The sequence below is a fragment of the Mobula hypostoma genome, chromosome 10 (assembly GCF_963921235.1).
Source record: "Mobula hypostoma chromosome 10, sMobHyp1.1, whole genome shotgun sequence".
Lineage (NCBI taxonomy): Eukaryota > Metazoa > Chordata > Chondrichthyes > Myliobatiformes > Myliobatidae > Mobula > Mobula hypostoma.
The window spans coordinates 96,506,308-96,650,486 of NC_086106.1; the positions used below are offsets into that span (position 1 = coordinate 96,506,308).

General features: G+C 41.5%; 1 protein-coding gene and 1 pseudogene across 2 annotated transcripts; one reads left to right on the forward strand and one right to left on the reverse strand.

Annotated features, from left to right (window-relative positions):
* The first annotated feature begins 6,907 nt into the window (after window positions 1-6,907).
* On the forward strand, window positions 6,908-44,565 carry zc4h2 (zinc finger, C4H2 domain containing). 2 transcript variants are annotated; one of them, XM_063061410.1, is made up of 5 exons: window positions 6,908-7,029; window positions 23,555-23,726; window positions 25,230-25,402; window positions 33,370-33,532; window positions 40,073-44,565. In XM_063061410.1, the coding sequence occupies exons 1-5, from the start codon at window positions 6,977-6,979 to the stop codon at window positions 40,184-40,186; spliced, it is 675 nt and encodes a 224-aa protein (XP_062917480.1). In that variant the 5' UTR covers window positions 6,908-6,976; the 3' UTR covers window positions 40,187-44,565. The 2 variants fall into 2 exon arrangements, with proteins under 2 accessions (XP_062917480.1, XP_062917481.1); XM_063061411.1 differs by lacking the exon at window positions 6,908-7,029 and adding an exon at window positions 20,222-20,295.
* Window positions 44,566-46,464: 1,899 nt separating this feature from the next.
* Window positions 46,465-55,269, reverse strand: LOC134352566 (RNA-binding protein 25-like; annotated as a pseudogene).
* Between the last annotated feature and the right edge of the window lie 88,910 nt (window positions 55,270-144,179).

The following is a 144,179-nucleotide window of genomic DNA, read 5'->3' on the forward strand; positions in this document are numbered from 1 at the left end:
GGGCAGAGACAATGGGCCTATCTGAACAGGGTAGGGGATCTTGTATAGGAGGCAGAAGTGAGCAGTGTGGGCCAAGTTTGGTAGCAGTGGCTGGTTCTCCAGAGTGGATGAGGTCAGTAAGAGTGTCACAGGCAGTTTTCTGATGGTGTGGAGTAGGGTCCTCCTTGAGTGAAAGGCATGAGTAGGTGTCTGCAAGTTGCTTCATGGCCTCAGCAAGGTAGAGGTCAGTGTGCCACACTACAATAGCACCCTCTTTGTCTGTGGGTTTGATGGCAAGGTTAGGATTGGTGTGGAGAGAGAGTGGAGGACAGTGCGTTAATCTTCCCTAATTTGAATGAATTGATTACAAACTGAATTTTCAGACTAGGCTATTGAAGATTATGTAATAAATTCCATATTCAACCACTTGCCATTTTCAATTTATTAGCCTTTATCTGCTCTAAATATAATCAATGCATATAATTTTTTTACATAACTTGTCTTTTGCATAGCACATCCGTAAAGGAGCTTACAAACAAGTTGGAAATGCCCACACAGAATCAACCCACACATCAGTTTTCCTACCTACCAAATTTAGATTATGTTAGCATTTAATATGAGGAAGAGATTTTCCTATATTGTGCTTTCTTTGGGCACACACACCTCTTTGAATGAGATTGGAAAATATTTAGTTTTCACTCAATGGATTTTTTTTTCTGTTCTGAAGTAACTATCTTGGGAAAAGACATTGTTCCAATTTCTTCATGCACTCAATAAGTAGTCATTATTCACTGTAAATGAGTAAATTTTATTAAGGGCCCCAAAGTCAGCATGCCACATACTGATTTAAGCCTCATTTCCTTTTTATTCAATTTCCACATTCAGAGCACTGCTGCATTCTCTTTAGCCCACGTTCAACAGCCCCCTCAATGGGTTCTACTGGTTGAGCTTGCTGTCATCTTATACAGCCAGAACAGCACTCAGCATCCTTCACCGGAGCAAATAAAAGACTGCAATGATTTGTAATTGATTTGTGAGTGCTTCTGCTTTCTTCTGATGGGCTCTTTTTACATTGACACCAATTAGAGAATGGGGTAGCAAACTTTTAATTAGGAGCGATGCAGAGGTCAGCTGAGATTTTAAATTTAAATTGAAATGGATATGGAAACAGATGTTTAGTGGACTTGAGATTAATTATTACAAGGTTTGTGTGCATACTTATCTGCGAATGATACCATCTAAAACTCTTTCTTGGCTCAAAAGTGTCCAAAACATGAACTTAAGAATTCCTTGATGTGATTGTCTCTTCTGATACACAATCTTAGAAAACAAATTTTCCATTCCCAATATAAGCATATTTTTTTCTGGATGACGATCAATTTTCTTTACTGCATTAACAACGTTCAATGACTTGGGGTTAAGATGCAGTATATGGCTATCATAGTTTGAGGGTATGAATTTTGATACAAAAAGTTTCATCAGAAATATACCCATACTTGGGTTTTGTGTGTTCTGCCTTGAAGAATCCTTAAGGCTATAGATAAATCTCTGATCTTCAAGATGGTTTCCTGATGGCTCTTAAAATTGGTCCCTATGAGGAAATGAAATATTTTGTGAATGAAATCTCACTTCAATTGTGATATTTACACATTTCACCAATTATATGATGCTCAAATGAATCCAGTTACATAGGACAATTATTAACAAGTAGTGAGTTTCTTTTCTCATTAACAAAGTAGTGAAAGTTATGAAATCTCTGACTTAGTCATGAGGAAAGGGGGAGCAAGTTAGAGTGCACACCAAGTGCTCCTTCACAATTTGTCTTCATAGAACATAAAAACAGTTTACCAGGATAGGTTGAGTGAACTCGGCCTTTTCTCCTTGGAGTGACGGAGGATGAGAAGTGACCTGATAGAGGTGTACAAGATGATGAGAGACATTGATTGTCTGGATAGTCAGAGGCTTTTTCCCCAGGGCTGAAATGGCTAACATGAGAGGGCACAGTTTTAAGGTGCTTGGAAATAGGTACAGAGGAAACGTCAGGGGTAAGTTGTTGTTGTTTGTTTCTTTGTTTTTGTTAAACACGTAGAGAGTGGTGAGTGCGTGGAATGGGCTGCCGACGATGGTGGTGGAGGCGGATACGGTAGGGTCTTGTAAGAGACTCCTGGATGGGCACATGGAGCTTAGAGGGCTATGGGTAACCCTAGGTAATTTCAAAAGTACATGTTCAGCACAGCATTGTGAGCCGAAGGGCCTGTATTGTGCAGTACAGTATAGCACAAGAATAGGCCACTTGGCCCATGATGCTGTACAGAACTAATTATTCTTATTACTCAAGAATAACTTGATTCCTCTAATGCTCTACGGTTTCTGAAGTGACTGTTGAGATCAGTATGGGGGCTAGAGACACAGATAAGGCAGGAAATTTCACAGAATGGGTAGTTTGAGAGGAGGTATGCTCTTTTGCCAGTTATACTGTGATTCTGTGTGTTCCTGATGCGGGGAGTCAACCTTCGCAGTACTATCCCAAATGCGACTTCTCTACTTTGAACTGTCATGGTACAATGGTTGCTAAGAATCAGTGGTGGCTATTGCATTTTCTCACGAGGGCTTTAAGGATATCCTTGAAACTGCTCTGTCCACTTGGTAATCTTTTCCTCTGAATTAGTGTTTGTTTCACTTTCTCCATTAAGCTGGCATGTGATTGATGTAGCCTGCCTAATGGAGAAATTGAATGTTATCAGGCTCTCAGAATTGGGCCTGCTGTGGACTGATGGACTGAGAGGATTTTGTAGAAAGAATATACAGAGCTATGCAGAAATCTTCAGCACATTTATATAGCTAGGGTGCCCAAGACTTTTGCACAGTACTGTATAGAAACATAGAAAACATACACATAAGTGAAGAGCCCATGGGAAGGCAGGGATCGCTGCTGGCCAAGAGACCATGGGTTTGATGCCAGCTTTGAAGTCAGCCACAGTGACAATAATGGCAATGATGAATTTCATCACAGTCTCTCTTTGCTGAAAAGCACCTTAGACCATAAGACACAAGAGCAGAATTAGGCCATTCAGCCCATCGAGTCTGCTCTACCATTCTATCATGGCTGATCCCAGATCCCATTCACCAGCCTCCTCACTGTATCCTTTGATGCCCTGACCAATCAGGAAACGATCAATTTCTGCCTTAACCATATGCATGGACTTGGCCTCCATTGCGGTCTGTGGCAGAGCATTCCACAAATTTAGTACTCTCTGGCTAAAAAAAATCTTCCTTATCTCTGCTCAAAAGGGTCACTCCTCAAACTTTGGGCTGTGCCATCTAGTTCTGGATACCCCAACCAAAGGAAACATCCTGTCCACATCCATCCTATCTAGTCCTTTCAACATTCGGTAGGTTTCAATGAGATCCCCCCCCTGCCACATTCTTCTAAATTCCAGTGAATACAGACCCAAAGTGCCAAATGCTCCTCATATGTTAACCCCTTCATTCCTGGAATCATCCTTGTGAACCTGCACGGGACTCTCTCCAATGACAACACATCCCTTCTGACATATGGGGCCCAAAACTGTTACTCAAAACCCAAAACAATACTCCAAGTGTGGCATGACTAGTGTCTTATAAAGGCTCAGCATTATTTCCTTGCTTTTATATTCTATTCCCCTTGAAATAAATGCCAACATTGTATTTGCCATCTTTACCACAGACTCAGCCTGTAAATTAATCTTCTGGGAGTCCTGCACGAGGACTCCCAAGTCCCGCTGCACCTCTGGTGTTTGAATCTTCTCCCCATTTAGATAATTGTTCCTTTTACCAAAAAGGCTTCTGGGATGCCTGCAATGTACAACATTCCACAAGGTCGTGCCCTGAATCTTTAATATCAGAGGGCAGTGTACAGAGAAGACAGTTTGGTAAAGTACAAGTGTCTTGCTAATGCCGAGTGTAAGCACTATCCACACGTCTGCTTCTGTGAATGAGTTGATGATTTCTTGAACATAGACCACCGAATGTGTATCGGTGTAAACATTGTCTGCATGTAACGGCTCAGTGATTCAGACCGGAGTGAGCTTTGGTTTGGGATGTAGGCACTATAGGTTGAACAGTTTCTCATTAGATGTATATTAGCTCCACCCCAGTAGGAAGCTTGAAGGGGGCAGGGTTCGGCATGCCCCAAGAAAGGCTGAACCATTATCAGGACAATGTTGCAGACTTGCATGAGCCCAGTCTGCACTAAAGTTTGTATTCTGCCCATAGGGGTAGCTCAGAACAAATTGCATGTCCTATAAAACAGAGATAGTAAACAATTCTGATCCTGACCTTCCCGATGCCTGTCACTGTAACTCCAGCTCTGATCAACTTGTCTGTGAACTCCTGCTTATGCAAGTTTGAGGAATGTCACCTAATCTTCCTTCTGGGCACACTGCAGCCTTCCAAGCTAAATATTGAATTCTATTTCAGGTACAATTGGGAAAGCTCACCGATGTCTCTACTCTCTGAGGAGGCTGGAGGGAGCTGGACTATGCACATCTATTTTCGAGTCCTACAGGTGTACAGTAGCGAGCATCCTAACATGCTGCATCATTGCATGGTACGGAAATTTCACTGGAAGGCTCTACACAGGTAGTCAAAACTGCCTAATGCTTCATCGGCACCAGCATATACAGTAGATTCAGGTTAATTGGGCCATCGGTTAACCAGAACAGCTGCTTAATTGGAACATCTCTTAAATCACAAAAGCTAATCAAGAAAATAGCTGGGATTCCTTTCATTTACTTTGGATACTATGCCATTTAATTGAAATTGTCACTGAACAATTTCTAACTAGCTTCAGACACTTGCACTTCTGTGGCCATTACATAGTACACCGTGCTCAGAATAAACAGTTTTTAAAATAGTGTCAGTTGCGTGTGCTTGTTTTCAAAAAGCCATGATTTTTGTCACTGATAGTTGGTGAGGAATAAGCAGCAAGACAAACCGGAATTGTTTAGCTCACTGTGCTTTCAGGCTTGGAGATACCAGAAATAGACAAAACTATTTCACTACTTCAGAAAGTTAGGGACTATGAAGAATCTGAAGATATGGACATTCATCTTGAATGTTACAATGAAAATTAAGGTTTGGAGGATGCAATCATTGATAGCATTACATGAAGGCTGTCCATTATCTACACCAGGTGTCTTGTGCTGATTTTGTTCATTTACAGTCAACTGGAAGAACACGAGAGTGAATGCTGAATTCTTCCATTGATAACTGTTAGGAATTAATACACAGTTTTAGAGTACTGTAGTATTATTGATAGCATTCTAATCTGTTCTGTATTTTATTTAAATACACTATTTGTTATTCAATTAAATGGCAATTTGTCTTTTTATACCTTAATTATTCCAATGAAACTTTGGCTAATTGGGGCAACTGCTTTAATTGGGTCCAAATGCACCGGCCTTGATGTGTCCAGTTTAACTGTATACAGAAGGATGCTGGAAAGGGCCAGTAACATCATGAAGGATCCCTCCCATCCTGCTCATGGACTGTTTGTCCCCCTATCAGAGAGGAGGCTATATAGTATCCACGCCAGGACCACCAGACTCAAAAATAATTACTTCCCCCAAGCAGCAAGGCTGATCACCACCACTACCCAACTAACCCACCAGCAGTACTTTATTTCCTGTCTGTCGTCTTATGTACAAACACTCCTGTGCCTAGCACCACTTTATGGACATACAATCAATGTTATCTTATATCTTACATCTTATATCTTTATATTTATTATTGCGCTCTTATTGTGTTTTTTCTACTGCATCCAATTTGGAGTAACAATTATTTTATTCCCCATCAAAATTGTGTACGAAAACAGCATTAAACAATTGTGAACCTTTCATGTCTGTATCAGAATGGACTAGGCGATCCCTATGTGATTGTGGCTCCAATTTTCTCCCTCCATGATCACAACTTGATCTGCTGGATACTATCCTGAAGCCACAACAGTTTATTTTTAATGTCATAACTTTTACTTTCCTCTGTCTGTTCTCAGTTTCAAACTGCTCTCACTTCAAAGTTTTTTTTTGTCTCCCTATCTCCGTTAACCTGTCAAACACATGGTCTCATTTCCTTCTGATCCCACGACAAACCTGGTGTTACCTATCAATGATGCCTTTGTACTATTCGTTCCAGCCCTACATGCCAATACCACTTTATTTTCTCTTCTAATGCAAGGTATTCAACCTGAAAAATTAAGTTTGTTCATGTACCTAAAGATGCAACTTGACCTGTTGACTTTTAAAAAAAAATCAAGCCTTCTCTTGCTGGCTAGATTTCTTGTGCAGCTGTTTAACAATTTAAAATAATTCTTCCCGATTTTGGCGTTCTCTTTTTTGTGACGATAATTACTTTGAACGGTTGTGAAGAATATTTTAGAACAAAAAAAAGAGCGAGAAAATATAACAATTCATTTAAGGGAAAAATTACCACACCCACACCAGAAAACATGCAAGCTAATATTTTTGACGTAGGATTTGAATCTGAAAAGGCAATAACTCCAAAAAATATTTTCCTTTTATATTTCGAAGACGTATTTTACACACAACATAGCTTTTTACCGTTTCGACTTAACCATTTTTCAGAAAAATATTTTAAACACGCTCATCCTCATGAGTAAACATTTGAGTAAGTAAAAAAAATCTCAGCTTGTTAAGTTTCACTCTGAGTAGTTTTTTTCCCCTCGAAGTGTTAAAAGAGAACGAAACATTCTGAGGGTTTCCTTTCCCTACTTTCCCAGAGGAGTCCTGAATAACAGGAAGTGAGGGGGTTTACAGGGCCTGACGGGAGTAGTAGTTTGTACTCGGGAATTTTCTTTCTGTTCTGGTTGGGAAGAACTGCAACTCCCGAGGTCTAGTGTTGCGTGCGTGCTCGCTCACTGTGAGATGTGTGAAGCTCCTACGGGGAGACTTCTTTTGTTAGCAGTTATTCTCATTCTCACTGCACATCTGCTGCGAGCAACATGACCGAAGAGCAGGAGATCATGTGCAAATTGGAAAGCATTAAGGAAATAAGGTGAAGACGACATACTTGAATATTCTGTTAATATTGCTTTAGCATCTCGAATGTGGTCCAAACAATGTGGGGCTGGTGCATCATACCTATCTACAATGGTGGTATCCAGTCTAGACTTTCCTCTTTTGAAAAAAAAGCTGTGCAGCTTATTCAACATGCATACCTTTAACGTGAATGAAATGAATATAGAAACCTTAAATATGTAACGTTTTTTGAAAAATTTGTTTCAAGTAGGGGTTCTGATTTCCTAAATTTAATCTTCAAGCATTTTAACAATATTGATAGTTCGGCGTGTAACCTTTCCATTAATTTCAACCAAGGTAAAGACAAATTGGTTGATCACATCAATAGCAGCCGAAATATTGTCGTGTTTTGTATTTGAATCTTTCGGCTTTAGGCTGTGTATTCCGTTACGCACACAGGTTCCGCTAGGCAAAATCTTTTAAGAGTGAGCGGAAATAAAATATGCTATCCATTGACAAGTTAGAAAGTTCACGTTAATGCAACCTACAATCCGAGAAGTGTGAAAAAGCTATCGCAGGAGTTTCTTGAGTTGACTACTGTAATTGTGGGAATTTTCATTGAACTCTGAGCTACGATTTCTAAGTGGGCTTTAAGAAGAAGAAGAACCACGCAGACGATTGAGCGAGTTCTGTCCTTAATAATGTTATCAGGAAGAGAAAGTTTTGAGAAATGATGAAGTTGAAATGCAGTTAATAACATTAGGAATATTTCTCTAGTAAGGACTCTTCTTAACTTAAAAATGATAGGTAGAACATGTTTCAGTGGTGACATGGCCAGAATCTATGCCAATACAGACCTCTTCCAGAGTGAAATGCTATACAGACCGTGTCTCTCTGATCGACTGGGCACTTACCAGTGTGAGTCTCACTTGGACAAATTTCATCAAATTGTGTTGGTTTTACTTTTGGGGGTATTTATAGGGAAACTCGACCTTGTTATCCCAGGAACAACGGTCAGTGGTCACCAGGACAACCGTTCTTTCCTCGTGACATACTCAGGATCCCCTCAGTGTAGTTACCCTACCGACTCCCAATGGAGGTGTTAATCTCCACTGCTATAATCGCCCCGTCCCGTACTGATTTCCAGTACCTCTCACTCCCCCAGAGCCGGTTTGATCCAGACAAGCAACACACACAAAATGCTGGTGAACGCAGCAGGCCAGGCAGCATCTATAGGAAGAAGTACAGTCGACGTTTTGGGCTGAGACCCTTCGTCAGGACTAACTGAAAGAAGAGATAGTAAGAGATTTGAGAGGATGGGGGGGGAGATCCAAAATGATAGGAGAAGACAGGAGGGGGAGGGATAAAGCTAAGAGCTGGAAAGTTGATTGGCAAAAGGGATACAAGGCTGGAGAAGGGAGAGGATCATGGGACGGCTTCCAACTTTCAAATCCTTACCATCTCTTCTTTCAGTTAGTCCTGACGAAGGGTCTTGGCCCTAAACGTCAACTGTACTTCCTATAGATGCTGCTTGACCTGCTGCGTTCCACCAGCATTTTGTGTGTGTTGCTCTATTGCTTGAATTTCCAGCGTCTGCAAGATTTCCTCATGTTTGCATTGATCCAGACAAACACAGTTCCTTTATAGCGCATACTTAGGAAAGGAAAACGTATTGTGGTGAAATTTGCAGTGGTGGAGCATTTTTATTTGGACGGGTTGTTTGTAAGCGAGTGAGGAAAGATTTAATTGGTGTTTATTACTGAAGTTGGTCCTCAACTGTAATTTCCCATGATAGAGTAATCAATATGGAGTGAAGATTTGTCGTCTTTGCTGGAAGAATTAGACATGAGCATTTTTTTCAGATGGAGAAAGTATGAGCATTGTTAGGTGGTAGGGTAGTGGAAGGAGAAATGCCATCACATTTTTAAAAATGCTTCAATGTGCACATGAGTTATTATAACCTTCAATACTGTGGACAAGAGTTGGAAAGTGGGATAAGACTGGAAAGCTAATTTCATGTATTGATATAATTAAACTTAGAGGCTTGTGCAGGGATCTGAAGGATCAACAGTAAGAAAGTGTCTACACTTGTAGTGATCCCAAGCCATACGATCCCAAGCTGGCCTATTGGTTCCTTGACTTCCTCTTCTTGGGGAAGAGAGGCCACCTCATGGTTGATGACTACTTGATTGCTTCCTCGTTTGTGATGAATGATCTCTTCAGCACAGATTCAAAATGCTCTGGCCATCTGTCCAGAATCTTGGGCTTCTCAGTGACGAGTGTGGTGCCATCTGCAGTTAGGAGTGGCAAGGTCCCAGAAGGCTGAGGGTCACACAGTGTTTAGTTGTATCGATGTAGCCCTGAATCTCATCGGCCTTTTTGCAGAGCCAAGAGTCTTGCGTCTTTCTGAGTTTGGCTTGGACTATTATGTGCATATTGGGAAATGCTAAGTTAGAGATACAGGAAGGATCAATCTGATGGTCTCTGTGTAGTCTGTGCTTTTCCCGTAGGAGATCTTTTATCTCCTTATCGTTCTCATCTAACCGGTCTTGGTTCTTCCTTGTTGTATGGCTGAGGACCTCGAAGGAGGCAGAGTGACAGGATCTCTGAAAGCAGCCTGCTCTTTTTCAATATGTCCTCCAAGGTGAACATCGGTGAGCTGTGACTGGAGGCTTTTAACCAGGTGGTCAGCTATGGTACCCAATTTCAGCTTGCTGACGTTGAGCTTCTTGGCAAGTTTCCTTGCCTGTGGACATCGTTTGGGTTGGATGTGGATGTTAAGTTTGGAAATGATCAGATTGTGATCTGTCCAGAAGTCCGTGTCTCTCTGGCACTGCGACCATCGCCCGTTTGGTGATGACATAGTCAATCTGATGCCACTGCTCAGGGTGAGGATGCATCCAAGGCATCTTGTTATGGTTTGGCAGGCGGAAGACCGTGTTGGTGATTATGAAGTCGTGCATGACACAGGGTTTCAGAAGAAGCAGGCTGTTGGCTGCCTCATAGTGCCTTTGGACTCCATCCCAGGTGTTATGGTCTCTTCCCTCTCGAGTGTTGAAGTCTCCAGGTCAAGGAGCTTGTCTGACCTTGGTACAGTGGCAATCAGGGAATCAGGCTCTCCATAGAATTTGGCTTTGGCATCCTCTAGGTGAGTTATTGTCGGGCTGTAGGTGCTGATCAGCGTGACTTTGCGTTTGTTCCTCAGAGGTGGTTGTGCGGTCAGTAGACGATCACTGAATCCTTTTGGCAGACTGGTAAGCTTTTGGACAAGGTGGCTCTTGATAGCAGATCAGACTCCTACTTTGCGATGTTCAGTGCTGCTGTGTCCATTCCAGAAGAATGTGTGGCAGCCACCTGCTCCTGTCAGTTGTTCTTCGTCAGCCAAGCGAGTCTCAGAGAGAGCTGAATTCAATGTAGGACTGCCTCAGAGATCCCAACTCCGTACATTTCCTTGGGTTTACTCCCGAAGCCTTTCCTGTGAGTGGGTATAGCTGAAGGCAGCAGAGGTTTGCAATCAGAGCTTTCTTTCAGATGGGCTGACAGTCACGGCTGATGACTCCCATCTGCCCGAAGCGACTAATTTTAAGGTGCCAGCAACCCGCCTTTACTCCTCCTGTCAGTAGAAACACTTCCACTGGGCTTAGAAGCCAAGCCTTGTGTCAAAGATAGGAGCTCGACTTGGTTGTCAGAAGCTATTTGAGGTGCATGCCTTTGAGAGCATTTAATAGGTAGTGGGAGCTTATCCCCAGCTCTACACCCCCCCCCCCGCCCTGCCCCGATGATAACAACCTTAAGGAACCAGAAAGATATAAAAATACATAAAAAGTACAAAAAGACAGCAAAATAGTGAGGTTGTGTTCAAGGACCGTTCAGAAATCTGATTGTGGAGGGGAAGCAGCTGTTCCTAAAAGGTTGAGTCTGTGTCTGCAGGCTCCTGTACTTCCTCCCTTATGGTAATAATGAGAGGAGGGCACGTCCTGGATGGCAAGAGTGCTTAGTGTTGCATGCCGCCTTCATGAGGCCCTGCCTTTTGAAGTTGCTGTCAGTGATGGGGAGGCTGGTGCCCATGATAGAGCTGACAGAGTCTAAAATCCTCTGCAGCCTGTTTCAGTCCTGTGCCTTGGAGCCTCCATTACCAGACAGTGATACACCAGACAGAATGCTCTCCACAGTGCAACTTTAGAAATTTGCATGAGTCTTCGAGGACCTCTCTCTGCGATTACCCCACTGTTTTTAAATTGTCAAATAATTATTTGAAATGAAAATTCGAAAAAAAATTGCAAACACTGTAAAACTGAAATAGAAAAGCGGTGGAAATATTTAGCAGATTAAGGCATCTTCTGTACTGGGGGATCAAAAATTTCTACCAACTTAGTGCTGGGACGAATAATCTTGTTTTATGAGGTCCATACCACAACCTCAGCTCCCCATTGATAAACTCCATTCTGAGTTTATTGATCCTTGGAGGTATTTAAAAAGGGTGTAGATTAAGTTTTTAAAAGGTTATGTCATTAAGGCATACAGTGAACTGGAGTGACAAAAGACTGCAGATTCTGGAATCAGGTGCAACAAACCATCTGCTGGAGGAACTCAGCTGATCGAGCAGCATCTGTAGGAGGAAAGGAATTGTTGGTTTCATGTGGTCGTTGTCAATTGACAATTCTTTTCCTCCTGTGGATGATGGTCGACCTGATGTGTTAATCCTTTGGGGATCTGGTATGGAAAAGGTGTTGAGGTCTGGAGCAGAGCAGGCACAATCATATCAAATAGTGAGACAAGTTTGAGATTTTTGCTTTAACATTTCATACACTTCCATGGCCTTGACCGAACAGCCCAATACACCTTTGAGATATCTGGGGTTTTGAGCACCATTGAATTTATCACTGTCCTTGGTGGCCGTGTCTTTAAGCTTTATAGATTGCTAGCAGAATCTCAAAACTTCTCTGCTATGCTTTCCACTTCCATGATGCTCATAATCTATCATGAAGAGAAAAATATTTGTCCCTTTACATGGAACTATGGTAGGTTTTGTATGACGATGTTCCAATTAAGCATCTTGGGAATTAAGGTGCATTAAACATATTACAAAAATACCCTTATTGAAAATGTCTACACACCATGAGTCTGAGATGTATTTCAATGCCATTTTGTCACAATTTGCAGAATTTGTTTTAAGATTTAAACAAACGTATGTTTACCTGAAGCCAATTCCCATCACCATCTGGTCTTTAAAGTTGTTTGCATTCTGAAATACATTAATTTGTTCTAGCTTGAGCTTTTTTTTCACATTTTGTCAAAGCCTTGCTCCAAGTTATAAATTAAGACCTTATTATCTAAATCATAATAGATTTACGATTGGAAGCTGCCTGTGGAGTAGAACCGCAGCATGGAAACTGGCTGTTCAGCCTACTGAGGCTGCAGCAATCCTCAGACATCATTAATGCAAATCCTGTATTAATGGTTTATTCTCCCCACATTTTCATTAACTCTTCCTAGATTCTACCGCTGACCTCAACACTAAGGACAACCTATTTGGCAACTAGAGCAATTAGGGACAGCACACATCTTCACAGGGAAAAAATTGCGAACGGCACACACACAGCACCCAGGGTTAGTCATGAACTTGTGTCTCTGGCACTTTGTGGCAGTGGTTCTATGAGCTGCGTCACTAGGGTACCCTCAATATTCGGGAAACATTCCCCTATGTCAGCTTTACTGACCAGTTCTGATCCAGATGAAGAGGATTAGCTTCTGTGTCAGTGCCTACACCTGGCATCAAATTATCTGACGTAAACGTTTTCTTTTCCCTCTCTCAACAGTGTAAGATAATCCACAACTCAAACAAACCAAAGGCTCAGAATACCTATTTAATAAAAAAAGAATGAAATCAATATTTCTGCAATAGGCATAAAATTTATTTTCTCCATTCCCATTTCTTCCACGTAGTTGGTGGTTTAAATTCCTTGCCAGGTTGTCAGCGCCGTGCTGTTGTTCTCCAGAAACCAGATGAAAGGTGTAATTCTCCTGAGCCCCAGACAGGGACTCAGATGGGAGGAAACGCGTTAAAACATTTCTGATATTAATTAGCTAAATTATTTGTTTCAGCATTCAGTAACTTTTCTATTTTTATATCTAAACAAAAACTTCTGGATTTATAAACAGTTTGAGTGAAGTAAAGCAGTGAATGAGAACACCACTCCTAATGGAGCCACAATGTCTGAACTGTTGCATTTCTCTCATTTTGAATTGTAGGTTAGAGAACAAAAGAAAACAAAATGTATTCAGTTGTATGAAGAACCAAAGCACAGAACTTGCCCAATAAGTGGGGGGTCTATTAAAAAGAGCACACTTTCGTCTCTTATACCTGAGATGGAGGAAAGAAAATCTGTCAGATTCATCATTTCAGATCTATCATCCTTGCTTAGTTTCCAGTAGGTGCCTGTAAACATTCAATATAAGGATTTGATCATGAAAATCTTGCTGCTTTGATTGTGCATTGGAAATTATCCGACGCCACTCTACTGACTTAATGAAACTGTAGTGATTAAATGGCAGCATCCCTGAGAGAATTGAAGGAAATGGAAACAGCACTAATAGTTGAGAGAGCTATCTTTAATTTACCTCAACTCATTGAATAAGTTAATTTGTACTACTCTTCCAGTAGTGAGATATATTTTTGCTTAATTATCTCTATATACTGCTGCTTCTTAAATGACCATATTTTTCTTAATTACTGCCTCTTGATGGTTTTTGGACTCAATTTAATACGGTTTTCTCACATTATGTGAGAAAGTCTCTATAATTTGGTTGTGGATACATCAACATTGGATCATGTGTCCACTTGGTCATTGAGGGACTGTTTATCATATTATGTAATGGAATTGAGGTAAATTGAAAACAGAAAGTACTCCACAGATCATTAGACACATCAAAAAGAAAGTAAGTACGTCAGGGAACTGAATGCCAGATTGAACTTGGACCAATTGTAATAAAATTATAATGAAGAATGGTGTAGATTATTTGCATCTGTTCTGGTCTATTGCCAGAATCACTTTCAATGTGAATCCCTGGAAAATGAATAAGCACTTGGATTTGTTCTGCTTTGAATACTGCCATTGTTCACAATCTCCACTCATTGTTCTGTGAATGCTCAATCTTCTATGATCACAAATTTATCACCATCTGCCTTCCCGTTAAAGCCTGTCATAAGCTGACACTGAGATTGTAGGCTGAATTGTACTGAGTTTTGCTGATATCCCTTAGTCAAAATTCCGAAATACGAAAATCTCCGAGATCTGAAATTTTTTTGGCAAGCTGTCACAGATGGAAAATATCACAAAGTGCTCAGAAGGTTCCAAGTGATGTGCAGGTCTCTGCACACCCCAGGTAGTTCTGGGAAGTGACCTCATGTATGTAATGAACAGAAGTTAATGAAAAATAGTGTAAACATAACTTTGCTAGATCAAATAACGACAGCATAAAAAGATTGTTACTTATCTTTCCACCTGTTTGTTTCTTCGAGCTCAGCCGGTGAGTGAACTTGGACCCAACATCAGGGAAAGAACCTTTCTCATCTCCCCGGCGGTTCTACAAGTTCACTGCCCGATGTCAGAATTGTCAGAAGTTATAAGGCCACCGATACAAAAGAACAATCAGTTTGATAACCATTCCGGTCAAGTCAATGGACTATTGATACAGAGAACAATCAGTTTGATAACCATTCCGGTCAAGTCAATGGGCTATTGATACAAAAGTACAATCAATTTATTAGACACTCCAGCCACCTTAATTGAAGAAAAGAATGTCCTGCCTGGTTTGCTGGAGCCACAACTTAATTACAAAGATAAGAACATCCCTTCATCAGGTACTGCTTTTTGTCAAAATCAAAAGGTGTGAAAAGCCCAGAGACATCTATGTGGATCTGGGCGAACTTTAATCAGCTTGCTCCAAAGAGGGCTGCTGTGAGGTATTTATTCAAACACACTGCAGTCACAGACATAGTCAGTACTTAATTCATTGTTTACAGGGATCTTGAGAATCCCCCTTTCCCTTAAACTTTATCAATAGAACACTGTATAAAACGAAAAATGAAGATCGCGATCATATATTGAATGAGTGAATATATGCTGGTTAACGGTATGCTGAGCATCAAACAAGCAAAGATCTATCACTACAGATGGAAGATAGGTAATTATCAATATTCAACAGGTTGGTTGTAGAAATTCAAGAAAAGGCTTGGCATTAATTTTTTTAAAGAATTTAAACATTTTGAAGATGAAGTATCTGCTGATCACAAAGCAGCAGAGAAGTTCATTGCTGAGATAGTCGCTGGTGAAAATCTACACCAGAACAAGTCTACAAAGCTGATTTAAAAAATATATACCTTCCGTAAAACCTAAACAAATTAGAATACAAATACATTGTACTGTAACCTATTTAATCAAAATACGGCTTCATAGGTGGAGATTGAAAAGTTGCTGTGGCTTGTTGTTCAACATTGATTCAGTATTCTCCTGATGCTGTTTTTGTTACCTTGCACACATATTTTCATTATACTAATGGTACATAATAATTTTTACTGTTAAGTACATAAACAAATGTAAGACAAAAGACTGCTTACCGGTAGAACATAAATTCAGAGCCGGAAATGATAGCGATCCCAAGCTCTCTCATTATATATTCCAAAATCCAAAACACTGTTGGGTCAAAGCATTTCATGTAAGAAGCACTCAATTCTACACTCAGATTAGAACCACAGCTTTCGGCTATTTACGTGGAAGTCCTGGATTTTCGCCAGTGAGGTGTACAATGTGAAGTTGTAGTAACTATTTGGCATGTTTGAAGAGGTGAGTTGGTTCTCCCTATGACTGGGGTCCCCATAGAGATCAGTGGCAAAATTCAGTCTTGCTGCAATTTCCCCATAGGTCCAAAGGTGTAATCCCCTACTAGGACCTGCACCATGTCAAAGCAGGCAACGACTGTACAATAAGTCCAGGTACGACCTACAGAAGGCTATTTTAAGAGCGAATAGACAATTCTGATTGAGGTTAGAGGTGGAATCCGATGCACGTGAGCTCTGGCAGGGTTTGCAGGTCATTACTTCCTACATAATGAATGTAGGAAAGCTAACATAACAAGTATCTGTGATGCTTCACTCCCAGATGAGCTGAAAGGCTTTTATGCACGCTATGAAAAGGAGGATAAAACTACACCTGTTTGAATCCCTGCAGCATCTGGTGACCCTGTGATCTTTGCCCCAGAGGCTGATGTCAGAGCATCTTTCAAGAGGGTGAAGCCCCGCAAGACGTCAAGCTCTGACGGTGTACCTGGTAGGGCTCTGAAAACCGGTACCATCCAACTGGTGAGAGTGTTCAAGGACATCCTCAATCTCTCACTGCTGCCATTGGAGGCTCCTACGACAGTCATACCAGTGCCCAAGAGAGTTCGGTCAGCTGCCTCAATAACTATTGCCCAGCTGTACTTGTATCTACTGTGACGAACTGTTTTGAGAGGTTGGTCATGGCTAAGCAAGACCTGGGCCCACTGCAATTTGCCTATCGCCACAATAGATCTATAGCCATTGCAGTCTCAGTGGCTCTCCACTTGGCCTTGAATCACCTGGACAATAGAAATACCTACGTCAGGCTGCTGATTATTCATTACAGTTCAGTGTACAATACAATCATACCCTCAGTTCTAATCAACAACCTCCAAAACCTAGGTCTCTGTACCTCCCTCTGTAACTGAATCCTTGACTTGCTCACCGGTAGACCACAGTCAGTGCAGTTGAGAAGTAACAGTTCCTCCTCGCTGTCAACACTGGCACACCTCAAGGATGCTTGCTTAGCCCACTGCTTTACTGCCTAGTCTCATGACTAGGCACAGCTCAAACACCAGCTATAAACTTCCCGATGGCACAACTATCGTTGGCAGAATTTCAGATGGTGGCAAAGGGGCTTACAGGAGTGAGATGGATCAGCTGCTGGAGTGGTGTTATAACAACAACCTTGCACTCAATGTCAGTCCGACCAAGGAATGGATTGTGGACTTCAGAAAGGGGAGGTCAGGGGATTACATGCCAATCCGTATTAAGGGAACAGCAACGGAAAGAGTGAGCAGTTTCAAGTTCCTGAGTGTCAACAGCTCTGAAGGCCAATACTGGTCCCAACATATTGACAGAATTACAAAGAAGGCATGATTGTGGCTATATTTCATTAGAAGTTCGAGGTCACTCTCAAATTTCTACAGAAATTCTATAGAAGGAAGTCTAACTGGTTACATATCATCTGCGATGGAGGGGCCACTGCACAGGATCTGAAAAAGCTGCAGGAAGTTGTAAACTCAGCCAGCTCCATCATGAGCCCTAGTCTCCCCAGCATCGAGGACACTTTCAAAAGGTGATGCCTCAAAAAGGCGGCACCCATCATTAAGGACCCCTATCACCCAGGACATGCCCTCTTCTCATTACTACCATCAAGGAGGAGGTGCAGGAACCTGAAGACACACGCTCAACGTTTCAGGAACAGCTTCTTCCCCTCCGCCATCAGATTTCTAAATGGACAATGCATCCATTTCTTTTTCTTTTTTTTCATTACTTAATTTATTTCTCATATATCCTTACTATAATTTATATATATTTTTTATTATTACATATTATGTACTGTTACCGCAAAGCAACGCATTTCACAGTGTATGGCAGTGATATTAAACCTGATTCTGATTTTGAGTTGAAATCATGTTGATTGCATTGGGAATTGTATTTCCATGGCATGTAATAGAAATGAAAATGCAGATCACTTTTTAAAAAGATAACTTGACTTTTAATGTTTTTAATTGTTTTAAGTGTTATAAAATTATAATTCTTCAACATTTTTAATACCTTTTTAGGGGAGGGAATGTCGACTCAGACCATGAGAGGCCTGCGTCGGGCATTTTCATGCCTTACGAGGTGCAGATTGGAAGTCTTAGCGAACAATAAAATCAATAAACAACACACTTCAAATACTGCTTTTCTTCAGCAAATGTATTCTAATTCACTCTGTCAATTTATGTAACCAAGAATATATTTATCCTGAAGCAGGTGAAATAAAAAATAACACCAATAGAATTATTCAATGTTGGTACAGGTTGCTTATCACTCTGTGAACTTTGAGATGTGTTAAAATATTTGCTTAGATTTTGTAATGTTTTAGCTACTTTTGTCAAATGTAGTTCGTGTGAAGCTGAATAATTTTGGCAAGATATTTTCACTTCACAACAATTATACCATGAGAGCAATGCAAATAAGTTTATACATGGCAAGGTAAGATATTGATAGTAGAAAACAAATAAAATGTTTTAATATTTCTTAATTGTTTATTTAAATTTTTATATTTAAAATTATTAAACTTATGTAGTATTTGATTCTTTTTTCTGTGACAAGCTGGAGGAACTGATTTTGAAAGTGTAATGTAAGCAAAAATAGTGTTGGAAATACTCAGCTGGTCAGGCAGCAGGTGTAAAGGTGTTAAAAGTGATTTGCATTCTCATTTCTCTTCCATGGCATAGAAATAGAATAAACATGCATCTTTAATACTTTCGGTTAAGATGTCACTACTGAACATGTGCAATACATTCCGGTAGTTAAAAAGCTAAGAAATCCCAGCTAAAAACGTCACTAAGTATGCCTTTTCTGAGGTAAATTGTGTTAAATTATTGCCTCAGACAGTGAAGGGGCGAGCGACGGTGAGGAGGGTTTGGGGGATCAGCTGAAATGGCGTGTTGCAGAGTCATTGTAGATGGAGTTCGGATGCTCATTCAGTTGGTGCAGGTGTGAAGTTAGTTTACTCTGGGCGCCAAGACAAATTGGAACTTGGGCCCGGGAGATTTGGTGGTTATACAACTGGCCTGGGTGTGAGGTTGGGTTGCTCTGAGTGCCAAGTTGATTTGAAGAGCTTGAGGGCGACTTTGGGCTGGGCGATGAAACCTAAGCTCAGAGCGAGTTGCTGGGTGGCGTCACTGGCGTGGTCTAGGTCTGGAGCCTTTCGCTGCAGTGTTGCCTGGGTCTTAGTGTGAAGTATGATTTGCCGTTTAAGCAATTTAAACACTGGCCCAGAGAGCCGACTTCGCTTGCTCTCCGCGATCTTTACTCCTCTCTCCAGGGCGTCAGAACATTTTGCTGTTCCGTTGTTTGCTCAATTTAAACACTGGCCCAGATAGACTGAAAAGACAGGGTGTTGGGATCGAGGGCAAGAGGTAATTTTGTTTGTTCTCTGCGATAGTCATCTCCAAAGCACTGAGGCTAAGAAGACTGCCCCTGCTGCTGTGCTCTATGCCTGCTAATATGATGAACTAATAAGTGAGGTTTTGGGCCTACTCTGGGCTGCTTTGAGGTCTGGGTCTGAGGACTCAATTTTGGTTCGGAATGCTGTTGTTCACTTCAATTGTTTGCATGATTTGTCTTTTTTTCTCTTGCACCTCAGGTGTTGGTCTTTTATTTTTATTCTCTTTCTTTAATTGGGTTCTTTTGGGTTTCCTGCTTTGTGATTGATTACCTGTGAGGAAGCAAATGTCAAGGTTATATGATTTATACATTCTTTGATAATAAATGCACTCCAATCTTGAATATTTCAAGTTAGTAACTTCCATTTGAACTTCTTTTGTGTAGCTTTATAAGCCATGCAGAAAAAATGCTTGACCAAACAATTAATAAGCAGTTTTTTAAACTTAGTCAGCAGGTATAGCATTGACTAAGAAATTATTTGACATTAACTTCACTAATAAGCAACAGACCTCAGTCATAGAATGGGGGTTACCACACAAATTGTATGAAGATCAGGCTCGACTCTTAAACAGAATCTAAAAACCTGTGACCATTGAATCAATTTGTTTTAGCTGTTAAAGCAATAAACGATGCAGCAAGCAGATAAATAAGTTGAACTGTTCTGTAAAAGCTAGCCGACTGGCTTCTGCAGCCTGTTTTAGTTCTAAAGGAATAGCTTTTGTGAGACTCCAAATGAGGGGTGGTAGGGGGTGGCAGAATTTCAGTTTTGGGAAAGAGGTTTTTGAAGTTTGAATACCAATAGATAGCAGCCACAGCTTTACCACTACAGTAAAGTGCCATTCGATTTTACTGTCAGTCCACTCCAACCAGGAAATGGATTGAGATTGGACAATTGCATTTTGTTATGGGAAGCACTAGTCTGGAACATCTCACTGAGACTTTGTATCGGGTCGCTACCTATGTCCCCTCTAAGCTGTGTGCGTGTGTGTGCGCACAAGTTTTTCAACCAGCGCACAAAGGAAATTAATGTGCGCACAAAAGGTTAGTTACCTAAAATAATGTAGTAATTAATAATTATACTTATTGAAAATAAGCTTTTAGCTAAATGTTTCTGTTAACTAGTCGGTTTTTCAAATACCACAATGCACGTCACTAATTTACGTCACCTCACCTTTCCTTTTCCGGTTTGTAGAGCTGCATCACGGCGGCAGCCATCTTTGGCGGACAGTGTTCATATCGTAAAGTTTACAAAGATCTGTTTCAAATCCTGTAGATAGCTTACTAAGTTTTTATTGAAAAAGATCAGTCAAATGACCCTGTGGCTAAATACTGTCAAAATAAATTGATAAACATCACATACAAAGTAGCTTTACAGGTTTTAAGTGATGTCTTTGATGAACTGGCTGCACTGTGCAAGATTCTGCAAAAGAGTGGCCTGACACCAATTGATTCACTTCATTTTGCGCGAGGTAAAATTAACAAGATAAGAAAGCAGTATCTGGGAGACAATGTTGCATGGAGTGACAAAGTTAAAGTTTTGCTAAGCCAACAACGTGAAGAAAATGTCACAGTACATATAAGTTCACTGTTGACTTTTATAAATAGTCTTTGTGTTAATTTAGAAGAAAGGTTTCCTTAAGATGAGGTACAGGAATGGTCAGCTTTTGATCTCTCCGCAATTGCAGATTGTGTCTTCACATTTGGCGATGAACAAGTTAATGTCTTATGACTAAAGTATCATGATTCTCTAGCTGAAAATACTGTAATAGTTAGACAGTTTAATGATTTCAAATTTTCTGTGCAAGAAAAAATTAAATCCAAATGATTTCAAACTTTGCTCAAATGGTGACATTTGTACTTCAAAATGAACAGTTTTGTGACCTTGCACAGTTGATGGACATTGGGGGAACCTTTCTTGCAACTAGTGCGGACTGTGAGCGAGGTTTTAGCCTAATGAATTAACTCAAAAACAAGCTGAGAAACTGTTTAGGTGAATGTCATTTGGATATGTTAATGAGAATCAAAAGCTATCAATTGGATGGAAGTTCTATTAGTCTAGATAAGAGTTTACAAAGAATGGGTAAATGCCAAAGACAGGAAAGAGAAAAAATAACTCAGTGACTTAAATATGTATGTTATTTTGTTGTTATTCTGTCCAGTTTTAAGTCAAATATTTTGTAAACCTACATAAACTGTGCAATGCATGCATTCAGTGCGCACATACTTTTGTTGCAGGAAAAAATTTTGCACAACGTAAGATTTTTGTGCACACTGACTACTAAAAGTTAGAGGGAACATTGGTCCCTACAGATGTTTTTGTCACCGAATTCTAGAAACCACACAGGAAGCTGGAAGGAATTTGTTAAATATTTCGTTTGTAAGTCAAGCTGTGGTTTTGCTTCATTGGTGAGCAGTTCATAACTTAAAGCCCTGCAGCCAGGGTATTCAAACAACTGAAATCAACAGGGAAAGAAGCACATGTATAAGAAGAACAGTGAATGGGGATTCAGTGAACTGAATTTCCAGGCTGCAAATATTCAACAAACCTCTTTTTAGATCCCTGTGAATAAACAGTCTGCAGTGACCTGGACTGGACTCACACAGTTTCTGCACAATGCACCATTGTCCGTCAGTTTTTCAGGGTACTACTTAATTGGAGTTTTCACTTTATAAATATTTATTGTAGGTTGGCTTCCATTTTATCAGAGGAGGTAAAATCTGTAGGAGCATGTTGTGGGAGGACAGTTGGTACTTCTTAGAACCAAATTAAGTTGCTGATGCAAGCTCAACACCAAGACCTAAGCATGTATTTTTCTCTGATGTACTAGTGCAGTGGGGGAGGTACTATTCTTTTACTAAGATTATCCTGATTAACTATTAGCTAGACAGGTTACTTCAGGTAGATTTTAAACATCATTGCTGCCCTAAGTTGTCTCCTGTAAATGTTGATGCAGGAATTCTACATTGTTCAAAGTACGAAGTCAATTTATTATCAAAGTACACATATGCCACCATATACAACCCTGAGATTCATTTTCTTGCAGGCCTTACAGAGTAAGTACAAAGAAAACCAACAGAATCAGTGGAAGACTGCACCCAACTAGTAGGACAAACACCATTGTGCAAAAGACAATAAAACTGAGAATTTAAGGAAAAGAAGGGGGGGGGGGCTTGGGGGAACAGGCAATAAACATCAAGATCATGAGATGAAAAGTCCTTGAAAGTGAGTCTATAGATTGTGGGAACAGCTCAAGTGATGGGGTGAGTAAAGTTGAGTGAAGTTATCCCCTTTGGTTCAAGAGCCTGATGTTTGAGAGGTAATAACTGTTCCTGAAATCGGTGTGTGGGTCTTGTGGCTCCTGTACCACCTCTTTAATGGCGGCAGTGAGGAGGGAGCACGGCCTTGATGGTGGGGGTCCTTGGTAATGGATGCTACTTGCCTGTGAAAGTGCTCCATGTAGATGTGCTGAATGGTGGGGAGGGCTTTACCCGTGATGGACTGGGCCGTATCCATTATTTTATTTAGGCTTTTCTGTTCAGGGGCAATGGTGTTTCCATACCAGGTTGAAGTGCATCCAGTTGGTATACTCTTCACTGCAGACCTATAGAAGTTCGTCAAAGTTTTAGATGACCCACTTAATCTTCACATACTTGTAAGGAAGTAAAGAAGCTGCCGTGCTGCCTTTGTAATGGCACTTGCATGCGGGACCCAGGACAGATCTTCTGAAATGATAACACCGAGGAATTTAAAGTTCTGGTTTCCTCCTCCTATCAGCTCGTTGGTCTTGCTGACATTGTGTGAGAAGTTGTTGTTGTGGCAACACTAAGCCAGATTTTCAATCTCCCTCCAATATGCTGATTCATCACCAACTCTGATTCGGCCAATGATTGTGGTGCCGTCAGCAAACTTAAATATTACTTATCTTGTAATCTTTTCATTAATAGCACTAATATTACCTCTTTTGTGGTATTTAATGGCCTGGGTATCATAGTTAACCCTGGTGATTCATATTAATATCTGTAAATAGGATCTGCCCAGTAGGATCAGCTGTCCTTCCCGAACTCGGCAAATGTGGTATCAGATGAGGAAAGCCGTGTGGACTGCGACTGCACTAGGCCATGAGATGAGCTCAAACACATTAGCTTCAATAAAATAGTTTTCTTCTACTGTAGGTGGACAAAAGCTGATTTATTTTACAAAAGCTTTAGTATGCTATGAGAAGTTGTTCAGAGAGCTGTGAAACAAAATTATCAATATTGCTAGATTTCTGAAGCCTTAAATGTTCATGTGAAATTGCAGGGCTAAGACAGTGCAAATGGAAAAAATTAAAGCTCGGTTGAAAGCTGAGTTTGACGCACTGGAGTCTGAAGAAAGGCACTTGAAGGACTATAAGCATGAAATGGATCTCTTGCTGCAGGAGAAGATGGCTCATGTCGAGGAACTCCGACTGATCCATGCAGATATCAATGTGGTAGGTTGGAGGCATGTTAACATTGGGTTGAGTTTTATTTGGTGAAAATTGCAACCGTTTGAGCATTAATTGTAGAGCATTAGTTGTAAAAATAGGACCATAACAAAACTGGGCATTGAGGCGATATATTATTGAAGTCTGTGAATATCAAGCAAAATAGGTAAAAAAAAACAAATTAAATCTGTCTCAGTTTATTTTCCATCCATTTGCAACAATGGGTTCTAGCCAGGTGCTCAAGGCAGCATTTAAACTAAATAGTTTAATTTCTATTTGATAGTTTATTTTTAAATTTAGCAGTCAATTAATTTGTTCCAAAAATAAATTACTGCAGCTCTAAAACAGCAAATGCTATTTAAACAAAAAATTCAGCAAACAAGCTCTATTCTTTGTGGTGAGAAATAGAGAACTAATATTGACTTCTTATCAACTGAAAATATGCTTCTTGCCAATTTCTCCACTAAATTTGTTCAAAGCAGTGAGTCTGTCTGAAGCATTAGGAATGGGAAAATTAACCTAACTTGCATCTTGGATGGTAGAGATCAGTCTCACCTGCGCACAGAAGGAGTTGTCAGTTCCACGCATTTTTTTGTAATTGCTTCCAAAGCTTTTGGTATTATATACCATTACCCACTCACTAATAGGCGACTCCACAAGAAAAATGGCACAGGGGAAAAGATACTTGTTAACACAGTGAATTCCGGTTAACTGAGATACATTGGGACCAATACATTTTTGCTCAATTAAACTGATGTCCCAGTTAGCCGAAATCTCATGGAAATAGTTAAAAAGGTATAAAAAAGACAAACTGAGTAACAAATTATGTATTTAGATGAAATACAGAACAAATTAGAAACTACCATTGTACTACAGCACTGTAAAACTGTGCATTAGTTCCTAATAGTTATCGACAGAGAAAGTCATCCAGTGTTCACAATGAACCGAATCAGCACAGACACCTGGAGCAGATAATGGACTGCCTTCCTACAATGCTATCGACGATTGCATCCTCTAAATCTTCACTTTTAATGTAAAATTCAAGATGCTTGTTGATGCCTTTGAATTCTTCATAGTTCTTAACTTGTTGAAATGGTGAAAGGGTTTCACTTTTGCACCTGGCCATTTCTGGCATCTCCAAGCCTGAATATTTTACTGCTTACTTCCCACCAACAATCAGCGCCACAACACTGTGTTTGAACACAAACACGCACAACTGATACCATTTAAAAACTGTTCACTCAAAGCATGTGTGGTGTCTAATAGCCACATAAGTGTGCGTGACTGACGCTAGTTGGAACCTGTTCAGCTACAATGTCCTGCCCCAATTAAATAGCATAGCATACCAAATAAATGAGGGAAATCCCAACAATTTTCTTGATTAGTTTTTGTTTTTTTTTTAAGCATTGTCTCCATTATCAGGTGCCCCGATTAACCAATAGCTGAATTAACCAGAATCCGCTGTAGTATCATTCACTTCCACTAAGAATTTTCTTCTTCATTTTGTAGATGGAAAATACAATAAAACAATCTGAAAATGACTTGAACAAACTTCTTGAATCTACACGGCGTCTGCATGAGGAATACAAGCCCCTTAAAGAACACGTGGATGCCTTGAGAATGACTCTAGGTCTGCAGCGATTACCAGACTTGTGTGAAGAAGAAGAAAAACTTTCTCTTGAGTAAGCATCTTTGATTTGATGGACTATAACTTTTAGGTATTGACTGACTTAGAGGTAATGGTAACAGGCCCTTTCGGCTCAATGAGCTTGCGGTGCCCAAATATTCCCATGTGGTCAATTGACCAATCAAGCTTTTAACCTGTACGTCTTTGGAAACTGAAACACCTGGAAGGAAACCCACACAGTCATGGGGATAATGTACGAACTCCCTATGGAGAATTGCAGATTTGAACCCAGGTTTCTGGCACTGTGACAGTGTTACGCTAGCCACTATGCTACTGTGCCGGCCCGTTATTTGTTACTCGTTTGTCAGTGAAGTGAAAGAAGTATGTGCAGTACAAAGTATCACCCATTTAGCAAAAGTGACAAAAAAAAGACTTTTAGTTCCCAAATATAGCTTTTCTGAATGTTATCTGGATCCCCCTGCTGTCTTTGTGTTGTCAAACACCTTAGCCAATAGAATGGCCTAGAGGTGTTTGCTGTTACAGATTGCAACCTTCAACCCATCTGTGCACTTAGAATTCATTGCCGAAGCAGTCTATTTTCACCACCAAAATATCACTTATTCTCTCCTTATTTCAGCCCACCTGCCATTGAAATCATTATTACTGCCTTCAACATCTTTATTAAGTAGAACTTAGAACAGAACAGAACTGGAACAAGGCCACAGTCTGTACCAAACTCATTAAGGCAGTAATCAAATGCCCAACTAAACTAATCCTTTCCACCCCCACAATGTTCATATCCATTCATTTTCTGCACATGCGTATGCCTATCTAAGAGCCTCTTGAACACTCCTATTGTATTTGCCGCCACCACTACCCCAGTAGCGCATTCCAGTGTCACCACTCTCTGTGCAAAAAAAAAACCTTGCCCTGCACAACTCCTTTGAACTTTCGCCCACTCACCTTAAATGCATGTCCTCTGGTATTAGACATTTCAATCCTGAGCTGTCACCTTCTTCTCAGGATTGAAATCCTGGAATCATTCTAGTGAATCTTCTCTGTACCCTCTCTAACGTCAGCACATCCTTTCTTAAATAAGGAGCCCAAAACTGTCCACAGTACTCCAAGTGAGGTCTTACCAGCGCCTTATAGAGCCTCAACATCACATCCCTGCTCCTATACTCTATTCCTTTAGAAATGAATGCCAACATTGCATTCACCTTCTTCATCACCGACTCAACCTGGAGGTTAACCTTAAGGGTATCCTGCACAAGGACTCCCAAGTCTCGTTGCATCTCAGAACTTTGAATTCTCTCCCCATTTAAATAATAGTCTGCCCGTTTATTTCTTCTACCAAAGTGCATAACCATACACTTTCCAACATTGTATTTCATTTGCCACTTCTTTGCCCATTCTCCCAATCTATTCAAGATTCTCTGCAGACCCTCTGTTTCCTCAGCACTACCGGCCCCTCCACCTATCTTCATATCGTCAGCAAACTTAGCCACAAAGCCATCTATTTCATAATCCAAATCGTTGATGTACAATGTAAAAAGAAGCGGCCCCAACATGGACCCCTGTGGAACACCATTGGTAACCGGCAGCCAACCAAAATGGCATCCCTTTATTCCCACTCTGTTTTCTGCCAATCAGCCAACGCTCTATCCATGTATGTAACTTTCCCGTAATTCCATGGGCTCTTGTTAAGTAGCCTCATGTGTGGCGCCTTGTCAAAGGCCTTCTGAAAATCTAAATACACAACATCCACTGCATCTCCCTTGTCTAGTCTATTTGTAATTTCCTCAAAAAATTGTAATAGGTTTGTCAGGCAGGATTTTCCTTTAAGGAAACCATGGTTCTGCCTATCTTGTCATATGCCTCCAGGTACTCCGTAATCTCATCCTTGACAATCGACTCCAACAACTTCCCAACCACCGATGTCAAGCTAACAGGTCTATAATTTTCTTTTTGCTTCCTTGCCCCCTTCTTAAATAGCGGAGTGACATTTGCAATCTTCCAGTCCTTCGGAACCATGGCAGAATCTATTGACTTCTGAAAGATCATTGCTAATGTCTCCGCAATCTCCACAGCTACTTCCTTCAGAACACGAGGGTGCATTCCATCTGGTCCGGGAGATTTATCTACCCTTAGACTATTCAGCTTCCTGAGTACTTTCTCTGTCGTAATTGTGACTGCGCACACTTCTCTGCCCTGACACCATTGAGTGTCCGATATACTGCTGATGTCTTCCTTGGTGAAGACTGATGCAAAATACTCATTCAGTTCCTCTGCCATCTCCTTATCTCCCGTTACAATTTCTCCAGCATCATTTTCTATCGGTCCTATATCTACTTTCACCTGTCTTTTACTCTTTATATACTTGAAAAGGCTTTTAGTATCCTCTTTGCTATTATTTGCTAGCTTCTAATGACCTTCTTAGTTTCCTGTTACAAGCTTTAAAAACTCCCCACTAATTTTTGCTTCCTTGTATGCCCTCTCCTTTGCTTTAACTTTGGCTTTGACTTATATTGCCAGCCACGGTTGCATCCTTTTTCCATTGGAAAATTTCTTCTTTTTTGGAATATATCTGTCTTGCACCTTCCTCACTTCTTGCATAAACTCCAGCCACTGCTGCTCTGCCGTCCTTCCCGCTAGTGTCTCTTTCCAGTCAACTTTGGCCAGTTCCTCTCTCATGCCACTGTAATTTCCTTTACTTCACTGAAATACCATCACATTGGATTTCGGCTTCTCATTCTCAAATTTCACAGTGAACTCAATCATGTTATGATCACTGTCTCCTAAGGGTTCCTTCACCTCAATCTCTCTAATCATCTCTGGTTCATTACACAATACCCAATCCAGTACAGTTGATCCCCTAGTGGGCTCGAGAACAAGCTGTTCTAAAAAGCCATCTCGCAGACATTCTACAAAGGAGTCACACAGGGAGCAATCCCTGCAGAAACTGGGGGGAGGGGGGAGGGAAAGATGTACTTGGTGGTGGGATCCTTTTGGAGATGGCGGAAATTATAGCACATTATGTGCTGAATGTGGAGGCTGGTGGGGTGGTAGGTAAGGACAAGAGGAAGCCAATCCCTGGTGGAGTAGTGGGAGGATGGTGTGAGGGCAGACGTGCATGAAATGGTAGAGATGCAGGTGAGGGCAGCATTGATGATGGAGGAAGGGAAGCCCCTTTCTTTGAAGAAGGAGGATATCTCCTTAGTTCTGGAATGAAAAGCCTCATCCTGAGAGCAGATGTGGCAGAAACAGAGGAATTGAGAGAAGGGGATGGCATTTTTGGAATGAAGAGCCTCATCCTGAGATGTAGAATGAAAAGCCTCATCCTGAGATGTGTGTTTGCTTGGACTTCTAGCATCTGCAGATTTTCTCTTGTTTGTGATCCGTACTCAAGATGGCTAGTCTTGAGCTAAATGATAAAATGGATACCCGAGACTTGTTCTTCCAGCAAGGGGCAGAAGGTGCAACAGAATTTGGTTTGTCCTGTGCTTGAAAATAGGCCATACAACGCTTGGCATTTTCCTGAGACTAATTTGCAAGCTTTGCATAGTACTTGTGAATGCAAAGTCTATGAATGTTGTTGATGGATATGAGAAAAGGATGTCTGTATAGGTTCTCCATAGAGTTCTGTGAGGTGCTGGAGAATTGCTGGAAACTATAGAAATATGTCGTAGCAAGAATTAATGTCTTCAGGAGAAAGCATGTAAATTTGGCCTTAGAAAATGAATTGCTTGATGCTTTCAGAATTATATTTATTCAAGGTGAAGTGCAGAAATTTCATACGGCTATTGAGAAACAACTCAGAAGCTATTATAAGTAATGGTAATGCAGGTTTAGTACCCCCTTATCTGAAATTTCAAAATCTGAAAACCTCTGAAATTCAGATTGATTTTTGAGCATGGACATGACGCCACAAATGGAAAATTCCACGAGACACTGGGAAGGTTCCCAGGCGATGTGCAGGTCTCTGTGCGCCACAGACAGTTCTGAGAAGTGTCCTCGGATAGTAAACAGAAGACAATGAAAAATAGAAAAACTGCATAAAGCAAAAAGCGAACTCCTCATTTGTGTGTCGCCAGTGTCAGAGTGAACATATGCCGCTTAACGGTATGCTGATCATGAAACAAGCAAAAATCTTTCACGACAAACTGAAAATTGAAGGTGATTGTGAATATTCGGCAGGCTGGTTGCAGAAATGTAAGAACGGGCATGACATTAAATTTTTAAAGCATCTGCTGATCACAAATCTAACAGCAGAGCAAGTCTACGATACTGAATGTTCTCATACCTTACATAACAGCATTAAATTTTTAAAGCATCGCTGATGAAAATCTAACTTCAGAACAAGTCTACGGTGCTGATTATTTTTATATCTTACATAAAACCTAAAAAACAGTGAAATACAAATATAGTGTACTGCAACCTGTTAATCAAAACATGGCATCGTAAGTGGAGACTGAAAGCCTGCCGTTCAACAGCTGATTCAGGTGTTCTCTCTTGATGCTGCTATGTGGCTTCTGTTACCCTGGACACACTATATTTTCATTATATTAATGGTATGTTTGATAAACAAGCGTAAGACAAAGATTGCTTACTGGTAGCATGTAAAATTCAGAATTGAAAATGATGGCGATCCCAAACCATCTCATTATATATTCCAAAATACTTTCGGCCCCAAGCATTTCAGATGAGGGATATGCATCTTGGAGTTGCATTCTTTGTTTGTTGCTGTGTAGTTTTTTCACCTGGAAGAAAATGAATCTCAAGGCAGTATTGGTGAAATACTTTACTTTCAACTTTTGAACTTTAAACATAATTGCCATCTTGGGGAATAAAGTTAACACATACAGTGCAACTAAAGCCGAGGCATGTCATATTGAGGTTGCACTGCAATAAAAATGGGCGAAAGGTACTTAAATTGTTATTTGTAATAATCAAAATCAGACTATCACTGACGTGGGATGAAACAGTGCAAAGACGTAAATAAGTACTTGACGGAGGTTTGTGTTAGGGAGCACTTCGGGTCCAGTGATCACAATACAATTAGTTTCAATGTAATTATGGAGAAGGGTAGGACTGGACCTAGGATTGAGATTTTTGATTGGAGAAAGGCTAACTTTGAGGAGATGCAAAAGAATTTAGAAGGAGTGGATTGGCAAGATTTGTTTTATGGGAAGGATGTAACAGAGAAATGGAGGTCATTTACAGGTGAAATTTTGAGGGTTCAGAATCTTTATGTTCCTGTTAGGTTGAAAGGAAAAATTAAAAGTTTGAGAGAGCCATGGTCTTCAAGGGATATTAGAAACTTGGTTCAGAAAAAGAGAGGGATCGTCAATAAATATAAGCAGCTTGGAGTTAATGAGATACTCGAGGAATATAAAGAATGTAAAAAGAGTCTTAAGAATGAAATTAGAAAAGCCAAAAGAAGATACGAGGCTGCTTTGGCAAGTAAGGTGAAAATAAATCCAAAGGGTTTCTACAGTTATGTTAGTAGCAAAAGGATGGTGAGGGATAAAATTGGTCCCTTGGAGAATAAGAGTGGATGGCTATGTGTGGAGCAAAAAGAGATGGGGGAGATTTTGAACAATTTCTTTTCTTCGGTATTCACTAATGAGAAGGATATTGAATTGTGTAAGGTAAAGGAAACAAGTAGGGTAGTTATGGAAAGTATGACAATTAAAGAAGAGGAAGTACTGGCACTTTTAAGGAATATAGAAGTGGATAAGTCTCTGGGTCCGGACAAGATATTCCCTAGGACTTTGAGGGAAGTTAGTGTAGAAATAACAGGGACTCTGACAGAAATATTTCAGATGTCATTAGAAACAGAGATGGTGCCAGAGGATTGGCATATTGCTTATGTAGTTTCATTGTTTAAAAAGGGTTCTAAGAGTAAACCTGGCAATTATCGGCCTGTGAGTACTTGACAATAAGTACTTCTGTTTGAGTACTGTTGGGGGGGGACAGCATACCTGAGGGAAGCAACACTGGCCGTTCCTCCGGCACAGAGTCCGGCCCTGTAGGTAAGAAGGATAGGGAACGGAAGAGGAGGGCAATAGTAATAGGGGACTCAATAGTTAGGGGGTCAGATAGATGATTCTGTGTATGAAGTCAGGAGACTCGGATGGTAGTTTGCCTCCCTGGTGCAAGGGTCCGTGATGTTTCTGATTGCGTCCAAGAGATCTTGAAATGGGAGGGAGAGGAGCCAGAGGTCATGGTACGTATAGGTACCAATGACATAGGTTGGAAAAGGGGAGAGGTCCTGAAAGAAGAATATAGTGAGTTAGGAAGGGAGTTGAGAAAAAGGACGACAAAGGTAGTAATCTTGGGATTACTGCCTGTGCTACGTGACAGTGAGAGTAGGAATGCAATGAGATGTAGGATAAATATGTGGCTGAGAGATTGGAGCAAGGGGCAGGGATTCGGGTTTTTGGATCATTGGGACCACTATTGGTGCAGGCATGACCTGTACAAAGGGGACGGGTTGCACTTGAATCATAGAGGGACCAATATCCTGGCGGGGAGATTTGCAAGGGCTACTAAGGTGACTTTAAACTAGGATGGTTGGGGGGGAGGGAATCAAATTAAGGAGACTAGGAGAGGAGAGATTGATATAGGGGAACAAGAAGAAGAAGATAACAAAGTTGTTTGCTCAATTAAGGATAAACAGAGAGTGGGAGGTGGAGAGTTTCTTAAATGCATCTATTATAATGCTAGGAGCATTGTAAGAAAGGTGGATGAGCTTAGAGCATGGATTGAGCTAGATGGGAGACACCAGAGAGTAGTGGTGGATAACTGTGTCTCAGATTGGAGGACGGTGTGTGGCGGTGTGCCTCAGGGATCTGTACTGGGTCCAGTGTTGTTTATAATATATATTTATGATCTGGATGATGGGGTGGTAAATTGGATTAGTAAGTATGCAGATGATACTAAGATAGGTGGTGTTGTGGATGATGAGGTAGGTTTTCAAAACTTGCAGAGAGATATAGGACAGTTAGAAGAGTGGGCTGAAAGATGGCAGATGGAGTTTAATGCTGAAAAATGTGAGGTGCTACATTTTGGTAGAACTAATCAAAATAGGACATGGTAAATGGTAGGGCATTAAAGAATGCTTTAGAGCAGAGGGATCTAGGAATAATAGTGCATAGTTCCCTGAAGATGGAATCTCATGTGGATAGGGTGGTGAAGAAAGCTTTCGGTTTGCTGGCCTTTATTAATCAGAGCATTGAGTATAGGAGTTGGGATGTAATGTTGAATTTGTATAAGGCATTGGTAAGGCCAAATCTGGAGTATTGTGTACAGTTCTGGTCACCGAATTATAGGAAAGATGTCAATAAAACTGAGAGAGTACAGAGGAGGTTTACTAAAATGTTGCCTGGGTTTCATCTCCCAAGTTACAGAGAAAGGTTGAACAAGTTAGGTCTTTATTCTTTGGAGCGTAGAAGGTTGAGGGGAGACTTGATAGAGGTGTTTCAAATTATGAGGGGGATTGATAGAGTTGATGTGGTTAGACTTTTTCCATTGAGAGTGGGGAAGATTCAAACAAGAGGACATGAGTTGAGAGTTAGAGGACATAAGTTTAGGGGTAACATGAGAGGGAACTTCTTTACTCAGAGAGTGGTAGCTGTGTGGAACGAGCTTCCAGCAGAAGTGGTTGAGGCAGGTTCTATGTTGTCGTTTAAAGTTAAATTGGGATAGATATATGGACAGGAAAGGAATGGAGGGTTATGGGCTGAGTGCAGGTTGGTGGGATTAGGATAGGGTAAGAGTTTGGCACGCACTAGAAGGGCCGAGATGGCCTGTTTCCGTGCTGTATTTGTTATATAGTTATATGGTAAATATCTATAAATTACAAAATAAGTAGTATAAAAAGAATAACATTGTGTTGAGACTGTTCAGAAATACCTGTTATTTAGGTGATCAATAGTTTTTGCACATATCTGATATTACCCGAAAGCTGTATATTTGGCAATGCTTGTCAGTGAGAATTTCTATGTTTTTGCTATTTAGTTACTTTGAGAAGCAGAAAGCAGAATGGCAGACAGAGCCTCAGGAGCCACCGATACCAGAGTCACTCGCAGCAGCTGCAGCCGCTGCCCAGCAGCTACAGGTGGCCAGGAAACAGGACGCACGGCAAACAGCCACATTCCGGCAGCAACCCCCTCCCATGAAGGTAACGTCAGTGAAAGCTTCTCTTGACATTTTAATTGATGAGCCTAGACCAACGTTCAAACATGGCTGCACACAGTAGCTATTCTATCAGCTTTTAGTATTGGGAAAAACAGGCTGTACCACTGGGCTTGGGTGTGCAGTGAACACTACACGAAACTAAGTATCTGCTGGTCACAGAATCCATCTTGCACCCTTCTGAGCTTGTGCTCACTAAAAGAAAACATCAGCCTAATTAAAGCCATATTTTCCTGGCAGTTATAAGTTCTGGATATGTTATTTTTTAGGACAGAGTAAATGCAACACCTCTCTCTCCTATAAGAATATTAATTTGCTGCTAGCAGTAAGGCACGTTGAATCTCCATGAAGAAATGGGACAACAAGCAAAATCTGCCTTGTCTTTGTGACATTCTCTCTCTAGATAGAGAGAGTAGCCTAGAAATTCAGTGGCATCTGCAGCAGCCCAGTCAAGTGGTCACAGTGTGATGGGCTGAAGACCTTTTTATTGTGACATACCACTGGAAATTTTAGCAGTACTGAGTACACTGAACGACCTGACACAATGGTCTGATCTTCCCTTCGCAGTCAAAGGAAATTAACAAGCACATTCAGTGGCACACATTCAGCTTGAGGTCCTGACAGAGATCTGCGAGGGACAGTGAATGATCAGAACCTGGAAAGCACGTGCGTGTATGTGTTGAGTTGTGGTCTGAGAGCTAGTAGTCCAACGGTTGTGATATGGGTTTGTGGGCCATACAGTATGATGCTTACATGATCAACTCTAAGAGCAGGCAAAGAAATAAAACAGAATATACTCTCTTTTCAACTGCGTTCCCAATATTGGGCTTGGTCCTGCTCAAGATGGCATCTTTTAACTTGCCCCCATGAAGCTTCTTGGATCCTGATGTTTTGGTGAAGTCAGAAGTTCTTCAGAAGTCAAGAACGAGGTGTAAAATTTGTTGCTTACAATCATTTCATTTAGTGTTACAAGATCAAAGGAAATGAGGGAAAAGGAAAGAAAGCAAAGAGCTTAGTGGCAGGGGAAGAGAAAAGAGACCGAAAAACTTAGTCTGATCTTCTACCTAACTACTGATAGTTCACATTCCATTGGAAATTCCAATGCTTAAATTAACTAATAAGATAACTCCTGTTCAAGTGATGTGATACCCACCACTGAAACTAAGATGTTTCCAGACAAATTACAGAGGCAACTGAAACCATAGAAAGCTCACTGAACAATTACGTGTAGATAGCTAATTATATAAAAATACAAACAGGCATAAGAAAGTTTAACTACAGGAAAATAAAAATGATACAGACCAATCCAACAAGCTCATGCAGGACTGTTGAACCCTGGTAGCTTTGAGTATTCCCAGTAAAAAGTCCAGTAGTCGAGAATATGATTGGCAGTGTTCTAAATAAGCTTGAACAGGAAATGATTAAATTGGGTGTACTCCTATATGGAGGTCTCTAAACTGTTATTAATGACTCCTTGGCAGGGGTTAAGAAAGGCATAAGGTTATTGTCAGCGTTCCAAATAGCTGATGCACTGCAGAGGTTAAAGTGCTTTGTGCATTCTAGAGTCAAGTGTTAACATACATTAAAAGAAAATTGAAGAGAATATAAGTGAGGAAAAGAAAAAAAAAAATCTTGTCTCAAAGTGGTGTACATTGAAGAAGATATTTCCAGAGATGACCTCTGTACGGGGACAGAAAAGAACAGAACAGCATGAGGCCAGACTCAACAGCGAAACAATAGAAGGGAAGATCAGCTTTGAGTTAACTGTGCTGAATGCTGTCGAGTGGTACAGTATAAGGAGAATAAAGCCATTAGTCACAAGGTAATATTTGTAATTTTGATTAGGGTTAACTCCCTGCTATTGATAGGGAAAGAGAAAAGATTATCTGACTGGAAGAACTCAAATAAATTATATAACAGAAATGACCATGTATATGAGGTGAATAACAGATTTGGGTGTTTTGAAGAAGAAAGGGAATCGGGTGTGGCTACTGCATTTGCTGTTCCTGATGTGGTCTCCTGTACAATGGAGAGACTAAGCAGTCATTGCAGGGCACCAGTGGCCATCTTGAGCTCCTGGTTGCACGGCTTCCGCTTCCCATTCACACAACCACCCGTCAGTCCTTGGCCTTCTCCACTGCCAGAGCGAGTGTGAATGCAAACTAGAGTAAAAACACCTTGTATTCCAACTGAGTAATCTACAACTGCATGGTATTGAGCATCATAGTTCCTGTTTCCGGTAACACTTATCTCCTGTGTTTCTCTGCTCCACCCCATCCCAATCCCTCACTCCTCCTGATCCACTTCTGGTCCTTCCATTTTTATCTGCTTTCCCTTGCCTGTTGGTTCCTCCCAGCCATTACCCACACATTTTACCCACTGGATGCCCCTGCGTCCCATCTGGTTCTATCTATCAGCCTCTTCCCTAATGGCTCCCATGATCAGATTCCAATACTGATGGCATTGTGTTCCCACTTACCACCCTCCAGCAGCCATCTCTGCCCTCACCCTTACTAGCCCCACTTACAGTAGCTCTACCTGCCTTTTATTTTGCCTGCCTCCACCTATCATACCTGGCTCTGTTGTCCCACTCCAGCACCTCTCCTTTGCTCTGCCAACCAGCATAATCTGCCTTTTGCTTCCTCCCTCTCTCCTTTTTATAGTGGCTGTCTTTCCTCTGCATTCTCAGTCCCAATGCAGGACTTTAGCCCGACTGTTAACAGCTCGATGCAGCTTGACTCGCTGAGTTGCTTCAGCAGATTGTTTGTTGCTCCAGATTCCAGCCTGTGCAATCTCTCGTGGCTCCATGAGAGATGAGAGAATGGGAACAAACTTAATTAGCCAAATGAGCAACGTGGAGGCTCGCAGAGATCGAGGTGGTCAGGAATTGAGTGTGAGGAGCCAGATGAAGAGAAATCTCATGAATATTGGATGCCAGATGAAAAGACAATATCTTAAATTCAACTATGACCACATCAAAGTCAATGATGATCATCAACAGTGGCGCACCCCAAGCATGTGTGCTTTGCCCGCTGCTCTACTCGTCTGTATACCCACAACCGTGTGGCTTGGCACAGCTCAAGCACCATGTATGAATTTGCCGATGCCACAAGTATTGTTGGCAGAGAGCTTCAGAAGGTGACAAGAAGGCTAACAGAAGTGGAATAGACCAGCTGGTTGAGTGGTGTTGACAGCAACAACTTTGCGCTCAACGTCAGTAATACCAAGGAAGCGATTGTGGACTTCGGGAAAGGTAAGTCAAAGGTAAGCCAGTTCCTCGTCGAAGGATCAGAAGTGGAATGGGTGAGCAGTTTCAAGTTCCTGGGTGTCAGCATCTCTGAAAATGTACCCTGGGCTCAACATATTCATAGTCATAGTCATAGTCATACTTTATTGATCCCGGGGGAAATTGGTTTTCGTTACAGTTGCACCATAAATAATAAATAGTAATAGAACATAAATAGTTAAATAGTAATATGTAAATTATGCCAGTAAATTATGAAATAAGTCCAGGACCAGCCTATTGGCTCAGAGTGTCTGACCCTCCAAGGGAGGAGTTGTAAAGTTTGATGGCCACAGGCAGGAATGACTTCCAATGACGCTCTGTGCTGCATCTCGGTGGAATGAGTCTCTGGCTGAATGTACTCCTGTGCCCTCCTAGTACATTATGTAGTGGATGGGAGACATTAACCAAGATAGCATGCAACTTAGACAGCATCCTCTTTTCAGACACCACCATCAGAGAGTCCAGTTCCATCCCTACAACATCACTGACCTTACGAATGAGTTTGTTGATTCTGTTGGTGTCTGCTACCTTCAGCCTGCTGCCCCAGCACACAACAGCATACAATTGCAAAGAGGGCATGACAGGGACAATATTCCATCAGGAGAGTTGGTATGTTAGAGACACTCGCAAATTTCTGTTCCATGGAGAGCATTCTAACTTGTTGCATCACTGTCTGGTGTGGAGGGGCCACTGCTCAGGATCGGGAGAAAGCTGCAGAAACTTAACTCGGCCAGCTCTATCAAGAGTGTTAGCCTCCCCAGCACCGAGGACGCCTTCAAAAGGTAATGCCTCGAAAAAGCGGCACCCATCATTAAGGGCCCCGAGGACACGCCCTCTTCTCACTTCTACCATCGAGGAGGAGGTACAGGAGCCTGGAGATACAAACTCAGCATTTCGGGAACAGCTTCTTCCCTCCACTATCGGATTTCTGAATGGACAATGAACCCATGAACTATCTCAGTATTTTTCCTCTCTTCCTGTACTACCTATTTAATTTAAACATTTTATACCGTAAATATGGACCTTATTGTAAATTATAGTTATTATGTACTGCAATGTACTGCTGCCACAAAACAACAGATTTGACAACATGTGCCATTGATATTTAACCTGATTCTGATTGTGCACACATAATTTTCAGTGGGAAGATTACATATATTTCAAGAACGAGTTTGAATTTGGATTTTCATATCATTGACAGTAATTATGAGGTAATCAGTACTGAAAAGAAATTTTAAGAATTTGATTTACGTACATTTTGTATTCTGTAGGTCAGAATTAAAGCCCCTATTTTGTGGTGCTTTTGCTTTCACTAGCGAATATCCTTTTGTTAATTTAATACCTAATTTGGTACGTTGTTGTTGTATTTATTTTCTGCATAAGTTGGAATATGTTTAGTTTTCCTCTTTCCCTACGTCTCCCTTGGGAGGCCAGCTATGATTAAGGTTGCATCGTGTTGGCCCCATGGAGGTGTAGGGACAAATTGCCTTTTTCCCCTTATCCTATTGCTCGTTACACCACTGGCGTTTAGGGCAGCAATGAAGGTCCTCCATCTTTGGCAGTGTTCAGGCTTCTTTCATCCTGTCAGTAGCTTCCTCTCGGTTTTCACTACTGTCGGTCTTGCAGGTCCTGAATGGAGACTCAGGAATACTGTCGCACTCATATGCAGAAAGATTCTTCATTGTTGTTTCTGCAACAGTTTTGTTTTACTAGTCAGGGTTGTTAGCCCTGAGCTGAACCCCTGAACCTGGAGGACTGGTGGACCGCTCTTAGTCTGGCCTCTACCCTTTGACCTGTTTGGCATAGGTGAACGTACCAAGTGCCAAAGCATAAATCCCTGACACCAGCCAACGAAGCTCTCCGGATCGTTGAGGCATGCAAGCCTCCAAACCCAATGATAAGGTTGTGGTCCTGTTGGAGGAACCCCTTACCCTGTTGCTTATTTTGAAAATTCCAGCTGGGATGGTGTCTGGTGTTTGGATACTTCTTAGTTTTGACCATGAAGAGAAACAAGTGATATACTATTAGTGCAGGGAAATGGCACTGAGGTAAAGGGTCCAGAGGAGGTTCATAAGGATGATTGCAGGAATGAAAGGGTTGTCATAGGAGGAACGTTTGATGGCTCTGGGTCTGTACTCTCTGGATGAGGGGGGATCTCATTGAAACCGTTCGAATGTTGAAAGGCCTAGACAGTGTAGATGTGGAAAGGATGTTTCCCATGGTGGGAGAGTCTAGGACAAGCGGGCACAGACTCGGGCTAGAGGGGGCACCCTTTCTTTAGCCAAAGGGTGGTTAATTTCTGGAATTTGTTGCCACATGCAGCTGTGGAGGCCAGGTCGTTGGGTGTATTTAAGGCAAGATTAGACATGGCATCAAAGGTTATGGGGAGAAGGCCGGGGACTGGGGTTGAGGAGGAGATAAAAAAAAAAGAAAAGCCTTGATTGAATGGCGGAGCAGACTCAATGGGCCACATGGCCTAATTCTGCTCCTATGTCTAATGGTGTTATGGTCTTAAAAGAACAAAGGTGAATCTGGGATTAGGAGATGAATGGTGACCTGCTCTTCTCATATCCTTAGGTTATAAAGGCAGAATAAGGTGAGTACTTATGCCTAGGAATTCAGGCCTGGTTTGTAATGCTGAACGTTCTGTGTGGGAATGATGATGGTGAATGGACTTCTGATAGATTTCTTGGCATGTACGTTTAACCTTTGGCTGGGGTGAGTGAGAGACAGTGTGTGAGTAGTTGATGCCATGTAGTAAAGTGCTGCCAGAGCTAGATCAAATGAAATAGTTATCAGGACTGCTGGTTAGATTTTTGCAAGACCAGATTGTAGCTTCATTACATTTTTTATGTTATTCACCAGAATAAGACATAGATCTTTCCTCTTGGAATATAGAATGAACAAAAGAATGATGAGTGTGTGGAAAGTCTTTAATAGGTTCTTGACCAATAAAACACTTAGTGATAGAGTTATTGGTTTTTCTATTTTTGGTAACTTAGTTAATGTCTGAAGAGACCATTTAGACCTGATGACATTAAACATTGCAATTTTGCGTATCTTGGAAGTGCTATGAGTAGTGGGGACAATTTGAGAGTTTTGCCTATATTTCATGTCTTTTTCAATGCATTTTTTTGACGTGCGTAGTAATAGTCCAGCAATGTACTAGTGATGATTCTCTGATAGTACTATCTATATTGATCAATGAGATATTACTAACCATTCTATTTCTATCCTTAGGCTTGCTTGTCTTGTCATCAGCAAATCCATCGGAATGCTCCTATCTGCCCTCTTTGCAAAGCAAAAAGCCGGTCTCGTAATCCTAAGAAACCCAAGAGAAAACAAGACGAATAAAAACTTGATAGAAATGTGCACAAAATGACTTAAGTTTAAATGTGGCAATGTTACTTGTGGAAACTAAAGTGTTATTACGTAGTTATTTTATATTCTCATGTGTTGTAAGCACAAGTTGTATTTTAATTTTTAGAAAATGAATCTTATGCCAGTGCAACTTATCTATAAAATGTGTTTCAAATAGTGTGGAATAGAATTTCAGATTGTTTAAATATGAACTCATAGATATTTAATTGACAAAAGAAAAAGTATTGAAAGTAGTGTATGGTAAAATAGTCAGCCTGACATATTAGAAAAATGGTACACCTGGTTATGTTTAGCTTGTAGATTTTAATCCTATCACGATTAAATGTTTGTCTAAATAGAGTAAGTCAGTTAAATTAATCATATTGATAGCTGTGTTTTACTTATCACTTTTTTGGGGAAGGAAAAGTATTTGTTGCTACAAACAAATCATAAGCTATTTTGATATGTTTGTTCCTCATGGGGTACACCTCCATGAATGATAGTGTTGCCTCTTGCCAAATGAAGTAGTGGGTACTATCAGACTATTTGATGTGGCATTGTCATGGTTGAATTGGTTTCTATTCAGATGATTACTTTGCTGGATGTAGGATTGTCAGTGCTTTCTCCATTCCTTAGCCGTGGAATGGTGAGGCCAGCTAGCACCCTCTGAGGTAAGAGATCGTCCCATAGATGAGAACCAAACCTCAAGCAGTTCCAGTTATAGATGCATCTTCCCTAATGGTGGGGTTCATGAAGCACCAGCAGGAAGATACAGCAGGAAATGTTTCCCCGTGTTCACCAGGTGAGACCGTGTGCTCTGAATAATGGCTAGGAACTAGCACATACTGACTACTGCACAAATTGAACTCTCTTATTAAGCTTATTATTTTGTCTTGTGGTGCTAAACTTTGAACTTGCGCAATGCCATGTTACCCGATGATTGCTTAAAATATTTTTTTTTAATATTAATGTGACCAGTTGTGGTGCAAAGATTAATCACGCACTTTTGTCAAATAATGTGGGTCTAATCTAGTAGGAGTGTGATCCATCAAGTTAAGTATGATGCTCTGCTAAGGGGCTGTCTATTGTTGAGTCTTCAGGTGGCTGTAGAGGCCAGTCTAGGATCCACATATTCTGATACAGTGTGAGGAAGGTTAAGTGGTGGCTGTGGTTAGTGGTTGGGTCTTTTGGTTACTCAGTCTCTCCATTCACAGCTGCTGCTTGTTCTGTGCGACGCAACATTGGTCGTTCTCTGTAGCACAGCTCCCTCTTAAACAGATTTCCTCCAGGTGTATCTATTGAGTGCAACATTTTCCCAGTTTTCAGATGTAATGTTGAGTTTCTTCAGGCTGATTTTGATAGAATTGAATTTATTTAAATCTTACATCCATCCCACAACATGAGGGAGTAAAAATCTTTCCGTTACGACTCCATTGCAATGTACAGACAAGTGAATTTAAAAGTCTGATGGCTTGTAGAAGGAAGCTGTCCCATAGCCTGTTAGTTCTGGATTTAATGCTGTGGTAGTATTTGCCGGACAGAAGCAGCTGAAGCAGTTTATGGTTGGGGTAACTGGTGTCCCTGATGATCTTGCAGGCTGGGCTGTCCGTACTACTTTCTGCATGCAGGGCCCAGCAATCGAGGTCGGTGCATTTCCCAGACCAGATGGTGATACAACCAGTCAGGATGCTCTCAATGGTGCTCCTGTAGAAGGTCTTGAGGATTTGTTGGCCCATGCCGAACTGGATTGTTTCCTTTGTTTTCACCAGGGGCTTGCTGACTTTCCTTCAACTGGGAGATTGGGAAGATGTGAGTTGGACATCCGAATGACATGGAGATGTTCTTTGTGTTGACCTCCTCCAGTACGCTGGTGTTAGTGTGTCTATCCTTCCAGCTGATCTTCCAAGTCCTTTGTGAGGATTTTTGGTGGTAATTTTTCCAGGGCTTTCAGGTACTACTGTAGGGTCTAATCTAGACCATGCAGTTAAGCATATTATCAAAGCTGTGAAAGATGTCATCTTAAAGTTGAGATGTAGGATTAGGATGATGCGAAAATCCCAGGAAAGATCATCATTTGCTGAAAGGTCACTTACTCCCCATTGTTTTTTGTAGGTATCTGTAGTGTGAAAGTTAATGTTACATTTTATAGGTTCCAATAGTGGTTTTATTTCCAAGAGTTTTATTTTCTGTGAAACATTTGAGGATATCCTGAACCCATGAAAGTGCTTTATTGAAAATGTATTCTTGATTCATATTTTAAATGCAAGTAGGAAATTATGATATGAATACCCAATTTATAATCATACTGCACAGCATAATTTCTAGGCTATTCCGTGAAACCAAATAGATTCAGAACATAAAAAATTATTCCAAAGTTTGTAATTGCAATGTGCCTTTTTATCACAGAGAAACACTAATGTTTATCTGTATTTTCAAGGCATTTATCCAAATTCCATATTGAAAGCTCACTTGTAAATATTTTGTGGTTCAAAATTGTTTTTTTAACTAAATAAAACCCAGAAGATTCAATTATATGGATTCAGTTCATTGCTCTTTTAATTGTGCTATGCTTTATTGTACAAGATAGGAATCTAGTAGTCAATTCTAGAATTATTATTTAGGACAAGAAATCTATATCACAAGTTTTGGTAAACATATCACACCACCTTTTCCGATCCATAGAAACAGTTCCAAGCCTTGTGCGAATCAAAGAGGCCACTGATGGTCAGTTCGTTCATGCCCAGCACAACAATGCCAGAATGCCTTGAAAGAATGAGTTGTACATCATGGAAGTGGGCTATTTGGTCGACCACAGCCATGCTGACCAGTGATCCACTTGAATTAACCTTATCTTCCAGCACTTGACTAACAGCCTTCTACAGATATGCAGTTTGCATGTTCATCTAGACTCTTCCACCACTCTCCAAGGCAGTGTGTTTCAGATACCTGCCATTCCCTTCTAAATCTCTTCCCCTTACCCAAAGTCTAAGTACCTTGCTTTATCTTATTTTTAATATATACTTCACCTTGCTTTATCTTATTTTTAATATATACTTCAGTTCCTTCCCAATGGAAAACGGACTTAGCCCTCGTTGTAAAGAAACACTCAATTCCTAGTCTATCCCCAATCCAATTTCATCTTTCCTATAGTGAAAAGCTTTAAATAGTTTTAAATCTACTAGCAATTACTCAAATAATCATGCAGTCTATTCAATAAAAGATCTTGATGCCATTCAGATATGGACTGATAATTGGCAAGTCGGAGTCTAACCACCTGATGTGTAATGTCATTGCTTAGTCCCCACTGTCGATATCCTGGGGTTATCAGCCACATAAACAGAATGGTTACAGGAGCAGGTGTGGCAAATGACTTGCCTCCCCAATATCTCGAGGTTTTGCCATCTTCTACAAGACACAAGTCAGGAGTGAGAATGTATTGCTCATTTGGATGAGTGCAGGCCAAGAAGATATCGAGGCAAAGCAGCCTGATTGGCATCTTCTCCTTGGTTGTTTGCAGTTACAGTATGAACTACTTGTGCATTACATTTAGCAATTCACTAAAACTTCTTTAACAGTTGTTCATACATAGAACATAGAATATAGAAATCTACAGCACATTACGGGCCTTTCGGCCCACAATGTTGGACTGACCAGGTAGCCTACTCTAGAAACTGCCTAGGATTTCTCCACTGCATAACCCTTCATTTTTCTAAGCTCCACGTACCCATCTAAGAGTCTCTTAAAAGACCCTATTGTCTCCACCTCCACCACTGTTGCTGGCAGTGCATTCCATGCACCCCCCACTCCATGTGAAAAACTTAGCCCTGACGTCCCCTTCATACCTATGTAACTGGGTCTTGGTTACACTGTCTGCTGAGGTGTCTAAAATGGCTTCTTTGTATGTTATATAAAATGGCTTTTCTGTAATAATAACTGCAATGTAAGGAGTTCCGTCTCTCCCTGCTTGTTTGGGTTATATTATTGATAAGGGAGAGAACGAACCAATGAGTGTCCATGTTATTCTTTTTGTGGGTGATATTCTATCTCATATGGCTGGGGACCGTGTTGTTTGGCGGGTTTTTCAGGCGGAGAAGACGGAGGAAGGTTGCATTCGGAAGCGCCCTGGTCGACCACCCGAGGAGTGGTCCCGTGCGGGTCGTCGGAGGCCGAGGACAGAGGGTTGAGGTTCTGCGGGATATTGAGCTCCAATGAAACCTTAAGTGCACTGACTTTTAAAACTCTATTCGATCTTTGGCGCCTTTCTTTCTTTTATTCTTTCAGAGTGTATTCTTTGTTAACAGATATTTGCAGTAAGATTTATAAAGTGTACGTATTTAACGGCTTATGGTATTCTGTCTGATCTGTGAATGGGCCGTTTACGCAGCCTCCACACAAACTGGCTTACGTAGTTGGCTGGTTGCGGGGTTTCCCTAGACACTGAGGAGCAGGGTTTGTCTTTTGCCTTAAGGCTGATTTATAACTCGTGCATACTAGCTTACACCGTAGCCTACGCAAGTGGACTGCGCCATTGTGAGCATTTATACTTGTGTCTGCGTCGCTCTGCAATTTGCCACCAAAACGCTAGTTGGCGGTGGGGTTTCTGTGCCACTGTGTTGAGTTTCCTTGTGTTGAAACTCAACACAAAGAAACTCAAACTTCAAACAATGGCGACTGAAACTGAAGGAGGGTGAATTTTCTGTGTTTGTCCGGCCACTGAGAGACATGGATGAGGAAATGTATTTGAAATATTTTCTGATGTCGGCAGGTAGATTTAACTATTTGGTTCATCGTCTCCAACAATTTATTTCGCATCAGTGCACTACAGTATACTCAGAGACTGGCAATCACCATTCGAGTTTTAGCTTCAGGTGGAAGTCAACAGGTTGTAGCAGCTAGCTACAAGCTGGCGTCAAGCACAGGGTCCTCCATAATTTCGGAGGTCTGTAAAGCTTTATGGAAAGCATTGCAGCCAGAGTTCCTCCCCTGCCCTTCAGTCGCCCCATGGGAAGCTATTGCAGCATAGGAGGAAATGTGATGCTACCAAGTGGACCAATCACAGTTGTTGCGGCCTGCGTCGCTGTGACGCGTAGTTACATTTTTGGGGAGGTGTGCGTCAGCCTACGGCGTAGGGTATGCGGCTACGCCGTACCTACGGCGTCGATTTGACGCACAAGTATAAATTGGCCTTTACACCTACTTCCCCATTTGTGTAAGCCATTTTGGCCCTGGGAAAAAGTCTCTGGTTATCCACATGATCAATGCCTCTCATCATCTTATACACCTCTATCAAGTTACCTCTCATCCTCCGTTGCTCCAAGGAAAAAAGACGGAGTTCACTCAACCTATTTTCATAAGGCACACTCTCCAATCCAGGCAACATCCTTGTAAGTCTCTTCTGCACTCTTTCTATCATATCCACAGCCGCCTTGTAGTGAGGTGACCAGAACTGAACACAGTACTCCTCTTAGGGTTAGGACAAAGGCAGAAGGCATATGGCAAGCCTATCACTTTTAATTTATCTTCAAAGTTACAAATTATTCTGACTCTTTCTATACTACTGTTCTTTCAACATTACTAGAACTAAAATATCAACCTGGGAGACTCTTCACTCAGTTGTTCACAGCACGTAGAGAAGGGATCTCACTCCCACCCTCCCAAGGGCAAAAAATGTCACAATCTCTCAATCTACACATACCATTGTTGTTTGATCCACAAATGAATAAAATCAAAATGTATATTCCTGGTTTTCTGAAAGCAGAAAGGGCTAAGAGGTTAAAATACCTGCATTTTACAATTCAAGAGACTGTGGGTGAGAGGATGTAACAAGATGGGTTACGTGCATCAGATACTCAAAGTCTGGAAAGACACTAGAAATATTTGATAGGTCAGGTAGCATTTATGGAGACAGAAACAGTGTTGAAGTTCTTTCATAGGTCAGCTTGAAATGTTAACCAACACACACACAAAATTGCTGGTGAACGCAGCAGGCCAGGCAGCATCTCTAGGAAGAGGTACAGTCGACGTTTCGGGCTGAGACTCTTCGTTAGACCTAACTGAAAGAAGCGATAGTAAGAGATTTGAGAGGGGGAGGGGGAGATCCAAAATGATAGGAGAAGACAGGAGGGGGAGGGATGGAGCCAACAGCTGGACAGGTGATAGGCAAAAGGGATACAAGGCTGGAGAAGGGAGAGGATCATAGGACGGGAGGCCTAGGGAGAAAGAAAGGGGGAGGGGGGAAGCCCAGAAGATGGGCAAGGAGTATAGTGAGAGGGACAGAGGGAGAAAAAGGAGAGAGAGAAAAAATTAATAATAATAATAATAAATAAATAACAGATAACACCACTTCTCACTGATGTTACCCGAACTATTGAAAATTAAGCATCTTCCGCGGGTTAATTGACTCTGGTAACTATTCCAATGATGGCCACTATTTTCTCCACTTGGCCACTGAACTGATGGAGATTGTTGTGTTTTGTAACTTCAAAAACATTAAACTAATTCAAAGGAAAACAAGAGAGTGGAGAGTTGTGCATCTTAGTTCATATTTACTTTAAGTGAGGTGTGTATTTATCATGTGGTAGTGTCATGACATATTCAATTCATTTATTTGTACATCTAAACATAATGAATTATATAAACAACAAAGAATGCTTAAACAATATATTTACAAGATTATTCAAATATTACTGAAATATTAAATGTATAACACTCCTTCCTGCTTAGCTGTAAATTCCAGCTCAATAGAGAGTGCGTCTCAGCTACTGCATATACACAGTATACAATATAATGCAGCTTCTATAGAGATATCCACAGCATAGTCAATTTTTAAATTGTCCCATTCAGGCCTAAGGACTTATTCACTGTGGAAGCTTTGTTACTCTTGTGGGATAACATCTTTCCTGACGAGGGAGAAGCACTCTGCTTGTGAGGTGGGATTTTGTGGCTGTGAAGACCATCTCAGGTTCTGGGGTTTCATCTGGTGGTTGCAGGAGTTGACTGAGACTGCAGGAGGTGGTTCAGACAGCTCTGAACACCTTTCTTCTTCCTTTTCCTTATTCTAGTTAGTGCATCTTGACCTTGGGAAAGTGCATTTAGTTCACTGGAGTATTCTCTTATTAATCCTTCTGTTGCTCCCTTTATAATCTGATCTCTCCTCTTGGTTTCCTCATCCACAACATCAGTTGATGAATCCTCTCTTTTTGTATCTCCAGTGTCTGCTTTCTTTTTGGCATTCCATTCATCCATCTGGGCTTTAGTCTTTGCATCTACTTTTACAAGCAGCTTTTTGTCTCCCACGTAAAGTTCATGCAATAACTTTAATGCACACAGAGTAGATTCTTGTTCTTTATATTTACAAAAGCTGAATACTTGTAACTGACCTGAAGCTCCTTGAACTCTCTTCCAGCTTAAAACCAAGCTACATTTCTCAAGTAACTGCCTGATTAACATATCAGAAGCTTTCTCATATATGTTGCCTACAAAACTGTTGTAGTCAGACCATTGCTTTCGTCTCTATAATGCTTCCTCTGACCAGCATGGTTCTTCCTTGGTTCAGTATGCTTTCCAAACAGGCACAGAGGTTGGCACCAACACCTGTTTGTCCTCTGTTGGGCAACGGTTCATGGTGTACAGCATGGAGACAGATATGGCATTATTCAATACCTTTTTAATTCACTTTCATTTGAGTTTATTGCAGGTGATGTGGAATGCAAATGATGGAGGATATCCAGCCAATCACACCCTGACAATGCTGGTCCTCCTGCTTTTACCATATATGAGCCTAATATGGCTTGTTAGTTGTTATATTTCACTGTTACAAAAGTCATTCCCACAGGAGTTATCTTTTCTCCACTGTAAGTTCTTAGTTGGATATCTGCAGGCTTCAGTTCAGTATCTTTGAAATGTTGCTCAAATTCATTTTGTGGAATGACTGAAACAGGTGAACCTGTGACCAGTTCCATTTTAGTTAATTTGCCGTAAACCATATTGCTTGTCTATTATTAGTTTTCTTCTTGAAAATCTCAAGGCTACCAAGTCCCGTGTCTCTCATTATCAGATTTCTCATCAAAAGCATGCAGATTAGTGCTCTTTTTGAAACTGCAACTTGACTTCTTTAATTTTCTTTTCTTCTCTGAGCAGTCCATTTATTTTTGTTTGCCTGACATGCTTTTGTATCTGTCCTACTTTGTTGCATTTCCTGCAAATTTAATCTTCAAATCTGAATTGGCTTGGTGATTGTGAGCCCCTGCTACAATGGGAAAGCAATTCTTTTGGCCAGGAAGGTTTCTGTTTAGGCATTGCAATTTTGTTCACACTCACTTTTATTCCCGACTGCAAATCATTTGCGTCTCTGTCTGCTGTTTCCACCGACACAACTATTTCAACTGCCTTTTTAAATGTAAATTGTGCTTCAGTTAGGAGTCATTTTTGAAGGCTGTCTTGCAAGATTCCACAACTAAATGGTCTCTCAGTTCTTCATTAAGACCATGACAAAATTGACAATGCTCGGACAACTTCAATTTAGCTATGTACACAAAACGGTCTCCCCTTCCTTACATTTCTGCTTATGAAACCTAAAACATTCCGCAATCATTTATGGCTTTGGTTTTAAATGAATCTATTACTTTCACAATACCGGCAAAATTCATTTGGCCTGGTTTGGTTGGAGCAGTTAAACTTTGAAGCAAGCTGTATGCCTTTCAACCTAATACACACAGCAAAATTGATCATTGTTTCTCATTGGCTATTTCTTTTGCTTCAAAGTACTATACAATTAGCTCAGTATACATGACAATTGCCCATTGAGCAGTCAAACATATCCATCTTCCTGATGTAGCCAGCCAATTCTGCTCTTTTTTTATGATTATTATCACCCAGTACTCATTGTTTATGAACCTGTGAAGGTTTCCATTTACTACCTTTTTTAAAATTCTGTTGTGCCTTCCCTTCCAAATAATAAATGCTGCGCTGCTTTTTAAAAGAAGTTGAACGTCTCACAGCACTTCAACAGATTGGTAGCTGTCTCGGGTTCATTTTAAAAATACCTTGTCACCACTGTTACGTTTTGTAACTTCAAAACATTAAACAAATACAAAGGAAGACATGGAAGTCTGAAATGAGAGTCTTATTTCATGTTTACTTTAAACAAGGTGTGCATTTATCACATAGTGTAATGACATATGCAATTCATGTATTTTTACATATAACCATAATGAATTATATAAACAATAAAGAAAGCTTAATCAAACAATATAGTTACAAGATTACTCAAATATTACTAAAATTAAATACACAACAGACGTACTATTGATTAATGCCAGTCTATTATTGTTGATAGACTGTCTTGAAAGAGAGATAAATGTGCACTACTGAGTGTTTTGCGGTTTCTGTGTGAATAGCTGGAAATGTATGTAAGCTGAGTTGTGTGGGTGAATGCTGCACTAATGGTAAATGTCCGAGTCAAATGGGGCACATGAATGGTAAATATGAACTGATCAATAGACGGAGATTGTTGTTAGTTAAGTGTTGGATGTGAGTAGGATCAAGCATAGGCCCTAAGATATAGAAGCAGAATTAGGCCATTTGGCCCATCAAGTCTTCACCATTTGGCCATGCTGGTATGTTTTTCTTCTCAGCTCCATTCTCTGGGCTGCTTCCTGTCATCTTTAACACCCTTACTAATGAAGAACCTATCAACCACCACTTTAAGTATATCCAATGACTTGGACTCCACAGCCATCTGTGGTAATTAATTCCACAGATTCACTATACTCTGTCTAAAGGTATTCCCCTCATAAGTAGCGAGAAAATTTAGTGTATAGTTTAAGGTTCAAAATAAGTCTATTAACAAAATACATATATATCAGCATATACAACCGTGAGATTCATTTTCTTGTGGGCATACTCAATAAATTCACAATGGAATAATACCCATAACAGAATCAATGAAAGCCCGCACCAACTTGGGGATTCAACCGTTGTACAAAAGACAACAAGAAAGAAATAATAACAACAATAATAAATAAGCAAAAAATATTGAGGAAAAGTAGATGAACAGTCCTTGAAAGTGAGTCCGTAAGCTGCAGGAATGTTTCAATGATGGGGCAAGAGAAGCTGAGTGAAGACATCTCCTTTTGTTCAAGAGCCTGATAGTTGAAGGGTAATAACTGTTTCTGAACATGGTGGTGTGAGTCCTGAGGCTCCTGTACCACCTTTCTGACGGCAGCAGCGGGAAGAGACCATGACCCGTTGGTGGGGGTCCCTGATGCTGGATGCCTCTTTCATGCAACAGTGTTTCAGGTAGATGTGCTCACTGGTAGAGAGGGATTTACTCATGATGGACTGGGCCATATGCACTACTTTTTGTAGGATTTTACGTTAAAGAGCATTGGTGTTTCTATACCAGGCTGTGAAGTTGCCAGTCAATATACTTTCCACCATACATCTAGAGAGGTTTGTCGAAGTTTTAGATGTCACCAAATCTTCACAAGCGCCTGAGGAAGGCGCTGCCATGCTTTCTTCATAATTCCACTTGCGTGCTGGGCCGTGGACTGGTCCTCAGAATAATAAGACCAAGGAATCTAAAGTTGCCGACCCTCTCCACCTCTGATCCTTCGAAGAGGACTGGCTCATGGACTTCTGGTTTCCTTCTCCTGATGCTTATAACCACTTCCTTGGTCTTGCTGGCATTGAGAGAGAGGTTGTCGTCGTGGCACCTCTCAGCCAGATTTTGAGTCTCCTTCCTATATGCTGATTGATCACCACCTTTGATTCGGCCTTTGACAGTGGCGTTGTCAGCAAACTTGAATTTGGCATTGGAGCTGTGCTTAGCCACACAGTCATAAATGTAAAATACGTAGAGCAGGGGGCTGAGCTGTGCATCTGTGCTGGTGGAGTATGTGGAGGCAATGTTGTTGCCAACCGAAACTGACTGGGATCCACAAGTATGGAAATGGAAGATCCAATTGCACAAAGAGGTATTCAAGCCAAGGTTTTGGCATTTATTGATTAGTTTTGACAATCATGGTATATTCATTCAGTTGCACAGGTGAATCCTTGAACACGGCCCAGTCCACCAACTCGAAGAAATCCTGTAACCACTCTACTGCTTCCGGTGACAACCCCTTTGTTGTCCTAATCTCTGGAGCTTTGCTCTTTAGCCTCAGCCTGCCTGCCGGTAGGAGAAGGACATGGTCTGGTCATGGAATGGTAGGGATTCCTCAACTTAGTAGAACAGTGGTCTAGTGTGTTGGGATCTCTGGTGCTGTTGGTTATATGCTGATGGTAACTGGGCAGGGCTTTCTTCAAGCCTGTTTGAAATCACTATGATATGCGTCGGGATGGACAGTTTCTTGTTTGGAGATGGCATCGTGCAGTATCTCAGGAGCTTGATTATAGTCAGCTGCTGGTGGTAGGTAAACTGTGGTCAGGCTTAGAGAGGAGAACTCCCTTAGTGAATAGAATAGACAGCATTTGACCATTAGGTGTATAAGGTCGGGGGAAAATTGCCATAATGGAACTCCACTGAGAATTTATCATGAAACACTCACCTTCACCTTTTGCCTGTTTCGAGTCAGCAGTTTGGTCCATTCGATAAATCAAAAAGCCTCAAAGTCTGACCACTCTATCCACCAAACCAGGAGATAACCACATCTCGCTCAAACATAGAATACAACAATCTCTCATTATCCTCCGATATAGCAATCTTGCCCTCAGGTCCTCAACTTCTTTCTCAAGCAACTGCACATTTGCTAACAAGATGCTGGGTAAAGGGGACATCTTCCCACTGCATTTCAGCCTGACTTGGTGTCCACCCCTCCTGCCATGGTGATGAACCTTCAAGGTGCAGTATCTGCTTGATCTGCCAAGTCTTCAGAAGATCCTCAAATTTGTAGATAATTAAATTGATTTTAAAATACTTTGCTTAATGGGAATTACAGTGCAGATCACAGTAAGAGTAATTCAGAAGAAGTACACTTAGAAGTTGCTTGGACATTCAGTGGGTACTCTGGATGTGCGCAGCACAACTAGCAGGTGTGTTTACTGACATTTTAAATTGCGCCCTCTCCCAGTATAGAGTGCCCTCTTGCTTCAAATTATCCACCATTGTCCCTGTACCAAAAAAGACCAAGGTAACATGTCTGAATGACTGGCGTCCTGTCGCACTCACCTCAATAATAAGCAAACGCTTTGAGAGGCTGGTCAAGGACTACATCTTCAGCTTGTTACCACCCAAACTGGATGCCCTATAATTCACCTACCGACACAACCAATCAACAGACGATGCAATAGCCACTGCTCTACATACCGTCCTTATACATCTGGAGAAGAAGGATGCTTATGTGAGAATGCTGTTGTTGGACTACAGTTCAGCATTCAACACTATAATTCCATCCAGGCTTGACAGGAAGCTCAGAGACCTCGGCTTTCACCCTGCCTTGTGCAGCTGGATCCTGGGCTTCCTATCAGGTTGCCGGCAGGTGATAAGAGTGGGCTGTCTCACCTCCGCCCCTCTGACTCTCAATACAGGAGCCCCACAGGGCTGCGTACTGAGTCCCCTCCTTTACTTACTGTATACCCATGACTGTGTCACCACCCACAGCTCCAAACTGCTAATTAAATCTGCTGACGACACTGCATTGATTGGCTTAATCTCAAACAATAACAAGGTGGCATACAGGGAAGAAGTCATCTTTCTGTCACAGTGGTGTCAAGAAAACGACCTCTCCCTCAATGTTGCAAAAACAAAGGAGCTGGTTGTGGATTACAGAAGGGCTGGAGACAGGCTAACCCCTATTGACATCAATGGATCTGGGGTTGAGAGGGTAAACAGTATTAAGTTCCTCTGCATTCACATCACTGAGGACCTCATGTGGTCTGAACACACCAGCTGTGTGGTAAAAAAGGCACAACAGTGCCTCTTTCACCTCAGATAGTTGAGGAGGTTTGGTACGGGCCCCCAGATCTTAAGAACTTTCTACAGGGGCACAATTGAGAGCATCCTGACTGGCTATATCACTGCCTGGTATGAGAACTGTATCTCCCTTAATCGCAGGACTCTGCAGAGAGTGGTACGGACAGCCCAGCGCATCTGTAGCTGTGAACTTCCCATGATTCAGGTGATTCATTTACAAATGAGAAAAGGGCCCGAAGGATCATTGGGGACCCAGTCACCCCAATCACAATCTATTCCAGCTGCTACCTTCTGGAAAATGGTACCGCAGCATAAAAGCCAGGACCAGTGGGCTCTGGGACAGCTGCTTACACCAGGCCATCAGACTGATTAACTCACACTGATCTGACTGCATTTCTATGTTACGTTGACTGTTATTTATTATAAATTACTATGATTGCACATTGCACATTAAATGGAGACGTAACATAAAGATTTTTACTCATGTATGTGAAGAATGTAAGAAATAAAGTCAATTTAATTCAATTCAATCTTGACCATGTGAGTAAATTCATTAATCTTTCTTATACGTTACAGCTGGGATTATAACCGGTGTTAAGCTTACTATTTGCCACTGGTCAATGACTGTTCATAATGGGTCTGGGGATATTACAGGGGCTTTGGGAGAGAGGGCATCTCTCTTCCTCTCTAACAAACATGTCCAGTCCTGTTTGTGAAAGTAGTGCATGTGCTTTCATTCCCACTCTACTTCCAACAACCCGTGAAATAACTCCCAGCAGCGGCTGGAAGCAATTAGCTCCACTCTAAGTATTGTAATCGTGGATTGACTAGTGCCAGTTATCCTGAAAATGCATCTTATGAAAATGTGATAATGCAATAAGCAATGCAGTTACTTAGTGATACAATCGTGCAATGCATGCGCCTGACTTACGGAAGCAATTTTCAAATTAAACAGGTTTCCATTTCTTGTGCATTGAAAGTGGAGTGCACATTTTCCAATGTAATCTAATCCCTCTCGCACTGTGCTTCAGAATAATTCATTTTATATAAAGTGTAACATGTTAAGAGTTCAAGTTTGAATTAAAAATTGTTAGAAACAAGTTGATGATTATTGAATTATTTCTCACATCCTTGTAATTCTTTTCTTTCACCACTAAGGGGCACTATTTAGCTTTTAAATTAAACTGCACCCAGAAAATAAAGGAAAATTTTAGACAAGTATAATTTGTACAGGCTCATTAATTCCAGTTGTTAAACTTTTGCATTAGATGGCAGGTGCTAAAATGAATAATTGCCAATAATTATTCAGGACTGCAATACTCAATTAATCTTTGACTGCTGATTACCAAGCAGAAAATGTGCCAACTTTTTGCTTCCCAAGCAATAACCAGAATTTCCTCAGACAGCTAGTGCTCCTTTCACTGTTCGTAACAATTAATATTTTGACAAGGATCCACAATAATGGGAAGAACTAGTCATCAGCTGTGAGGTGTCCCAGAGCTGCTGTACTTGGCGTAGATGTGGCCTGTTCCCCACTCCTGCAGCTTAGAAATCACCTGGGCAGTCTTCTGGTTCATCTGGGGATCCAAGACAGAGCAAGTAATTTGGGTCACAAGCCATGCCTCCAGACCCTAGGGACAACAATGTACCCAAAGTCACCCTCGTCCTGATGACCACTTTGACTGTGTGAGGAACCGAAGTGCATGGGCACCGAGTACCACTATGTGCCGGGGTTCTATCAGTCCCTGGTATTGTGAAGGAAAGGTTTGGCCCCATGGCCACACAACATCCCAGCCAGCATCACCTGTCCTTCGTGGAAAAGTTCTTTCAGCATAACTCCTTTGACCACAGGTCCATCAGGCAGTGGTCAGCACAGAACATCCTGCCGACTCCGCAGGAGATAGACTCAATGGATACAGTGGGGTGGTTCCCTGAGCAGATTGTCCAAACCATCTGGCAGAATTCCTCACAGGCACTAAGACCTTGCTTGGCTGGCAGTGAGGGGGGCCCTGCCATTCAGATTCCTCCTTCATACCTGGAACATCACACCTAGAACATCACACCTGTTGTACTCTGCCTCTGAGAGGACTGTACTGGGGATGAGGTGGCTGCTCACTTCTCTGAGGGTGTGCAGAAAGATGCAAGGGCATGTGTCATAGCCCATTCCAATCAGCTGCATAACAGAAGACTCTCTGATCTAACGCTTTCCAGGAACATACCCAGAGGCGGACTTCAGCTACTCGTAAACACAAAATACTCTGCAGATGCTGGGGTCAAAGCAACACTCACAACACGCTGGAGGAACTCAGCAGGTCAGGCAGCATCCGTGGAAATGAACAGACAACGTTTCGGGCCGGAACCCTTCGTCAGGACTGTAGAGGGAGGGGGCAGAGGCCCTATAAAGAAGGTGGGGGGAGGGTGGGAAGGAGAAGGCTGGTAGGTTCCAGGTGAAAAACCAGTAAGAGGAAAGATAAAGGGGTGAGGGAGGGGAAGCAGGGAGATGATAGGCAAGAAAGGTGAAGAAGGAATGGGGGAAAACACAATGGGTAGAAGAAGGAGGTGGAACTATGAGGGAGGTGATAGGCAGCTGGGGGAGGGGGCAGAGTGAAATAGGGATAGGGGAAGGGAGGGAGAGGGAATTACCGGAAGTTGGAGAATTCTACCTTCATACCAAGGGGCTGGAGACTACTTAGATGGTATATGCGGTGTTGCTCCTCCAACCTGACTTGAGCCTCATCATGGCAGTAGAGGAGGCCATGTATGGACATATCTGAATGGGAATGGGAAGCAGAATTGAAGTGGGTGGCAACCGGGAGATCCTGTCTGTTGTCGTGGACGGAGTGGAGGTGCTTGACGAAGCGGTCCCCCAATCTGCGTCGAGTCTCACTGATGTAGAGAAGGCCGCACTGGGAGTACCGGATGCAATAGATGACCCCAACAGACTCACAAGTGAAGTGTTGCCTCACCTGGAAGGACTGTTTGGGGCCCTGAATGGTGGCAAGAGAGGAGGTGTAGGGACAGGTGTAGCACTTATGCTTACAGGGATAAGTGCCGGGTGGGAGACCCATGAGGAGGGACATGTGGATCAGGGAGTCATGGAGGGATCGATCCCTGCGGAAGGTGGAGAAAGGTGGAGAGGGAAAGATGTGCTTAGTGGTGGGGTCCTGTTGAAGGTGGCGGAAGTTGCGGAGGATAATGTGCTGGATCTGGAGGCTGGTGAGGCGGTAGGTGAGGACAAGGGAAACTCTGTCCCTGTTGTGGTGGTGGGAGGATGGGGTGAGGGCCGAAAAGCGGGAAATGGAGGAGATGCGGGTGAGGGCATCATTGATGACGGCAGAAGGGAAACCACGATCCTTAAAGAAAGAGGCCATTTGAGATGTCCTGGAACGGAAAGCCTCATCCTGGGAGCAGATGCGGCAGAGATGGAGGAACTGGGAATAGGGAATGGCATTTTTGCATGTGGCAGTGTGGGAAGAGGTATAGTTGAGGTAGTTATGACAGGCAGTGGGCTTGTAGAAGATGTCAGTGGACAGTCTGTCTCCAGAGATGGAGACTGAGAGGTCAAGAAAGGGGAGAGAAGTGTCCGAGATAGACCAAGTGAATTTGAGGGCTGGGTGAAAGTTTGAAGTAAAGTCGATGAAATTGACGAGCTCAGCATGGGTGCAGGAAGCTGCACCAATGTAGTCGTCAATGTAGTAAAGGAAAAGTTGGGGAGCAGTACCAGAATAGGTTTGGAGCACAGACTGTTCCACATAACCAACGAAGAGGCAGGCATAGCTAGGGCCCATGTGAGTGCCCATAGCTACACCCTTGGACTTCAACTACTGCTGGAAGATCATCGACTCAGTGAAAGACACCCATTGGTCCACCCAAAGCTTGTCGGTCTGCCAGATATTGAGAGGTCCATAGAAAAATGCTGCTGGCTGGCACTTTCCAGGCTGCAGGAGTCTATGCCGAGGGATGCACTGAAGCTGGGTGCAGCCACCACAAGGGCTTGGTGTGGAAGGACTACACTATAAGGTTCTTCCACTACTGGACAGGAAAGGGCTGGGTTGGGTGAGGAAGCCCCTTAATTATCGCAGTAATGCACCACCCAAGGGGGTCCCATGAGTGGCAATGGAGTTATTAGTTTTACGAAATGTAATTGAACACTACTAACTCTTTGTCAATGAATATAAGAATGAAAAGGCATTGCACAGTTTATTCTTGTAAACATATTATTATGAACAAAGTTTATTTTGATTAAAAAAATCTATTGTCATGGTCAATGTGGAAGGTAACACCTGCCACGTCATCCATGTCTGGAAGCTACTGACCTCTGCATCCTTGAAGTTGCAGCATAAGCCAAATCACGACTGCAGTCTACCGAATTTTGATGGAACAACACCCAAAATCTGCTTGCTTTATACGTTGTACTTGTAGTTTGGTACACATGCAAATCACTTTGCAAACATAGCATTTGGTGAACTTGACATTGGATGTGTGTGTTACATTTTGCCTTTTGGTTAGTTTAAGAAACCTTGGTTCTCAAAGTATGGTACTGTTAAGTCCGCTTCTCCCGAGACTGATTTTCTCAAATGAATCTTGAATGTGCTGTTGGCTTCAGGAAGATGACAGGGATTAAGCTACACCTTACAGTGCTTACAACCTAGTGCATTGTGGTCAGTGCAAATGATGTGGTCACCAAATACAGATTGGATCACTGTTTTGTTGCTGTGTTCAGTTTACCAAACTGACAGAGAATCCCCAGTTACCTACCACTTTATTTCACCACCCACTCCCACTCTGACCAATCTGTCTGTGGTCTCCTACATGATCAAAATAGGCCCAGCATAAGTTTGAGAAACAACACCTCATCTTCTGTCATTACTCAATGCAACCTTCCAGATGCAATATCTAATTCTATAACTTCAGGTAACTTACTCTCTCTGTCTATAAGAAGCTATATTGTGACATTGGCTTAATTTGTTTCTCAAATATTATTTCAGCCTGCTCTTACCCCATCAAACTTTCTTCTTTTTACATTTATTCCATTCTTTCTCTCTGGTTTAGACCCTTCCCACATCCACAGCATCTCTAATACCCTCTAAAACTTTGACAGTTTCTAACTCCCTGATCGCAACCACCTCATTTAAACCATGGATGTAAAATCCCTCTAAATTCCATCCACACAAAGATAGTCTAAGGGCCCTATGCTTCTTCCTAGAGTGCCCAACCAGATCTCAAACACCAGCACACATATTTACGTGTGAACTTATGATATATTGAAGAACCTCCCCTTAAATCCGGTTACTTTCTCCAAATCAAAGGTATAGCAATGGGAATTTTCATGGGCCCACAACATTACTGATGTTTTGTGGGATTTGTGGGCTTCTTTCAGAATTACTTGAGACCACTTCCTCCACTGTTTTCTTAGTGACTGTATCTTTGTTGCTTCCTGCATACATGTAGAAATCCAAAATTTCACCACTTTTGTTGTCAGTTTTCCCCCAGCTTTCATACTTCTTCCCTTCCATATCTCCATCTTCTTGTCTCCATTTTAGAGGACAGGCTAGTAACAAACACGACTACAGACACCCGGGATTATCCTGACTCCATTTTGCCTCTCCCTACCTCCTGTAAGGAGTCTGTTCCATTCTCCCAGTTCCCCTGTATTTTCTGTATTTGCTCTGGTAATGCAATTTTCCACATAGGTGTTTCTGAGGTGTCTTCCTGAATGGTGGCTTCTCCTCGCTGTTGGTTGACAGAGTACTTGTCGCATTCTCATGAATTTCCCTTATATCTGCTCTCATTCCTTCTCCTCCTGGACAGAGCAAGGAAAGTGCACCTCAGCCAGGACACTATCCTGACCTTCCACCCCACCAGCCTTTGAACTGAACAGATCATCTTTTGCAGAGGGGCCAGAATGTGGAATGGAAAAAGAGGGAAAGGGGAGGGGGAGAAATTACCATAACTTAGAGAAGTTGATGTTTATGCTTGCAATGGCTTCATTGAAATTGAACCACCAGGTCCATCTTTCCTTCCCCTGTGTTCTTAGCATCACCATTGCTGTGGGAACTTCCAGGTCCACTTCACTAATCACTTCTCTTCTTACACCTCTTTCCCATGCAACAGAAAGAATCCAAGACTTCTCCCTCCATCTCTTCCTTTTCCACCATCCATGGACCCAAAAATTCCCTCTCCAAGTGAAGCAGTAATTCACTTTCACTTCTTCCCTCTAGTGCAGTGCAACCGGTGCTTGCAAAACCGAGAGCTCTAAATAAGAGAAACCAAAACACTGATTGAGCGCCTGCTTCATGGAGCATCTACATTCAGTCTAAAGTGGCAATTCAGAGCTCACTGCTAACTCACTTTTGTTCTGCATCCCACTCTGACCTATCTGTTTGTGACCTTCTGCACTGGGCAGCGCAAGGGGAGAACTCATTTAGTCCTCACCTTCCATCGCCCCCCCCCCAGCCTCCGCACTGTCCATTTTAACAAGGTCCATTGTAAGTCCAGGGCAAACAAGCAGACAGACACCCAGCAAACATTTCCCTTCTGGAGACCACCATTGGGGTGTTAAAACACAAACTTCACATGGCATTTTAAAAGCTTCTTTCCCCCAGACAGTTAACCAAATCGACCAGTCTATTTAGTCCCCCCCTCCCATCCTCTATCTATTCCCCCTGCACTGTAAGCACTTAAAACTACTTTTTATATTACTGTTCACATTGTAAATACATGCTGGTATTTATGCATTTATGCACATTTTATTTCATATCCATACTTGAACCTTGAGCTTTATTTTTACAGAAATCTTTATAATTGTAGAATGTTGTTTTTTGTTTCATGTTGCTCCCTAACCAACACATCGAGTACAAGTAAATGCATGTGGTGAATAAAGTTGATCCTTAATCATCTACCATCTCAGCACGTTGCAGTCTTCTGGGCTCAATATCAAATTCCACAACTCTAATAACATGTTTACTCTATCTGTGTAATTGGTTATTTCTGTCCAGTTCAGCTACAAGCCATCCATCTGTGATATTGGCTCAGTATTTCTCTCTTCTGACCTGTTGAGCACGTCCCACAGCTCTGTAATTCACAACCTGATTGCTCCTTTTTCGTGTTCTCACTCTCTTTTCTTGGTGTTTATTGCTTTGAAATGCCACACCATCTGAAGTACCATAACAACTTACCCAAACAGTAGCCTATATCCTTTCCTTAGCCACGTCTGTCCCCTCCAGTCTCTCTCACACTTCAAAATAATTTGTTTTTTTCTCTTCCCCAAATGGATCTTGACGGAAATGTTAACTCTGTTTCTCTTGCTACTGGTGCTGCCTGACCTGTTGAGGGTTTCTGCCACTATCCATTTTGTTTTTCAAATTTCTGGCATCTGTAGTTTTTTTAAAAAGCACATTTGCAGTTAAGTGCTGCCTGTACAGCCAATTGCTGCGGAATGTGGAAGCGTATTCCTTCTAGAAGAACAGTACTTCTATTACAATAATGAAACTCAATGCTTAATGCATGACTTTGAAAAGTAAGAATAAAGCAAGGCTGGAAAAGATAAAGGAGAGACAGCGTTTCAGTGAACAATGTGTTATTCTCAAACCTACATATAATCTACAATCAGACTTTTTTTGTCAACTGATGTCCAACTGTTTTTGAATAGTGAATGAGAAATAAGCATTTTAGCTCCATGACACTAGGCCATAGTGGGGACTTACATATCACCTCCTTGAAGCTATGTGGGACCTTCCAATTTGCACTAAACAAAGGAAAATTTAAACATGGTAAGCCTTTGTCTCTCTAGCAAACTCCTGCAACAGCTTCTCCAAACATATCCTGCTCAGCAGAGTACTTTAGAGAGTAAATCAATCTAATCTGGTAGTTTGATCAGAATGTCTTGCCAAGTGACAATGCTTCATGAAATTGCAGCTTTATCACACTCTCAGCACAGACGAGGAACTAAAATTGCCAGAAGATTTTTTACAGAATATTGCAGCTTATTAAATATTTCATATGTGGCCTTCCTTAAAATTCATCCAGGGTTTGGGGTAATAACCATCTGCTGTCCACAAGCACTTAAATATTTTACAAATTCAAACCACAAGATCGAGGCAAAATGAAAATTCTGATCAGTTGCTAGTCAACCACACAATAATCTGTTTGGACATTGTGCATTGAAAGAAGATACTGTTCCATCCCAATACAATTAATGATAGAAGTAGCCCAAGAGAATTAGAATCTCTAAAAATCTTGTTTTCATTTACTTACTTCTGGATTATCATAAGGCAAGACAATTCTCCCATTTGATGCATATATCATTAATAAATCATAAATACTGAAGAACAGAGACATAACATTGCCTACGAAGATCGGTATAGCCAGTCTATGGTATTTCCAGTTGTGATGTATGGCTGTAAGAGCTGGACTATTAGTAAGGCTGAATACAAAAGAATCGACACCTTTGAACTTGGATGCTGGAGGGAAGTGTTAAGAGTTCGTTTTGTCAGCAAGATGATCCAAAAAGTCAATACTTGAAGAAATACAGCCAGACTGCTCACTAGGAGGCTTGATCAATTATGAGATAAAAGCTCAAATATTTTGGCCACATCATGGGAAGACAGGATTTCTTGGAGAAGACTCTCATGTTAGGTAAAACAGAAGGTAAAAGGAGGAGAGGACGACGGAGGCTATGATAGATAGATAATATTACTCAGACAATGCGTATGACCTTGGGGGATCTTAGAGAAGCAGTTTCCAACAGGAAGGCTTGGTGTGCAGGGGCCCATGAGGTCATGAAGAGTTGGACTTGAATTAATGACTGAAGAACAACAGCAAATCATTAATAAGACCAAGACAACAATGGGTTACCTAATGCTAAAAAAAGTGTAAGTCTTACACAAACATTATAATATTGGAAATAAATAGCACCCAGAGAAGAAAGAACAAGTTAACAATTCAATGAGAAGTGGAATAGGGCCCCATATAACTTCAGCAGCTCCTATACATAGAATTTATTATGCTTAATCGCATATTTGGGACATATACATAACCTATACATAGAATTTATTACACTTAATCGCAATGGCCTGAATACTATTTGGGACAGCCCATGTCTCAAGTATCAGCCCAGTGATGGTCTTGTGGGTGGTTGTAGTTACCTATTGCAGCTACACAGCTCCTGCTGACAGACAAAGTAGAGAGGTTCATGAATTGCAACTGTACCGCATACAGTAGAATTAGATGCCTGCCCTAAGATTGCCAAAGGCTTGCTATCGAAGGTCTCATTAATTGATACAAAATGTCTGAGGAGAGGCATTTAAAACAATTGAAGCAGATATAAATAAATAACCATAAAATTATTTATGGAACATAGAATAGTACAGCACAATACAGGACCTTCGGCCCACAATGTTGTGCTGACCCTTAAACCCTGCCTCTCATATAACCCCCCCCACCTTAAATTCCTCCATATACCTGTCTAGTAGTCTCTTAAATTTCACTAGTGTATCTGCCTCCACCACTGACTCAGGCAGTGCATTCCATGCACCAACCACTCTCTGAGTAAAAAACCTTCCTCTAATAACCCCCTTGAATTTCCCACCCCTTACCTTAAAGCCGTGTCCTCTTGTATTGAGCAGTGGTGCCCTGGGGAAGAGGCACTGGCTGTCCACTCTATCTATTCCTCTTAATATCTTGTACACCTCTATCATGTCTCCTCTCATCCTCCTTCTCTCCAAAGAGTAAAGCCCTAGCTCCCTTAATCTCTGATCATAATCCATACTCTCTAAACCTTCTTCACCAGGCAGCATCCTGGTGAATCTCCTCTGTACCCTTTCCAATGCTTCCACATCCTTCCTATAGTGAGGCAACTAGAACTGGACACAGACATCGTGTCTTGTTAGGTGTTAATTAATTAAAAGCATAATTATTGAGACAAATAAAAATAATAAAAATGTACTTTGGTAGTGAAGATCAAACTAAGAATCGACATTGGAATTGCATCTGGATTGGAACTGGTTTATTATTTTGGATTTTCAAAAGGCTTTTGACAAGGTCCCACATAGGAGATTAGTGTGCAAACTTAAAGCACACCGTATTGGGGGTAAGGTATTGGTGTGGGTGGAGAATTGGTTAGCAGACAGGAAGCAAAGAGTGGGAATAAACGGGACCTTTTCAGAATGGCAGGCGGTGACTAGTGGGGTACCGCAAGGCTCAGTGCTGGGACCCCAGTTGTTTACAATATATATTAATGACTTGGATGAGGGAATTAAATGCAGCATCTCCAAGTTTGCGGATGACACGAAGCTTGGCGGCAGTGTTAGCAGTGAGGAGGATGCTAAGAGGATGCAGGGTGACTTGGATAGGTTGGGTGAGTGGGTAAACTCATGGCAGATGCAATTTAATGTGGATAAATGTGAAGTTATCCACTTTGGTGGCAAAAATAGGAAAACAGATTATTATCTGAATGGTGGCCGATTAGGAAAAGGGGAGGTGCAACGAGACCTGGGTGTCATTATACACCAGTCATTGAAAGTGGGCATGCAGGTACAGCAGGCGGTGAAAAAGGCAAATGGTATGCTGGCATTTATAGCGAGAGGATTCGAGTACAGGAGCAGGGAGGTACTACTGCAGTTGTACAAGGCCTTGGTGAGACCACACCTGGAGTATTGTGTGCAGTTTTGGTCCCCTAATCTGAGGAAAGACATCTTTGCCATAGAGGGAGTACAAAGAAGGTTCACTGGATTGATTCCTGGGATGGCAGGACTTTCATATGAAGAAAGACTGGATGAACTGGGCTTGTACTCGTTGGAATTTAGAAGATTGAGGGGAGATCTGATTGAAACGTATAAGATCCTAAAGGGATTGGACAGGCTAGATGCAGGAAGATTGTTCCCGATGTTGGGGAAGTCCAGAACGAGGGGTCACAGTTTGAGGATAGAGGGGAAGCCTTTTAGGACCGAGATTAGGAAAAACTTCTTCACACAGAGAGTGGTGAATCTGTGGAATTCTCTGCCACAGCAAACTGTTGAGGCCAGTTCATTGGCTATGTTTTAGAGGGAGTTAGATATGGCCCTTGTGGCTACAGGGGTCAGGGGGTATGGAGGGAAGGCTGGGGCGGGGTTCTGAGTTGGATGATCAGCCATGATCATAATAAATGGCGGTGCAGGCTCGAAGGGCTGAATGGCCTACTCCTGCACCTATTTTCTATGTTTCTATGTTTCTATATTATTGTCACATATACTGAGATACAAGGAAAACTTGTCTTGCATACTGTTCATACAGATCAATTCACTGCATGGTGCATCAAGGGTAGTACAAGGTAATACAATAACAGAATGCAGAATATAGAGTAACAGTGCAGTATAACAGCTACAGAGAAAATTTAGTGCAGATAGACAATAATGAGGTAGATCGGGAGATCAAGAGGCCATCTTATCGGACTAGGAAACCATTCAATAGTCTTTGACATAGAAGCTCTCCTTGAGCCTGCTGGTAAGTGCTTCTGCCCAATGGGAAGAGAGGGAAGAGAGAATGCCTGGGGTGGGGTCTTTGATTTGTTGGGTCCCTTATGGAGACAGAACGAAGCATAGACAGAATCCATTCATGGGAGGCTGGCTTTGATTATATGCTGAGAGTTTCTTGTGATTTTTGGCAGAGCAGTTGCCATACCAATTCATGATGCACCTGGAGAGGATGCTTTTCATGGTGCATTGATAAAAACTGGTAACAATTGATGAGAAGATGCCAATTTCTTTAGCATCCTGAGGAAGTAGAGACGCCGGTGAGCTTTCTTGGCTGTGGCATCTACGTGGTCAGTCTCAACCTTCTTAACCTCAACAGCACTGATGTAGACAGGAGCATATTCCGCACCTTCCTCCTGAAATTAATGACCAGCTCTTTTGTTTTGCTGACATTGGGGAAAATGTTGTTGTTATGACACCATTACTGAGCCCTGTATCTCTAAAATACTGTGTCAATAAAAAGTATTCACCCCCTTGGAAGTTCTCATGTTTCATTGTTTTGCAACATTGAATCACAGTGGACTTAATTTAGCCTTTTTTTGACACTGATCACAGTAAAAGACTCTTTCATGTCAAAGTCTCTACAAAGTGATCCAAAGTAATTACAAATATAAAACACAAAACAATTGATGGCATAAGTATTCACGCCTTTAATATGACATACCAAATCATCACTGGTGTAGCTAATTGGTTTTAGGTGTCACATAATTAGTTAAGGTGTCCTAGCTATATATAAACCTGCATGCAGTCAAGGTATCTCAATTGATTGTAGTAAAAATACACCTGTATCTGGAAGGTCCAACTGTGGTGAGTCAGTATCCTGGCATAAACTACACCATGAAGACGAAAGAACACTCCAAGCAACTCTGTGGAAAAAGTTATTGAAAAGCACAAGTCAGGACATGGATACAAGAAAATTTCCAAGTCACTGAATATCTCTTGGAGTACAGTTAAGTCAATCATCAAGAAGTGGAAAGAATATGACACAGCTGTAAATCTGCCTATAGCAGGCCATCATCAAAAACTGTGACTGTGCAAGAAGAGGACTAGTGAGGAAGGCCACCAAGAGACCTATGACAACTCTGGAGGAGCTACAAACTTCAGAGGCTGAGATGGGAGAGACTGTGCATACAACAATTGCTCGAGTGCTTCACCAGTCACAGCTTTATGGCAGAGTGGCAAGGAGAAAGCCACTGTTGAAAAATACTCTCATGAAATCTCAGCTAGCGGTGTCCAGAAGGCATGTGGGAGATTCTGAAGTCTGCTGGAAAAAGGTTATATGGTCTGATGAAACCAAAATTGAGCTTTTTGGCCAACAGACTAAATGCATATTTGGCATAAGCCATACACCACACATCATCAAAAATACACCATCCCTACAGTGAAGCATGGTGGTGGCTGCACCATGCTGTGAGATGTTTCACTGCAGCAGCCCCTGGAAGGCTTGTGAAGGTAGAAGGCAAAATGAATGCAGAAAAATACAGGGGAATCCCGGAGGAAAACATGATGCAAGAGAACTGCAACTTGGGAGAAGATTTGTTTTCCAGCAAGACAGCAACCCCAAGCATTAAGCCAAAGCTACAGAGGAATGGCTTAAAAACAACAAAGTTAATGTCCTGGAGTGGTCAAGTCAGAGGCCAAACCTCAATCTAATTGTAAATTTGTGGCTGGACTTGAAAAGGGCTGTTCACTCATGATCCCCATGCAATTTGACAGAGTTTGAGCAGTTTTGTAAAGCAGAATGGGGGAAAATTGCAGTGTCCAGATGTGCAAAGCTGATAGAGATCCGTCAACACAGACTCAGGGCTGTAATTGTTGCAAAAGGTACATCTACTAAATATTGACTTGAAGGGGGTGAATACAGTTGCAATCAATTATTCTGTTCTTTATATTTGTAATGAATTTAGATCACTTTGTAGAGATTTGTTTTCACTTTGACGTGAAAGAGTCTTTTGCTCTTGATTCGTGTCAAAAAAGCCAAATTAAATCCACTGTGATTCAATGCTGTAAAACAATAAAACATGAAAACTTCCAAGGGGGGGGGTGAAATTGAATACTTTTTATAGGCATTGTAAATCCAACTCCTACAGCTCTTGATGATATGGAATAACCTGTGGACCCAGTGATGGGTTAAGTGTCTTCCTAACCTCAAGCTGCATATGCAAGTGCAAATGTCATGAATACAATGATCCATCAAAAGCATTTTTGAATTGTTGGATATACAGTACGTGTGATTTGAGCAGTTGCTTACGCAGCAGTTCATCCCACAGTTTTGTAGTTTACAGGATCAAAGGGGAGCACATCTCATCAGTCTCAGATGGATTTGCCATCAGGCCATATAGAAATGCCTTCTCCATATCCGATTGCAACTTCAGTCTCCAGCTCATCTGGAGGAGGGGTTGCTCAGCACACTTCATAGCTCAAGTCCAACCTCTCTGTTGCTCTCTTTGGCCTGATATTGCAAAGGACTATATCCTTTTCTTTGGATGCTCTTTGTACCAACTAACCTAATAAAAACAAACCTCAGACAAACTTTTGTTCAACACCGGGACCGTGCTGATGATCTCAGCTCTAAGGGAAACAGTGGCACTGAAATGGAGCAGAAATAAGCTGGAAATTTCAGCCTGATGTCCCACTGCCAGTTTGTAATATTAACTTGGCCTGGCAGGTAGCAGTCATGACTCAGAATTTGGGGGATTAAGTTTTACCGGTGCCTTGAGCATGTAATCTAGATTGACATTATGGTGCAGGACCTGGGGGAAGTCTGTGTGTCTGTCACACAAGCTGTTAACTAGGAACTTATTTTGACTTTAAAATGAGGCCTTGTCAGCCTGCTCAGATGGGCACATAAAACCCCCATGGTATTGCTTGATTGACAGCATTGCAACAGATTCATCAGTTTCCCCTCGCCAACTTTTTTGCAAACAAATCATCTGGTCATTCGTTTTTGTGTGAAGCCTTGCTGTATGAAACTTGGTGGCAGTGTTTGCCTACACTGTAATCTTTCTCCAGTAAAAAATATCCCCCAGGAAGAATTATGAACTCTTCTCTTCTCCCCAGAGAAAACTGTCAAATGAAGGTCGTGTTGAGTTGAATGTGATGGTCTTTAAGAGCAGAATAATGTATGAATACTCCTTCTATGGGAAGACAATGGATATTTCTGCTAAATACTGGACAGTAGCCAGCTTCTATGGAACTGATTCCCAGTTTGACACATCCCTTCATAAGTGAAGGAAAGAAAATTCAATTGAAAACTTAAACATACTTCTTGCAGTGCTACTTCTAATAATTCAGTTGTCTTTTATGAGCCTTATGAGACTGGTTACATATTAGAATGAGATCATCAAAGCTCATTAACTTGCCCAAAGCTTTCCATGTCTACTGTGCGCAGCAGGACATAGTCTGACTCATTAATGATAAGAATATAATTACAATTTAACATTTGCCTTCCCAGTTGACTATGTCAATGCATTGGTTCAGTGGACCCTCCTCCAGAATGGAGGACGATAATAAGATTCGTGTAATGATCTTTGGTTTGGAGAATCCAGGCTCTTTGTACAGCCTAATGGGCTGGAACAGAAATAGAACCTACAGTACTTTCTCCTAAGTAGCCTGTTTGTTAACTTGAATGGTGAAGAAATGAGGAGTCATATTTACATAGATACTGGAATCCCAAAGCACTTTACAGCACTACTTGAAGTGTCAGCCTCTTTAAAATGTCAGAAGCACAGCGACCAATTTGTAGTTGGAGACCTTCCAAAAATCACCAGTATGACAAAGATCTGATTCTGAAATTATAGGGGGATAAATGTTGGACTGGAAACTAGGGACACCTCATCCGCATATGGAATGGAATCTGCGACATCCACTTGTCAGTGTTCCAGTTCAACGTCCTGTCATGAGGGCCCAACCTCTGGCTGTGTGGCACTAGGAGCTTGCATCACTCTGCATCCTTTGGCAGGAAATAGAGGCAGAGGCACAATGAAGCAGATGTCATGAAATGCCCTTCTGAATTCCCTAACCAAAACCGCTGGGAAATGGTCATTGTCATTCATCACTCCAGAAGAAAAAGTGATGGCAAGCAACTGAATTTTCAAGCATTTGGTGAAATCTACAGAAATATAAACCAGCAAGTGAAATTTGTACAAAGAACTATATAAGATCCAGAATTATACTTCTAGAAAGAATTTTTATTGGTTATTAAGCATTTTTTGGAGTTCCTGTGAGGTTATATTCCTTATCACAGCTTTTACCCATGTTTCTGAACATTTACTGAGATATAATTGCAAAGGATTCTTTGTGTTTAATAAAAATTAGAAAACCCTCTGAATACTCCAAGGATTAGGCCAGATTTGTGTTCATTCATCATTCAAAGAAAATGTTTGACTTGTAACAGTTTGTTAAACACTGAGGAAGGAAGTGTGGGGATGGAAGAACAAAAGAAAGGGAAGATTTGTGACGGAGCTGAAGACAGGAGGAATTAAAAGTCTATTAATGATAAAGTTACAGCCCTCTTACGGATCACCAATGCACACATTGTGTGTGCTGAGGGTAAGAGGGTTGAGAGTTTCAAGTTCTGAGCGGTGATCATGGTTCCAACCACATAATCACCCTGGCCAATAAAGCTCACCAGTGTATTTACCTCATCAGAAGGGTGAAAGAAATTTGCTTGTTTCCTTTGATTCTCACCAATTTATACTAGGGCACCATGGAAAGCATCCTATCCAGATGCATCACGGTTTGGTACAGCACCTGCTCTGCTTGTTGCCACAAGAAACCACGGACACAGCTCAGCACATCACAGAAACTAGTCTCTCCTCCGTGGGCTCTGCCTACACTTCTCCATACCTCAGTAAAGCAGCCAGTATCATCATAGTTCCCATCCACCCTGCGTATTTTCTTCCTACCAACACCTAGCAGGCAGAAGTTATAAAACCCTGGAAGCACATACCACCAGGCTCAAGGACCATGTTTATCTCACTGTTATAAGGCTATTGAATGGTTCACTAATACAATAAGTGTGGGCACATGGCCAAGTGGTTAAGGCATTGGACTAGCTACCTGAAGGTCGTGAGTTCGAGCCCCAGCCGAGGGAACGTGTTGTGTCCTTGAGCAAGGCACCTAATCACACATTGCTCTGCGACGACACTGGTACCAAGCTGTATCGGCCCTAATGCCCTTCCCTTGGACAACATTGGTGTTGTGGAGAGGGGAGACTTGCAGCAGGGGCAACTGCTGGTCTTCCATACAACCTCGCCCAGACCTGCGCCCTGGAGAGTGAAGACTTTCCAGGTGCAGATCCATGGTCTCACAAGACTAATGGATGCCTTTATTATTATTATTAATACAATAAGATGGACTCTTGACCTCACACCTTACTATCTCCCCGCACAGCACTATCTTTGTCCTCTAACACTTAATACTACATTCTGATATTGTTTTACCTCAATGCGCTGTTGTAATTAACTAATCTATTTGGACAATATACAAGTTAAGCTTTTTTCACTGTACTTCAGTACACATAGCAATAATGAACCAACTTACTAACGTGCACAGTGGCCACTTTATCAACCAATCATGTGGCAGCAACTCAGTGCATAAAAGCAAGCAGATTCGGTCAAGAAGTTCAGTTGTTGTTTTGACCAGAATAGGAAACAAATGTGATCTAAGTGACTTTGACCATGGAATGACTTTGCCAGATGGGGTGGTTTGAGTATCTCAGAAACTGCTGTCTCCTGGGATTTTCATGCACAGCAGTTTGACCAGTTTACAGAGAATGGAGTGGAAAAAATAAAGAGTGAGCAGCAGCTCTGTGGATGGAAACGCCGTATCAATGAGAGAGGTTAGAGTAGAATGGCCAGACTGTTCAAGCTGACAGGAAGGCGAAAAAAACTCAGATAACCAGGAGTTTCAAGTGGTGTGCAGAAGAACATCTCTGCACGCACATCACGTGAACGTTAAAGTGGTTGTGCTTTAGTCGTAGAAGACCATGAACATACACTCAGCGTGTATTCCCATTCACAACATTACACATGTATCAATTTTATGGATTATTCCTTTAGGAATTGAATTCTTCAATCACTTCCATTCTCTCAGAACTGCATTCACTATGAAGAACATCCATTTATTGTTGTTTGGCTGGAGAGAATCTGAAGTCCTGGAAGTTTTATCACGTATTTGTTACCCAAAGCAACAGATTTGAAGAGTAAATGCGAACAGTGATTCTCCATGTACGTTGGGAAATTATATTGTATTTTGACGGATCCACGTATGAAGGTTTCTGGGTGTACAGTATTGATGCGGTTTGGTATATAATGCAAGTTTGACATTATCGTTGCAAAATTTATATGCAGATCTATGCTTCTGGAACCACATGGACACGTGATCTTGTCAGGAATTTCAACTCTGAAGTCAATAACAGAACCAGCTGCCTTAACTCCATCATCTACCTCCAATGGCAGGACTCTGAATGTTCCACTGGCACAGCTTCAAAGCCACAATGTCCCTTTGTCTGTCATGGATATACGGTGCCCATTTATTACCTAGGGAGTGTTCAGCCAAATTTAGACCAGTACCTTTCTTATCTTTACTTATTCAAAGGACATGGACATCACTGGCAATGGGAACGTTTACTATCCATCCTCATTTGAAGTGAGGTGCCTATTACAAGTTAATGCTATTGGTAAGTTTGGATCCACAAAGCAAAATTAGTGGAACTTTTTATTAACAACAATCCAATAATTCCACAGTTGTTAGTACAAGTTGTTTTAAAAGATTGCAGATTTGTTTACTAAATTTAAATTCTCCCCCTGCCCTGCTGGAACTTAAACTTGCGTCTCCGGATCAATGATTCAGAGTTCTGGCTGCTCATCTACTAACACAATTGTACCCTGCTGCAACTTTAAAAACTCCTTCTAAAACTGAGTCAATGTTTCTCCTGCGACTTAAAATAATGAGAATAACAATTCTAAAGGCCTGCTACTCCCAGTGCTCAGAGGTTGCTTCATCATGGCCAAAACAAAGCAGATGTGAGTCCATTTTACCTAGTGTGTCTGTATGCTTTAGACTCACAAGGCTGATAGATCTAATACCCAACAACAGGCTCAAGGTTTTCTTGACATTTACCTGGTCCTAGTTTCACTTTGTTGCCATCAGGATTTCAGAAAACCTCATTCCTGAAATACTTGTTTAGATTACAGATTTCAGACCAAACAGGAGGATGCTGCACAGTGATAGATGGGAACTCTGGGGAAGAAGTTGGCAAAAACAGGTTATATTAGTAGCACAATGAAAAATACATAAGTGACCCCATATCTATTGTCTAACTTTATGCATAATGGAAATATTTGAATTGCTGTTTCAGACACTCTGATGAACAGCATTTTCATATACTATAGCTTGATAAGAAAGAACCTATGCTGAATTCCCTACGCAAAGATGATCATTTTATAAGATGAGAGCACAATAAGGAATTACACAGACTATGCTGCTATTCTATTATAGTAAATACCACTCACTACTTTATGAGAAGGAATTAACCAAAGCATAACTTGTTATTATGAAATACACATCAGAATCTACACAGAAAGCAGTCTATGCTTACCTAGACAGGAAGATTCACTTGTTACATTAAGATCTCAATATGTACCATACTTAGATTCTTAGGATAGTTAAAGACAGATGTATCTTCACACATTTCATAAAGGAACTACCATTTATAAGGCTAGACCAACCAGGTACACTGCCAAGTGAAAAGAACTTTTCATTGACTTTGATCTGACAATTTAATGATGGAACAGGATATGGTGACACCATCTTCTTCTTCCAAAACAGAGTAATTTCCCAGTTAATCGGATGCAGTTGTAAGTGACTGCGAATGATTTTATGCTCATAGTCATCCCATACTCACACAGTTGCTTTATAATTTATTTTGCTTTTATTGAAAGAAGTTGTTCTAGTTGTTTATAACTGGATTTTTTAAATTACTGCAATCTCACAAAATTATTCTGGGCCTTGTGCTTGCAAGGGTGCAAAAATGTATGTTGTTTGGACAAGTCAACGCCAAATAAAATTTAACTTCTTCCTTGTTTCTGTCAGGTAAAGATGAATATGCTGAAACTTGATTAATGTAGGGGTTATAGATAGCATCTGTTTTACAGTATCTTACAAGATTAGATTGTTGAAGTCATAATTATCATATAAAGGAAGGATTGGGAAAGGAGTACTACAAACCATCCCTTAAGGTGATAATTGGCATTTAATTCTTTTCCACCTTACGATAAAATATACTGCATCATATCATGAAATAAATTTTAGATTTTTCTATGTTCATTTACATTTAGTATTTCAAAAATGCTGGAACCTACTAGTAAGGTAGTGTTTCCTGGAAAATAACAAGAGGACACAGCTGAGCCAACTTTGATTACTGAACAAAAATACTTATCTGACAAATCTATTGGATTTTCATGAGTTTTAACTAGCAGAAGATAATGGTAAGCTAGTTTTTCTGATCTGTTTCGACTTCTAGAAGGTCTCTGTAAGGTCCCACTCAGAGTGGATGGTATTGGGAGGTTTGGGGATGAAGTTTATATACTAGCATGGATTGAGGATTGTTTACAGTACAAGAAACACAAAATACGAGTAAGAGGGGGCATTTTTCATGTTGAAAGCCTTTAATTAGTGGAGTACAACAGGCGTCAGTGTTGAGGCCCCAGCTGTTGTCAATCTATATCACCGATCTAAACGAGATGAATAAAGGTGATGCACCATGTTTGCTGATGGTATGATCGAGGAGGAGGGAGCAGATGGGCTTTCACTGAATAGTATATAGCAGATAGAGTATAATGTAGAATATTGTCAGGTCAATCATTTTGCAGAAAACAGTAGAAAGTTCTTCTTAAATAATTAAGAGACTGGTAAATATTGATACTGAAACAGATCTAGGGATTGTTACACACCAATCATTGAAAATTGGTATACAGGTTTATTTGGCCATCTGTAACCCTATGGCTTGGCATATCTTCCTTCCACCATTCGTATCAAGTCTCCGGATCAGTCCTGGTTCAAAGAGGAAGGAAGATGCAAGGTGTATTCACTCCCGTATAACTGATCTCTTGTTTCCTTATTTACACCATTACTATCAGTATTTTCTTACAATATCACCTCTTTTATTGTGCAATCCCTCTTGTATGCTACCTGATCATAGACCTTCCCCTTTGCTGTTGTCAGCCATTTACTTGCCGTGTAATGCTTAAATATATTCAACTTTTACCATGAATAATGAAGGATCATTAACTTTTACCCTCCACTCAATTTTCTCTCCATCCTTCTAACCTGACTAGCATAATATATCCAACACTACCTGAGCTTATTCTACATTATGTAAGTATAGCCGTAAGTTGGAAGTCAGGGGGCTTTTCTTATCTCACAGGTTAAATGACCATGAAACAGGTTGGAGCTCGGGTAGTGAATTTGTATTCCCTGCAAACTTTTAAAGTGGAATTTGATTAATTTTAGTGTGTGACTGATAGTATAGCATATAAAAATAGCATAAGTATTGGGTGATATGAACATAGCAAACTTTAATCTAAAAAAAACTAGGCAATTGTTTCCAAGTCATAAAACTCATTGAAACAAATGAAGTAGGTTGTCCTTTGTGGATACTGTGTGCATTTTAGAAATTGCTAAAAATGATTTTCCCACTCTGTTTATATATTGAAAATGTATTATGCACATCACTGTCTCTCAGGGCTTTAGGTCATTTCAAATACTATAACTAGACACGGCTTGACCACGTTTAAGAATCAGGTGATAATTTTATAGATTCTTGTCCTCAGGACTTTGAAAACTATTTTTTAGTTTTGTAAACTCTCGTTGCGCTGTTGGAGAGAGAGATGAGAAATTGCTATTGCTGATTGTCACTGTGTTGATGTAGAATAGAATTCTGGACCTACTGTTATTCTCCCATTTGCTGGAAATAATTCACAATTGACAGAGAATGGGGTCTATTTAATATGCAATTGGGGTTTGTTTCAATAAACTATTGAGAGCTTTGGAAAGATAATATTGTGGATGATGGTAATATCGTCCACAGTTTGTAGTTGGCAGAAAATGGATAATTTTTGAATCAGAAACAGAATCAGAATCAGGTTTATTATCATCAGCATGTGTCGTGAAATTTGTTAACTTAGCAGCAGCAGTTCAATGCAATATATAATCTAGAAGAAAAAAATAAAATAATGAACAAATAAATCAATTACGGTATATGTATACTGAGTAGATTAAAAATCGTGCAAAAAACAGAAATAATATATTAAAAAAGTGAGGTAGTGTTCATGGGTTCAATGTCCATTTAGGAATCAGATGGCAGAGGAGAAGAAGCTGTTCCTGAATCACTGAGTGTGTGCCTTCAGGCTTCTGTATCTCCTACCTGATGGTAACAGTGAGAGAAGGGCATGTCCTGGGTGCTGGAGGTCCATAATAATGGAAGCTGCCTTTCTGAGACACCGCTCCTTGAAGATGTCCTGGGTACTTTGTAGGCTAGTACCCAAGATGGAGCCAACTAAATTTACAAACATCTGCAGCTTCTTTCGGTCCTGTGCAGTAGCCGCTCCATACCAGACAGTGATGCAGCCTGTCATAGAAACATAGAACCATAGAAAATAGGTGCAGGAGTAGGCCATTTGGCCCTTCGAGCCTGCTCCACCATTCAGTATGATCATGGCTGATCATCCAACTCAGAAGCCTGTACCTGCCTTCTCTCCATACCGCCGATCCCTTTAGCCACAAGGGCCATATCTAACTCCCTCTTAAATATAGCCAATGAACCGGCCTCAACTGTTTCCTGTGGCAGAGAATTCCACAGATTCACCACTCTCTGTGTGAAGAAGTTTTTCCTCATCTCAGTCCTAAAAGACTTCCCCTTTATCCTTAAACTGTGACCCCTCATTCTGGACTTCCCCAACATCGGGAACAATCTTCCTGCATCTAGCCTGTCCAATCCCTTTAGAAATTTATACGTTTCAATCAGATCCCCCCTCAATCTTCTAAATTCCAAAGAGTATAAGCCTAGTCAATCCAGTCTTTCATCATATGAAAGTCCTGCCATCCCAGGAATCAACCTGGTGAACCTTCTCTGTACTCCCTCTATGGCAAGAATGTCTTTCCTCAGATTAGGGGACCAAAACTGCACACAATACTCCAAGTGTGGTCTCACCAAGGCCTTGTACAACTGCAGCAGTACCTCCCTGCAATCCTCTTGCTATGAATGCCAGCATACCATTGGCCTTTTTCACCGCCTGCTGTCAGAATGTTGTCCACAGTACATCTTTATAACTGCATCAGTATGTTGGGATCAGTTTAGATCCTCAGAGATCTTGACACCCAGGAACTTGAAACTGATCACTCTCTCCACTCCTGAACCCTCTAAGAGGATTGGTATGTGTTCCTTTGTCTTACCCTTCCTGAAGATGACCATCAACTCTTTTGTCTTACTGACGTTGAGTGCCAGGTTGTTGCTGTGACACCACTCCACTAGTTGGCATATCTCACTCCTGTATGCCCTCTTGTCACATTCTGAGATTCTACCAACAATGGCTGTATCATGAGCAAATTTACAGGTGGTATTTGAGCTATGCCTAGCCACACAGTCATGGGTATTTAGAGAGTAGAGCAGTGGGCTAAGCACATACCCCTGAGGTGCACCAGTGTTGATCGTCAGTGAGCAGGAGATGTTATAACCAACCCACACAGATTGTAGTCTTCTGGTTAGGAAGCTGAGGATCCAATTGCAGAGGGAGGTACAGAGGCCCAGGTTCTGCAACTTCTCAATCAGGATTGTGGGAATGATGCTATTAAATGCTGAGCTATAGTCGATGAATAGCAGCTTGACATAGGTGTTTGTGTTGTCCAGGTGGTCTAAAGTTGTGTGAAGAGCCATTGAGATTGGATCTGCCGTTGACCTATTGTGGTTAACCTACTGAGGATGTATGAGTTACCTTTCAGCAACTAATCTGCTGTGTGGGAAGACTTCAGCAAATATGCTTCGTAAAGAAACAAAAAATATTGCCTTGCGGATAACATCAATATGAGGAAAATATGCAATTTATGCATTTTCACCAAAATGGTAAATTTGGTAAAGCCTTGACTCTTTTGTCTGATTAGATGAGTTATATGTTTGGCCCGAATTGAGCTGCAATCCATGGTATAAGATGAAGCATTAATTAACCATTTGTGGGATGTTTTACTCTTTGAGTTGTTATTCTAAGGGGATACACTGTGAAAATAAATCATCTATTAACTTCCCTGCTTAAGAAAGGCATTAAGGGCCCATGGGATAAATCAAGATAGAACAGGGAGCATGGTTAGTGTTGTGGCAGTAGTGCCCTTAGCTAATCATCTCAAAAGGAGACTGCTGAACATCACATTATTGCTTGTGAAAACTGGCTTGATGGATAATGGTTGCCATTTTCCTCTTTGTTTCCTCAATTTATGTTCCTGGCTTGGGGATTGCTATCAAGGCCAACATTCATTGTCCATTCTAGTTGTCCTTGGAAAGAAAGTCCACTAGGTGTGAAGCATTTTGGGATGTTTTAATGATATAATGTGCTGCAAAAATATAAATGTTCCTTTATGCACTGGCATTTAATCATGAAGGTTCTTAACTGTTCTCGCAGATTTGTGACCAAATTTATCACCTCTTTCGAAAAATGCAAGACTTCCCAAATCAGCATCCTGGGTTGGTGAATGATGGGCATTGTCAGCTGCAAAATTACAGAAGGATAAGCAGTTAAAACTCGAAAATGAAATACTGTTAAGTGCTGGAAATCTGAAGTTAGCCAGAATCTAACCTCCAAAATTGCTAAGAAATGTGAATATAAAAAATGCAATTTCATAGTAAAATGTTAGGGGCCTGCTTTGCTTTTCTATTTGACTACTGCCACAGTTCATTATCTTAAATAAATTTCCTAAATTTAAAACTCAGGTGCTATTGGAGATGTGTCTTCTTGCATCAGCATTATAAATACAGTAAAAAGGTTTAAACATCCTTCCTGGGTGCAACTTGATCAAGAAAGACTGAATATGAGAGCCCGTAATAATGCTGAGTAGGGTTAAATAAATTTCTTCCTGTATCTGATATTAACAAATATAATCTATTGTCATCGCCCTCTCAACCACACAGAGTCACAGATTTAGCACAGCTAAAACAAATAAAAAGTGCTGTGATAGCCCTATGAGCAGAATGTTGCGTAAAGGAGATGCAAAAAGACATTTCACTCAACAATAGTGTTTGGCGTTCTGGACAGTCAGTAAAAAGAGGTACATGGACAGTTATTACCTCCCCAGGAAAGTGTCAGTAAAAGAAGAGCAAATTGTAGAGGTGATGGAAGAGTCATGTCATAAATTCTGCCATTTCTACCATAAAATATGCCCGGCTACATTATAGGACTATAAAACATTGGCTCTTTAGAAGGACAGCTGTGGAACACTGTCAGTTGGGTTTCAAAGTAATGATCATAAAAGTTTAACATTTTTTTTCACCCAAGGGAAATGATCATCATGAGTGTACATCCCATAATCAATCGCTGCTCTGCCACCTTGAACTACTGCAGCATGTGAGATGAAAATACTCTCAGCACGCCGACACTTTCAGAACTCCAGGGTTCAGATCCAGTAATAAATAACAGGTGTCAACACATTTCAAAATCAAGAATATACATGACTTTCCCGCACACCCACCATTCTTGCACTTCCAATGAGTGGTGGGGGGTGTCACAAGATTGGTATTTTCTGTTAAAATATCCTTTGTGAGTTTTTGGAACACATTATGTGGATGAAATAATTTTGTGCTGCTGGTAGAGGGAGAGAATGCATAGGGTGGTGGATGAGGCACCATTCGGGTGGGATATTGAACCTGATGGCGCTGACCTTTCTGAGTAACGTCTGAGCTGCACTTGTTCAGATTCTCTACCATCATTGTCCCGATGTGTTTCTTTTGCAATGCTCCTGGGGAGTACATCGATCACTCACTGCAAGATGCCTCGCTCCTGACTAGATCCTGTAACTGTAGTTCTCTTTTAAGTTTATATTTGATGGTGACTCCAGGGAAATGGATCCCAAAGATTTCTTCACTTTGGCAAAGAGGTTTTGAATGATTTGTCTCTGGAAGCCACCAAAATTTACCTCACTCAAAATTTCCCCTTGATTCGATTAGTTTTAAATCCTACTGCCTCTTTAATCCCAACGTTACTCAAGTGCTCCTTTGGTGCTGAGATCAGTCTTTCTCACCTTTACCTTGATGGTAAATTTGATCATGGCTGTAATAAGGCCTTGAAGTTAAAGGATGTCACAGAATTTAGGGATATCACGGGACATAACGCTCAAACCTCTCAGGTAATGATGAGTTTGAGTACAGAGAGGAACTTAAGAACCTGGTGGCATGGTGCGAAGACAATAACCTATCCCTCAATGTCAGCAAGACGAAGGAATTGGTTGTTGACTTCACAAGGAGTAGCAAACCGCATGACCCAATTTACATCAGTGGTGCGCAAGTGGAGTAGGTCAAAAGCTTTAAGTTCCTTGGGTCAATATCACAAATGACCTGACTTGGTCCAACCAAGCAGAGTTCACTGCCAAGAAGGCCCAGCAGCACCTTTACTTCCTGAGAAAACTAAAGAAATTTGGCCTGTCCCCTAAAACCCTCACTAATTTTTATAGATGCACCGTAGAAAGCATTCTTCTAGGGTGCATCACAACCTGGTATGGAAGTTGTCCTGTCCAAGACTGAAAGAAGCTGCAGAAGATCGTGAACACGGCGCAGCACATCACACAAACCAATCTTCCGTCCTTGGACTCACTTTACACCGCATGCTGTCGGAGCAGTGCTGCCAGGATAATCAAGGACACGACCCACCCAGCCAACACACTTTTCGTCCCTCTTCTCTCCGTGAGAAGGCTCAGGAGCTTGAAGACTCGTACGGCCAGATTTGGGAACAGCTTCTTTCCAACTGTGATAAGACTGCTGAATGGATCCTGACCCGGATCTGGGCCATACCCTCCAAATATCCAGACCTGCCTCTCAGTTTTTTTGCACTACCTTACTTTCCATTTTTCTATTTTCTATTTATGATTTATAATTTAAATTTTTAATATTTACTATCAATTTGTAATCCAGGGAGCGGGAAGCACAGAATCAAATATCGCTGTGATGATTGTACGTTCTAGTATCAATTGTTTGGCGACAATAAAGTATAAAGTATAAAACCTGACATTCAATAGCATCACCATTGGTGAATTTCTCCAATGTCAATAATCAGAAGGTCACTATTCAATTCCAGTTTAATTGTTATTCATCCATACATGAAAACCCATCAATACAACCAAACGAGATAGTGTTACTCCTGGGCCAACACAGTACCAACAACCACACAGCACAAGCACACATAGCATGTACTAAATAGCAAGCACATAAAGATCCCAGTTAGATACAGCCACGAAAAATAAAAGGTCCAGAACCAAGGCATGAACGCTGCAGAAATCTGCAGTCGACTGCAATACAGTTTGTCTTCTGCCGAGCAAACACTGGAGAGCAGCACCAACACCAGCCTGGATGCTGCACCACACTGCCCCTGGTGGAGCGCACTGGCTCCGACACCTCTCTCCTGGTGGCTGTAAACTGGTTTGAGGCCTAGTCCTCACACATATAAGATAGCAAGAACATATAAGATATCAGTAAAATACAACCACGCAAAAAAACTCCGCTCCGTCTGCCTAAACAGACAGGATCTCCCAGTAGCCACCCACTTCAACTCTGCTTCCCACTCCCATTCAGATATGTCCATACATGGCCTCCTCTACTGCCATGATGAGGCTAAGCTCAGGTTGGAGGAGCAACACCTCATATACCGTCTAGGTAGTCTCCAGCCCCTTGGTATGAACATAGAATTCTCCAACTTCTGGTAATTCCCTCCCCCTCCCTTCCCCTAACCCTATTTCACTCTGCCCCCTCCCCCAGCTGCCCACCACCTCCCTCTTGGTTCCGCCTCCTTCTGCTACCCATTGTGTTTTCCTGTATTCTTTCTTCACCTTTCTTGCCTATCACCTCTCTGCCTCCCTTCCCCCACCCCTTTATCTTTCCCCTTACTGGGTTTCCACCTGGAACCTACCAGCCTTCTCCTTCCCACCCTCCCCCCACCTTCTGTATAGGGCCTCTGCCCTTTCCCTCTGCAGCCATGAAGAAGGGTTCCGGCCTGAAACGTCAACCGATCTTTTCCACGGATGCTGCCCAACCTGCTGAGTTCCTCCAGCGTGTTGTGAGTGTTGCTTTGACCCCAGCATCTGCAGATTATTTTGTGCTTACCTTCCGACTGGAAACTGACCAGCAACTCCATAAGAATAGCCACATCAATACTGTGGCTGTGAGAGCATGACTGTGGCTGGTAACCTTGGTATCCTGCCATGAGTGATTCACCTCCAAATCCTCTCCCCTCATTTGCACAGTGCCAGACAGGAATATACTGGATTGCTGTCCATTTGTCTGGATGAGTGCAGCTCTCAAGAATATGTACATCATCCCGGCTTTGTCAGCAATACCAAAAGAATGAATGAAATGCAACGTGCCAGGTTGCCAGGAACGGCTGCTGGGAAGCCTCTGAAGGAAATGCACCATATGTGTCAAACTGGTTTACAAACAAAGATAGATTTTATAGTAACCTGGCATCGTACACCCATACTTCAGCTGCCCAGGGTCCGTCCAATCATTTGTAATTAAGCAGAAGTATTCATTGAGATTGCAGAGGTGAAGTACTGTGGTTCTTAACATCATTGAGGAGACTAATGAGTGGATTACCACAATGAAGCGTTCATGTGCATTTAAATTAAAATATAAATTAATACACGTTATCTTTCCTCTTCTCCATTCTGTAAGGTAAAATGACAAGTGAGTACAATGTGATTCCTATGTATTATTCTACCTTCATTTCTCAGCTCATGTAAAGGCTTTCTAGTCATGGATATAAAAACATAAACAGATGCAGGAAATAGCTTTACCTTTCATCCACAGAGGCTGTGTTTGATCCAGTGTCTCAAATTTATGTTCTCATATTTGCATTTACCAAGTAACCAACAATCTATGTCTGAATCTCAAATATACTAAATTAATCTGCATCCTCCAAAAAACTGCCATAATTTGAGTAAATTGACTTTCCTTATCTCAGTTTTAAATCATTCTTTCCTTACTTCAGTCTAATGCCCCTTTTCTAGATTCAGCAATCTGAGGGGACAGGATTTGCTCTGTCAGTAACATCAGAGTTTTATCTGTCTCCTTGAGATTCTTTTTAGTCTTTTAAGCTCCAGTGAATGTTGAACAAGCTTATCCAAGATGTCGTCAAAGAACAATTCCCTCATTCTGTCTGAATGTACTTTCTCCAATGAACTGAGTAGACATGACAGTGCAAGTTTAGTTTGTCGAAACATAACTGGTGGCATTGAGCAACATCACATGATATGCTGGGATTGCTATATGGAAATGTGGCACAAACATATGGGGTCACAGTTCATTTCTGTTGCTAGCAGAGTTATACAACACAGATATAAGCCCATCGGCCTAAATTGTCCATGCCAGCCAAGGTGCTTATCGGAGCTAATCCCATTCACTTATGTTTACCCCCTATTCCTCTGAACCTTTCTATCTATGTACCTGTTTAAATGCTTTTTAAAGGTTGTAATTAAAGGCATCTCTACTACTTCCTCTGGTAGCTCCTTCGACATACCCTCTGTGTGGAAAAACCTACCCCTTGGGTTCACCTATCTCCTTAAATGGATGCCCCCTAGGATATTCTAGAATATTTCATTTAGAAAAAACTGAGTGTTGAAAAACAGGAAGATGGAAAACGAGGAAGTAAGTGCCTACAATAGTGGTTCAAAATCAAAATGATCCGCGCTAGAAGTCCAGCTGGAAAAGGATATTTTATGCCTGAACCTCCAGTCAGATGCGAGGAAAACATACAAATCTAGGTGAACCATCCCGCTTAATGAGATTTTTTTTTCTACAGTTTCAATGCAGCTACACTGGTGAACTGAGTTAAAAAGTTTCTTGAAGATTGTTAATTCTGGGGCTAGCAATGGCTTAATTACTAATATATCTCATACCTGCCATCTTATTTTCAGTTTAAAAGACTGTTGACAGGAAGATACACGGTGATACAGTGAGATTAGGTAAATATTGCTCATTGAACCTAGCCTTTCTCATTAGATTGATTTTTCTGTCTTGTTACTAGAATTAACATCTTTGTTATCTCTGAAAAGGATAATTATTTGGCATTAGTATTTACTTATTAGTCTGCTTGCATTATTGTTTTTCACTCAAACAAGGATTTAAATTATCAAGCAACACACACAGAATGCTGGTGGAACACAGCAGGCCAGGCAGCATCTATAGGAAGAAGTACAGTCGAAGTTTTGGGCCGAAACCCTTTGTCAGGACCCAATTATTTAAATTATTAAGAGTGATTAGACACTAAACTTTGGGTACAAACCTTCTCTCTGTGTTGTAAGATTTTTATAAAAAATAACTCTGGAAATGCAGTCCATTTTTGAGTGGACGTAGATCCTATGTCATGACAGCCACTGGGAGACGGCTACATTAACTCTACAGTGAGAAATTAATTAAAATGTCAGAAACAATTCTATGGAAAAAGTCAGTGCATTATTTCATTGAAGTTGAGCTGAGACACACTATGAGTTTGGCTCATACTTCGGTAGGAAGCAAAGTCCTGGAGCCAATTCCTTTTGTCAGTACCTCATGTATGAGGTGGAGGTGGCACATACTTCTTGTCCCTACAAAACTCACTTAGAAACATAGAAAATAGGTGCTGGAGTAGGCCATTCGGCCCTTCGAGCCTGCACCGCCATTTATTATGATCATGGCTGATCATCCAACTCAGAACCCTGCCCCAGCCTTCCCTCCATACCCCCTGACCCCCGTAGCCACAAGGGCCATATCTAACTCCCTCTTAACTATAGCCAATGAACTGGCCTCAACTGTTTCCTGTGACAGAGAATTTCACAGATTCACCACTCTCTGTGTGAAGAAGTTTTTCCTAACCTCGGTCCTAAAAGGCTTCCCCTTTATCCTCAAACTGTGACCCCTCGTTCTGGACTCCCCCAACATCGGGAACAATCTTCCTGCATCTAGCCTGTCCAATCCCCTTAGGATTTTATACGTTTCAATCAGATCCCCCCTCAATCTTCTAAATTCCAATGAGTACAAGCCCAGTTCATCCGGTCTTTCTTCATATGAAAGTCTTGCCATCCCAGGAATCAATCTGGTGAACCTTCTTTGTACTCCCTCTATGGCAAGGCTGTCTTTCCTGAGATTAGGGGACCAAAACTGCACACAATACTCCAGGTGTGGTCTCACCAAGGCCTTGTACAACTGCAGTAGTATCTCCCTGCTCCTGTACTCGAATCCTCTCGCTATAAATGCCAGCATACCATTCGCCTTTTTCACCGCCTGCTGTACCTGCATGCCCACTTTCAATGACTGGTGTATAATGACACCCAGGTCTCGTTGCACCTCCCCTTTTCCTAATCGGCCACCATTCAGATAATAATCTGTTTTCCTATTTTTCTTAATCTCCAGTAGATGCTAATTTTTTTTAAAAATATATGTTTCTGGATGCTTGTGCCCACCAAGCTTCTAGTTAAATGATCACGTAAGAATTTAAGAAAATAGGAGCAGAAGAAGGCCATTCAGCCCCTCAGGCCCAACCTGTCATTCAATACGATCATGACTAATCTGCCCCAGATCTACATTTCCTTTACTGTGTCACTCTCCATTGCCTTCAGTTCCCCGAAGTTTCAAATGATCAAAGGAAAATTATATTCTGACTCATAGCTACTCCAATGGAATTCTTATAATCACAGATTCAAAGTAAGATATGGTTCCATTGCACCAAGTAACAGGTGTCAATGAAATTTATCATAATGTAAAAGGAACAAGTTGCTGGTTTGAGAAAAAGTGCTAAAACTTGTGCATAATGTGTTGGGCATCGCACACATGGAGACTACAATGTATTAAAAATTTTCATGGAATTTAGTACTCCTGAAAACTGATCTTCAAAGGAGCCTGAACTACCGTGGTGGGACTTTTGGATAATAAAGCTTACTGCGCAAACCTATAATCTGCTATAAAGGATGAAACTGCAATTTTGTATTCGTTGGGTAGTCTGAATAAATAAAATTATTTTCAGTTATTTATATTAATATCTTATTTTGAAAACTAGATGTTTTGTTTTTAATTATTTGCTTGGCATGTTCTTGAAACACAGTGAGCAGACAGAAAATTACTAGGCAATCAGCCATCAGCAAAGAATAGCATATTGAAAATAATTTTTCATTTGATTATATTTTCTACCCCTGTATTGTATAGTATATATCTGTATTCATAGTGGTGGCGCAAGAAACATGTCAAAATAATAGAAAGTTAAGAGGCAAAAGGGCCTTAAAGCTGGCACTATCACTGAAGAAAACCATTAGGCAAATTAATGAGACAAAATCCTGGCAAGTATTCTAGACCAGATTGCCTACAATTCTAAAGGAAATGAATATTCTTTTGATCTTCAAAGCTCTCCTGATTGAAAGGATGTAATGGATTGGAAAACTGTAAACATTACATCACTGTTGAAAAAAACAGTGAGCAAGAAGACAGGAGATTTCAGTGATGGAGCTCAACGTTTGTCGTGGAAAGTGATGAAATTCATTATTAAGGTAGTGGTGAATGAAAATCCTAACTGAATAGCTAGAAACAACATACATCAAAGTTGCTGGTGAACGCAGCAGGCCAAGCAGCATCTATAGGAAGAGGCGCAGTCGACGTTTCAGGCCGAGACCGGGTCTCGTTTTATGAAAGGGAAGAATTAAGGGTAATCAGTATGGTTTGTGCATCAGAAATCATGTCTTAACTGAGTGAATTTTGTGATCATATGACCAAGAAAGCCAATGAAGGCAGGGCAGTAAATATGGTTTATATGGACTCAGTAAAGCCTTCGATAAGGTTCCACGTGGTTGTCTGCTCTGGAAAGTTGGAATCCAGGAAGAGCTGGCTAACTGGATATGCAATTGGATTGATGTCTTTCCTTCTGCAGAATCGTGAATCTAGAGTGGGGGAGCAGAGTCTCTGGAGGGCCTTGTCCCAGATGGAGAGATACCTCTCTGGAAGAGTCATGAATCGATGGAATTGTCTACTCCATAAATTATTATTAAGCATCTTCAAGGCTAAAATAAATTTTGAATCTTTATGGAAATTTATGTTTGTGAAGACCAGTTGGGAAAATGGAATGAAGGCCAGGATCAGTAAGAAATCTAAGTAGTGAAGGTAGTTCAAGAGACCGTATGCTCTGTTTCTGCTCCTATCTCTTATAGACTTAATTTGCTTGACGTACATAGACAGAAAGAAACAGACCTGCATAAATCATCCCACCATGATTAAAAGCAATGATTGTAAACTGGCTGTTATCGGCCAGATTTAGCTTTGGTGTAAGTGGTGGTTCCACAGAGGACTTCTACCTTTCGGCCCCCAAATGTTCTCTGTGTGTTGACTTGCGGCTCTTTACACTGAAACCTGGAGGTTAGCTATGTGCTGGAGGTCATTTTTGGGTGTGCCAGACCTACTGTTCCGCATTGAACTCATTATTGATTACACGAGCAGCTCCCAATTGTGCTAAGCTAAGGGAACTGATGCACTTTGTGTCTGGCCTTCTAGCTTTACGGCTGGCCTGAAGGTAACAGACACATCATCAAAAAGGTAGCTTGTCTTAATATTTTTGTTTAATTGACTTTGTATAAATTCATATTTATATTTTAATTAATTTACACTAATTTTACATTTTTAAATATTTAGATCTGTTGACCTATAAATATCAGATATATTTAAGAACAGTGCATTATACATGGCAAACAAAGGCAGTAACGGGGTTGGGATCTCAGGTTCTATCTTCTAGTAATTAATATTTATTTTTTTGTTTGTCTGAATCTTCTGTCTTAGATCCAGTAACATTGGTAGTGTTTTTACTGAGTTTAAGGGTTGTAGGTTGAACTCTGAATGGCGGACGTAAACGGTACATAAAAGTTTCCTAGTAGTTCAGCTGCTTCCAATAGTTCCACATCGATGTCTTCCAACACTTTTTGGTTCAGTTTGGAATTGAGAACTTACTCTGTTTTATCAAGTTTTGATCCAATAAAAAGCATCAGTAATGTACTGCTGCAGGCAATTTTATTTAAAGAATATAATTTAGAGTTGCATTGACTGCATTTTTACGGTAGGAGAAGAGTCTACAGAGAATTAAAATCCTTGTAATTTCATGTTTAAAGTATCAGATACAGATTATGAATAGAATCAAATCTATTATTGTCTCGCTGTGCTGCATTTCTACCATTTATGAAAAATTGAATTTGGGAGATAAATTTGTGTGTTGGCAAATGTTATTTTTATATATTATGCTAAAAATGTTCTAATACCTTTAATGGATGATATTAATACTGAGTAAGTGCAAACAACTTATTTCATATGAGAGCAGCTGATGAAAATCTGAAGTGAAAATTGAGAATGCTGTTAATATTCAATGGGTCAGGGTGCCTTTGAGAAGAGAGTAACAGAGTTTACATATTTTAAAGAAAGGTCATCAATCTAAAATACCAACTTTCTTTCTCTCAACACAAATGCTGCTTAAGACATTGTGTGTTACTGTTTTTATTTCAAGTTCTCAAAAATTTACATCTAATAGTTAGAGACCGTAATACTCCTGCCTGCCCTCCTTCTGTGCTATTTTAAAAGAAATTTTTCCACTAAGATAAACCATACTGCATTTTCCAGCATCACCTATTCTTTGAATGATATTGCAGTGCCCTGTATTGTCATTTAATTAGATGTAATGGCATATACCTTTTCCCAAAGAAGAGGTTTTGCCTGCATTCTCCATGCACCTACACTTGACCCCTTCATATCCCTGCACCTATTTCACCCAGAGACTACACAGTTTCCACAAAGCCATGCTGTAGGACAATAGGATTATACGACATAGGAGCAAAATTAGGCCATTCAGCCCATCTCAGAACATTCAGATCCATCTCCCTGTTATGGTATGTACCTCCTCTGCTGATTTTAAATGATCAAGTTGGTTGTCTAACATCCAGTGATGACCTCTCATTTTTAAACAGTTAGTCTTCCACAAGAGGAAAAAGCCTCTCCACATCCAGCCCGTAAGCCCACTTAGATCTTATCATTACTAAACATCCCAAAATCATTGTCACCTCTGTGCTGAAAACTCCATGGTACTTCCAAATCTACACCTACCAGTTATACCTTAAGATTATCCTAAACCCTTCCATGACTCCTGTTCCTATTCACACACAGTGGCACCTAGTTGAGTGGTATTTGATTTTTAAATTCTCATTATTGTTTTCAAATTCATCCATAGCCTTACCTCTTCCTACTCTAATAATTACTTTTAGCCTGGCGACAGTGTAAGATATCTTACAGTGTAAATTGTGGTCATACCACCAACCAGCTAGGTCCGAAGCGCTTGAATTTCTTTGATAAAAGTCACTTTCTACTCTTTTAACTTCTGTAAGATGTTTCTTATATCTCTTTGCCTAAGATTTTAGTCATCTGTCATATAATCTCATTAAATGGTAGCAACTCAAATTTTGTTTAATAATATTTGTGTGAAGTTTGTTGTGATGCTGAAGTCGTTGTTGTCCTTCTTGTTGAACTGCTGTGAAATTTTCTTCTGTTGATCCATGTTTTAGCTGAGGGTTTAGGCCTGGGTCAATTAGTAGTTAGGGAATCAGTCAACATTTTGAATGAGGTAGCTATCTGAGTATTCAATGTCCTGAGATATTGAAATTCTTGTCCTCCTTGTGAAAAATTATTTAGAAGTGATAGCTATTTGATTTTTTTCACTTGAGTGGTTCTTTGTAGTGTGTTGCAAAACCTCCATTAGGATGTTGATTACTTAGTTGCTCTCCATGGCGACGAACTGATATTAGATCAGATCAAAGATATCACTCTGGGTGCAGAATAAAATTGGAACAGTAGAATGCAGAACTAAATTTAAGATAAAGATAAATAATTGGTACATAAAGATCACAAAGTAGAAACTAGTAATATAGATGGCTTTTTTGACCATAAAATAACTGCACTGCATTTCAATTGAACAGTAGGATGTTTGACCTTTCAAGATTGAAATATGTAGACATTTTTTCACCTAGAAAATAATGATTGTTTATGATTCTTTACTCAAGAGTTGAGGCTCAGTTACTGATGTATTTATGACATTGATTAAGGTTGAGATATGTGAGGAAATGAAGGATTGTTGGGTTATTACCGGGAAGCGACTGAGGGAAATGATCAGATATGATCTTATTGAATGGGTCAAATACCTTTATATCTTGTGCTTTTAAGATCTGCTTCCAAGACATGAAAATTTGCAGAACTCATTTTATGTATCCTTGAAATGATGTTTGTTAGGGCATATTCTGGAACTATGGAATACAGAAAATAATAATTTCAACAGCAACCATTCTTCATATCTGAATGTGGATTGTAGATTAAATTTAAGATGTAGCTCAGAACAACGAACTGCAGAATGGAGTTGATTTTAGGCCAGGGAATATCCCACTGACCAAGAAACCTGAGATGTCTGCATCTGCATGAATGCAGCTCAGAGACAGCAGTGATTAACTTTCATTTTCAGTGTCTGGAGTGTTGATGTAAAGATCTAGGTGTTTTAAAATTATATGTAATTCAAAGGAAGCATCATGGATGCATTGTAAGTACAGAAATTGTCCTGCTGTTACCTTTGGACTTTAGCATTTAAAATGTGATATAATATTAGGTCAGGGAGCCTCCCTCCAGAGTAACTCCAAACACTGTCAACTTGTGTGTGCCGAATAAAGAATTTCATACTATCAGCTGTGTTGCTCTCCGATGGCTTTCGTTGACAGTCACAGCAATATTGAATCTTTTAAAATTATTATTATGAGATTAACAAGTAGTCTTTTTCAAATTTAATTCCTGGTAAGTAGGATCATCATTGGTCAGGCTTTGCAGAAATTTTCCAGCAGCCTCACAGACACTAAAGAGAGAATTTTTTTTTTTTTTTTTTGTAAATTTTACTTCTGGTGGGTACAGGAAGAGCAAAAGTACTTGCTCAACTCCATGGGTTTTCTCATGACCATTGATATGGCCACTGAAGGGCAGCCTCAACTTGATGATCTCCATCAAATGTGATGATGTGACCAGAGGCCGTATATATTTATTCAAAGAGATAATGGTTTAATGAATAGGCAGCACACTTACACTGTTCATATTCTAAAATTTTAAGCTGGAAAATGAATACCTGTAATGCTGTCATGTTCCTGTAAAATAGAAACACCTCTAGCTCTCCCTGTCCAATAGGTTCACAGTGTGAACTTAGCATCCGTCCTCTCTAATGCTGGTTGTTTTTCTGCTATAGCTGAAGCTGGACAGACTGTGCATTGATATGTTTTCTGATCCAATTCCATCTGTAAAATCTCACCAGTGTGTTTTAAATTTGAGACTGCTTTCCATCAATGATCCCTAGCCAACTTGCTAAGCTGAGAGTCATGATTCATTAGCGAAATGTCTGTTGCACCATCCTAATTCCTCACCTTTCAAACTACGAACTTGCTTTCCTTGCTTTTTCAATCCTCGAATTTGAAGACTGCCAAAATGTGGTAATTCTTTTTTGTAACAGTCATTTGTCCTAAAATAAAAAAACTGTGGCAAATACAGTAAAAATAACTGATTTATTGTACCTCATTATGTTTCTCTGACTCTGAGTTACATTTAGACCATTCAGAATCAGATTTATTATCACCGGCATGTGACGTGAAATTTGTTAACTTAGCAGCAGTAGTGGACAATTTTTTTCAGCCACATTGGATGCCATTTCTATGACACAATTTTGTATGCAGGGTTTTCATATTCAATAGCTGTGGGTGAACACATCCAGCTGCTAATCCAAACACTAACCTGTGCTGTAAAGGACAGTATAAAAAAGCACCATGGATGAGTTCTTCAACACAACTATGCACTCAATAGCCTGCTTTGCCTCCCTTTTCTCAAATCCATAGTTTACAGCTTTTGAAATGACTTTGGATGAAAGTAATTTGTGTTTAGAGATTTATCATGTGCTCCAAAGTACCACAAAACCTCACTGGATACTGGAGAAGTGAACTAACCTTAGCCACAAACAAGAGAAAAATCTGCAGATGCTGGAAATCCAAGCAACACACACAAAATGCTGGAGGATCTCAGCAGGCCAGGCAGCATCTGTGGAAAAGAGTGCAGTCCACCTCAGTCATGCCAGTGGTATATTTAAACAGGGCATCCTTCTTCTTATATGGTGCAAAATTTAGCAGCATTACATTTGTTTTCGGCAGAATAGATTTAAAAAAAAAAATTACCTTTTAATGCTCACGTTTCACATCTTTTTGGGCCTTGCATTTTCAGCTTCTCCTTCAATCATTATTCATTCAATATGTAAATTCAGTCATGCATGCTACTGCTATACTATAGTTTGATTGGACAGTCATATCACTCTTTTCTACTCAACAGTGCAGTGGCTTGGCTGAGACTAGTTCACCTGTTCAGTAATGGCTGAGGTTTTGGATACTTCAAGGCCAAAATTATCATCGTTTTCTGAAGGGGAAATCTTGCCTGACATTTCTTTTGGAATCCTTTGAGGGAACAACAGGCAGGGTAGACAAAGGAAAGTCAATGGATATTTACTTGTATTTTCAGAAGGCATTTGACAAGGTGCTGCGCATGAGACTACTCAACGAGATAAGGGCCCATAGTATTGCAGGAAGGATGCCAGCATGGAAGATTGGCTGATTGGCAGGAGGTAAAGAGTGGGAATGAAGGCGGCCTATTCTGGTTGGCTGCTGGTGACTAGTGATGTTCTGCAGGGGTGAGTGTGAGGCTGCTTTTTTTCACATTATATGTCAGTGATTTGCACAATGGAATTGATGGCTTTGTGGCTAAGTTTGCAGATGATACGAAGATAGGTGGAAGTGCAGGTAGTGTTGAGGAAGCAGGGAGTCTGCAAAAGGACTTAGGCAGATTAGGAGAATAGGTAAAGAAGTGGCAGTTGGAATAGTGTTGGGGCGTGTATGGTCATGCACATTTGTACAAGGTATAAAGCCATAGACTATTTTATAAATGAGGAGAAAATTCAAAAATCAGAGGTGCAAAGAGAATTAGGAGTTCTTGTGCAGGATTTCCTGAAGGTGAACTTGCAGGTTGAGTTTGCGGTAAGGCAGGAAAATGCGATGTTAGCATTAATTTTGAAAGGAAGAGAATATAAGGGAAAGGATGTAATGCTGAGGTTTTATAAGGTGTTGGTGAGGCTTCACTTGGAATATTGTGAGCAATTTTTGGACCCCTTGTCTAACTAAGAAAAGATGTGCTGCCTTTGGAAAGTGTTCAGATGAGGTGACAAGAATGATTCCAGAAATGAAAGGGTTAACATATGAGGAGCATTTGGTGGCTCTGGGCCTGCACTCACTGGAGCTTGTAAGAATGAGGGCGGGATCTCATTGAAACCGGCTGAAGGCCTAGAGGATGCTTCCTCGAGTGGGGGAATCTAGGACTGGAGGTCACAGCCTCAGATTAAAGAGACATCTCTTTAGAATGGAGATGAGGAGGAATTTCTTTAGCAAGAGGGTGGTGAATTTGTGGACTTCATTGTCACAGATGGCTCTGGAGAACAAGTCATTGGGTATATTTAAAGTGTAGAATGATAAGCTCTTGATTAGTAAGGGTGTCAGAGGTTATGAGGAGAAGGCAGGAGAATTGGGTTGAGAGGGGTAATAAATTAGTCATGATAGAATGACAGATCATACCCAATGGGTCAAATGGTCAGGTTCTCTTTCTATGCCTTAAGGTCTTATAGTTCCGGGGAGAAGGCAAGCAAATGGGCTTGAGATGGATACTATCTCGGCCATGATGGAATGGCAGAGCAGATTTGATGGGCCAAATGGCCAAATTCTGTTCCTACATATATCTTATGGTCTTATCAATAATTCAAGGCCACTGTCCATTGTCAATGAGGCTTGTTATGTGCTATGTGTTTTTGTTATAAGAAAACACAGTAAAAGGCTCTGAAAACCTGTGCCAACCAACTGGCAGGGGTATTCAAGGACACTTTCAACTTCTCACTGCTATGGGCAGAAGTTCTCACTTGTTTCAAAAAAGCAACAATTATACCAGTGCCTAAGAAGAATAATGTGAACTGCCTTAATGACTATCGCCTGGTAGGACTCACATCTGCAATGATGAAATGCTTTGAGAGGTGAATCATGACGAGACTGAATTCCTGCTTCAGCAAGGACCTGGACCCATTGCAATTTGCCTATCGCCACAATAGGTCAATGGCGGATGCAATCTCAATGGCTCTCCATGTGGCTTTAGACCACCTGGACAACACAAACACCTATGTCAGGATGCTGTTCATCGACTATAGCTCAGCAGTTAATACCATCATTCTGACAATCCTGATTGATAAGTTATAGAACCTGGGCCTCTGTACCTCCCTCTGCAATTGGATCCTCGACTTCCTAACTGGAAGACCACAATCTATGCTGATTGGTGATAACATATCCTCCTTGGTGACGATCAACACTGGTGCACTTCAGGGGTGTGTGCTTAGCCCACTGCTCTACTCTCTTTATACACATGACTGCATGGCTAGGCATAGCTCAAATACCATCTATAGATTTGCTGATGCTATAACCATTGTTGGTAGAATCTCAGGTGGTGACGAGAGGGCATGCAGGAGTGAGATACTCCAACTAGTGGAATGGTGTCGCAATAACAACCTGGCACTCAACATCAGTAAGACGAAAGAGCTGATTGTGGACTTCAGGAAGAGTAAGACGAAGGAACACATACCAATCCTCATAGAGGGATCAGAAGTGGAGAGAGTGAGTAGTTTCAAGTTCCTGGGTGTCAAGATCTCTGAGGATCTATCCTGGTCCCAACATTTTAATGCAGTTATAAAGTAGGCAAGACAGTGAGTATACTTCATTAGGAGTTTGAAGAGATTTGGTATGTCAACAAATACGCTCAAAAATTTTTTTGTACTGTAGAGAGCATTCTGACAGGCTGCTTCACTGTCTGGTATGGGGGGTGAGGGGTGCTACTGCACAGGACCGAAAGAAACTGCAGAGGGTTGTAAATTTAGTCGGCTGCATCTTGGGCACTAGCCTGCAAAGTACCCAGGACATCTTCAAGGAGCGGTGTCTCAGAAAGGTAGCATCCATTACTAAGAACCTCCAGCACCAAGGGCATGTCCATTCCTCACTGTTGCTGTCAGGTAGCAGATACAGAAGTCCGAAGGCACACACTTAGTGATTCAGGAATAGCTTCTTCCCCTCTGCCATCCGATTCTTAAACGGACACTACCTCAGTTTTTTTTTAACGTAATTATTTGTTTTTGCATGATTTTAAATTATTCAATATATGTATACTGTAATCGGTTTATTTATTTATTTATTTATCTTCTATATTATGTATTGCATTGAACTGCTGCTGCTAAATTAACAAATTTTACGACATATGCTGGTGATAATAAATTTGATTCTGATTCTGAAAATCAATTTTTGGTATTACAAGGTCACCTAAAACCTAGATATCAGTACCTTGCGACAGTTTAAAAAACGTATGCCATCTTTGTCACCAGATAGTAACAACTATTAATACAGAACATGTATATAAACTGTTCTAACTGTAGTTATATGTAAGGTAGCATTGAAGTTCTTTACATGTTGAGACTCTAAGTTGGCAAATTGAATGTCTTTGGCAAAGTTACTTTGCTATAAAGCAGACACTCCACCTGACTCTCCATTTAATAAGATTTCAAAAGGATACACAAAAAACTGCAGCTTAAAAATTAAACTACCTTCATAGGTGAAGAATGTAACATAGTATGCTTGTATTATTTATTCACTTAAAATCAGTGGGCACTACTGGCCATGCTGGCAGTTACCGTACTTTCTTCAATGACTCTGAACTTAAGTTGAGAATCAACCATCGTAGTGGGTCTGGAGTCACAAACAGACCAGTCTGGAAAAGCATGGCAGAGATCCCTCTCGGAAGAACAATAATGAAACCAGATGTGGTTTAATGCTAATCCAGTAGTTTTGTGCTTTCTGTCACTTAATTCCAGGTGGTGTGCAAACTTGTGTCTCTGGATCAATGATTCAGAAATTTGATGACTCTCCTGGTCATTCAGCAACATGAATAAATACCACTTGAATGAATTCACACGGGATGAGAGGTCAGGACAAACATGAAGCCTAGTAGTTGTAGAGAGAAATTGCATTTTAGTGGTGCAATGTATATTTTGAAAGGAATGGGATTAATTTTTTAGTCATAGGTGAGTTATTGCAAACATGAGTGGTGCTGGAAGCCTTGAGTAATGCTGTTAAATCACATCACATATTTCCATTGCACGCTGTGGTGCATCTGGGAAATATATCACTCAGAACCTTTAAGCAATGTAGCGATGTCATGGATATTCATTCTGCCATCTTAAAATCTGAATACATTAATAATTACAATTCTGCCTTTTACGTAAATTTTTATCTCATAGCTTCAATTTGATTGTGAAAATTTTAGAACTTGAATTGCAATTTTCTTTGAAGGTCTGTGATGTCTCTTACTTGGGAAAATTTAGGTGAGTTTTTAGCACCAGAATTGGAATTCATAGTGGGAGAGAGATTGGTGTATGGAAGCCAGCTTGGTGGGTGCAATTGTTTGGTTTTATTTGGGCTCATATTAGGGTGGAGATCATTTTTTTTAAAATTAAGAGATCAACTCTTCACAGCAAGTGGGGATTTGTGGGCAAAGCAGCATTCTGGCCAAGGGAAGCTCCAGGACAAGGTGATAGGGGAATGGTCTTGAGCCAATAGATGAGTCAGGATGTGACTGTGGATGAGACAGTCTAGAAGATGAAAGGAAGCAAGGGGATTTGCATTGAAAACATTCCAGTCTGATATTGTGCAATGAATACATAATTAATGGATATTACTGAGGAATTTTCCTCGCAAATCTCCAAAGGAGTAATGACAACATTTGAGTGTATGATGGGGTTATCATGTCAAGTCTAACACTGGAAAATGCCTACCTGAAAACTCAGAGTTTTCAGAGTGACAAGAAATTATCTGGAATTGGTCAAAACTGCCTTTCATTCAGGGAGATGTATTCTGTCATCATATTTCTCTGCCATGGTTTCTTGGGTGGTGAGCAGTCTACCAATCCTTGTATTATTCTTGCATGGCCAGTAAACCCTGTAGAGTTAGATGCAGCTTGAGTCAGCTTCTTTAGGAGAGAAGGGAATAGAAGCAAAGATAAAATACAAAGCAAGTATGTCCCTCGACTCACTAATTCCACCAATTTAGTGACAAGACGTTTAAATGTTTTAAGATGCATACAAGTCTATGAGTTAATTTTATTGGGATTCAGGAAATAATATAAAGAAACTGTCAGTTTTTTACAGCTTAGAAAGCCTAAACTGAGTTTATGATTAATTTTTTCATGTTGGCATGTCAGCAAGCAAGGATTCAATCAGAAAATGGCTAGCACTTGAAAGACTACTTCTGAATGACAAATGCTTCACATCATATTAGGCTGCAGTTATGTGACCTTCATCTTCAATTCAGTGAATACCATGAAGCAATAAATTTAACCCACAGAGAACGGACAGCAAAGGCTGATTTTGGACACTCCAGATGAATTTCACAGTGAAAACTAATGCTCTCTTTGGCTGCCCTTGGAAGCTCAATCCTTAGCTGGTTGCTCTTGTAGCTTGCAGGAAAGTGAGGGATGCAATTATCTAACAGGAAACAGAGGTCACCACCACGATCCACAGCATGTATAATGGATGAGACACCCCATTATTCATTTGAGAGGAGCTTCTCCGCTGTGAGCAATAGTCTTTTATACATAAGCACATTAGGCATGTTCTTGTCATAACCCCATTTATCATTTGGTGTCAGAGTCTTCAAGACATTCAGCGCTTCCAGCTTTGTAAGTATATTCAGTGAGGATAAGTTTGTGCTTCTTGTGATGCATCATATATTTGTAATAAAGATGCAATTAGTGAGAAGGATTATTGAAATGAAGCATTCAATCATGTCAATTTACTAGATGTAATCAACTAATGTTACAATATTCACAATGGCTAGATTATATCATATCTAAAAACCATCCAAAGGAGAATACATGAGATGATTACCTACATTCTAATAAAAATTATTTATTGTATATACTTGTTTGAACTGTGAATGGTTCAGTAAGTCTATTCATCAACTAGCTGAAGATCTAAGACTCAGAAATTCTGACTTATTGACATTATATTTGGATATATTAGGAAGTCAGCCTATGATCCTACATTAGACTACTACCTTGTTGGAAGGGCATTTCAGTAAATTGAGTTTGTGCTACTTACGACGCCACGTGCATTTGCATAGTCTGCTGAGTCACACGGACCACGGCCAAATGGATGAAGTACCAGAGGATAAGAAATCGGAAGACAATGAAAAGATTATTCAGTTAACTCCTTTAAAAACAATAAAAGCAATTCCCTATGGAATTCCGTTCCAGATATCATCCATCTTCATTAATAAAATCCTTATTTGAATGTTTTCTCAGAGCGTGGTTCTATTTCATGGTTGGTTCGTTGTGAATCTTTTCTAAGTCACGGTAGAGAAAAAAATAAGATTCTGGACACCTTAAGTAAACTTGATAATTGGGCAAGAAAAACTGCAAAAGACAATTAAAATTGATGATCAAGCTCGATTTCATTTCTTGCAAATCTTGGTATTACAGGTTGATTATTACTTGCTTGGTCATCTGCATAGGATTCTTTATCACAGTGAATTAATCAGAATTAGTAAATTCACTTTGCAATATAAGCTTTTTGTCCCTGTTTGACCTTTTTAAAGTGGCTGATGCTATTATCCTACTAATGATGCTAATATGGGTGACGTCAGTCCATTGAGATTTATATCAAAGCTGATGTTACTTTATCTGACATGAAGTCCTTTTCAAAGTGTCAGGAATACTCTTGATTGGAAATACAATGGAATTAAAATGGTAACGGTAGTAATTTATTTCAACAAACTGAGTTACATTAACTAAACATTAGGCATAAGACTTCAAATGAAATCATACGTTTAATTGATGCAAAATGTGACTTTTGAACATTAATGTACTTTTTAAAAAATTACGATAAAGTTAACAATTAAATGGAATAAAACCATAGAGAAAATCCAATACTGCCATATTGTCATAGAATCATGAAGTAAAACAACCTGGAAAAGGGCTCTTTGGCCCACTGGATCCATTCTGACCATCAACAAATCTTTTCTACCAATTCTACTTCAGTCATAATTTTAAAAAAATTCTCCTTATACTTCTCATCTGCTCCCCCTGATTCCACCATTAACCTATATGGTAGACACAATTTACAGTGGCCATTTACCCTAACAACTGGCACATTGTGGTGAAAACTGCCCAGTGGATTATCGGCACCTAATTGCCCACCATTGAGAACATCTACCATAAACGCTGCCTGGGCAGGGCGAAAAGCATTATCAGGGATGTATCTCACCCTAACCATGGACTTTTTAACTCTCCTCCCATCCGGTACGCATTACAGGAGCCTCGGCTCCCGCACCAGCAGGCACAGGAAGAGCTTCTTCCCTGAGGCTGTGACCCTGCTGAACCTCTCATCACAGCACTAAGCAGTACTGCACCCATGTTGTACTGTCTCAGTACTTTTATATTTGTGTGCTGTAGCACTTCTTTTATTCGCAGTTATTTTGTAAATAACACTATTCTTTGTATTTCTGGTCAGATGCCGGCTGCATTTCATTGGCTTTGTATCTGTACTCGGCACAATGACAATAAAGTCTAACCTAATCTAATCTAATCTAACATTTTGGTGGAAGGCAAAAAAACAGTCACGGGGAGAACACGCAGATTCCACACAGATGCCATTTCATCTGTCATGCACCTGACCCTGACACACCTACAAAACAAGGACACGTGTCAGAATGCTGTTTCTTGATTTCAGTCTGGCGTTCAACACTATTGTGTCACAGACCTTGGTGAACAAACTCCTACTCCTCAATCTAAATACACCCCTGTGCAACTGGCTGTTGGACTTGCTAACCAACAGACCACATATCGTTAGGCTGCACAACCACTCCTCCCTCCCCATTCTCCTTAACACGCGTGTCCCCCAGCTGAGCCCACTGCTCTACGCTCTGCTCGCACATGACTGCATGGCCAAACACCTGAGGAATAGCATCATCAGGATTACTGATGACATGGATGTGCTGGGGCACATCACCAACAATAATGAGATAGCACACAGAGAGGATGTGGAAGAACTCGAGGCCTAGTGCCAGGCAAATAACCTCTTCCTCAATGTCAGCAAGACAAAGGGGATGGTTGTTGACTTCAGGAGAACTTGTGCCACTCATGCCCCTCTTTACTGCAAGCTGTTCCAACTCCTGGAAGTGCGCATCTTACACAACCTCCCATGGTCCCAGATCACATTTTACACAATCAGGAAAGATCACCAATGCATCTACTTTCTGAGGAGGGTGAAAAGAACTGGACTTTGCACACCTATACTCGCATCATTCTGCAGATGTGCAGTAAGAGAGCATCCTGACAAGCTGTACGATTGCGCGGTATGGAAATTGCAGCAGACAGAAAGGCTCTGCAACAGGTAGTCAAAACTGTCCAGTGCATAACGGGCACCAGCCTACCCGCCATTAAGGACATATATACAGAAAGGAGCTGGAAAAGGGCCAGTAGCATCATGAAGGATCCTACTCACCCTGTTCATTGATTGTTTGTTCCACTCCCAGCAGGACGCCAGCACCATCAGATTCAAAAGCAGTTATTTTCCCCGAGCAGTAAGTCTGATCAACATCTTCAGCCACTAACCAAACCCTCCCTCCACACCCTAACCACCACCACTTTATCATTTCCTGTCAGTCACCTTCTGTACAGACACTCCTGTGCCTAGCATCACTTTATGGACATACTCTCAATCTATCTTATGTACTTTATACTAATTGTATTTTAACTGTTATTATGTTCTTTATCATATTGCAATTTTTTTGTGGTGACATTGGATTTGGAGGAACAACTATTTCACTTGCCTTTACATTTGTGTCCTGGAAATGACATTAAACAATCTTGAGTTGAGATAACGCCCAAGGTCAGGATTGAACTGGATCTCTTGCACTGTGAAGTAGCTGCTCTACTATCTACCCAACCGTTCCACACTTCTACTCCAGTACATCTCCCTTCTTGACTGTAAGAAGGATTAGATTTCCATTTTGCATACATAATACCACTTGCAGTATTTTATGGAGGACCTACACATACAGATCTGAAATTTACCATTAAAATTCAATGGCTCGCTCTGTAGTATTCCCCTGTGTAGGTAAAGACACAAATCCAGAAGCTGCTATTAGTGAAATGCTTCTCCCCAGAATGTGCTCTTGCATCATTCTCCCATATAATCTGTGAACTGACGTCAGATATTTGTGAACAATATATACGTACATGACAATGTTAGGCCTTGTTAACTGAAGTGTAAAAGATTCTTCATTGATGTGCTAAGGCATAATTACGGCTCAATAATCACTGTGAATGAAACAGAGTATCATTTCCTCAGATAATTCCAAACTTCAGTTTTAGATGATTGTCATAAGTTTCCATGTTTCAGTGCCTTGATTTCTGCTTCAATTTTGGTAAGATATTTAAAGAGCCAGTTAAGAGCTGCACTTTTTTTTGCAGGCTATGTGATGGCTTCTCAGCCTGCTTGTTGACTATCTGTGCTGCTGAGTGTTTGTGATTCCCTAGAGCTGTCCCCTGCCAGATGTCGAAATAGGTAAAAGCCAGGCCACAGAGGACACTGGGTCTATAGTGGAAGCTTTCTTTGAATTCAACAAAGAGAGTCTTCACTGAGTTGCTGATCCAAAGATCTGTGCCAAAGAGCCTACGTAGTGGCCATGGTTGTTCGGATTTTTCAGTGTAAAGCGGTGTTCGAATTATAAAAATGGCTCGACTCACTAATATTCTACATTAAGGCTTATTAAGTTTAATGAATGAAACCCTTTTTTATTTGGGCAACTACTTTAGCAAAATGGGTGGAGCAAGCAGTTCCAAAATCTGGCTGGTTTTCCTTTCCACTGATATCATCCTGGCAATGTATATAACGGGGTGGTAATTTGCTACTGTTCATCTTGTACTCTTGCCAAAAGTTAATTTTATGGCCATACTATTTGAGACCCCTCCCACTAGTCTTCTAAAAGGTGAATGAAAATGATTTTATGAATTGTTCATTTCTGAACACAGTGATTCACTTTAGAATGTTCAACTTGAAGGGGGAATGCACAATCAATGGGCACTCCTCAGCAGTGTGGAGGAACAGGGAGATCTTGAGATTCGCGTCCATAGATCCTTCAAAATTGTTGTGCTGGTTGACAGGGTTGTTAGGAATGCGTATGATGTTTTGGCCAGCATTTGATGGGGAATTGAGTTCAAGAGCCACAAGGTAATGCTGCAGCTCTATAAAAGCCTGGTAGGACCACACTTGGAATATTCTGTTGTTACGTAACTGGCAACAATGAGTATCAATCGAGACAGGTTATATAAAAACAACCAAACATTTATTAAACACGGATAAACAGTAAAAACAAACGAAAACCTTAACCGGAAGTTAACCGCTATGCAGCTGTTCAACATATCGTCACTCGGTACTGATTCTTAAAGCGATAAATGCGAAAACAGTTCTTAAAGCGGTAAAGTCAAAGTACAGTTCTTAAAATGGTAAATTCGAAAGTCCAACAGATTTATACATTCAATTGGGAGAGACTTCTCTGGAGAAGAATTTCTTCATAGACGCGACTTTCCTGCTGGTTCTGTCCAAAGGATTCACGATGAAGGAAATAAACGGCTTAAGACAACCGACCTTAATTTTTTCTAGAGAGCAAATCCTGCATGAACTACCTTGATCTTTCGGCAGGAGTTATCTTCGATACAGGTCGCTACTTCTTCAACGAAGACTCAATAAGGTCGATCCTTTATTAAACTGCTGAACACTCCTGACTTCTCTTAATCCTTCAGATCCTGTACTTCGATAACGTCTTCACTCTCCAATACTACTGGAAAAAGGTACATCAACAAATCCAGCAAAATTTGCCAGCCCACCACTATTGTACCTTGCAACAGAACATAACACTCTGTTTTAAAAATGAAACTGCGTCATTAAAACAAATACACAACAGAAACGGAGACACAGATGAACGTTCTAGCTGGAAAACTAAAAAACTAAAAAACTAAAACTAACTGCGCCATCTGAGGTCTTCCCTTATATACCTGTGATGAACACATCATCACATGACCTCACATCGGCGGGAAAATTACATCAGGTGACCTCCAAAAGACCATTACGTCATTCTCACAAGATCTCCTTGAGGTATGTAACACTGTTCAGTTCTGCTCACTTCATTATAGGAAGAATGTGGAAGCTTTGGAGAGGGTGCAGAGCAGATTTACCAGAATGCTGCTTGGATAAGATATGGTTGAGCAAGATAGGGATTTTCTCTCTGGAGCGAAGGAGGATGAGAGGTAACCTGATAGAGATGTCATCATCATCATCAGGTGCTGTGCCCAGTTTGAGCTTTGACTGCCATGGCCCACACATTCCTGTTTCGGGTCAAGTGGATCAATTTATTGGTATTTACTTCCAGTTCTCTGGCTGCTGTCTCCATCATCATTTGTCTTTGTCTTCTTCTTGCTTTCTTCCCTTCAATCTTTCTCATAATTACCGTGCATTCTAACTCCTCTTTCCTAATCACATGTCCAATGAAGTTACGTTCCCTTTTCATGATCTCATACATTATTTCTCTTTTTGTGTTTGTTCTGTTCATGACATCCTCACTAGATATTCATTTTGTCCATGATATTCTTTGCATCCTCCTCAAAAACCACATCTCTGCTGCTTCAATTCATTTCCTCATGTTACTAGATATTGTCCAACTCTCTGATCCATATAACATAACTGGATAAACGTAACATTTCAGTACTCTGAGGCCTTGCCTAGTTTAGTATTGGTCAGTATACTCTTCATTCTCGTAAAGGCGTCTTTTGCCATCCCTATTCTTCTTTTGATGTACATGTGGTATCTGCCATGTGATGTCACCCAGCTTCCTAAGTAGCAAAAGTTCTGTACTTATTTTATGTCTTCCCCATTTATTCTCAGCCTGCAGATAGGATTCTCCTTCTTTTTGGATATCACCATACATTGTCTTTTTGCAATTGATAGATAGACCCATTTATGAACTTTCTTCAACAACTATATCAATTAAGTTTAGTAGTTCTTCCTCCGTACTTGCAATTAACACAGTATGATCCGCATATCTGAAATTATTGATGTTTTCACTGCCAACTTTGATTCCCAAGATGTCTCTTATTTTTTATAATATTGTTTCACTGTGCACATTAAACAAATCAGGGGAGAAAACACACCCTTGTCTAACGCCTCTCCTGACTTTTGTAAACTGACTCACTTCTCCATCTATTCTTACAGCAGCAGTTTGTTCCCAGTACAGATTTCTGATTAGGTGGAGGTCTTTCAAATCTAGATCTATCGTTTCCTGTAATATTTCAAATAATTTATTGTGCTTCACTTTATCAAATGCTTTTGTATAGTCGATAAAACAAACAAACAAAGCTTTTTGTACCTGAATAGCTCATTCTGATAGTATCCTTAACATCAATATTGTGTTTCTTGTACCTTTGTCTTTCACAAAGCCACACTGTTCTTTACCTATTTCAGCTTGTATCTTACTTTTAGCTCTTGTCATCAAAATTCTTAGAAGTATCTTGATGATATGACTCATTAAACTTATGGTCCTATGTAATTCACATTCTATTACTCCAGGTTTCTTAGGAAGAGGGATAAATACTATTTTTCATCTTTTCTGGTATTATTCCAGTCTCATAAATGTCATTGATTAAATCAGTAAGTTTTTCAATTCCATAATATTCAAGGGCGATAATTTGCTATATTACTAATTCATCAGGACCTGCTGCCTTTCCTTTCTTCATCTTATTTATTGCACTACGAACTTCAGATTTTAAAATACTTGGACCTTGAATGTTCTTCTTTATTTCTGGTTTTTCATCTTGATTGTCTTCAAACAATTCCTGAATATACTCAGTCCATCTGTCCATAATCTCATCTTTTTCCGTGATAATGGTACTATCCTTTGCTTTCAAACATCCACCTGAAGAACAGAGGAGCTTTTTACCAGTGATATTCTTGATTTGTTGATGTAACCTTTTTGCATCAGTAATAGGGATTCTTTCTATTTGCTCACATTCCTGGTTTAACCATCCTTCTTTGGTTTTTTGACATAAGCTTTTAACTTTTTTTATCTAAGGATTTATATTCTGTAGGATTTGCTTTCTTCCATCTCCTTTCTTCCATTAGATTTTAGATTCTAGGAAACTTAATACAGTATCTAGAAACGGTGGTTTGCTATTGCCTTCTGTTGAGCGAACTAAAGAAATTTCTCTTCCTAAATGTTCATCCGCCTGTACTATAGCCGTTGTCATTTGAGGTCCTAGCTCATCCACCTTCTCTGTCATGAGTTCAGTTACTGAACCTGCCGGATCTGCTGTTGGCCTTCGCTCATATCCTGAGCAGGAACCCTTGCAGGTGCTACCGTTCTGGGTCAGAGCGGCCCTGGGAGCAATGAATGACTAAGGGTAACTCCACTTTCCCCAAAGCTCTGAAAGTCTCCAATCAAAGCCTCATCACCGGTTGCAGTTTAGAGTCATACCCACGACATGATAGAGATGAACAAGATGATAAAAGGCATAGAAGAAATGGATAGTCAGAGACTTTTTTCCCAGTGCATGAATGGCCAGTATGAGGGGATATCATTTTATGGTGATTGGAGGAAAGTATAAGGGGGATATCAGAGGTATGTTTTTTGTTTTGGGTGTGTAGAAACTGCTACCAGGAGTGATACTAGGGACAGTTATATTAGGGCATTTAAGGAACTCTTAGGCATATGGATGAAAGAAAAATGGAGGGCTAGGTGGGAAGGAAGGGTTAGATTGATCTTAGAGTATATTAAAAGGTTAGCACAACATTGTGGTCTGCAGGGCATCTACTGTGCTGTGGTGTTCTTTGTTCTATGAATATGACTAGTTGATATAGTGGTCAGAGCACAGTGGTTTGAATGGAGATGCCTTAATTTGAGCTGACTGGGGATCTCAGAAATCTATGCTCCTTGGTTTTGGTGAATGTCCATTGAGTATGTTTCCTTCTGACATGAATGGTCATTTGGAAGGACACAGGTATAGAATTGGTGATGTGATGTTAATGCTTTTGTATTTAATACTGTGTGGTTGCCATACACTCAACATGAGTCCCAACAGAAGTACTTGGTCCAATTCTGTGGCGGTCTGAATGTCATCTAGAGATACCTGTAATAGCAAATGTTAGATTTGTTATTATCCAGATAAAGTCAATTTTGAATCTTCCAGTTATGAAATCACAGGCACTGCGCAATCCAATTTCTATCCAATCATATTTACTATATTAGATACCATACCATTCCTTAGACACCAATTCTGCTTTTTCAAAAAATTCAAGCACAGCTTTCCACTTTGAAATTCATGTTGAGCGTTTATTATATTTCTAGTCAATACTTTCAAAATGAGTTCCATTTAGGGCTGATAAATGAAAGGGAGAATATTCTGACTCTGTAAAAGCTTTTAGATCTGTTGCTAGTGTGAAGTAATGTTTAGCACTGCTTCCTTGGGAAAAATTTATATGCATTACTGCTCTCTGTTTATACATTTGAGCATAAATTAACTCTCACTGGGCTGGTTCCCTAAATCACAATTGTCACTTGCAGTCTTCCAGACCCATACAGTACATACCTGCTCCAGACGTGTAGGAGCAGGAGGCCCCCAGGCTTGTTCTGCCTTTCAATAAAATCATTGCTGATCTGATTGTAATTTCACATCACCTACCCTCACTAACATTTGATCATCTTAGTTATCAGGATTTCCTCTACCTCTACCTTAATATTTTTCATTCTACTTCCACTACTCTCTAAGGAGGAAAGCTCTAAAGACCCACAATCTTCTGAGTGGGGGAAAAAAAGCTTGATTCCAGTGGGATTCCTCTATTTTTAAACACTGGTTGACATTCTCCTACAAGAGGATCTGTCTGTTCCCTACCCACCATGATCTTAGGCACCCTGGGACTTCAATAGTGGAGTCTTAGAACTGCCAAACATTATGTGTTACTGTGGACAAGCCCTGCTCTAAAGCACCTTTGACAACTGACCCCAGATTTGCTGGGAGTGAAACCTTTGAGTAAGTTGTAAATATTTTACATGTCTTTGACAGTTAAAATGATTAAAATTGAAGTAATATAAAAATCATCAAAAACTACGTAAGATCAATTAATACAAAAAATTAAAACAAAATTGTTTCTGCAAACCTCAACAGTTCACTTTCAAATCAATCGGGAGTCAGATACTGTGCAGGGTGCAAGAGCTGGAAAATGATTTTCCCAGTAGAAGTGGTAGGGCATCACAGCAAGAATGGAATTGGATGTGGTGAAGCAAATTGACAGATTTTGGCTTCTGAATCTGTCAGTAGATTTAAATTTGCACATTTTCATTGTTCATGCAGAAGCTTCAGACTTACTGCTGCTCAAGTGGGTATATATCAACGGTTCTGTTCAGAAATGGGAAATAGTCTCAGCAAGAGTCTGGCCCAATATTTTTTCCAACGGATAATATCTTGCTAATTGTCCAACTGTTCATTGGACTTTCTCTCTCTCCCTTTTTATATGCACATCACATAAACTGCCCAGAAATCCTCTTGAACTATTCTATTTTCTAAAGGTATTTTTAGGTATCTGTATTCCTCATTCCCAGTTTCTCTAAAATATACACATGCATGTGCACAATCTGTCAGTAAGTAGGATTTTATCCCTTCTTGGGTTAATCAGTTTATGAATTATTCCCTGCGCTCTTTCTATCTTAAATATCTTTGTATATTTTCTGACTCCTGTACTTAAGTTTTAATTTACATAATAATTCTGCAGGTTTCTATCAGTACCTGTGGATTGATTGTTCATTTTATTTAATGCTCCTGATAATTTCTTGATTTTGTTTTATTCCTAACTTTGGAGGACCATAATTGGAATTGGAATTTGTCTATTATTGTCAAATGTACTGAGGTATGATGGAAAACTTAGTCTTGCATACTGTTTTTACAGATCATAACACAGTGCATTGAGGTAGTACAAGGTAAAATGAGAATAGAAAGCAGAATAAAGTAAATGGCTACAGATGAAGTGTAGTACAGGAAAAGTATAAGTTACAAGAACTTAACTCTTACTTTTGTTCTTTAACAGAGACAACCTTGCATGGGTAAAAGCATCAGAACTATTTTATTTACAGATTTACAGAATGGCTTCAACACAACCACGTTTTACTCTGGACACTCCAGCCCGCCAAGAGCATCTGTATGTTCCATTCACCAATGTCACTTCATGTTCCTGGTGAACCGCCTGCATTGCACTGAAGTTCTTTATTATGCATAATTATAGAAACATAGAAAATAGGTGCAGGAGTAGGCCATTTGGCCCTTCAAGCCTGCACTTCCATTTATTATGATCATGGCTGATCATCCAACTCAGAACCCTGCCCCAGCCTTCCCTCCATAACCTCTGATCCCCCTAGCCACAAGGGCCATATCTAACTCCCTCTTAAATATAGCCAATGAACTGGCCTCAACTGTTCCTGTGGCAGAGAATTCCACAGATTCACCACTCTCTGTATGAAGAAGTTTTTCCTAATCTTAGTCCCAAAAGGCTTCGCCTTTATCCTCAAACCGTGACCCCTCGTTCTGGACTTCCCCAACATCGGGAACAATCTTCCTGCATCTAGCCTGTCCAATCCCTTTAGGATTTTATGCGTTTCAATCAGATCCCCCCTCAATCTTCTAAATTCCAATGAGTATAAGCCTAGTTCATCCAGTCTTTCTTCATATGAAAGTCCTGCCATCCCAGGAATCAATCTGGTGAACATTCTTTGTACTCCCTCTATGGCAAGGATGTCTTTCCTCAGATTAGGGGACCAAAACTGCACACAATACTCCAGGTGTGGTCTCACCAAGGCCTTGTACAATTGCAGTAGTACCTCCCTGCTCCTGTACTCGAATCTTCTTGCTATAAATGCCAGCATACCATTCGCCTTTTTCACCGCCTGCTGTACCTGCATGCCCACTTTCAATGACTGGTGTATAATGACACCCAGGTCTCGTTGCACCTCCCCTTTTCCTAATCGGCCACCATTCAGATAATAATCTGTTTTCCTATTTTTGCCACCAAAGTGGATAACTTCACACTTATCCACATTAAATTGCATCTGCCATGAATTTGCCCACTCACCCAACCTATCCAAGTCACCCTGCATCCTCTTAGCATCCTCCTCACAGCTAACACTGCCGCCCAGCTTCGTGTCATCCGCAAACTTGGAGATGCTGCATTTAATTCCCTCATCCAAGTCATTAATATATATTGTAAACAACTGGGGTCCCAGCACTGAGCCTTGCGGTACCCCACTAGTCACTGCCTGCCATTCTGAAAAGGTCCTGTTTATTCCCACTCTTTGCTTCCTGTCTGCTAACCAATTCTCTATCCACATCAATACCTTACCCCCAATACCGTGTGCTTTAAGTTTGCACACTAATCTCCTGTGTGGGACCTTGTCAAAAGCCTTTTGAAAATCCAAATATACCACATCCGCTGGTTCTCCCCTATCCACTCTACTAGTTACGTCCTCAAAAAATTCTATGAGATTCGTCAGACATGATTTTCCTTTCACAAATCCTTGCTGACTTTGTCCGATGATTTCACCGCTTTCCAAATGTGCTGTTGTCACATCTTTGATAACTGACTCCAGTAGTTTCCCCACCACCGACGTTAGGCTAACCGGTCTATAATTCCCCGGTTTCTCTCTCCCTCCTTTTTTAAAAAATGGGGTTACATTAGCCACCCTCCAATCCTCCAAGATTATGCATCTTCCCACTTTAAAGAAAACAAAACTAATACTGTCACAAACAAGAGAAATACTGGAAATCCAAGCAACATACAGAAAATGCTGGAGGAACTCAACAGACCTGGCGGCATCTATGGAAAAGAGTACAGATGATGTTTCAGGCGGAGACCCTTCAGCAGGACTGAAACATAATGCTGTGCCCTCATAAACTGCAAGAAACAATAATGTTTTTGAACAGAGATATTTACATTAACTTCATTTGTAATGAGCTTCCCAACACAGATATATATATCAACTACAATTGTAATGAGAAAATACAGTCCCTTATTCACTCAACCACTCTCAATCCATCTCTGTAGTTGCTTAATGATCCCTTTTGTACTGTTATTTCTTTCCACAGTAGTCTTGCTTTCACTTGCTGCATTAATACCAGTGTCCTTTTGAGAACTTTGATCTACGTGTTCATTTCTTTCACATCCTTCTGTGAAGTTCCTATCTATTCATTTCTGTTCTTGTTCTTGCTACATGACCATAATTCACTCCAGGTGCCTCATAATAGAGCCTTGGACTACATCCACATGATCAGTGATACTTTGCACAAGTTCCAACTGAATCTGTCTCAGTTTACAGAGCTTCTTCTGTTGGCTGGGTATCATAGACAACAATTCCTCTTGTTGGTCAGTGCTGACCTGTTGCTGTTGTTCTGACCTTAGGAACAGTGCCTTCTCCCACTCTTCCTTTTTATTTTTTTCTGTTTCAACATTGGAGAGGATTGTGGAGATATTTTTGATTTCCGGTCTTTAACTGGAAGTCGACACAAAACAGATTTTGAAACAGCTGCTTGAGTGTGAAAGCAAGACTGATGATTTCTTCATCATGATCACTCTATTCAGCACTGACATCCTGACTGTCATGCTGGTGTAGCTGATATGGATGTCTATGGAAGGGGGAGTTCTTGTGCTTCTCTTGCATAACCTCTCTGAATCTCTCATGCATGCTGTTACGAGTTTCTTGAGTTACATCAGGTAAGCATCCGAGCCCCTCAAAGACGTCTGCATACTCTTTATTGCGTGCTGCCTGGTTACCTTTGCTCTGTGTTGCCACTACTATAACTCTTTCCACTAGGTTGAGCCTTTCACATGCAGTCAGACCTAATATTGGCTGTACAGGTTTCCCCCGCCATCCGAAGGTAGAGCGTTCCTCTGAAATGGTTCGTAAGCCAAAATGTCATAAAGTGAAGAAGCAATTACCATTTATTTATATGGGAAAATTTTGTGAGCATTCGCAGACCCAAAAATAACCTACCAAATCATGCCAAATAACACATAAAACCTAAAATAACAGTAACATATAGTAAAAGCAGGAATGATATGATAAATACACAGCCTATATAAAGTAAAAATACTTTTCCACAATCATTACTGAACTGTTCTCCGTAGCGAAAATCTCACACAAGCGCTGTCGGCAGAAAATCTCACTCAAGCGCTGTTGGCAAGAACACTCTCTCCAGTTATCTTTAAACTATGAAGCTGCCAAATCATACCAAATAACACATAAAAATACACAGTCAATATAAAGTAGAAATAATGTATGTACAGTGTCGTATCACTTACGGGAATCGGGAAAACAGCGCTGAGCACACTGATGATGGTGTGTTAGGCTAAGTCGTCGCAGGTTGGGATGGTGCAGTGGCCCCCACCCTCCAGGCCGCTGAGTGATACATTGCTGTGAAGCATGCAGGAATGCAGCGGTAGCCGGGAGGCACACAGCACATCTTTAAGAAAAAAGCCGAAATAAACAAGCTAATTAATTAGGTGCTGCCCGACGCGTAATTGTCGGCCCAGATCAGTGCCGATTTCCGATTGCGTCATCTCTGATCTGGGCTGACAATTACGTGTCGGCGGCACCTAATTAATTAGCATGTTCATTTCGGCTTTTCTCTTAAAGGATGTGCTGTGTGCCTCCCGGCTACTGTTGCATTCTCCGCGAATCGGTATCTGTCCGTGGCCTGGGGGTTGGGGTGGTGGGACACTGGGGTGTCATCTCATTGTCTATTTCCATTAGAGCAGGCAGCTCATCTTCTCCTATGACTGCCCCCCTCAATGTCAAAGGTCGAGGTTCGTCGTCTGCTGTGGCTAATGTGGAAGGCTTGCTTGACTGCTGAGCCTCGCGCATTTTTCTATCACACAGTTCTTTGTAAGGACTCAAACCATCTTGCAAATATCCCCTAAACCTACGTACCCTTTCAAAATTAAAGTCGTACTTTATCATTACTCATTCGGTTTCAATTGTTATCCTTTTTTCTTCCAATTGCATCAGCTCTTCATCCGTCAGTTCTTGGTCATGGGATGCCAAAACCTCTTCAACATCATGTTTGTCAACTTCCACAAGCCAAACTCACGTTGTCCTTACTTCGTTCACCACGATCAAAACGCATAATTATATCTAGTTTTACGCTAAGTGTAACACCCTTACGAGCTCTTTTAGGCTTTTCCGATACCTTAGAGCTCATCTTGCAAACGGCTGTTCACAGGCACGTGTTTAAGCAATGCCGTTCCGAATCCGGGGAGAGCGGTTGCTTTTTATCGTGCACTGATTTTTTCGCGCGCTGCTTTTTTTTCGTAACAGTGAAAACATCTTCTGAAAGCGAAAACAGGGTACTAATGTAGGTCTTTCGTAACAGTGAGGTTTTGTAAAGCGAACGTTCGAAAAGCGGGGGACACCTGTACTCACTTTCCTACAAGTAATAGCTGTGCCTTTTGGTCCTGTCCCTTGTGCTTGAAGGTCACTATATAGCCCCCTTTTTTCTGGAATGTTCTCTCCAGTATAGCCTGTCACTTTTAGTTTCACTGGGTAAATCTTGCTCTTTACTTTGAGAGTATTGTAATCACCCATGGATAACAGATTCACCTGGGCTGTGGCGTCAGGTTTGAATGGAATTATTGTCTCATTCACAGTCACTGGAACAATCCATTCTGTCTTACCAGCACCAACAGTCTGCAGAGAATCTACAAAAACTTCCTCTATTTCCTCAGCAACAGTGTGCACCTTTCTCTTGGTAGCTTTGCAGCACTTTGTGAAATGGTTCCTCTTTCCACAATTATCGCAGGACTTTCCATAAGCAGGATGCATCTTTGGGATGTGCCTCCCTTCACATTTGCTGTATTTACTGTTAGAGTCTAACCCTTTGCTATGGTGTTGCTTTGGGCAACACCTTATACTCTGCCCCTTTGTTTTGACAGCATTCACTGTTGCTTCTGCTTTGTGCAGCTCTTTAACTTGTGCTCGTGTGGTCTCCACTGCCCCACACATAGTCTTTTCTAACGTTAAATCTTTTTCATGGAGCAAGCTTTCTTTGAGCCCATTATCTGAGATTCCACCAACTGTTTTGTCTCTGACTAGTGAGTCTCTCAAATCTCCAAACACATAGGACTTACTCAGTGTGTGAAACTCAGCTAAGTATTGGTCAAAGCTGACACTTTGTTTCTGTTCACAGGAGAAGAACTTATATCTCTAAAATATGATGTTTTTACTTAGGACCTAATTCCCCTCAAATTTTGTCATCAGAGTGTCCAATTTAATGTCTGTTTCATCAATTTGAAAGCTGTGGTAGATGTCCAAAACATCTTCACCAATTATGTGTAGAATGATAGATGCTTTCAATTTTCCCTCTGCCCTGCTGGCTCTGCTCGCCGCTAAAAATATATTGAATCGCTGTTTGAAGCATTTCTAACTATCAGCTAGATTGCCGATGAACTGAATAGGTGCAGGAAGACTTAGGTTATCCATTGAGGGGATTTTTAGGCTCTCACCTCAATTTCTTGTTGAACTTTGAGACATCATGCTCTCTTGATGGCAGCTTTTCTCTGTCTTTCTTAATTGCTTGCAGTATTCAGATCATATTTAGACCTGATGTCAACTTCTGACACCATGTTATGTTTGTTCTTTAACAACGACAAACTTGCATGGGTAAAAATGTAAGAACTGTTTTATTTACAGATCTACAGAATGGCTTCAGATCAACCACATTTTCCTCTGGACACTCCAGCCGACCAAAAGTTTGTGTGTGTATCACCAATATCATTTCCAATTCCTGCATTGCACACTGGGATCTGAAATTCTTTATTATGTACACACATAATAGCACCGTAACAAGTGAGAATGTGTGGTAAAGAGACCATCTTATCATACTAGGGAACCATTCAATAGTATTATAACAGAGCTGTCCTTGGACCTGGGTGTTATATAGTTCCCATGGGAGATAGGAGAAGAGAGAATGGCTAGAGTGGGTAGGCCTTTGATTATATTGGCTGCTTTACTGAGGCAGCAAGAAGCATAGGCAGAGTCCATAAGGAGGAGGCTGGTTTCCGTGACATGCTGAGCCGTGTCCATGAATCTCCGCAGTTTCTTTTGGTCATGTGAAGAGCAGTAGCCATACCAAGCTGTGATGTATCCAGATAAGATACTTTCTAAGATACATTGATAAAAAAAATGGATACTAAATGGGAGCATGCCAAACTTCTTTAGCCTCCTGAGAAGTAGAGGCGCTGGTGAACCTTCTAATCCACATGGTTGGACCAGGGCAGGCTATTGATGATCTTCACTCCTAAAAAATTGAAGTTCTCAACCCTCTCAACTGCTGTACTGTTGATGTTGACTGGAGCATGTGTCCCTTTAATCAGTTCTTTTGTTGTACTGGCATTGAGCGAAATGTTGTTCTCATGACACCATGTTACTAAAGTCACTATCTCCTGCCTGTATTCCAAATTGTGGTTATTTAAGATATGGCTCATTACAGTGGTATCACCTGTAAGTTTGCAGATGGATGTGGTCATGAGTGAATAAAGTGTTGAGTAGAGGGCTTAGCATGCAAACTTGTGGAGAATAATTTTGGCACCTATCCTTACTGTTGCAGTCTTTTGGACTAATGAAGATCTAGTTGCAGAAGGAGGTGTTGGTTCCCAGGTTCAGTGATCATCAGATGTCTGAACCGTCCATGAACCCATAAACATTACTTCACAATCCTCTTTTATCCTGCTTGTTTATTTATTTGTAACTTATAGTGATTTTTATATCTTGCACGGTACTGCTGCAGCATGACAAAGCATTTCACAACATACGTCAGTGATAATAAATCGTATTCTGATGAGCTTTCTTGGAATTACAGTATTAGTGGTGAAGCTGTAGTCTAACATGGGTGTCTTTACTGTCCAGGTGCTCCAGAGACGAGTGTTGGGACAGGGAGGTAACGTTCACCATATACCTGCCTCGGTGGTAGATGAATCGCAATGGATCATGGCTGTCTGGGTGGCTGGAGTTAATATGTCCCATGGCCAGCCCCTCAAAGCACTTCATTACAGTGGATGTCAGAACCACTGGGTGGTAGCAGTTGAGGCATGATATCCCGTTTTTCTTAGGTATTGGTATGATAGTGGTCTTCTTAAAGCAGCTAGGAACCTCAGTTTAAAACAGGGAGAGTTCAAAATACTTGCCAATAACCCTGCCAGCTGATCTGCGCAAGATCTAAGGAGATGTCCAAGGACATCATCTGGGCCAAATGCTTTCCACAAGTATATTCTCCACAAGGGAGATAATATGTCTGGCAATGGTGACTATAGGTTCAGGTGCAAGGGAGATTGTTGGTGTTAACTTTTTAAACTTCCTTTGAAAAGATAATTTTCAGTTTGTTTTCTTAATTGTTAGATGATTGACTGACCTGCTTGTATTGTTGTGTCTCCTTTGTGATCTAAGCCCTCAGCAGACACCTATTCCAATTTTGCTGATTATATTTTATTTGTTCTTGATGAGCTATTACAGACTAATTTGTTCTTTCATTTTGATGTGAAGTATCTCTCAGGACCTCCACTAATCCTTTGTTTTTCCCAGTTCAATTTCTGTATTAGCAAGAAATGGAAATTCAATTGTGTGACACTGCGCCTTTCGGCATTATACAAATGAAAATCAATATTTTCCAAAGGGAACTATGATAAAAACACTTTCTGGGCCATCCTAAACTCCTCTGGATTCTTGTGAGCACGAGTTTCAAAGGTGTATGGGATGATGTCATTCCCAAACTATGCTTGTTGCAGAGCATTGCAAAGGAATTCCGATTCTGTTGTCCTGGGATTGACCATCACTGGATATTCCTCTGATAGGCTGATTTACCCAGTGCAGTTATAGATGGGGGCAGCTGTTATGCAAACCCCTTACTTCCCTTAATATTCTGACACTGCTTACACTGCACTGAGTCTTTCATAACCATTCGTTCATTAGTTATGTGCCGTGTCTCATGATGTGGGCTGGTGAAGGGTCCTTGGCCCGAAATGTTGACTATTTATTCCTTTCCATAGATGCTGCCTGATCTGTTGAGTTCCTTCAGCATTTTATATGTGTTACTCTGGATTTCCAACACCTGCAGAATCTCTTATGTCAACCATTAAGAAATATTGGATTTAATTTTTCAAATGAAACCTAATTATAAAAACACTGAAAATAACAATATAAAGAAGCAAAGATTTTAATTCCAAAACACCGTTCGTTATGTGCCGTGTTGTAAGACGTGGGCAATTGTGGTTGTTTCATGACCATGATTGTTCTAGGCAATTTTTTCTAAAGAAGTGTTTCACTATTGCGTTTTTCTGTTCAGTGTCCGCAAAGGCGGGTGACCCCATCTATTATCAATAGTCTTCAGAGACTGTCTGCCTGGGGTCAGTGGTTGCATAACCTGGATTTGTGATGTGCACCGGCTACTCATACGGCCACTCGCCAGCTGCCCCTATGGCTTCACGTGACCCTGATAGGGGTGGGGGGAGGGTTTAAGCAGCTGCTTCCCCTTGGCCAACAGTGACCTAGAGGCTGGTGGAGGAAAGGAGCGCCTTACACCTCATTTGGTACAGAGATATTTTCACCCTGCATCCCATCCATAGCCGTTAGATCTGCAGTCTCTTGAGAACCAGGCCTGATTGTTTAGCTCTATGATCCTTCAGGAACCATGCCCTAATTCATCCCCAAATCCTGATCCCTTGATCCCGTGATCCCCAAAGCTCTAGCTTCAAACAGGTTATGTTTTGCAGGGGTGTATGGGGTGTCAGGGAGGGGTAGCACCTCTGGTGGGGGATCATGTCGCGTCCTTTTCAAGGAGGTTAGTCCACCTTTGGTCCCCACCTGGCACTCAGCTCTCACCTGTGGCTCCCCGTAGCTGTTTGCATGCGACAGTGGCCACACCCTGGGCAACGGCTTCGACAAGCCGGCTAAACCAGGTGAGGGTGGCCAACAGGTCTCAAACCCTCAGTGAGATAGGGAGTTGTCTTTCCCAGCATGTGAAGACAGACTCCGGCCAATTGAGCGGACGAGACCAATGGAAGGTCCAACGGTCAAGAAGGCGGTCTCTGCAAGCGTCGTGGAACGTGTAGAGCAGGACAAGACACAGAAGACGTCCTGGTCATCCACTGTGCCTAGTCCCATCTCCAGCCGTCTTGACTCTGTCTTGCCACTGGATCCAGATGGGAATTGGGAAGAGAGAGTGAGGCTGACGCTGCGCAACTCTCCCTCACTTAAATCCAAGTCACGCGCTAGTCTCGACACCATCAATAATGGTGTCGAGGTCCTCATCGACGTTGACGATGGACGAACACACACATGTTTTGCAGCCAAAAGAAGACCTTTTTTTCCCACCATCCTAGTCACTTCACCTTAAAATGCGACCCCTTTCCTCAATCAAAAAGGATGGCCTCCTTCTGTCAGATCATCTTTCCACCACAACAGAGTACCCTACGTGTCTCTACACTATCCCCCCCCCCACCATACAAGGCAATGATTCCAAGTATCTTTTCCCTGTGCCCAGCAGTTTTCAATGCCTTCTTAACCAACTCACCACAGTCTATGCTTAGAGTCTTTCTCTATTCCTACTATAATACGAGATCTGATGCCTTCTTCCCACAAACCTATGCCCTCCTTAACAATAATTATGTATGTTTATGACCACTGCCCATCCTGTGCATCATCACTCCTTCACCCTGCAGCTCCCAGACCAGATCTTGGGACCAAATTGCAATTGGAATATTCTCAGTGAAGAAGCTTGCAAACTCCTTTTGGGTTACTTTAAAGTCATTACGCCACTCGAAATACATTTTATGGTGCTCAAGCTTTTTCAGTGTATATTCCCTCTTTCCTCAAGTCTCTTCTTAAAATCAGCCGTCTGGTGTACTGTTTTGGTCTTTTCCTTACCTATGATATTTTCAATCTTTGTCTTAAACGTTCTAAAATTGTGAACACAAGAGATTGTGCAGATGCTGAAAATTCAGAGCAACACATACAAAATGCTGGGGGAACTCAGCAGGTCAGGCAGCATCTATAGAAATGGCTGCATGTTTCAGGCTGAGATCCTTCATCTGAACTGGAAATGATGGGGGAAGATGTCAGAATAAAAAGGTGGGGAGAGGGGAAGGAAGATAGCTAGAAGGTGAAGCCAGGTGGGTGGGAAAGTTAAGGAGCTGGAGAAGAAGGGATCTGATTGGAGAGAAGAGAGGACTATGGAAGAAAGGGAAGAAGGAGGGGCACCAGGGAGAGACAGGCAGGTAAGAAGAGTTAAGAGGCCAGGGTGTGGAATAGAATAAGAGAGAAAGAGTGGGGAAAAGTAAAAGAGTTATCAAAGGAGAAATCTATGTTCATGCCATCAGATTGATGGCTACCTAAATGGAATATGAGGTGTTGCAACTCCACCCTGAGAGTGGCCTCATCATGGCAGAAGAGAAAGCCACGGACCAATAGGTCGGAATGGGAATGGGGTTAGGAATTAAAATGGTTGGCCACCGGGAAATTTTGCTCTTTGAAAATGGAGTGGAGGCGCTCCACAAAGCGGTCCCCCAATTTATGTCCAGTCTCATCAATGTAGAGGAAACCACATCAGGAGCACTGGATACAAAGGATTCACAGGTGAAAAGTTGCCTCACCTGGAAGGACTGCTTGGCAACTTGAATGGAGGTGAGGGAGGAGGTGAGAGGGCAGGAGTACATTTCTGTTCATTGCAGAGATACATGGCAGGAGGGAGATTAGTGGGGAAGAGTGAATAGACAAGGGAATCATGGAGGTAGCGATCACTGTGAAAAGCAGGGGTGGGGGAAGTTGAGGGGAGGTAAAGATACGTTTGTTGTCGGATCGCTTTGGAGATGGTGGAAATTGTGGAGGATGATGTGTTGGATGCAGAGGCTCATGGGGAGGTAGGTGTGTACAAGAGGAACTCTATCCCTGTTAAAGTGGCAGGAAGAAGGGGTAAACATGGATGCCAAGGAAATAGAGGAGATGTGGGTTAGGGCAGAATATATATGTTTCCTGTAATTTACTGTTTTTTTCTATTATTATGTATTGCATTACACTGCTGCCGCAACGACGCCAAATGTCACGACACATGCCGGTGATATTAAACCTGATTCCGATTCTGATTCTTCAAGAACATACACCCCTGGATTGTAAAGTAAGAATTGTCTGGCACAGATTAATTTTTGACTGTTTTTTAGGGCTAATATTATACTTCCACAGCAGCTCTCTGTAGCTAAAGATATCTCATTAGTAGAGTTAGTTCAAAAAGCTTGAAGAATGTTTGAAGCTACAGCTGGCTAAGAGCTATAAATGCAGCACATGCAGTCAGAAAATGGAGGAAGCATTGAGTAATTATGTCCCCATTGTGAAAGACCTATTAAGGCATGGCAGCTTTGGAGATTTTTTGGATTTTACATTGACAGAAAGGTTTATGTGTGTAATTTAAGGAGATAAAGAGCCTAGTTTAAGGTGTTGTGCATAAAAATCTTGGTATTTAAATTAGCTTTTAAAATTTCAACCAACATGGAAGCAGCTGTCGAGAACACCAGACACGATTTCTAATAGTAGCTTATATTTGAATAACATATTCCAAAGCCTTTGGTCTAGAAATAGGCACAGCGAGTTTCAATTATAGGTTTACTGGCAATCATTTTCACACATGCTTAAAAAATCCAGCTATTGCTCTCATCTCAGAAGAAAGCATCCATAGCTGCAGCTTGTAAATTGAAATACAAGGTAGAAACAACAGTATTTATTGAAACACGCAGACACAGAGATAACAGGGTTCTCTTCAGAGGTCAGAAAGCGAGAACCTGCACAATATTATAATCGGCTGCAGATGCCGCAGAATTTACCTTGAATAGCATCTAATCTACAAGCAACTCTATTGTGACTCACAGTGCATTCAGGTCACAGCCCTGATTGACAGCAAGCCATTAGCAACGCAGATCGACATGGCTGCAAATTGTTCCCTGTGGGTAAGATATGCATGAGAAGCAATTCATTCACCTTTTCTTAATGAGGAATATGATCAACTTTTAGATACTCAGGGCAGATCAGGAGGATTTAAGAGAGATAGTTAATAAAACTTGAGAAGAGGAAGATATGGCATGCTACAATGGCCAGAATCTTAATATACCCATTGTATTGACAGACTGTAGTTAAGATAGACTGGCAAATGACACTTCAAGGATTGACGGTGGATATGCAATGGCAGGCATTTAAAGGTTGCATGGATGAACTACAACAATTGTTCATCCCAGTTTGGCAAAAGAATAAATCAAGGAAGGTAGTGCACCCGTGGCTGACAAGAGAAATTAGGGATAGTATCAATTCCAAAGAAGTAGCATACAAATTAGCCAGAGAAAGTGGCTCACCTGAGGACTGGGAGAAATTCAGAGTTCAGCAGAGGAGGACAAAGGGCTTAATTAGGAAGGGGAAAAAAGATTATGAGAGAAAACTGGCAGAGAACATAAAAACGGACTGTAAAAGCTTTTATAGATATGTAAAAAGGAAAAGACTGATAAAGACAAATGTAGGTCCCCTGCAAACAGAAACAGGTGAATTGATTATGGGGAGCAAGGACATGGCAGACCAATTGAATAATTACTTTGGTTCTGTCTTCACTAAGGAGGACATAAATAATCTTCCAGAAATAGTAAGGGACAGAGGGTCCAGTGAGATGGAGGAACTGAGCGAAATACATGTTAGTAGGGAAGTGGTGTTAGGTAAATTGAAGGGATTGAAGGCAGATAAATCCCCAGGGCCAGATGGTCTGCATCCCAGAGTGCTTAAGGAAGTGGCCCAAGAAATAGTGGATGCATTAGTGATAATTTTTCAAAACTCGTTAGATTCTGGACTAGTTCCTGAGGATTGGAGGGTGGCTAATGTAACCCCACTTTTTAAAAAAGGAGGGAGAGAGAAACCGGGGAATTATAGGCCGGTTAGCCTAACGTCGGTGGTGGGGAAACTGCTGGAGTCAGTTATCAAGGATGTGATAACAGCACATTTGGAAAGCGGTGAAATGATCGGACAAAGTCAGCATGGATTTGTGAAAGGAAAATCATGTCTGACGAATCTCATAGAATTTTTTGAGGATGTAACTAGTAGAGTGGATAGGGGAGAACCAGTGGATGTGGTATATTTGGATTTTCAAAAGGCTTTTGACAAGGTCCCACATAGGAGATTAGTGTGCAAACTTAAAGCACACGGTATTGGGGGTAAGGTATTGGTGTGGGTGGAGAATTGGTTAGCAGACAGGAAGCAAAGAGTGGGAATAAACGGGACCTTTTCAGAATGGCAGGCGGTGACTAGTGGGGTACCGCAAGGCTCAGTGCTGGGACCCCAGTTGTTTACAATATATATTAATGACTTGGATGAGGGAATTAAATGCAGCATCTCCAAGTTTGCGGATGACACGAAGCTGGGTGGCAGTGTTAGCAGTGAGGAGGATGCTAAGAGGATGCAGGGTGACTTGGATAGGTTGGGTGAGTGGGCAAACTCATGGCAGATGCAATTTAATGTGGATAAATGTGAAGTTATCCACTTTGGTGGCAAAAATAGGAAAACAGATTATTATCTGAATGGTGGCCGATTAGGAAAAGGGGAGGTGCAACGAGACCTGGGTGTCATTATACACCAGTCATTGAAAGTGGGCATGCAGGTACAGCAGGCGGTGAAAAAGGCGAACGGTATGCTGGCATTTATAGCGAGAGGATTCGAGTACAGGAGCAGGGAGGTACTACTGCAGTTGTACAAGGCCTTGGTGAGACCACACCTGGAGTATTGTGTGCAGTTTTGGTCCCCTAATCTGAGGAAAGACATCTTTGCCATAGAGGGAGTACAAAGAAGGTTCACCAGATTGATTCCTGGGATGGCAGGTCTTTCATATGAAGAAAGACTGGATGAACTGGGCTTGTACTCGTTGGAATTTAGAAGATTGAGGGGGGATCTGATTGAAACGTATAAGATCCTAAAGGGATTGGACAGGCTAGATGCAGGAAGATTGTTCCCGATGTTGGGGAGGTCTAGAACGAGGGGTCACAGTTTGAGGATAGAGGGGAAGCCTTTTAGGACCGAGGTTAGGAAAAACTTCTTCACACAGAGAGTGGTGAATCTGTGGAATTCTCTGCCACAGCAAACTGTTGAGGCCAGTTCATTAGCTATGTTTAAAAGGAAGTTAGATATGGCCCTTGTGGCTACAGGGGTCAGGGGGTATGGAGGGAAGGCTGGGTTCTGAGTTGGATGATCAGCCATGATCATAATAAATGGCGGTGCAGGCTCGAAGGGCCGAATGGCCTACTCCTGCACCTATTTTCTATGTTTCTATGTTTCTATGTTTCTAATATCTAACTCTGCTGGGGAAGAGATAGTTTTTAAATTGAAATTCAGGTGGATAAACATATTCAATGTGCACATGAAAACGGCAATGTATCTGTTCAAATATAGTGACATCTTCAAGAATGTCCACACATTAATCAATAGTCCATAGCACCAATATGGACTAAACCTAGTATTAATCCTGTCCACACAGAGAAAGGACAATTAATTACATCTTAAGTAGACAGGTAGAAGAAGAGCTCAATAAATTAGAAAAAAAATTCTTCTGATAGAAGGCACAATTTCAGCACAGCAGTGTTACCGTGAGTGTAATACTCTTACAGTATCAGTGACCTAGGTTCAGTTCTGCTATTGACTGCAAGGAGTTTGTAAGTTTTTTCCATGACTGCATGGGTTTCTTCCAGGTGCTCTGGTTTCCTCCCACATTCCAAAGATGTATGTGTTTGTAGGTTAATTGATCGCATGGTATAATTGGGTGGCACGGGCTCATTGGGATGTAGGGGCCTATTATCAAACAACAGGAAATCTGCAGATGCTGGAAATTCAAGCAACACACATAAAAGTTGCTGGTGAACGCAGCAGGCCAGGCAGCATCTCTAGGAAGAGGTGCAGTCGACGTTTCAGGCCGAGACCCTTCGTCACAAAGGGTCTCGGCCTGAAACGTCGACTGCACCTCTTCCTAGAGATGCTGCCTGGCCTGCTGCTTTCACCAGCAACTTTTATGTGTGGGGCCTATTATCATACTGTTTCTGTAAAATGTAAAATGTAAAAAAAATAAAAATAAGAAAATACAAGTGGAACAAGTGCTACAGCTGCCCCTACACCTCCTCCCCCACTACCATTCACAGCCAAAACAGTCCTTCCTGGGGAGGTGACACTTCACTTGTGAGTCTGTGGGACCATCTACTGTAGCTGGTGCTACTGGTGTGGCCTCCTGTGTATCGGTGAGACCCAAAGCAGATTGGGAGACCACTTCACTGAGCACCTACTCCCCATCCACAAGAAAAAGCGGGATCTCCCAGTGGCTACCCATTTCAATTCTACTTCCCATTCCCATTCCGACATGTCAGTCCATTGCCTTCTCTACTGCCACGACGAGGCTACACTCAGGCTGGAGGAACAACACCTTATATTCCATCTGGGAAGCCTCCAATCTGAAAACATGAACAATGATTCCTCAAACTTCCAGTAATTGACCCCCTTCACCATTCCCCTTTCCCATTTCCCTCTCCCACCTTACCTGCCCATCACCTCCCTCTGATGCTCCACCCATTCCCTTTCTTCCAAGCAACACAGACAAAATGCTGGAGGAACTCAGCAGGCCAGGCAGCATCAATGGAAAGTACAATTGACATATTGGGCTGAAATCCATCATCAGGACTGGTGAAAAAAAGATGCTACCTGGCCTGCTGTGTTCCTCTAGCATTTTGTGTGTGTTGCTTGAATTTTCAGCACCTGCAGATTTTCTCCCCTTTCTTCCATGGCCTTCTGTCCTCTCCTATCAGATTCCCCCTTCTCCAGCCCTTTATCTCTTTTACCAATTGACTTTCCAGATCTTTCCTTCACCCCTCCCCCTCTCCCAGGTTCACCTATCACCTACTACCTTGTACTTCTTCCTCCCCTCCCCCCATCTTCTTACTCTCACCTCTCATCTCTTTTTCTCCGGCCCTGATGAAGGGCCTTGGACGAAAACATTGACTGTATACTCTTTTGCGTAGATGCTCCCTGGCCTGCTCCCTCCAGCAGTTTGGGTGCATTACTAAGATAATGGTTTTGGCAGCTCTGATAGCGATTGTATCCAATGTTGATAAAACAACGAAGTTGTTCGGGGTAAGGTAAACTTAACTTGGTTAATTACAAATATGATCTTTTGTCAACTTCCCAGGATCTCGTGGCAGTTGGCAAGATCAAAAATTTACCAAAAAAATTATTTGTTACATGCATTTGCTCTGATATACCAGACAAGGACAGCCAGATATATCTCCCCTATCTATACACTTGAAGAGTTCTGCTCTGTCACACTCAGTATGAAGATACTGAAGAGGTGTGTGATTATGATCTATTCATGATGTTGACATACAGTTAACTACTGTTGATGAATCACAAAATGGCAATGAGTCACGCCAAGAAGTTTCAAGCATTTCAGTTCAAAAACAAGCACACAATTGAGGAGGTTAAATCAGCGAGGGAATCCAGTCAGTAGACTGCATTTGTAATGAATGTATGTACATATGAAGAATGTTCAAGAACCTACTTTCAAAGAGGGAGAGCGCTGAAGTGTATGTATGTATAATATGTAAATAATTAATGTGTTTATAGATAGTAATGAAATCATCATGTGCAAAGGCAAATTGATTTTTCTTCCTGTTAGAGTAGAATAAAGTACCCAGCCTGGATTTGAAGATATCATTTTGGTTAGAGATTATCAGCACTTCTAATATAATGCAAAGCATGCTGAAAATACATCACAGTACTGTATAAAATGAAATTAAAATTTTGCATCTCCATGTGTGCTGATCACCATAAATCACCATAATCACCATGCGTGCCTCATCTTAAAATCATTGCACTATCAATTACTCTAAAAGACTGGAAGTAGAGTAAATACTGAAAGGCATTTATTAACAGTAAAATGTGACCTCCATCATGCTGAGTATCTGCCCTGGACTGAGGAGGAGGAGCAATGGCGCAATCGCCTTTATTCAGGGTCTGTGGGAGGAGCCACAGGAGCAGTCAGCAGAGGGGCGTGTCCAGACAGGTAACCCAGTTACAACATATATATATGGTTTACCACATTCACCCCTCCTTTTTAAAAAGAGTCCCGCAGGGTGAAGTGACTGACAATATTTTGTGACGACATACCAAGTTATCAGAAGATTGATGCTGATGAGAGAGATAAGAGAGACAAATGGAGAAACATTCAAAATGTTAATGAGAGAGGAGAGGGATAATGAAAAGAGACACAGTTCCGAGTATTGACAGACCGGTTGCTTTGAACCTGAACTATTTGAAGTTTGATGGACAGGCGATACCCCAGCAGGGGGATAAAAAGAACAGGTTCGCTAAGGCATGGGACACACCACGAGATCACGAGATAACGAGACCCTGGAAGAGCGGCGTGCCCCCACAAGTTGGTGGGAGTTTGGAGGTCTGGTCGTGGGAACCGACCATAGACGCACAGGGTGAAAAGGTATGATCGGCGGGAACCTGGTGTGTGTGTCCGCCCTTGCCTGGGTGCCGGGTTCACCGCGGAAGAACGGTCGTATCCAGAACGGAGGGGTCACAGTCGGTGACCACAGAAGACATAAAAGGGTTTGCCCGAAAGCTGACTGCGAAGAACATCAAAGGTCTGTTTGAATCAAAATTTGCATTCTCTCTCTCTCTCCAACGGCACAACAGCGATTACTGCGAACTGTACTAAGCTGAACTGAACTCTGCGTCACTTAAGACCGATCATTTTACTCCGAGACTGTGATAGAGCATGGTTGATTCCTGTTATTCTAGTTCTGTGTACACGTGTGTATTATCATTGCTAATCTGTTGCATTTACATCCTTACGATTAGAGTACTGTGTTACTTATTTCTTTAATAAAACTTTATTAATTTCTGTTAAACCAAACTCCAACTAAGTGGTCCATTTCTGCTGGTTTGGCAACCCAGTTACGGGGTACGTAACAATTTAAAACAAGTATATTTACAGGTCAAGTCTATCAGGCGGCCTAGTCTGTCGCAGTGATCTACGTAGCACCGGCGATAGTGGTTGTGCTGGCTCCGGCCTGACTTGAGGTGTCAGCACGTTAGGCGTCGGTAATCCCTCGTGCGTGTGCGTCGCACCCGGTATGGGAGTGTCGTGTGGTGTCTGTGTAGGGCTTGGAGTGCGCGGTGTCTCGTGGGTACATACATCGGTGGGTATGGGGTTAATAGTCACCACGGAGTGTTCAGGGTAGGGGCCCAGTGCTCCTGCGGGCGCCAGGTCGCAGATGGAGACCGTGTCCTCCTGTGCATCAGGTAAGACCACATAGGCATACTGGGAGTTCGCATGAAGTAAGTGAACCCTCTCGACCATCGGGGAGTATTTATCACTCCTCGCATGTTTCCAGAGCAGCACTGGCCCCGGGGACGTCTGCCAAGTTGGTAGGGTGGTCCCAGTGGTCAACCTCCTGGGAAAAGAAAAGAGCCGCTCATGAGGGGTGGCATTGGTGGCCGTGCATAGCAGGGAGCGGATGGAGTGGAGTGCCTCGGGGAGGACCTCCTGCCAGCGGGAGACCGGCAGTCCCTTTGACCTGAGGGCTAAGGGTGTGGCTTTCCACACTGTGCCATTCTCCTTCTCTACCTGTCCATTCCCCCCGGGGATTATAGCTCGTGGTCCTACTAGTTGCAATTCCCCTAGCCAGTAGATATTGGCGCAGCTCGTCACTCATAAACAAGGACCCTCTGTCACTGTGGATATATCATGGGTATCCGAACAGAGTGAAGAGCTTGCGCAGGGCTTTTATAACTGACGTGGTAGTGGTGTCGGGGCAGGGGATGGGGAAGGGGAACCGCGAGGACTCGTCGATAATGTTAAGAAAGTACACATTGCGGTCGGTGGAGGGAAGGGGACCCTTAAAGTCAACACTCAGTCGCTCAAAAGGGTGGGTGGCCTTGATGAGTTGTGCCTTTTCGGGTCGGTAGAAGTGCGGTTTGCACTCTGCGCAGACTTGGCAGTCCCTGGTCATCGTCCTGATCTCCTCAAGGGAGTAAGGCAGGTTCCGGGCTTTCACGAAGTGGAAAAGCCGTGTGACCTCCGGGTGGCAAAGATCTACATGTAGGGCGTGTAGCCGGTCGATCTGCGTGCTGGCGCACGTTCCCCGGGATAGGGCATCGGAGGGCTAGTTGAGCTTCCCAGGCCTGTACATGATGTCATAGTTGTAGGTAGAGAGTTCGATTCTCCACCTCAGAATTTTATCATTTTTGATTTTGCCCCGCTGTTGGTTATTAAACATGAATGCAACTGAGCGCTGGTCAGTCAGCAGGGTGAACTTTTTGCCGGTGAGATAGTGCCTCCAGTGCCTAATAGCTTCCACTATGGCCTGGGCCTCTTTCTCCACCGCGGAGTGCTGAATTTCAGGGCCTTGAAGGGTATGGGAGAAAAATGCCACCGGTCTTCCCACCTGTTTGAGGGTAGCAGCCAGCGTGAAAGTCGGAGGTGTCACTCTCTACTTGGAAGGGAACGTCCTCGTCCACCGCATGCATTGCTGCTTTGGCAATATCCCCTTTAATGCAGCTGAAGGCCGTGTGGGCCTCGGCTGAGAGGGGAAATGTGGTGGACTTGACAGGGGGGCGGGCCTTGTCTGCGTAGTTAGAGACCCATTGGGCGTAATATGAAAAGAAGCCCAGGCACCTTTTGAGAGCTCTGAGGGTGTTGGGAAGAGGGAGTTCCAACAGGGGGCGCATACGGTTGGCGTCAGGGCCAATGACTCCGTTCTCCACGACACACCCAAGGATAGCAAGTTGGGTGGTTCCGAGCACACACTTATCCTTGTTATAGGTGAGATTGGAAGCTTTGGCCGCTTGGAAAAATTTTTGGAGGTTGTTGTCGTGACCCTGCCGGTCGTGACCGCAGATGGTGATGTTATCCAGATATGGGAATGTGGCCTTCAGTTGGCACTGGTCCACCATCCGGTCCATTTCCCTCTGGAAGACAGATACACCATTCGTGACACTGAAGGGGACGCGCAGAAAGTGATAAAGCCTGTCGTCTGCCTCGAAGTCGGTGTAAGGGCGGTCCTCCCGACGTATAGGGAGCTGATGGTAAGCGGATTTTAGGTCTATGGTCGAGTACACCTTGTACTGTGCTATCTGATTAACCATATCCACGATGCGGGGTAGAGGGTATGCGTCGAGCTGCGTGATCCTATTGATGGTCTGGCTATAGTCCACGACCCTCCTATTTTTCTCCTTGTTCCGAACAATGACCATCTGGGCCCTCCAAGGACTTGTGCTTGCCTCAATGACCCCCTCCCTGAGCAGCCGCTGCACCTCCGACTTAATGAAGGCTCTGTCCCCCGCGCTGTACCTCCTGCTTTTAGTTGCCACAGGTTTCCAGTCGGGGGTCAGGTTGGCGAACAGCGGTGGGGGAGGGAGCTTGTGGGTGGAGAGGCCACAAGTGGTGTCGGTAGTGCGGCTGTTGGCATGGTGTTGGGTGGGATGTGTGGGTCGAAGTGTGTGTATGTGGTCAGTAGCGGGGTATGCGACGTATTCCTACAATACCGAGGATTTCTGACAGTGATTGGTGGGAGGGGCCCGTCATACTCCATTGTCATGCTTTTCAGGTGGCTCTGGAAGTCGAGCCCCAATAGCACAGGGGCACACAGTTGAGACATGACTAGTAACGTAAAGTCTCAATATTCTGTGCCCTGCACCACTAGCGTCGCTACACAAACCCCCCGGATGTCTGTTGTATGCGACCCAGAAGCCATGGCTACCCTCTGACTTACCGGTCGTATCGCGAGTCCGCAATGCTGCACCGTGTCCGGGTGGATAAAACTCTCCTTGCTGCCTGTTTCAAACAGGCAGCTTGTCCTGCGCCCCTCCACCAGAATGTCCATCATTGACCTTGTGAGCTGGTGGGGAGCACTTTGGTCGAGGGTCATGGAGGCCAGAGTTGAGTTTCTGTCTTGGTCCGGTGCGGTGGGCTGCCTGGTGAACACACGTGGGTCGTAGGCGGTGCGAGGTGGCACCGATCAAGATGGCTGCCCCCATGTCTCGCACGTGATGGCAGCGTGCAGGCAAGACGGTGACTCCCATGCCTCGCACATGGTGGAGGCGTGCAGGCAAGATGGTGACGGCCAAGATGGCAACCCCCATGCCTTGCACGCGCCGCTGCTCGTTCCCACTCGCGGTTTGGACTTACAGGCCTTGGCGAAGTGGCCCTTCTTTCCGCAGCTGGAGCAGGTAGCTTCTCGGGCGGGGCAGCGTTTCCGGGGGTGCTTCTCGAGTCCACAGAATTAGCACTTCGCGGACTCGCGACTGGCAGCAGTCGTGGTCGTTTCGCTGGCGGTTTGCAGGGTCTGCGGCGTCCACGAGGCCATTGGGAGATTGCGTGCCCGGAGAGCATCAGAGTTGTGCAGGGCGGCCTCCAGTGTATCGGCCAGCTCAATCGCCGAACGTAAGGTAAGATCGACGTGTTCCAGCAGCCGCTGGCACACACACACTGACCTGGTCCCCGTGACGAAGGCGTCTCTTACTAGGAGCTCAGCATGCTGTTCGGCTGTCAGCCCCCGGCAATCGCAGGCCCGCACAACTGTCTGTAGGGCCCGGATGAACTCAGCGTTCGACTCTCTGGGCTGCTGCTGCTGCGTCGCTAAGTGATGTCGCGCATGGACGGTGTTTACCGGCCACAGGTATTGTCTTCTGAGGGCGCACATCGCGCCGTCGTAGCTCGGCTGGTCTCTAATCATTGAATAGACCCATGGATTGACCCTGGAGAGGAGAACTCTGCGCTTCGCGGTGGACTCTGTCACTTCAGTCTCCTCCAGATATGAATCGAAGCAGGCCAGCCAGAGTTCGAAAGCGTTTCCGGCTTCAGGTGTTTGCGGGTCGAGATCTAACTTGTCGGGTCTCAATACGTGTTCCATGCTTTAAAATTACTGTTAATAAAATTGATGCACTATCAATTACTCCAAAACTGGAAGTAGAGTAAATACTAAAAGGCTTTTATTAGCAGTAAAATGTGACCTCCACCATGCTGAGTATCTGCCCTGGACTGAGAGGAGGAGCAATGGCGCAATCGCCTTTATTCAGGGTCCTGCGGGAGGAGCCACAAGAGCAGTGAGCAGAGGGGCATGTCCAGACAGGTAACCCGGTTACAACATATATATATGGTTTACCACTGTGATTTGTACAGATGAAGAACTAAACACAAGGCATTCTAGTGCTAGCATGTATGAAAATTAGCCATTCCTTTGCTTTGACCCCAGAAGACCCCAATTGCTAATTTTACTTCCAGTTTTCACTTAGAGTTTCCTTAATTTACTTGGAGTTTGTCTAAAGAAAGGATATAGTCTTCATTAAGTATTTTGTCACACCGTGTATATTTCCTTCACGTCATAGAAGTCTTGTCATCACCTGCTTTACCTGATTTACTGAGACACCAAAGGAACAAAACTAAGAACCCAAAGTTCAAAAGTTCGAAGTAAATTTATTAACAAAATACCTATATGACACCATATACTACCCATGAGATTAATTTTCTTGCAGACGTATTCATTAAATCTATAGAATAATAACTATAACAGAATCAATGTAAGACTACACCAACTTGAGTGTTCAACCAGCATGTAGAACTGTACAAATGCAGAAAGAAAGAAATAAGCAATAAATATTGAGAACAGGAGATGAAGAGTGCTTGAAAATGAGTCCATTGGTCGTGGGAATATTTCAATGATGGAAGAAGTGAAGTTGAGTGAAATTATCCCGTGTGGTTCAAGATTATTTCCTGGTTATCTGACATGACTGGGAAACCTGAAAACAGAAACTATGACATGCAAATATTACAAAACTCTGCTGTTTCTAATTAATTCAATTTCAATTTGTGGTTTTAATAACAAGGCAATTTTATGATAAGTTAGTAGTCATATTTTTGTGTAGGCTTATATGAATATTCTGCATATGTAATAATATCCTTACAAATAGCCAGATATTAGGTCAGATCTGATAATGGTTGTATCCAAAGGTGACAAACAGCAAAGTTGCTTGGGACTAAATCAGATTGACAATTCATGCCTATAAAGAATTGCTATTTAATTTTGTAACTGAATATAATAAATATGATTGGGAATAGCACAGGCTGTATTATTTAGTGAGCATCAAACTTCTCATGCAGCATTTAAAGCATTTAATGAAGTGCCAACTAGTCATTAACACCTCCATAGTGTTGGCCAGGAAATAGAGATATTTTTTTCCATTCAAGCGCTGTATTTGAATAATGTCATGCACATTTGTTAAATATCTTTGCAAGTTTTGATCCTCTTATTGCTGATTTTCCCAATAAATCTTTGAAGTATTATTATATGTTTATCATTGCTTGTAATACAGTCTGTCAACTGCTGTTAGAAACTTGCCTAGATGACTAACATAAAATGTGTGGTAGCAAATCAGCAACTTGGTTTTTATTTCTTCCAATTTTACTTCAGCTGAAATAAATAGAAATAAAAATCAGTCATCATCGTTATGTTATTTCACATGATGCCGACGATCATGGTCTTGCGACCCTGGTAGTTCTTGGCGAATTTTTCTACAGTAGTGGTTTGTCATTGCTTTCTTCTGGATAGCGTCTTTACAAGATTGGTGACTTCAGCCGTTATCGATACTCTTCGGAGACTGTCAGTGGCTGCACAACCAGGACTTGTGATATGCACCAGCTGCTCATACGATCATCCACTACCTGCTCCCATGGCTTCACATCACCCTGATCGGGGGCTAAGCAGGTGCTACACCTTGCCCAAGGGTGACCTGTGGCTAGCGGAGGGAAGGAGCGCCTTGCACTTCCTTTGCTAAAGACATATCTCCACCGCAGCACCCAAAAACATCAGAAGATGTGTCAAAATGATTATCTATTTGGTCACTGCATAAACTCAAATTTACGTTCACTCTCTCATCGTCTGTGATACCTTGCCGATTTTCTTCTGGTGCACAGCAGGAGTCCACCCAAAGATACCCAGAGGGAAAAGTAGTGGTTGACCGTTGAATACCTCTCATGTAGTTATGTGATTTAATTGTAGTCAGTGGAAATGAAAGAAACCCGAGGTATGACTGTCTTTCCTAAACTGCTTCTGGAAGCTGAATCAATTGAATATGTACATGGAGTTCTGGCAGGTCACAGATTGACTATTTGTGAGCAGTTGGCAGTTCATTACCTATGGTATAGAGGTTGACGCAGAACTCTTACTGGATTTTGAAGGTGGAGAATGTTAGGTTGTGCTTGCCCATTCCTCATAGTCCCTCTTACAAACCTACACTGTTTTTCGAAATCAGGCTTTCCATTCATTCAATGATCAATTTGTTCAAATGACTATAGACGGTGTGTTATGCATGTCTGTATCCAGCTTCCTGGCACCAGTCGTACAGGTCTTCTAACATCACCAGCTGTCAATACCTCCTCTTTTCCACACAGACCACAGTTTGAGGGCCAGTTACTGGGATTGGGGGCAACCTCTTCATCAACTGGCCCATGACTTCTGTGAGGAAATTGGGCAAGGGAAGGAGGAAATGCACTGAAATAGCAATATTACTCATGCCATAAAGGCACGTGTAAAATTAATTCAGCATCTCAGATGGAATCCTTGGCAGTAAGAGTTTGTACCAAGCCAGTGAATGGACTGCTGGAACCTCGATCCTGGTGCCTGAATCATTGAGAACCTCTTTAGTACAACTCACTGCGTAAGTCAGAATCATGCTCACTGCGTATCATGCACAGCATCCTCCATATTCTTCTATATATAAAGGTATTAGCTTAAATAAAAAACAAATGTTACTAAAACATGTAAGAAATGAAGGGCACTGCAGTAAGACAAGGTCCCTCAGCGAGCAATGCAATTTTCAAGGTGTTGAACTGATTTTGAATAGCTTCCCTGTGACATGCAATTTTCATGGTGAACAAATGGTACCATTAACTTATAAGAATATTAGTTTCTCTTCAGTACTTAAAATGTACCATTGCCTCTGAATCTAACTGTGATCATTCTGGGAGAGGAGGACTTAAGTCTGCAGAGATGTATTTTCCTCTTACCTGATTACTCCTGGTCTTTTAGCTCCCAGAGCAGCCAAGAGAAACCTCATTTTAGGCATCAAGGCTGCCTACTCACAGGAAAATCCAGAAACACTTGTCTGATAATGATCCCTGGTGTGAGCAGCCATTGTCTGTAACTGCAGTAGATAAGAGAAGGACACTGCAGAGAGTCAACCTCTGTAAGGTTGCTGGGCCAGATGACATCCCGGGCAGAGTAGTCAGGGAGTGTGCACATCAGCTCACTGTCGTTATGGACATCTTTCACACCTCACTCACCTAGGCTGCTGTGCCCACATGCTTCAAATCAGCCACCATCATCTCTGTCCCAAAGTATTTTCAGAATTAAACGACTACTGCTGGTGGCAGTGATGCAAATCATCATGAAGTGCTTTGAATGGCTGATAATGGTACATATCAAAAACTCCATTCCTGCCACGCTGGACGTTCACCAATATGTTTACCGACAGAACCTCTCTATGACACCTACCCTGCTCATGCATCCAACACGCCATCCTCCGCAACTTCTGCATCCCCCTACCACCAAGCACATCTTTACTTACTCCTGCTTTTGGCAGGGATTGCTCCCTCTGCAATTCCCTTGTCCATTTGTTCCCTCTCCACTAATCTGCCTCCTGGGACTTATCCTTGTGTAGGCCCCCCCGCGCCGGGCTTGTATGCAAGCTTGGCTTGCTAGCTAGCTCTGCTAACAGCCACGTCCCTCAGCAGTGAGAAGGGCACCTTTCATAGACCATGTACGTCTTGGGTCAGTACGATATGAGGTTCAACCAAACAGGAACATCGTGATTCCGATTAACGGAACCCCGACTTGAACAAATGCTGTGTAAATACTGCCCATACACAATTATCAGTCAGCAAGAAATCGTACAATTATAAAGAAAGTGTATTTACTAATTTCAGCTTTATAAAACAACTATTAAGAGAAAGGAAAGAAAGAAAAGAAAAAAAGGCCTATTACAACTAAACCGGTCTAAATGTGCACGTGACGCTGGAGCTTGTATTGTCCAAAAGCTGACTGTGACTGTTACTCACGGTGCTGAGTTCTCATCATCAACCATTGGTAGTACTTCCCATCTTGGACTCCATTATCTCTTGAAGCACTCCTTGCAATCGCATCTTCTTGTCAGATTGAATCCTACGGTCGCCTCTCCCAATCTTCTCTTCTCTGTATCTCCCTGCCAAAAAGGTCACGAACCCCACCAGTGCCTGTCACAAATCTCTCTCCACCCAGCTCTCTCTAGAACCTTCTCCCAATTCCACCATCCTCATTCCTAACTTGAACATCGTAGCCACTTATCTTTAGCCGAAACCAAAACATTCTACCAGCAGGACACACTGTTTTTACAGAAAGCTACTAAATAAAATACCCAAAGAAGATAAAATCTGCAGATGCTGGAAATCTGAGCAACACACACAAAATGCTGAAGGAATTCAGCAGGCCAGGCAGCATCTATGGAGAAAAGTACAGGTGACGTTTCGGGCCGAAAACCCTTCGCTTTTCCAAATGTACTCTTTTCCATAGATGCTGCCTGTCTTGCTGAGTTCCTCTAGCATTTTGTGTTTGGTGCTCTGATGAAATACTCTACGGCATTAGCAGTATAAATCTTAACTAGAGCATTACACCCGAAAGCAGCTGAAGTGCTTCACCTGCCCTTTCTTCTCCTCCTTCACTCCATTCTGGGGCCCAAATTGTCCTTCCAGGTGATGCAACACTTCACCTGTGAATCTGCTGGGGTTGTCTGTTGTGCCTGGTGTATCTAATGCGGCCTCCTCTACATTGGAGAGACCCGTCATAAATTGGTGGACTGCTTTGTCGAGCACCTCCACTCCATCCACCAAAAGCAGAACTTCCCGGTGGCCAAACATTATAATTCCAAATCCCATTCCCATTCCGAAATGTGCGTCATGGCTTCCTCTTGTGCCCTCAGGGTGGAGTAACAACACCCCATATTCCATCTAGGTAGCCTCCAACCTGATGGCATAAATACTGATTTTCCCTTCTGGTAAAAAAAAACACTTCCTTCCCTCTCCTCTCTTCTTCTATTCAGTCTCTTACCTCTTCTCTCCTGTCTGTCACCTCCCCCGGTGTCCCTCCTCCTTCTCTTTCTCTTATGGTCCTAGCAGATTCCTTCCTCTGCAGCCCATTACCTTTCTCACCCACATGGCTTCATCTATCACCTTCTAACTCTTCTCCTTCCCTTCTCCCCACCTTTTTATTCTGGCATCTTTCCCCTTCCTTTCCAATCCTAAAGAAAGTTCTCAGTTGGAAGCATATTGAAAGTTTAAAGGCCTCATTAGAGTGGATGTGGAAGGATGTTTCCTATGGTGGGGGAGTCTAAGACCAGAGGATACAGCCTCAGAATAGGCAGACATCCACTTAAGATGGAGCTAAGGAGGAATTTCTTTAGCTAGAGAGTGGCGAATCTATGAAATTTATTGTCAGCTGGCAGCTGTAAAGACCAAGTCATTGTGTATATTTAAGGCAGAGGTTGAAAGATTCTTGATTAGTCAGTGCATGAAGGGATATGGGAAGAAGGCAAGAAACTGGGGCAGAGAGGGAAATGAATCAGCCATGATGAAATGGCGGAGCAGATGCAACGGGCCAAATGGCTTAATTCTGCTCCTATATCTTATGGTCTTATGGACTGTTGACTGTCTGCTCATATCCATGGATATTGCCCGACTTGCTGAGTTCCTCCAGCATTTTGTGCATGTTAATTTATTATTTCCTGTCAGTCACCTTGTGTATAGGACATAATATCAAACTATGTATATAAAATATCTACGTATTTGTATCTGCTGTGTTTGTTATTATTATTATTATTACATTTTTATCTTTTGTGTTTTTTGCACTGCATCAGATCTGGGAATAAATTATTTCATTCTCTTTTACAATTGAGTAGAGGAAATGACATTAAACAATCTTGAATCTTGAATATATAGGCTTCTTAGTCACATCCACCAAGGCAACCATCTCAGACAACCCATAATAAACACTTACAGAAATGCTTTATTTAATACAGCATACATTAGAACATGTGCGGAGCATGATGATAAATTAAACTAATCCTTCCTACCTGCATTTGATCCATATTCCTCCATTCATCTAATGATCCCTCTCATCTATTCTATCTCTTCATCTATTCTATCTCTTTGACCCCCTACCACCAGGCAGCAGGTACCATGGCATGAGGACGAGAACAATTAGGATGGGAAACAGCTTCATCCCCAGGTCGTCAGACAATTGAATTCCCTGACACCTCCCAGGTCTCATCATGTATGAAGTGTCAGTAGTGTTACACTGTTTACATTTCAACTTGTGTCAGAAAAGAAACTTATTATTTGTTACAGCAACACACATAAAAGTTGCTGGTGAACGCAGCAGGCCAGGCAGCATCTCTAGGAAGAGGTGCAGTCGACGTTTCAGGCCGAGACCCTTCGTCAGGACTAACTGAAGGAAGAGTGAGTAAGAGATTTCAAAGTTGGAGGGGGAGGGGGAGATCCAAAATGATAGGAGAAGACAGGAGGGGGAGGGATGGAGCCAAGAGCTGGACAGGTGATAGGCAAAATTCCACATCCCATTCCCATTCTGACATGTCTATCCACGGCCTCCTCTACTGTAAAGATGAAGCTACACTCAGGTTGGAGGAACAACACCTTATATTCCGTCTGGGTAGCCTCCAACCTGATGGCATGAACATCGACTTCTCTAACTTCCGCTAATGCCCCACCTCCCCCTCGTACCCCATCTGTTACTTATTTTTATACACACATTCTTTCTCTCACTCTCCTTTTTCTCCCTCTGTCCCTCTAATATACCCCTTGCCCATCCTCTGGGTCCCCACCCCCCCCGTCTTTCTTCCTGGACCTCCTATCCCATGATCCTCTCGTATCCCTTTTGCCTATCACCTGTCCAGCTCTTGGCTCCATTCCTCCCCCTCCTGTCTTCTCCTATCATTTTGGATCTCCCCCTCCCCCTCCAACTTTCAAATCCCTTACTCACTCTTCCTTCAGTTAGTCCTGACGAATGGTCTCGGCCTGAAACGTCGACTGCACCTCTTCCTAGAGATGCTGCCTGACCTGCTGCGTTCACCAGCAACTTTTATGTGTGTTGCTTGAATTTCCAGCATCTGCAGAATTCCTGTTATTATTTGTTAATTTACTTGTGGTGATATTACTTCATGTGTTGTGTGTGTGTGTGTGTGTGTGTGTGTGTGTGTGTGTGTGTGCGCGTGTATGCATATTATTTGTACTGCGTTGTGCAACTTGATCCAGAGGAATGTTATTTCATTTGGTGGTATCCATGTATAGGGTTGAATGACAATAACGTGAATTTGAACTTGAACCTGAACTCCCTTGCACATTCATGTTCCTATCCAGAAGCCTCTTGAATTCCACTATTATATCTACTTCAACTACCAACTCTAGCTGCACATTTCAGATGCCTGCCATTTATCCTGTGTAAAAGTACTTGTCGCACACATCCCTTTAAATTTTCCCCCTATCAACTTAAAGCTATGTGCTCTACTGCTTGACATCTCGATCCTGGGGAAAAGATTCTTGTTGTCTACCCTATCTATGCCTCTAATAGTTTGTAATCTTTTCTCAGGTCTCCCCTCTGCTGCTGATGCTTCAAAGAAAAATATCGAAGATTGTCCAGTCCCTCCCTATACCCTCTAATCCAAACAGAATCCTGGTAAATGAATTCTGAACCCTCTCAAAGCCTTCATATCCTCCTTATAATTGGATGATCTTAAATGCATACAATATTCCTTGTGAAGCCTAACCAAAGTTTTATACAACTGCAACATAACTTGCTATTATCCTCAATGTCCTGACTAATGATAAAAACCATGTCACACTCCTTGTTTACCACTCTATCGACTTGCATTTTCACTTTCAGGGAGATATGAACTTGAACCCCAAGATCCCTCTGTACATCAATATAGATGGACCCCAAGATTGCTCCATTATCTTCTTATTTCCACAATAATGCAATAATCCTATTTTCCACATTTTTGTTGCTATTAATAGTTCCACTTCTGTTGTACACTTATAACTTGCACCATTGCCATTGCTCTGGTGTCAAATGTGACACATCTAATGTGGTAGTGTTGTGAGTAGTGCTTGTGAGTGTCACATTTTTTGGGGGGACCTAAACTGCTAGCACTAACATCCCTTTGGATACATAACAAAATATCCCGAAAATGGCCAGAAAGATGTAATTTACCTCAAACATATGCTGAAGCAAGACCTGAATGCATTCATTTGAATGCAGCTTTCAACAATTTGCTGTGCAACAGTCAACCCCATGGTAACCTTATGCTCCCTGCTGTCTGGTCCTGCTGCAGTTCAAAGTTGGGTTATGGTCCTCAGCTTCCAGAGCCCTCTCCAGTTCTTCCTCTTGTTCGGGTTTTCAGTTGATGCAGAAGGCAGTGCATCAGAATGAAGTATTTGGACCTTGTAGGGGTAAGATGTATCATTGGACTACTGAAGGATAAGTTTCAATTATAAAAGTCCAATGGCTTTTCACACAAGGATTCTGGTACCCATTTGGTTTATGCTATATCTGGATGGAGAGAGCAAAATAACCCTAGATATAGTGTCCACCCTACTGGACAGTGCTACTTGCAATAATTGTTAGAGAGTGCAGTATACCATATGATGTACACCTCAAATGTGCTTCCCAGGTATATGGCAGAGACTATAAGGAAATTCTTCTGATGATCCACAACTACCTGTATATTGACAAAGTGGGGATCTATCCTGTTGATGAGAAGTATTATTAGTAGATGTGCTTATGGACACATGAGTACAGTCAATTGCTGCTTGTCCTTTTGGGAAGCAACAAAGCCAGTAATTTCCAGTGCTTGAGATGCCATCTGCTCCTCATCAAAATCAAAGCGGATGAAATTATTTTTCTGAGAATTTATTGAGAACCTAAATGAAATATGTGTCACTGTGTTAAACATCAGATTGGGAGAAGTGGTTGAGATCAGTTATGGCTACCTGGAAGGATCCACTATTGAATAAGTTGCTTTTCAACATGACCTTAAACCCCATAGAGAGACCATTCTATGCTTGAGAATGTAGTCAAAGTACTGCGCACGTATCTCAATGATGGGAAATCTGAATACTTTTTTCATCAAAAAGAGTTGGTTAGGATGTGGAGACTCTATGCCGATGAGCATGTCTTTGCCTTGTTCTCCAACACATTCTGAGCCCCCAGTCATGGTGCTAGTAATGCTTTTGACAATAGGTTACTTCTGGCAAGTTAATGATTGAAAAAGCATGCCAGTACCTAAATGCAACTAAAACACAATTTACGGACCTTGGAAGGCAAGTGACGGCCTGCAATGAGTACTAAATGGCTTAAGATGGTGCTGCTAAGGGCAAGTGACTACTTACTGACGATTAACTAAAGAAGGAATATAACTAAATACTTTATTAATAACACTTTTCTGTAAAAAAAAATTATGGTAAACAATCACCGCAAACAACGATGAGGAGAGCGAAGGCGAGGCTGAGTCGAAGGTCAAAGTGTGCGGGTGCGAGGCGAATTGGGGACAGTTGAGGCATATTCAGGGCAAAGTCGAGTCAAGGTCAAGGCCTATTTGAGGCAAAGTTGGGGTGAGCAGAATGGAGCAAAGTCAAAGTGAAGGATAGGCAGATTTGAGGTCCATCCATCGACTAAACCAAGAACGAGGTTTGATCAATCTAAGCGCTGGGCCAATTTGGTAAGGTTGTGTACAGACCAAAATATGCTGTACACAACCTAGTCCAGCCTAGAGCATATCGATGCAACAGCACCTGGGTCTTACAACAAGGAATGACCCCATTGATGTTTGGATGATTTGAATGCTGGGCCAGATGGATTGAAAAGGCAGGGTGTCGGGACAAGAGGTGAGCGTCGGGTGGTTCTGCTCACTCCTCTGCAGCGTTTTCTCCATTCTGTGCCGAACTGAGGCTGAGCTGTGGCCTGCTCTGGACTTCGTGTCTGAGGACTCACTTTTGTTCTAAGTGTTATTTACTTACTTCTGTTGTTTACATGATTTGCTTTTTTTCTGCACATTGGGCGTTAGACAGTTTTTTTTAATGGGTTCTTTTGAGTTTATTTGCTTTGTGGCTTCCTGTATGGAAATGAATCTCAAGGTTATATAATGTATACTTTGATAATAAATGTACTTTGAACTTTGAAAGATTTACCAAACTAATATGATGGTTATTCTCATTCTATTCAATGGCAGTAGCTGGGATTGCATTCTAAAGTTCTGATTAATAGTTTACTTAATGTTGACCATTAAATAAACTTTGGCATCACTTGCACATTTAAAATAGGCACTACATAATTCAGGAACCTGAAGACACATACTCAATGTGCCAGGCCTGCACAGGCAAACAATACCCAGTCCCCACCCAGCTAACAGGATTCACCTGCCACTCATTTCCAACTGATCACCTGCAACCTATTTAAACCCAACTTTCAGCCACAGCCCTTGCTCACTCATTGAACCAGCCAGCTTCAACCAGCTCTTCCTAGCCTTCTGTTACCTTGTTGCCTGTGGTGCTTAGTACCTGCTCTCTCATATTCCTTGACCCCATGTGGTCTATTGTTTTGCAGTTTATTGTTAAAGTTATCACTCACCGCTAAATCTTCTCTGCTGCTCTGCCTTTGGGTCAAGTATCCTATACATTTCTTGACACAACTTTTTAGGAACAGCTTCTTCCCCTCTGTCTTCAGATTTCTAAACTGTTCACGAGCCCATGGTTATTACCTATTTATTTGTTTGTTTGTTTGTTTACTTATTTCCCATTGTAACTTATACCATGTTTTATGTATTGCACTTTACTTCTGTCGCAAAACAACACATTTCACAACAAACAGTATGTCAGTGATAATAAACTTGATTATTATTCTGTTACTAACTGGATTTCTAGATGTAGTAACTATTCTAATGAGGGGAAAATTTTGCCATTAGTATTGGCTGCCAGGTGGTTTCACTTCATTCCATTGACGTCAGGGGAAATTAACCCATAAAGCAGCACAGTTTTGGAGGTCAGTACACAGCCATGCATTTAGTGTTTCCAGCCAAAGGCTAATTTCTTCCCCCATCCAATTTGGACTGCTGAGTACTTTCAGTACTTTTCTTATTATTTTCAGTTTCCAGGATCTGCAGCATTTTGGCATTGCTTTTAGCTTAATCTTCTATGCCAAAAGTCTAATCTACCCAGCCTGCGCGGGGACAATATATGAATGTTTAATGTACTTGTATAATTTAGTCTGTTGTTTGTCAAAGATGTTAAAGCGTATTAAGTATTCACAACTAGCATCATGCAGAGTCAGTTCTAGGCTTATATGACACAATTAAAAACAAATGTGTGTGTGTTTTTGTTTGCTAAATCTAAGCTTCCATAAACATTGATTGAAGAGTGTTAAAATTAGAAGAACGACTGTATTTATGTCAGAATTAAAGCAAGTGATAGTCAGTGCCAAATAACAAACCTCCTGCAGCAGATGGGAATTCAGTTGTTTTACAAAATATCCATGGATACAATTGGCCAATCTTGCTGCAGGCATCTATGCCCATTTGGAAACTGGAAGGCTTCCAGCTGCCTCGAGACTTGGCCTAATTTCAATCAAACCAAACAAGATAAACTTCTGCTCAAATTCACTAATCGCGGGCCAGGTCTTTAATTAATGTAGATTGCAGAAGTACTTTCCCTAGCAAAGCTAACAAATGGGAGGCAAAGCGTACAGTGAAATATAGACTGGTGAGCCTTTAAAATATTAATCATGGGATGGAATTTAGAGATGATCTGGAGTCTTGCAGCAGTGTATGGTTGCATTAGTTGCATTTTTTAACATCCCAGTTAACTACCTAAAAAATTGCACAAGGGTGCTGGGGTGCCTGTGGGATAATGATTGGTCTTGAAATGATTTTGTGTGCGTGACAATTAGCATCCACACAGCATGAATCTGAACCAGAAACTGCTACTTTCTCTTTAAATTAGACCCTTAGCTGCATAGCAGTAATGTGGCCAAACAGTAAGACCTTATTGTACTTCATGAGACAGCTCACTTATGTTAGACAGCTTGTTCTGTCGACCCTTATGTGAGTTCGAGGCGGTAAGTGGGAGGACAACTGGAGGTGGAAATCAGCTATGGACCAGCAGCTGCCTCCAGGCTATTATGGAACTGTGAGGTATATTTGAAAAGTTTGTCGTTGGTGGCTATTGCTAACCAGAACAATTATTTTAAAAATGCGCAAGTTCTTCTCAACTTCGAGAAGACTTCTTCACATATAGGGCCTAAGATATTTTCAGTGTGGCTATGTCATTGCAGTAATTTGGGATAGGAATCATTTCAGGGGTTCTTGAAATACAAGGAAGGGAATCAAAAATTAGTGTTTATTGGCCAGTCCTCCCAAAAAGTGGACAAGAAGATATTTTCCCCCCTGGGGAGAAAAGACAAGATGTGATTTTTCAACTAGAATGATGTTAGATGGACAGCAATATAATGCAAGCAATCATGAATGCGGTGTACTTTTCTGCAGCCTAGAAATAGATCACCCAGAGGCGATAATAAGATGTTCATGGCCACAAACATGCTTCTTATTCTAAAGGTATCACCAAAAAGAGCCACTAAACATCCAAGAATGGAAATGAAGAGCAGGGTGAACTGTTTCAATAACCCTCATCTGGCAGCATTCACATCTACCCTAATTAAGTGCTTTGAGAAGTTGACCATAGCTAGAATTAACAACTGTCTAAGTAAGAATCTGGAGCTGCTGCGATTCATCTACTTCCACGACAGGTGTGGAGCAAACTCAGTCTCACTGGCTTTTCACACAGCTCTGGAGCATCTAGGCAACTACAAAACATACATCCAACTGTTGTTCATTAATTACAACTCGGCGTTACCACCAGCTGATAGCATTGTGTAAGTCACCAACGTCATGAGCATTACATCTGATGCAGAACACAGGGAAGTGCTGGCGATCTGGTCTCGCGCTCCACATCTGGACTCAAGTCTTTTAGAACTTTGTTAAATAATATAGTTTCAACATGCAGGTAGCTGGAATTTTTTACTTACTGCTTTAATTAATTTATATCAGTTAAGTATACTTTAAGTAAGTGTAATATTTTAGATTTTTAGATAACTATTTTAAAAATTATTTTAATTCTTTTAAACTACTTTTACATGTCCTTGGTCATCAGAGATATTCAGAAGCAATTCAGTGGCTATGGACAGCAGTCATAAAGCTGTTTGGGCATTTCAAGGACATGGCCTTAGACCTCTGGGCCTCAGTGGTGTAGCAGCAAAGACTGGAATTTGATTTAAACCACAAGTCCACAGAAGGCTAGTGGGAGCTAAGGTGATACCATAGAGGTAGGCATAAGGTGCAAACCAGATTGCCGTGAACCTGCCCAAGCTGTTCTTGTATGTCATTTATCCAGAAAGGTTTACACATCTCCTCAAATTGTGGCCGGAAGCAACAACAATGTTTTAAAATCTTGTCTATTTGGAGTGACACTCACCCATTTTAATTCATAATAAATCATTCAGTTTGAAATATCTCATCCCCAATAATAAACACAGCCTTACTCTATCGTATGAGCTCTGATCTACCCTGCTCTTTACCCGATCATTAATCTCAGTTCTGTCACTTCTTTGACATTGACATATTTTGCACAATTATATATCTGTATGTTGAATCAATTATCTGCTATAGATGGATATTATGGCATCTGACATAATATTATCAGGAACAGGCAGAAAAACTGTGAACAAACACCCGCTTGGCTGAATATGTAGGTGTAGATCATATTAGAACATTATGGCCATTCTGTGAGCTTAAAAAACAAAGAGCTACCAATTCAGTAACCTCTAAAAGCATGTGACAAAATGTCACTGTGCAGATCACCCACACTGTTTTCAACCCATTGCATTTAATGTAGGATATTTGTGCCTGCACTTTAGTCAAGAACATGTGCTTTAAATGCTGTTTGTGATAGTTAATCATCAGATGATATTAAATCCAGCACACCTACTCAAGATCCCCAAGTTAATTGACATTTTCTGGAATACATTGTGCTTCTTGGAAAATACAGCAGCAACAGCAACACAGGGATGAGAATGGGCACTTTGGTTTATGGATCCTGATCTTAAGATTCTGCCGAAAGGGGTGAACACCCTGAGAGAGACTGTGAAATCCAGGAGATCCGTTTTCCAGTGATAGAAATGGTGTACCTTCTGGGCCATGGTATTAAGGTGATGCCCTAAGGACCACCTGAAAAACGTTTATTGAATCACAAATTTAGTCAAGATCACACCAGACAACAATAGAAAAAAAACCGTATCAGCTGGAAGTTGGACAGAAATGGTATCAAATGATGGACCAGCTCTTCACAAGACATTTCCTCAATAGTGGCATCTTAAGATGTTACAGAGGACCACGAATATCTTCTCCATTCTCAATCCTCCATCTCTTTCATTTTCCTTCCATTTTTCCAAAAACTTCTTGACCTGTTTTGAGCAGGCTTCAGTTGTGCTGGTGCTCAAGATGAGTTTGGTGACTTGCCTCAATGACTATCATCCAGTTCCACTTACATCTACGGTGATGAAGTGTTTTGACAGGTTGGTGATGAAACTCATCAATAACCTTGAAGGCGTTGGCCTCAATACCTCCTTGTGCAATTGGATTTCTTCACTTGTAGGCCCCAGTCAGTTTGGATTGGCAACATCTCCTCCATGATCTCCATCAGCGCAGGTGCCCCACAAGGTTATGTGCTTAGCCCACTGCTCTACTGACTTTACACTTATGACTGTGTGGCTAAGCACAGCTCCAATGGCATATTCAGGTTTGCTGATGACACCACTACCGTGGGCCGAATCAAAGGTGG

What these genes read in the sequence shown, in the direction of transcription:
- zc4h2 (XM_063061410.1), top strand. Translation starts at nt 6,977, where the DNA reads ATGACCGAAGAGCAGGAGATCATGTGCAAATTGGAAAGCATTAAGGAA. An exon ending in GAAAGCATTAAGGAAATAAG is followed by an intron (nt 7,030 to 23,554) that starts GTGAAGACGACA and finishes GTGAAATTGCAG; the next exon opens with GGCTAAGACAGTGCAAATGG. An exon ending in AGCAACCCCCTCCCATGAAG is followed by an intron (nt 33,533 to 40,072) that starts GTAACGTCAGTG and finishes TTCTATCCTTAG; the next exon opens with GCTTGCTTGTCTTGTCATCA.